The sequence below is a fragment of the Anguilla anguilla genome, chromosome 18 (genome assembly GCF_013347855.1).
Source record: "Anguilla anguilla isolate fAngAng1 chromosome 18, fAngAng1.pri, whole genome shotgun sequence".
Classification (NCBI taxonomy): Eukaryota; Metazoa; Chordata; class Actinopteri; order Anguilliformes; family Anguillidae; genus Anguilla; species Anguilla anguilla.
This window is the reverse complement of record NC_049218.1, coordinates 12,940,323-13,083,828: the sequence shown is the minus strand read 5'-3', so window position 1 is coordinate 13,083,828 and position 143,506 is coordinate 12,940,323. Positions and strand designations below refer to the sequence as shown.

Sequence of the window (143,506 nt, the reverse complement as noted above, 5' to 3'; positions counted from 1 at the left end):
GACACCCGGGGACAGCATCATCGCCCTGGACTTCGGTCAGAGCCCCCCCTCTGTTCCCTTCAGCCGTACTTCCTGTCACCTGATCTTCGGCGTGACTCCGCCCCATTGCTCTCCTTTCCCCAAATGCCATTGCTGAACTCGGGATTATGGGTCGTTCAATGTGCTGTGGCTGCATTACTAACGCACTCTCATGCTCACGCATGCGCAGACACGCGAGCTTTTGCTCAGCTGATCAGCAGCAAATCTGTAGCTTAAGCTACTGTATATTCATGCTTTATGGCATGCATCAGTCTGTTTCAAAGGGATGACGATAAATAATAAGTCATAATAATAAGGGATACGGTTAAATGCAAAAGTGTTGTGACAGTGACTCAATTTTTGTTGTTTTGGTTCTGTAGTCCAGCACATTGGATTTTAAATTAAACGATGAATGTGAGGTTTAAGTGCTGACTGTCAGCTTTACATGCATATTGGGTGATACGTGTAGGAATTTTGCTTTGACAAGCAGATGTACTTTGTTAAACGTTTTGTTGGTACTTTGTAATAACTTGGTAAAAAATAAAATATAATCTTACATTAAAAATATGAATGCAAATCATCCATGGTGTTTTAATTATTTAATATATTGTGTGACTGAAGTTTGAAAGGTTTACACCACTAACAGCAGAATATCAGCATGCCAACACTGGATTCCAAATCCAGAGTGGATCCAGGAATCAAAACTTCACTTCTCATGACACCTTCCTCTTCCTTTGATTTTTATTCCTATCTTCTAAAATTTCAGTGCCTTAATTGAAAGGGCGTCAGTGGCATTTTGACAGTAATTGTTGACAGTGTCTGCATAACCATTGTTGTGCTGAACCTGTTTTTTGTGTGTGTGTGTGTCTGTGTGTGTGTGTCTGTGTGTGTGTGCGTGTGCATTTGTGTGTGTCCCTCGTCTAGCAGGAGGACCACCGTTTAAAGAGCAGTACGCCAAGGTGTCCTCTATGCCCCCTCCGGCCAGCAGTCCCTGGGCCAATGAGGCGTCCAAGGCCAACCCTGCCAGCGAGATGCCCAAAATGGCTGCCACCTTCTCAGTGCCCCAGGCTCCACCCCCTGGCAGTGCCACACCCAGTCTGAGCAGTTGTTCCACAGTATGTTCTCCTTCTGTCCTCATCTTTTTACATCCTTTTCTCGGGCCCTTCTCTGTACCTCACGTTCTCCTCTTCTCTTTCCCCCTTTTTTATTTATTTCCCAAAACCCTGAACCTGCTATTTGCCATCAGCTGTCTAAACAGTCCTGTTAGATATTATATGAATAGAGAGCCAGTTTGGATACATTGGACTGGAAGACTGGGGGGTTTGGGGTGGGGGGTGTAGTTGTATGTAACACCCACCCTGAAAGCAAAGGCAGTGGACTGCCTATGCACTGTGAGGATGAAGAGGATGTGGAGAATGGTCCTTCAATGCAGAGCCTCTCAGCTGGTGCCTGTCCCCTGTCTTTGCCTCCACAGCCCAGCAGCCCAGGGGACTACTACAGCTCCGTGGACAACGACCTGAAGGTGGAGCTCACAGAGAAGCTGTTCGCATTGGACACCCGTGAGCCTAAGAGCCCATGCACCTCTAAGGTCTGTTTATTAGAGGGAGAGTGAGCCCTGGCTTGCATTCTTCACATGTGCTTGACTGCTGATTGGACACTCTCTGGCTGATCAGACAGACTGACTGCTATCAGAACACTGACTGTGCTTGACTGCTGATTGGACACTCCCTGGCTGATCAGACAGACTGACTGCTATCAGAATACGGACTGTGCTTGACTGCTGATTGCTGCTTGACTCACGGGGTCTGGCTGTTGACTGAACTCACTCTCTGATGTGTAATTAGGTGCTCTCATTCCTGACATGTGACTGAACACACCCCCTTGCGATCGCTTGCTGGACAGACGGATCAGTCTCTGGCTTCCTATTGGGCAGACAGATTTATTATCATTTATTGGTTTATTGTTCATGCGGCCTACGCACTTCTCAGCTGACTGGCACACCCCCAGTGGATTCAGTGGCTGATTGGGAAGCTTCATGTAGGGCTGGCTCCTGATTGGCTGGTTTCTTAGGGCCACTGCACTCAGAATCACACACTCGCTCATTCTGGCTCATTAACAGGGAAACAGTGTCCGTCTGTTTAGTGAACACAAGGGCTGGAATCAAATCAAAACAGTCACGCACCCCACAGATAATCATTCATTGTGAATCCCCCATTGTGGCTGGAGTATTAACCATAGGTAGGATATTTTATGTCCTAGGAAACATGGATATTAACATTTAAGCAAATTAATAAAAGTGAAAAATGTATATTTTTTTTGCAAAACTTGGTCAAAGGGTAATTTCTTTTCCCTGCTAATAGGAAATTCATGAGAGTGACATTTTTGTTGTAACCCAGATGGACCTCAGTGATCTGGACCTGGAGACCCTGGCCCCCTACATCCCCATGGACGGGGAGGACTTCCAGCTCAACCCAATCTGCCAGGAGGAGCCCCAGGCTGAGGCACCCAACACCCAGCACAGCTTCAGCAACATAGCCAGCCTGTTCCAGCCGCTGGCCTCCCCCCCGCCCAGCCACCTCCACCCGCCCATCCAGGCCATGAGCGACAAGAGGACTCCAAACTCCGCCTCGCTGGAGCCACGCCCCAACCTGCCCTACCCCTGCCCCGTGGCGATGCCACCCTACCACAGCCTGGCCAGCACCCCCCTGTCCTCCATGGGCGGACGTCAGAGCGTACAGTGGCCCCCCGACCCCTCTTTACGCCAGTCCTCTTCAAAAAGGGGCATGGGTGACCCCATGGCCGGCGGCCAAGTGTGCCAAAATCTTCCCTCTCAGCGCCTTGCCCTCCACAAGCAAAGGTAGCCTGACAATTCTTTAATATTCTTTTAATAATCTTTTATCAGTACTGCACTGTATCATGACAGTACAGTCTCCCATAATCCCGTAATGACCTGAATGGGTCAGCAGGACACTAAAAAGTACTTAATTCATTCAATAATAAATTCATTCAGAACTGGACCTCCAGTTTTGTTTGAGCATTGTTTCACAGTTAATGATGGGGTTTATTCTACAGATCCATGGAGAACTTTGTCCAGGCGCACAGAGACATGAGTCCAGCCCGGATTGCTCTGGCTAACAGCTTCAAGCGCAAGAGACAGCTTGAGTTTGAGGACCAGCGTGCCTTCACACAAATGAGTCTGGTGAGCTCATCTTTCCCACGATGCACCCGGCAGCGACTGTGTGCTTTGTCCTGTCGCACTCTACTCCCACAGGTTTTCTCTCACATTTGTTTTCTTGTGTAAACTGTGCTATTTTTCAAACCTGTGTGTGTGTGTGTGTGTCACAGGAGGAGGCGCCCCACGGCAAGACCTCAGAGATGATGTGGAAGCGGATGAGGAATGAGAGCTGTGCTTTTGTAGACAGGAAGTGCCTGAGCACCGGTGCTCTCACAGGTACGGTGGCCTCACAGAGACATGTGCATTCACTGGGGGGGGAAAAAAAACAAACAAACATTCAGGGGCTTAAGTTCAGCTGTTGCATCACCGTGCAATTGACCTTTAAACAGAGTGCTCCGGCTGCTGATTGCTGGCAGGGGCAATGGGCACTGTGCCCTTGAGCTACTGAGAACACACAAGGCTGAGCACAGTTATATAACATGACAAATCTGGCTCCTTCCAGCCCTTTGGGCCCAATGACAGAGTTGACACAGCAGAGGCACAGTAATGATGGGGGTCTTCCTCACTCCCTTCCCCTCCCCCAGATAAATTTGCGGGTATGCAAGGTGGCGTAGACCAGTGCCTCAGCCCTCTGCAGCAGCGCAGGAAAAGCCAGTACCTTGGAGCCGTGAGCGCAGAGCCCAAAAAAATGTTTCTGGGACAGAGCTATGCTTCCGGCTACCGAGAGTACAGCATGTTGCCCTCTCCTAAAATGGAAGGTGAGAGACACCCCCCCTCCCTAAGATGCACACACACACACACACACACACAAACACACATACCCACATACCCACATACACACACGCACACACAACAGGTCATGACATTTACAACTGGTGACTGCCATGTGTGCAGGTATGACATGTGACGGTGAGCTGTACAGCCTTTTGCAGTGTGTGCATGACTGTGTGTGTGTGTATTCCAGTGCGCCTTGATACAAAGTAGCTTTTTTATTGGTCACGAATAATTTTTTTCTCCAATTTTTTGTCAACCAGTTATTACTCGAGTGATCTTATCAGCATGCTGAATTGGTGTGATTTAATTTGGAGGAATGAAATTGAGCTGAATTGATATTGTTAGGTATTGAGCTGAACTGATATCGTAAGGTTTTTAGCTGAATTGATATAAGGTTTTGAGCAGAATTGGTATCATAAGGTTTTGAGCTATATTGATATTGTAAAGTTCTGAGCTGAATTGATATCGTAAGGTATTGAGCTGAATTGGTATTGTAAGGTTTTTAGCTAAATTAATATCATATGGTTTTGCGCTGAATTGGTATCATAAGGTTTTGAGCTATATTGATATCGTAAAGTTTTGAGCTGAATTGATATGGTAAGGTATTGAGCTGAATTGGTATCGTAAGGTTTTGAGCTATATTGACATTAAAGTTTTGAGCTGAATTGATATCGTAAGATACTGAGCTGAATTGATATCATAAGGTATTGAGCTGAATTGATATCGTAATATACTGAGCTGAATTGATATCGTGAGGTTCTGAGCTGAATTGATATCATAAGGTACTGAGCTGAATTGATATCATAAGGTAGTAATCCACCGTGCTCCTCCCACAGGCATGGCGAGCCGCCTGATTGGCCCCTCGTTCGAGTCGTACTCTCTGCCGGAGCTGACCCGCTACGACTGCGAGGTCAACATCCCGCTCCAGGGCAGCCTGCACCTGCTGCAGGGGTGTGACCTGCTGAGAGCCTTGGACCAAGCCACTTAGGCCCAGCCAGGCGACGGCCAGCCACGCCCTGGTCCATAAGCTAGCCGCCCTACGTGCATGTATCCTAAAACAAGAGCCACTTCTGCTCTGTTTTGTTGTCTTTATTTTTCTAAATTATATTCGTACTGTACATCTTTCTCTCGTTTTTTTTTTCTTTTGCAGTTAGACTATTTCCAATATTAACCCAAGTTTTTTTTTGTTTTAACCTTTTCGGTGCATCCTGACACTGTTCTACTACTCACCCCAAATCCCTGCCTTCATCCAACAAACCCCTGACCTGAATGTTACCACTTCAGTCACTTTGCTGGTTCTCTCTGCCTGTCTCTCGCTGTCATAGATTCAACACATTTAACGTTAAGGTTTGTTTTTAAGCTCCAGACTGGAGCACACACGAGTAGACAGTCTGCTTTTGTTTGATCTACTGTATAACTATTTTATCTATTTTGAATAAAGGATTTGCTTTTTTCTTTGGGAAAATCCTCGCTGTTTTTCTCGCTCCTCTCTCTCTTGTGCGCTTACGTCCTGCCCTCTTTCGCCTGTCTCTCTTTTGCCTTCTCTCTTTCCTTCCGGTGCCCTGGCCTGATGGAATTGGCATGGATGGTGGTGATACCTTTCAGGCCGTCGCTGTGTAAATCTGCCGCTCCCCTTTCTGACTTTGTTCGCTCCGTAAGCACTTTGTAGGGATGTTGAATGATGTCATGTCTCACGTAGTCCTGGTAGTCACTAGTCCCACGCTACCAGCCTTTAAAAGGATACTTACGCCAAGGATCACACGTCAAGACTACAGCCTGCCGTAGGGCTCCGCCCCTTTTTAACCCTTCGCCACATCACGGCACAGCTACTTCATGAACATTGGAAGCTGCTCTTGCCTTTCTTTCTCTCTCTGTTTCTCTCTTCTTTTTCAACCATTGTTGTCTAACTGCTTTGTGTGGTGGCCACCGCAGTCACAGATATATATATACGCAGACATATGTATTCAGTGTAAGAAGCTCTAGAATTTCTATGATATTGTCTACAATAGTGTTTAGTATTCATGTGCCTTGGTACTTTGCCTTATCTACGCTGTAGATTCATTGGATTCTTGTTATCTTTTGATGTTTGACGAGTGGATATTTTGTTTCCAAAGTGCTGGTTTCTCTTTGTGTTTTAAGTTGCCTCCTTCAGAGTATATGCAAAACATTCATAACCGTGACATCACGCCAATGCTGTCAAATGCTCTACATAAAAATAAATTTTAAAAACTGTTGAAAGATGAAAACATATACCTTGTGTGTCCCACTTTTGACATGTAGCAGTTTCTATGTTTTAAATGACAAATGACACGCAAAAATTAAAAATATCACTTGCAAAAATATTTTTAAAAGTGATGGTGCTTCATAGATATATCCAACTGTGTTTTTTTTTTTTTTAATAAACAATTTTATAAAGTTTCTGGGATACACTTTCATTAACACTGTATTTTGTTTTTATGTGCTGACGTTGTCTTTAAAGTTGCTTTGATGAGGTTTAAGCATTTCCCTGTTTCCCCGTTAAATCCTTTAAGTGTACAGTTTATTGTTAATAGGAATTCTCTGTAGCTTTAGAGTCTTAAAGCATCGAATGAACAGCAGCACCGCTCCTAAGCCATGATGAAATAAGCAGCAGTTAACAGGCAGAAAACCCAGAATAACAGATCAGCTATCTGCACAATCCCTCGCATTTCCCTTAGAATAGTCCTTGGCGTCAAGCCATGGAGAAGTTTTAGCAGTTTGACATTCATAAAAGGTTGAAGGCAAATGTTTAGCATGGCGTCCCGCTGCACGCACCAATCGCTATGCTTGGGGACGTGTAAATCAAATGTTGGTTCAAAGACTGGGATAATGATTAATGTGAGGACAAGATTAAGGAGATTACCAAAAACCTTAGATCATAAAAATGATCTACTCCCTGAAAATGAGGAGTGCCTTTCAATTGCCAGTGTCTTGTCATATTAGAATTGTGCACAAGTTGGCAAATCAGAGTGAATTTTTTGGGACACATGTGGCCCAGCTGTGACCTGTGAGAATGAGGCCTAGAGGCTACCTGCTCAGCCAGCCCACTGATGCAGAGCTTCAGAGCTTCCCCCGGGCTCACCAGCTCCTCACAGTCACCCGGCTAATCCACCTCCACTCCCACCAGAACTTCACATACATTTAGACAAGGCTCAGAAAAAAAGAACAGACGTGTAATCAAAATGGGACAGGGATTGCTCCAAAATGGAAGTGCAATAAAATTATTTTTTGTCCCGTGTTTATTTTATTGAACTCCAAGGTTCACTGCATTAATTTGTCAAAGTACTTCATTTGAGAAATAATCATTAATCACCCCCCCCCCCCTCACGCTCAGTCTTATTAAGGTGATATTTGCGATGATTGATTCCTATATCATCCTGGAAACCACTCAACATGGATATTCCTCTTGAAGTACATTTATGTAAGTACACATGTAGTATGTTTGTCAAGCTGTGTTTTCCTATCTCTTGAGTTTGAAAAGATGGTCGCATGAAGAATCTCCAGTCAAAAGCCTCATTTAAAAAAAATGGCTGCCTCTTTGAACAGATTTGGTAGGGTGGACTGTACAAGAAATGAGATTTGTTTATCCATGGTGCTGTAAGTGGGAAGAGATGAAGGAAGTTGACACATTACAACTAAAGGAAGGCTGCTTGCAAGTTTTAGTTGTAGTTCCTGTGACACTTTAATGATTCAAACTAAATGAAATAATATCGATCGTGAACACAGGTTTATCTCTGAGCACCTACCGCTTTCCTCAACCTTAAAGACAATTTCAGCATTCTGCTAAGTATAATGAGGGTCATTGTTTATTTCTTGGCACATTTTCTGCTTTCATTCATTTTATGTTGTGAAGCCTTTAAAAATACAACAACTGATATGATGAATATTTTAACATACATTATTATTATTATTATTGTTATTATGATTATTATTATTATTGTTATTATTATTATTATGGGAACTTTAACCCAATAAGAAGTTGTATTTCTGCACTGATACCTATTAAAGCATACTGATCTTACTCTTCTTGGGTCCTGTGTGTTATAATCACCTGTATACCTGTACTGTAAAACTGCAGAATAATGATACATTCATCTTGGGTTATTTATAGCAAATAAAGCCTGCTCTTTTTTTAACAACACTCAGACCTAATGGATGTGCTCCATCTTTTGTTGTGTTTCCAGTGGTGACATCATACACACATAAACACAAAAACAGACAAATTATTTGAAAAAGACGGTGTGAGATAGGGAGAGTAGGAGGGAGGGAGTGGAATGGGGACAGACATGAGAAAGACATGGTGAGATATGTTTGTCTTAATGCTTCAGTGCTCAGTAAGAATGTGACGTGGAGAACACTGTAACCTGATTCTGAAAGGCACGAGCAGGGTAAGTGGGGTTTTTTTGCATCTCACATCAGGACCACACAAGGTTCACCTGTCCCCTCAAGGTTCAGGGCCTGAGTTTGGCAGCACCTGTCTCTCTACTCTACCAAGGCCAAAGCCTCCAAGCACATCCTTATCACATGAACACATGCACGTAGGCACACATACACACTCTGTTTATCACATGTGCACACGCACACACATGCATGCCATGCACACGCACACACACACACACACGGTTAAACACTTTCACTCACGTGAATATATTCTCACACAAATATACATACACACACACGTAACACTGAGTAGATAACAAATACGGGTTTGAACATCTGAGTAACCCAAATGTTAACCTTCCATGTAGGTTTCTCACTTTAGTTATATGATGTATAAGTGCCCTAAGGCTACATGACAATTTGTTAATTTAACTGAAGGCAAGAATACAGAGGAAAATTTTATGCTACGCTTGACGTAATGGTTGTCAATCATAACTTGTCATGACTGTGTCAAATGGAGTGGGTAGACATGTTCAAGGTTGAAATATGTACTCAATGTCCACTAGTCCCATGTGCAGTGAAATAGCCCATAGCTCAGAATTGAATATTTCCTGTTTCGGTTCTGACAGTGGCTCGAAGTCCCACAAGGGGATTTAAAATAGGAGGCAGCACCACCTAAGGATTTTTTCTGTGATTAAAGCATTGTTGGTCTACCAACCAGGGACATGATCAGTGCTGACTATTTGTGATGTCATATATGGAACCTTCAGTTTGTTCTAATCCTATTGAACTCTCGGCGAGAGAACCACCATGTTACTGAGAGAGCGAGTGATTTAGTGAGTGAGTGAGTGAGTGAGTGAGTGAGCGAATAACTGACAGAGTGAATGAGTGAGCACTGTAACAGACTGCAGCAGAAACTCATGAACATTTACACAGTACGCATGCACACACACGCCTGTGACAGAGGATCCTATGAGAGGTTCGTTGCCCCTGGGGGCAATAGTGAAACTTGCCAAAAGTAACTGCTGGAGAGGTCATGGAACATTGTACCACTGAAAGAATATTAATTGAAGGAACATTCCAGAACATTCCCCATGTGCAAAGACTACATCTGTGGCAGAAATCAACTGTCAGTGCCAAAACACTCACGATATCCATAAAAGGTATAATGCTAGATTTAACTGAGTGCGGCATTCAGATTAACTTGAAATGAGTGAGCATTATTGAAAAGAAGATGCAAAATAATAATAATATGGATAAGACATATATAAAGCTAATTACCTTCCTTTCAAAATTTAAGAGATCAAATGTTCTGCTTATTTTACCAACAACGCGCTCATATCATCCAGTACCAGCCTTTTTCCCTCACAAAGTTGAAGTTTCATATTTTCATGCATGAAATTGGGTGCGTGTTACTATATTTAAAAAGCTTTATAGGAATTAGGGAGATGACCTAAACTTCAAGCGCAAGGTAATTTGGCAGCTACCGGAGGAGGGGTGGAATCTCGGCGCGTCCGCCCATCCCGCCACAACCCCATGGGCCAGGCTTTTTCCTGCCACTGGCACTCTCACAAAGAAGCCAGGAACCCTTTCATTCTGTGGGGAGGGGCTGGCGGCGGGCCTACCCAAACCAGCGCTCCTCCGTGCCTGCTGTTGTTGACCGCGCTGTTTTTGTTTTTCCACATGATGCGCTTCCCTCCCGGTCCCTGACACGCAGACGCAAGTTCCGCCAGGCGGGGATCGTTCAGGTCGGCTGGTTTCAAGGGACCCGGCATCCAAGGGCCCCGAGGATCGTTCAGATCGGCTGGTTTCAAGAGACCCGGCATCCAAGGGCCTCAAGGTCTGTTTGTCCAGTTATTGTTTGTTTGTTATCTGGACAAAAACATGTCGTCAATTCAGGAGCCCCTCCTGTACCACTGGGCAGCCATCGGTCACCTCTGCATCCCAAATAAAACCTGCCCACTCCCAACTCCACCCCCCCCCACCCCCATCCATAATGGATCCAAGAATATTTAGGAACTGCATACCCAGTTACTTTATCTCTTGAATCGTGGTTCTGACCAGGGTTCACTGTTATTAGTCCTGCAATTAATGCTATCTGCCCTTGATTCTGTAATCTGTTCTCTTGTGATAGGTGGTGGAGGATGGGAAACTGAGTCTTATGCACTCTAGAGGGGTGTAAAAAAACCCCAAAAAGAAACAATAAGAATATCAGCACATGAGCTAAAAGATCTATCTAATTTGTTGCGTTGAAAGTTCCAAAGAGCCGCACTGATCACCTTGTGCAAGGGACCCTCTTGGTTTGGAAATACTAAGAACGAGAGAAATTAGAACTGTCTCCCTGGCATCAAGCCAAAACCGAACTGATGAGAGAAAAAAAACACTCATTATGTTCCATTCATCCTGGAATCTAGCATACGTGGGAAAAATAAACACTGGAAAAATGAAATGAAATAAACAGAGCCATAGAATCCATTAAAGCCCTTCTTTTCCTTTCCAGCTCCCACCCGGTGGGAATTGCTTTCAAGCCGGCATCGGCGATGCCACCGTTTCTGATCGTTTCTGGCTGTCAGACGAGACTAAACAGGGCCGCCTGGGCTCTGAAGCCCAGCATCTGGTCCCAGACAAACACAGACCGGCCCTTTGTGAGCCTTTTCCTTCCTAAATCTGACGCATCGTCACCAAAACCTGGCCCACAATGCCATTCGCGCCCAACTACAAAGCTGGCCTCCCTTCTTTCATTCAATTCAATACTTGTTGTTTCCCATCAGAAAGAAAACACGGTTAAAATAGAAGGAACTGGCGGCCAGCTTCCTCTGAATTAAGGTTTTTCCCAGTAAGCTGTGTTTCGTTAAGTGCGATATTTTAATACCGCAAGGCTATGCCATTTCATACGGGCAGACTGATCTCAAAATTTCTCCAAAGACCACACAAAAAGGCCAGCAAACACAGAGGTATGTGTGTGCCCTGCCAAAAGTGCTGAAATCATTTCAGAAGTGGGGAGCCCAAACATGGAAACAAGCTCACATCAGCAGTCCTGACAAACTGTCAACTAGACAGGACAAGCTGTCAACCCAATGAATTACAGGAAAAAGTACTTCTGCAGAATACATTTTTGTGCAGATAGCCTTTTATGTAGTCATTTGTAATGCAACATAATGAAATTGTATTTGAAAGGGAAATGACAAATGCCTTCTTCCTCCATCCCCTCAACATGGCCATCTGCTTCACCAGCACTTGTGAGCAGTGTGTGAGATCACATTGTCTGCTCAAGGGTCTAACAGTCATAATCTTGGCTCCTGGGTAATTGGTTTAATATTCATTTAGGATTTAGAAGACCCATATTGTCTGAATTACATTTGGAACAAGCTGTCTGAGTGAGCCACAGCTCCTCCGCACAAAATGTCTACAATAAAAACAAACAAAAAATAAATAAATAAATAAATCAAGCGCTGGCTTTTTTTCCCAGCTGGCTTCCATTGAGTTTCCAGTCACTGTTTCGCAATAATTTCCACTCTCCGCTTTTGTAGGAAAAAAGGCCGGAGGTGAAGTGGACAGAGGTGTGAGCCATGTGCTTGAGAACTGACGTGGAACCTCGAACCAAAGTGAGTTGTGCATCACCTGCGTCACACCCCTGCCGTCAGGTGGAACAAAGGCAATGGTCACACGCTATTGACTCCTGCCAGCGATGATGTTCCACCCAGCCAATCACTACACGTTTCTGCCACAGAGCACTCAGGGACTTTCAGGTCTAGCAGGTGTTTGTTAGAAGTCCATAGAGACAGACAGGACTAAACAGGGGCCTTCAGGAAGAGGAGTTAAAGCAGCTCGGTTTTGGTGTGAACGATCAGCAGAAAACGACTCTGTCCAGCTAACCAGTGGCCCTGTGTCTGCCCGTGGCCATGTACCGATGCTGTTGTCTAGTATGTGCTAATGAGAGATGATGTCATGCTTCAGTCAGCCTCTCTGCTAATCAGCGTAATGAGGAAGGGGCAGAGGGACACTCTCCAGCTTTGTCCCAATCCCATGACCATTAGCACCTAATGATGTTACGGTGCCTGGGGGGCTGTTCTGCACCGGCCCTGGGTGTGGGCGATCAATAAGCTCATCCGACCTTCCCTTACCTCAGGGCACCACCTGGAGAGGCCGGAGTTACGTCACCCACAAAAACAGGGCAGAGAGAGGGGAGGCGGAGTTACGTCACCCACAAAAACAGGGCAGAGAGAGGGGAGGCGGAGTTACGTCACCCACAAAAACAGGGCAGAGAGAGGGGAGGCGGAGTTACGTCACCCACAAAAACAGGGCAGAGAGAGGGGAGGCGGAGTTACGTCACCCACAAAAACAGGGCAGAGAGAGGGGAGGCGGAGTTACGTCACCCACAAAAACAGGGCAGAGAGAGGGGAGGCGGAGTTACGTCACCCACAAAAACAGGGCAGAGAGAGGGGAGGCGGAGTTACGTCACCCACAAAAACAGGGCAGAGAGAGGGGAGGCGGAGTTACGTCACCCACAAAAACAGGGCAGAGAGAGGGGAGGCGGAGTTACGTCACCCACAAAAACAGGGCAGAGAGAGGGGAGGCGGAGTTACGTCACCCACAAAAACAGGGCAGAGAGAGGGGAGGCGGAGTTACGTCACCCACAAAAACAGGGCAGAGAGAGGGGAGGCGGAGTTACGTCACCCACAAAAACAGGGCAGAGAGAGGAGGCGGAGTTATATCACCCACACCAATGTAAATGCTATGTGAAAAGTTGTGCAAGTCTCTCTGGATAAGAGCGTCAGCTGAATGCCTGTAATTTCATGCAATATACTGTGAAGTGTATCGTGAAACGTTCTTTGTAAAATGTACTATAGGGGAAGATTGTGTGGACCCCGCTCCCGTAACTCACACCCATACTGGATTCTTCTAAAACGCAGAGAGGAACTTCTCCTCCATCTCTGACACCCAACAAAAGGGGGCCAAGCACACGTGGAGCTACACACCAGTGACCTGCCCCTGTAGCTCCATACGATGAAGCACAGTGTAGAAGCCTAATCACTGGCTCTCTCCATTAGCCTTACAATGGCAAGCTAGTTGGGACAATGGCCAGCTAAGACCAGCACACTTCCTGCCTCCATCTCCATCTAATTAACACGCAACTGTAAACTTAATGGGTGAGCGCCTCTCCCAGCACGCTGCCATGTGCCCTCCTGCCCCTGTGGGCCCCAAAGAGGCAACAGGCTCCCTCTCCCTCACCCCAACCCAGGGGATGCGGGAGTGCTGCAGCCTACTGGGTAATGCGACCGCCCGAATGTGGCCTCCACACTCAATGAGTGCACGTACCCCACACTCAAAACCGTTCCTGGCAGACTTTGATTCTGGGGAAGTGGTGCAGGAGTAATCTAATAGGGACTTCACAGGCTGGAACAAACTGTGCGTGGAATGAAGCAATTAACGTTAAGTCATTCAACTGGAGTGCCATTAACATCAAGTCCCCTGTATTTCGTGTCAGCAGGAGGAAAACAGAGACCTCAGACAGCTCTAAATAGAGGCCTCTTCTTCTGCTTCCTCTTCCTCCTCTTCTGAATTGTGCCAGGTTTTTTAGGTTGACTTAAATCAGATCATTTTCAGTGACACCAGCTCTGCAGCAAGGGAAAGGTTAGTCTAAAATGTTTCCATGCTGATCGTTTCAGTGAAACAGCACCCTCAGTCCAAGGCCTCTGTCAGCCTCCATACTCCGGGACAGTTTGTTTATTTCCACAGAACAAATATTGCATTTTCTCACGACAGCTGTGGACTGCTGCCAGAGGAGGAACTCTCAGGGGATTTTTGTATGGTAGATACACTTTACACAAGGCAATTTTAGGCAAAGCTAATGAAATAAAATAAAATGATCATAAAAACATCAGTATACCCAGTTTATCTGTGTTTAAGGAGCAATACAACAAAACTTGGCAAGCCATGTTTTCTTTTTACTCATTTTTTCCCCCCATGCTGCCAGTGGGCCTTTTGCCCCCAAATCCTGAGAATGTTGTCGTCTGGACTCCCCCACTGCTGCGGTCCGGCCCCTCTTTCGTCGTCGCCTCCACCCTGCCGCTCCCCACCATCGCCACCTGGCCCCACCCATCACCTGAGCCGCCCCCTCAGGATTGTCACTTAGCTGCCACTAATTTGATCGACGTGAACAATGACTGACTGACCACGTTAGCCACAAAGCTACACTCTGAGCCAACCAGAGGAGGATGGGTTCCCCCTTTGAGCCAGATTCCAACCTTTTTCGGTTGCGTCCACTCATTGATGACGTAGTGACTGCTTGCAGAGCGTTTTACCAGCCACGGCACCAGCGAATGAGCGGATGTCAGCCACTAAAGCTCGGATTGGATTTAAACAGTACGTGAAGGCCAAACCTTCAAAGTGGGGCTTCAAACTGTTTTTTTCTGTCCGACGCCGCCAATGGCTACCCGTGTGACTTCGATGTTCACGCAGGGAAACAGAAGTCACCAACTGAAAAGGGCTTTGAGTCATGATGCTGTCATCAACCTCCTGACTCCATACCTTGGAACAGGTTACCAGGTGTACCTTTACAATTGGTACACCAGCACTGCTCTGTTCCAGGAGCTGCACGGCATGCGTTTTGTTAATAGAGCAGTTGGCCAACTTTAAACCTGGAAGGGCGTATGCTGCCGCTCCTGCTCCTGTGTCAACACCTGTTTGAGCTCCCTCTGCGTCTCCTGCTGCTGTCGGTGTGTCCCCAGCTCCCTCTGCACCTGCTTCACCAGTCTGGGCTCCTCCTGTTGCCTTGCCTGCTGCTGCTGGTGCTTCTGGTCCTGCTGCTGTCTGTGTGTCCCCAGCTCCCTCTGCACCTGCTGCACCAGTCGCTGCTCCTCCTGTTCCCTTGCCTGCTGCTGCCAGTGCTGCTGCCGGTCCTGCTGGTGCTTCTAGTTCTGCTGCTGCCAGTGCTGCTGCTGGTGGTCCTGCTGCTGCTGCTGCCAGTGCTGCTGCTGGTGCTGCCGGTCCTGCCGCTGCCGGTGCTGAGGGTCCAGCTGGTGTTTTCAGTTGCCTTCCCCTCCCCATCTGTGACCCTAACTGAGTGGATCGCTCCCATAAGGCAACCGCAAAGAGGTGGCGATGCGTTCACTGCGCTGCTAATGGTGAGCATAATCCAACCCCCTGGAAACGCTCCCAGTGCAATGAATCCCTCTGTCTGATCGTGGGCCGGAACTGCTTTCAAGCACGGCACACAGACAGGGCACAGAAGCCGTAGCAACCCCACTCCTCCACTCCTGTATTCTGATCCCTTGCATTTTTTATATTATTTAAAGTTAGAAATGCAGCAAAGATTGCAGTAACATGATCACATACCAAACCCCAAAATTCAACTTATACATTCACCAAAAGAAAATAGGGGAAAAAAACTTCTTTGTTTCTCCACTTCATATCAAAAGGAATGACAGTAATTACCATACATTCTGTCTTCTTTAAATATAAGGTTCATGTATTTTTTCATACATTCCTACATACTGCATGTCTTCTCTATATATCTTATTTGAGCAGTAAATTTACAAATTATTTTTTTATACGTCTTGCTGGTAAGGCAAGCTATGAGAAGATACTGGTATTCATAGTCATATGCACCACACACATACTCAGAAGCAGGATAAAGCACCCACTATTCAATGAAAAATAAACACTACTTTAATTTTCATAAAACACTTCTCATTAAGAGATTTACTGGCAAATGGACGCGTGGGACGAATGCACATAATTTAACTAACAGTTTTCTGTTAACATTGTTGCACGTAAACTGGGGAGGAGAGGAAGTTCCCACGATGCAATATGTGTTTATTGCCATTCTTTTTGTTCAAAATTTTATTCGATTAAAGTGTGCGATGGAGCCATGAACACACATCCACTAATTGTTCCACAAGGGAGCAGTGCGCACAGATAAATTATGTAAGCGCTACCTTCTGACTGGCTTCCCGGGATTAACCCAGAGCCTGTAGGCCAGGAAGAGGCTGAAAATAACTGACGCATGCTTATATTCCACCAGCGTAAAATCAACATGGCCACTCATCTTCAGAAGGAAGGAGGATTTCCCTTCTGAGCTCAATCTAAATAAATGTAATTAAATGGTGGCGCCGTGGATTCAGAGTCTTTATCGTTTGTCAGAGTGAGGCCCGAAAGAAAAACTGTGGGCCATTATGTGTCATTATGTAACCGGTGGCCTAGTTGACTTCGGAGAGGAACACAGAGTCTCAAACGGAGAACAGATTGGCTCTCAGAGGCATCGTCTGGGGCAGGCTGCAGATGCATCTCAAACTGTCTGCGGTTTCCGTCCCATATGAAAATACAAACGAAGAATTTTCCATCCAAACCCCAAAGGTTAAAAATAAGACGTCTGCCAAGCGACGTATGTGTTGCCGGTGGTTAGTGTGTGTGTGTGTGTGGGGGGGGGGGGGGGGGGGGGGCATTGAGGGGTCGGGGGACGGGGGCCAGTGGTCGGATGCTGAGGGACTGCTTTCAGCCTTGCGTCTCAGGCAGAAAGCCCATCAGAGATAACTACTATTGTGAAAGGCACCTCAAAACATGACTGGATGTAGTACAAGCAAATATGTGCCATAGACACCTCATTTTTTATTGATATGAATTTTTGCTATGGATTTTTACAAAGATGATGGCAAAATGCTTACTATTACTGTTACTATTAATGTTTACTATTCTGCAGTGTTATTTAGGTTTTTAGTGCCGGTATAAATATATCTCAATGTTCACAAATTTACTAAAAAGCATTGCACATGGCTAAAAAAAGTGTGTATTTGTCCGTGTGTGTGAGAGAGAGAGAGACTGTGTGAGAGTGTCAGTGACACTGCATGCCAATAAGCGAGGAACTGAAACTCGGTCTGTGGCATTCTGGATGAGTTGGTTTCAGAACGCTGAGCGGAACACGGTGCTCGCCTGATTTATGGGGAGGGGAGGGGTACAGGCAGGTACGCAGCTCCTGCAGGCTGCAGATGTGAGCCTCGGCAGGGTTCGAACGGAGCCGATCCTGGATTCTGCCAACATCTCTGTCGCCTCAGCAACCCATCTGGGGTCTCAGTGTTTCCTGTTGGGGGGCGGGGGGGGTCATTTGACCTCCCTGGCCTGAAGCATCCCGTGACCCAGTGCGTAGCGTAGCGCTGGCAGGCTGCTCTGAGCGCCAAAAACAGTGCGATCAGACTGAAACCACGGCGACCACAGCTTCCGGCTTGTACCACACAAGGGGAGCTTTCTCGTGGGAACCTCTTCAACTCTTTACCTCTCACACTTACAAGTGTGCTCACTTCTCTGTCTCGGTCACAGTCTGTCTGCCTGCGTGTGTGTGTGTGTGCATGTGTATGTGTGTGTATGTTTGTGTGAAAGAGCAAAGAGAAAGAGAGATAAACCACTTCCACTGCTGATATTAGCAAACACACGGCCCCCTTGGGCCTCTTGTTCCGAAAGTAACATGAAGATTTCCACAACGTTGAGGACTAACAGACAGGCCTGAGAAGAGAAGTGGCAGCTAGATGATCTGTCGCTAGACCAAACCAACCACAGGACCTGACAGCCATGTTCTGTACAGCCTGATTGGGGCCAGCAGGGCCTAAATCGCGCTGCGCTGTGATTTGTCATCACGCGATCTGTACAGCCACAGCAGAGTATGACCTCTGAACTCTGCTACAGTACGGTCACAAAGGGCTTGGCCCTCTCCCACAGCACTGCTGTATAGAGGGTCCTCTAGTCCACTGATCTTAATTCCTGGTCCTGGCAGGCCACAGGATCTGCTGGTTTTTTGTTGTTAATTGATCAATTAAAGCAGGCGATTACACGGGTAACTCGCCTCACCTGGTTTCTTGGGTCTGAATTGGTTGCTGATATCAAAGCGAAACCAAACCATAAAAACCAGCAGAGCCTGCGGCCTGCCAGGACCAGGGAGGAAGATCACTGCTCTAGTCACCTAGGCGCTCCTGTTTTGCCAGCATAAGGCAGTGTGCCGCCTCACACTGCAATGGTTATCAGGCTCACTGGAAAAAACTGCAGCAGGGGCTGCTAGACAGACTGCACCCCCTGAGTTAATGGAGGAACTTGTGCTAATGGAACAGGCTAGCAGTTGTGATTGAGTAATACAGATTGTGGGGGAAAAAGGGATATATAGTTGTTAAAACAGAGCTTAGTTCTGAGCAATCTGTTTTAAAGTGAAGACATAGTGAGAGGCTCCAGAGCAGGGGGCTTCAACTACTTTTTTTTTTCTGGGGACAGACAATTATTTTAGATGGTGTATTTTCGGCCAGTCACTTCCCACTTACTAATCAACAAGTAAAAGATAAAAGGGAAGCTGAACTAGAAAAAATTAATGGCTTCATTATTCGTCATCTTGTATACAGCTGCTGCAAACGCATTATGATTGTTTGTCTCCCTTTACCATAAACTGTACCTGCTCCAAGAGCAAGGGCATCGAAGGGTCCCTATTCCTATGATAGTTTATGTAAATTAATTTTCCAGAACGCTGTCTTTCAATAAAAGAAAAAACATGTGAGTAACAGTACATTCGCAATGACATTCTAAGTACCCAAAGTGTGTTTCAATTTTGCAGGAACTTCTTTCGTAACACAGCAGCTGGTAAAACACCACCAACGGCTCTGTTGAAAACTTGCAGACAGATCTCTGTGATATACATAGCTAGCGCACAGCAGGAGCATTTGATACAGTAGCCAGTTGGCTCCACCTGGTGGACGAACGGCATCATTGCTACAAGCAGGCTTATAAAGGACAGCGTTGCAAATAATTTGCCTACTTTATCTGGCAGCTCTACATCATCACCACACAAAGGTATGGAATTGTGTCATTAATGTCTTTCCATAGGGTGGCATGGTGATGGAGTGGGTAGCACTGTTATCTCACAGCAAGTGGTTTGACCTTTCTGTGCAGAGTTTGCATGTTCTCCCCGTGCCCGCATGGGTTTCCCCAACCCTGAGTGTGTGAGTGAATGGTGGGTGTGCCCTGTGACGGACTGGCAAACTATCCATGGAGTATTCCTGCCTTTTGCCCAAAGCATGCTGGGATAGGCTCCAGCACCACCTGGGACCCTGACCAGGAATAAGTGGGTACAGGTGATGGACGTTATGGACGTCTTTCCCTTGGCTTTCCATAACTAACTTAATGCACACATTCACACAACTGCATGATTCCATACTCCATTTCCATAGCTTTAAAACTATCAATTTAAACAGTTTTGCTTTGAGCATGTTTAGTAACGGTATCTAGGAATGTGAACCGAATAACCACAAAAATGAAAAGGCAATTTCAGACTTTTCTTTAGCTGTTTGAAGTGTGAAGCCTGAAAAGAATACTACTCAATTCCACTGAACACTACCGCCAAAGAAATCAATGACATGCAGTATTCCATTGTGGTCAAAAGATGGCACTCTACTCCCACAGTTTTCTACTAATTGTGACCCTTGAAACCTACTATAATTCACAGTCCTTATCTGAGGGTCCCTACAATTCCAGCGTGTTCGTGTGTACACGCTTGTGCGTGCACGATTTATATTTGTTTATTTATATTGGTAGTAGCAATGTTTGCAGTAACAAAATACAGGTACACTTGTTCTCTCATCTACGTAAACAACTCAAAAACTCGTACTTGAAGAGAAAATGAGAATTAAGTGTGCACTGAACAAAAGTAATTTAGAATTAATGTCACATTCACATTTTATACCAATTTATTCCGCTCCGATTTTGATAGGACCTTAAAGTATGCAGACTCTTGTTCTTTTGTAGAACAAGAATCTGACTCAAAACCACTGACAGGACTAGATATCATTTAGAAAAATGTTTTCCCCCAATCAGTCAGTTATTATTGAATGTATTGTTAATTGCCGCGCATTTCAAATAAGAAGATTTTAATGACAGGCAGCCTTGTCGGACACTTTCCGGATACTGCGCACAGCTAGAACTTGCAGGAACTCTGAAACTCGACACTGTAACTGTAAACGACAAATAGACCTGTACGTCCTTGTGACCCGTGCGCGATAAGCGTAATCAAACAAGCTAATTTAAGAAGCAACCTCGACAGAAGGGTCTGGCTATTCGGGCTTGATATAAATGTAAGGCGACAAAGAAAACATAATTAAAGTTAGTGTACGTGATGTATATTTCCCCTACCTTTCTCCAGCCTCGCATGTCCGTTTTTTTGCGTATACTAAATTCCCATACACCTCCGGAAGAATACATCGTTCAAACCAAGATTTATTTTGAATCGTAATTTCCATTATACTTCTCGCACTCCTCAGCAACAAACCAACTGACAGGACTGACGAATGACGCCTAGGTTGTGAAAACCAGTCCTAGTAGGTTATGCCTTAACTTTAGCCTGCCTCTTGCCTCCAGCAGATCCGCCTGTACGTGCATCACTGTTCGATTAGTCATCGTGAATGCGTGCGTACAGTCACATAGGCCTAGGCTCGCGACTTGTATGCACTAGACGCTGTATGCGTAAACCTGATCCAGAAATGGAAACACTGCTGAACAGTGCACTGAGGGTAATAATAGCAATACGCAACAAGGCTGGGTGACAGTATCATAATGATCAATGAGTGCATAATTTTTCTTGTCTGTGTATCATTATCACAGGTAGATTAGGGTACTTATTGTAGTGACATTTCTTCATGCATTTATCACAAATTACAGGATGAGTATTTTTACCGCACAAGAAAAAATCCGGCACACATTTCAGTTGTCTCAAGGGGCATTTTAAAAGGCTGAAAGGCGTATTTTCACTCCTCCACTGATGTCAAGGAAGACGTTAAACGGCCTCTGGTGGTCTGACCTGAATTTCTTCTGTGCGTCTCTCAGATATGGTGGAACATTAATTACGAAGCATGCTGTAAGGTGTCATGTACACACAATGCGGACTTGAGGTGGTACCTTTGTTACCCAGGGGATGATGATCAATGGGGAACTGTCAACCTAGTGCGACGTAACGCACAGAGGTGGACCAGTGATGCTGGCAATGCCAGCTGGAAATGTATGATTGACAAAGGTGCAAGGTCTTGAGCTCTGTTTTAAATAATTCTATAAAGCTCTCCCTAACCGAGAGAGAGAGAGGGATAGAGAGAAAGAAAGAGAGAGTCGGAGGCGTGCAGTCGGAGCGGTGTCTCGTGGACAGAGATCACAGAGCTCATATGGGCTACTTCTTTCATCTTTGGATCCGACTTGGTCGCTTTAGAGTTAACTCTTCACCCCTGGCTGTAACTCTAATGGTAGCTACCTCAGTTTTATATTCGGTAAGTTTTTTTTTACAGGTTTACATTTTGAATTCGTTTTAAAATGTTTACATGTTTACATTTTAAAAATGTAATCTTTGATTAACTGATTTAATTAATAATTTCCGTTTTATTAAAAAAACCCTCAACGTTTAAATGGACGCAAAAGTCAAAGTATCTCTCTCTCGCTCTAACTCAGTAATTATAAGGCAGGTTCAGCTGACACATACTAGCTTAATTAACACAGATGACGAAATGTGGTAAGGCAACTGCGGCACGTGTGTCTAATTACAGGAAATTCTCGTAATTGGGCCAGCGTCCCCCCTGCAAGCACACCTGCGATTCTCCCCAGGCGTTTGCTGCCCCTTACACACTACCACAGGATGTCCATATTGAATTTTGGTGTTATGTGTCAATCAATTAATCAAAAATTTAATTTTCACAGTCTTGACCCAGGGGGCTAGTAGGATGGGGGTATGGGTGGGGTGGTGGCTCTACAGTGCAATTATATTTTTATTGGCCTAAAAGAGAGAACAAGCTCAGTGAATTAAAAGAGGGTGGTATCCATCTGTGATTGAAGATGCTGCCTTTTTATTTTGATATGTAGAAAGGAACCACAGAAATTATTACTAAAAATCAAGATTAGATGTGCAGGCATGGCAGTGCTCTCTCTTTCCCGGAGGTGTATGCGGACCTGTGCCAATTGGAGATATTTGAAGGGCATACTGGTGATATTCGGTATGCAGATGGAGCCCTATACTTGTGTGATGTGTTTTTGAGAAGAGCTTGGTGAGGTTGGCTGGCAATTTGATGATCTTTAGGGAGAGCATCTCAAGGAATCCTTGTCTGTCTGACACTTAACCTCACCAATAGCCTAAGGTAAGCATTTTTAAAGCACATTTATTTAATGTAGTCTGCTCTGTTTTGTGTTTGCTGCTGTTACCTACCAGGGGACTACAGATGTAAATGAGCTAATGGCTAAAATGTAAGGCATTAAACTGTAGTTTAATGCCTTACATTTCACTCATTGGTTTTCTGAATACTGCATATTGTCCCCACTGAGAAAACTAAATGAAGTAATATAAATAAAAGAAGGCCAGGTTATTGTATGCAAATAACCATGAATGCTGCAAGGAGGAAGAACGGTTGAAAACCTTACAGCCCAGATGGGGCTGGCTTTAATGCACATATGGAACACATTCACGCCTTGGAAGGGGCTCTCAGTTCATAGACTCCAGCAAAGCTCCAGCACATGCCACAGTGCATTCTGGGGTGTTTTGAAAAATAACAAATTTAAAAACCAATTTTGCGCTCATCCAGCCTAATGGGTGCCCTTGAACTGCTTGCAGAGTGGAGGAGATGACTTGTTTTGCATTTTGTTTAATGAACATTGGCAGCTGGAGAGCTTTTTCTGTCACGAAAATGGAAGGTTTAGTTGTGTAATGTGCCAAAAGCCTTTCTCAGATTACTGTTGCCTCCACAGGCCAGTAAGGCTGAGACTCAGTGTGGCCCTGTGCCATACCCCATCAACTCTGTACAGCAAGAGGAAACTACAAATACAAAAGAGTTCCATATCTTTCAAGGTGGGAGAATGTGTGTGTGTGTGAGAACCAGGGCAAGAGAAACAGATAGAAACATTACGGGTAGGAAAGTCTGTTTGGATGAGTATGGGATAAAACGATTGTGCGTGTATGTGGTTGCATATGCATGGGGGATTTGGTTGGTTCAGGTGTAGAGAAGTTGTGAAACGTATTCCCCTTACTATGAAGGTGAGTCCTATGCTACTTACAGTAGCCTGGAGTGGTGATGTCACAACAGAGTGTTTATTCCAGTGACACTGGCCTCCCTGTACTCCATGAATCCCTGGTCGGCAGGTAAAGCAGCGTTTTATTGCTATGGATGCTGCTACAGCCATAGAAACCATGGGAAGTCACCCTAGCAGAGACTTATGTGACCTATGAACACTATAACACATTGCACAACATATTGAATTCACTTCCCATAAAACCAGCAGGCACAGTGAAAAGAATCCATAAAAAAGCCATAGCGAATATGCTGACACATTAAATTCTGCGTAGACTCTGATGCATATACAGGCACACACATGAACAACTGCATGCACACAAACCTGCTTAATTATGTATATATACATAATTTATATAAAGCTCTTTTCAATGTTTCCAGAGAATTATCAAAATCTGATGCAGCCTAATTCTTGTCTTAGCACAGCATGATTATGTTGACCAGATATCAGATGTGTGCTTAACCCATATGAAAGATTAAAGTGTTCTATTAATTTAGCAAAATCCATGTTATTAGAAACATTTGTCCTACAATTCCCCTTGAAGCACAAAGGCTAATCGGCAATTCTGAATCAATTCAAGATTTTGAGCACATGCATCTTCAATGAGAGCATTTCAAAAGAAAATCCATTGCCTGGGAAGTCAATTTACCCGCTGATGGAAAAAGGTCAGGAATAGATTGAGGGGGCGAACAATGGAACACCAGCTGCGCAAAAGAAGTGGTCGGCTGACACGCGGAATTCTTTCGGTATTCAAGTGCATTTTAGCTCTGCGACAAGGTTGCAACACAGCATAATGGGTACACATTATGCACAAGTTTTATTTCAGCTGGACAGGAGCTGCTTGGGTACAGCATGCAAAGAGGCTGATGGAATGAGAGATGACTCTCAAGCTCGCTCTCACAGAGCGAGGTGCTGCTTGGAGTGAATCCAGCCTGACCACACCGCCCCTCCCATCACCCAGCCACCACCCCCACCCACTACTAGCCTCCTGGGTCAAGGCTGGCTCAGCGTTTTCCTGCCTACCACTACTTATTCACGTTGCTTCCTATATTGCAAGCCCAACATCCAAGGCTTAAACAGAACTGACAGGCTTCTATCCACAGGAGGGCTACAGAAACTGCTGCTATTTAAAGATGGCCGCCGACCTCAGCCTGTCGTTGTCGCACCTGTTAGGCGGAGCGCCCGACGATGAGACGCGGCGCCGACCCCGCGTGACCTCACGATGAGCGTCAGGGGGCAAAATGGCAACCTTCTGCCACCTCTGCACAAAACAGTGCGGAGGTCAGGACAAGCGTCGTTTGCGACACGCCCAGTGCGGAATGGTTCTCTCCACTAGGGGGAGACAAAGAGTAAGTCTCGGCAGACTGGAGCACGAGAAGGGAATTGGAAACATATGCTCAGCACTTTCTAACCCAAACCTGAATCACATCAATCAGTCTCTCGCAGTTTGTAGGGGGGAGCCTTTGGGCAGTGAAAATAGTGCAGGAAATCACAAAGCTCAAAGACGAGCCCTTAAATTAGATACTGTGACCGGTTTGGCTAAATTACAGGCTGTATATTTAGCAGAGGCCGTCCCATATTCTGAGCCAACCAACAGATGAGCACAGCGGTCTAACCCGTTGTCTTGCTCAAAATTTCCTTTTCAAATGTTTCTGTTTAAGATGTTCAAGATGAGATGTGGAAGTGTTTGACCCTCACGAGTAACTTGGTGATATTGCCAAGAGTGCTTTGAGAATGCTGTACACTCTCTAAACAGATGTTAAAAACAACACCTATCATTTTTGGCACACCTCCATGTCTGGTTAAGGACAACGCATCTTGTGTTACTTGCAACTCAGTCAGATGAGCAGTAAGAGCGCAGCATTGCTGCAACAATCTTAAACTGCCCGCTAAAATATTCAGTGCTACTTCAAACGTAACTGTTTATATGAGTCCAGCAGAGATCAGATGTATTCTGTCAAGAGTTGATTAACACTGAGCATGTTATTATTGGTTTTCCCTTTCACTTTTCTTGCTTAAAACGAGTCTGTGAGCCAGGTGAGAAAGCTAGTGTCGACAGCGATGATGTTGCCAAAGCAGAGCCAGCTCAGGTGAAGGGCTCTGTAGCGTGGGGTCACAGTGCTGCCAGCCTCCGGCAGATGGGAGGGGCACCAAGGTTTCTGGGGGCAGCAGAAGGGGCATTTTCTTTTGGCCCCACCACATGGCTGATTGGACTTGACTTCACTATCCCCTCAGCAACATTGGGAAAAGATCTGCTTCATGTTGTGTATGTAGCTGTAATAATAGTAGTAATACCTTAATTATTCTTTGTTATGAGTAACATGAATGATAAAATAAATAAATGGGAAACAGTAGCCCTGTAGTCCTTTAAGTTTTCAAATTCTCAGATCCTGTTCATATTCCCTTGGTATAAATCTCCCGATTTCCTACTATTTCTTGATGGGAGAAATCATGAGCTAACCTTGTTTGTTGATGGTTGTACAGTCCTGAATTCTACAGGTGTATTGTCCTGAATTGTGTTAATGTCTTAAATTTACTATATGTCCTCCTGGTGAGACCAAACACCCATTTTCACTAAAGTGCACATTTCTTCTTATCTCATCAAAACTAACCGACTGTACATTAGCCTATGTACAATGTGGGAAGTTAAGTATCATGGTAAAAAATGATGCTTTGGACGAGCAGTGAAGTTTATTTTAAATGCCAGGGTGGGCGTGTTTGTTCTTTGTGGAACAACATCGATGTGCCACGTTTTGTGTTTGGTGCAACAACTCTATTTTAAGTCTCACTGAAGAAACGCTGACACTTTTCTCGTCTTCTTTGCAACGATATAAATATGTTCAAAATGAAGTGGACCGGGTGTGCTATATCCGGGTTCCTCTCGAGATTTCTTTCCACCGGGCAGTTTTTTCTCGGTCGTGTTTTTTATTCTCACTTGGGAGTTGTTTTTTTAGCCTCACTTGCTGGATGTGTTGGGGTTCAGGCCTTAATATATTCGTTTTTTATCTGTAAAGCGTTTTTGTGACGGTGTCCTCTGTAAAACATCGCTATACAAATAATTGAATTGAGTCGTAACTTTAGAACGTTTTCATGCTTTGGTTCTTTTAACGAATGTTCGACTGTTGCATCGCAACCACAATTCAATCATAGTGGCTTGGGTGAATCCGGCAATTTCTTTAACTGGATTTATTTGATATTTAATGTTTATAAATCGTGCATTTACATTTTAGGCCGTGTTGATTTATATTGATGTTCAATTCATATTAATCATGCAACGATTAATCAAATTATTCTCAACAACACACCCCGCAAAATGCAAGTAAAAGAAAACAACCGGCGCTCACAGATACTTTCCCTTTAAATGAAATCAAGGCGGTTGGTTGCAGAAATAGACAGTTGATATTAAATGTCATATGTCGAAAAATAAGCCGAACATGATACTCGCACATAAAGCAAATCACTGATATTAACACCGTTTTACAAAGGTGGTTACATCATTTTGAAAGGTTGGGATCGCCTACTCCTTAAACAAAGAACACGGCACGAGAGTAGCACGTCGGTACATACACACGTTATGTGCAATAAGATGTTTTGTGTTTTGTAATGCTGTGCTGCACCCGTAACGCTACTCATTGTAGATTGACAGTATCCACACAATGTATAGGGAGGAAAGTATGAGGTAATTGTTTAGTCACGTGACTGCTGCAGCATCTGTCAAATGTGATACCATTAAAGAAGCACAGCGCATCCCGACTCAATTCTACTCGCACGGGGGAGCTCTGCTTGTTCCCAGCTGATTGGACTGCTGTCATCCAGCTAGGGACCGTAAGCAAAGTTCGAAACAATCACATCTTTTTAATAGGAAGGACTGTCACGTGTGATACGGGGTCAGGTAGGCTAACTGTAAGGACTGTGGTTGACTTCTCTGAAGATCAGCAATATTTACTGAGAAGATTGTTGGTTTTGATCAAAACAATTAATAATTACTGGTAATAATATTTTTTTGTGTGATGTTCCCTTACTGATAAAATATGTGACTTCGTCTTTATTAGTTATGTTGATTAATCTGCAAAACTTATAGGAACTGCATGTCCCCTGAGGAATGGGCCATTTGAGGACAGTCCAGCACTTGCCCATTAAGAAGTTATTAACAGCATCCCTCTTCAGAATCTTTGGCAGTATTCAGTTCAACCACTATGACACTTTCTCATTAATGCAATAGTTTTAAGGTATTGTAATATTTACTTTTTAAAAAAGTTTCATAAAATTCATTGTCAGAGCAAATGTGGTACTCGCTGATGTTACAGATAATTAATTGGTCTTCGCTCTCAACACTTTGTTTCAGTGTGACACTGTAGTAATGCTAAAGGTCGCAGTTGTGGTCCCCAATTGGGTCTCTACTGTTGTATTTTTGCTCAAGGTACTTAACTTGATTGTCTTCAGTAAATATCAATCCAGGCTTATTGAATGGATTATTTTTATTTTTATTTTTTTAAATAAAATGTTATGTATACGTTTAAGTAGCTCTGAATAGGAAGGTTTTCAGGAGAGGTCTCATACATGGTCCCTACCACAGAGATCAGCCATGGTATTTGGATGCAAATGCCACAGATATGTTGTTGCCTCAGCAATGTTTCGGTTTTACCAAATGCTCAGATTCTCAAATCATTTTTGTTCATACAGCATTGTTCGACCTAAATGAGGAAGTAGTCCTTATTTGAATTTATGGAATGTGTGAAACGTTTTTAACCACGATTGTAGGGCTCTCGCGATTTTATCCGGGTATTTTAAAGAAATTAATGAGAACTTCCAGCTTAATCACTACACACGTTTGTCATACCTTGCTATGACGATGTAATAAAACCGTAGGACTTTTAAGAGAGTCCCTTGATTTGGAGTCTTACCCCCACCTCTGTCGCAAGCCAGCTCGAGTTGGCATCAGTGACAGTGAAGTAAGACTGGGGCTAAAGTGGAAGAAGTAGAACGAGCAACGAGGCAGGGACAGGCAGAAGTAGCGTGTCGTGCATGGACAGGGACGGCAGATAGAGGTGGGCTTGGCGGGGGTAAAAGGCGATGCTGTGATCGTGGAGAGTTTTAGTTTAGGTCTCACAGAAGAACGGCGGCATGTGCGGAGTGTGTATGCTGCCTTGAGCGGGGGAAGGAAACCCCTTCACTGCCAAATTTGGCAACCAGGGAGGAGAAATGCCATTTTCAGTTGTTTTGCTGCGGAGCGCAGACGGATAGGGGCGCTGGTGATGCTTGCCCGTTGGGGATCGCCGCTTTGCTAAGGAAAACTGGGCGGCTGAGGATGTTGATTTTGTGCGAATCATGGCAAATGGAACTGGCACAATTATGCTGAAATGCGTGGTCGTTGGCGACGGTGCTGTAGGCAAAACTTGTCTGTTAATGAGCTATGCCAACGACGCTTTCCCCGAGGAGTATGTCCCCACAGTGTTTGATCATTACGCAGGTAAGGCAGTTTTGACGCACGGCACTGCAATGTTTCATTGTTTGCAAAAACAAAGTTGGAGAATTCGCTAAACGAACCAATGCTTTTATAAAAAACATAACTATAGGCACTGAATCATTTCAGCTTGATAGAGGGACATGGACAGCTGTGATCGACAGTTATAAAATATACATGTATGGGAGAATTGCAATGTATAGGGTTAAACAAACTGACTTTCATATAACAAGAATGTATACCGATATTAGGCAACGTATTGTACTGAGCGAAAAGAACTTAAGATTTTTAATGCGAGTTGGCTACTTGCTTTTGCCACTGTTACTATGCTTAGTTAGCTACTACCACTCTGCTACCGTTACTATTACTACTGCAACTAAATAATAAACATAATGTTAACGAATTGTCTAATCCAATCCATACTTGAATCCATGGAGAGGTTGCTCTGTAATCTGCGAATATTGTTGCATACAAACCGAACACTGCATATCCTTCGCGTTACAATTTCAAAGTAATGCTTAATTATCTAGCTATTACTACATTATAATTCACAATGCAATTAAGAAGAAAGTAATTGACATTGTTTGAATATATGCATCAAAAGGAAACTTTTTCCCTTATATTTTTCAATGCGTCCTTTCCCTCCTTGCTGGGATCTGTTCTTCTAATTAAAACCACTTGCATGCTTCTCTATAAGCTTCTCTCTCTCTGTCTCTACCCCCTCCCCCTCTCTACCTCTCTAGTAAGCCTTGTCTCTCTCTTTTTTTTCAGTGAGTGTCACTGTTGGAGGGAAGCAGTACCTACTAGGACTATATGACACTGCTGGGCAGGTACAGTTCCACTTTTCAGCAGCTTGTTTTTTCAGCGAGCAAATCTGAAATCCATGTAGGCCTGTGTCAGCTTGTTCTTGTCCATTCAGTGTGAATCAAGTATTTTGTATGCATATCTTCTTAATTTAGGGGGTTGACATCATTTAGTAACTGAAATCACAATCAACAGGTGGTTTTTTCTGTGCCACCTTCGCAGTCGATTAAGTCATTTTGTGTTCTCCATTTTGATGCCTGTTTTGTCTGACCGCTCCAGACAGTCAAGGTTTTCATGTCTGAGTTGTTCTCCCAAAGTGTCTGGGCTTCTCCTTTTTCTTCTCTGTTCGAAAAGTTAATACTGAGACAAATCTTGAAGGATTTGTAATACAATTTTAATATTTGCACAGCTGCCAGATTCGTCTGTGTTACGTTAAGCTCATGCTGAATTCAAACACAAAATCTGTTTTAGAAGGGAAAACACAGTGCACTGAGAGAAAAACACACAAAGAGACCAGGAGTCCCCACTCTGTGCTGATGAATAATAAATAAATAAATACATACATAAATAAGAAATTAGTGTCGCTCAAGCGGTCTCTGCTGGGAGCCAGATAAGTAGTGGAGAATTTCTTCAAAAGCTTTCATGGAGAATAGTCTCCTTCAGTCACTGCCTGACCAAGTCAGAAAAGACTGATTATGTTTGGCCAATCAGAAAGATACATCCTCTTGTGCTCTGTCCTTTCCTACTGTTATAATAGAGGGTGGCTCCCTCACCGTGCTGCCCCCTAAACTAACCTCACTGTTGAGTAGTTAACCAGGTGCCGCACACGCACATGCACACGCACACGCACACACATACATACACACACACACACACACACACACTCACACACTCTCTCACACACGCACACACACACACACACACACAGTGGCACATATGCATACACACTTCTTCCCTCTTACACACACGTTCTCACAAAGTGTGCACACAGACACACACACACACGTGAACGCTTTCTTGCCTGAGTAGGAGGTGGGTGGGCTGGTGGTATTTATCAAATATCTCCTTTCAGTTGTGTGTCAAAAGCTTCGTATGCACACATCTGATGATGTATCATATTATCTGTTTATTTTCGGCGCTGAAACTGTGCGGTGCAAGTCACAATGTAGTCTGCTGTAGATAATAAGATCATGATGCAGCTTTGACACAGAGAATGAAAGGGTAGTATCGTTATTGAATATATAATCAGATCTGTGATCCAACCTGCCAGGTATTAGTGGCTTTGATTATACTCCATTAGCCTATAAGCTAATAGCAGTAATGACTGTGAGGGTTTTTTTTTAGCCGTTGTGTGTCTGTTTTGCTGATTCAGCGTTAGTAAAATGGAGAAGTTTCTCAGATGCAGATCATGGGCTGTGAGGCTAAAGAGAACCGAGTCATGGCGCTTCAAATGAAAAGGAAGTTCAAAGCAACGCTTCCCACCCCAACCCCCTAACCCCACCCCCCTCACCCGCACTCCCTCTGCACGCTGAATTAGGCAGCTGGTAATGATTATAACTATACATGGCTAGGGGGAGAGAGAACCTTCCAGCGATTGATCAAAGATGATCTCAATCTCATTGGAGTTTGTGACGGAAGAGAAGGAGAGAGAGAGAGAGAGAGAGAAAGAAAGAAAGAGACTGGGGGCCTGAGAGAGAGAGAGGAGAGAAAGAGGAAGAGAAAAAGAGAGGTCATGCAGTTTTAAGAAAATGTGGTGACTGGGTTTGATTTAAAAAAATAAAAAATAAAAATTCTATTTCTCTCTCTCTCTTTCCCTCTGGAGTACAGACCCAGAAAGGGAAATTGGAAGGCTTGCAGCATGCTATGTGGAAGTCGTGGAGTGGAGGGAAATCTATATTTTTGATCATTCTCATTCTCTGTTTTATTCTTTGTTTAAAATGTAGAAGCCAGAATGCATGCAGCATTTTGAAGGTGGGATTCAGGGCTATACCACAGCATACAGGGGGTGCTTGATGTATGGTGATGAATTATGAGCTTGTTTTTAAATGGTTTTTTTAGGGGGGGGGGGGGAGTGGGGGGAGTTGGCAGCACTGCTATGGCACGCCCTCCCAGTGAACTAGAATTGAATTGGTTGTGTTTTGTAGTACCTGTGTTCATTGGCTCCTTCCTCGGCTTCCCTGGTGTATTTTATGCCCTGGCGCATCATATCTACCAAAAACATGGAAACCATAGATTTAGTTTGATATCCACCTGAAATCCTGAATTCCACAAACACTGATATCTTGGCGCACTCATTTTCAACACATTTCCATCTAGACCTGACATATGAAACTACGTCATGGTAGTTATGAAGTGGATGTTAGGCTATAGAAACTTTGTTTAATTATGAGGGATGCATCTTTAGGGTATGGAATAAGACCAGACCTACGTCCTGATTCCCCAGAGGTACTTAACTTGAATGTCTTCAGTAAATATCAATCCTCAATCTTATTAAGCCCCATATTTGCTACAGCAACAACGAGTTGTCAGTGGTTTTAACCAATCAAAATATTTTTTGCTCCAAATCAAAGCAATTAATTGGTTGACACAATAGCTCCACTTACATTAAGTATGACTCTTCCATCTCTAACCCAAAGGCATTCAGACTGTTCATTTCAAAAGCAGTTGATTTCTGTGCGGAAGGCTTTGCACTAGTAACACCCCTGTAGCTGTGATTCCCAAGGTGTTGGCAGAGGGAGACACAGGAGTTATGGGTAAAGAATGCGTTCTGAGGTCAGGAAGAGACTCGATTAGAACAGTGTTCAGAATGGAAACCGCATCATGGCTGGAACTGACATGCCTGTAAATATAATGGTTCTTGCAAACTGATTAAAAGACTTGTGTCATCCTCAGCAGAACGCTGTTGTTGTGCTCTAAATCAGTGAATCATTGATGACACATGATGGCACCACCCATAGGCCCTCACTTCCCCCTCACTAATGTGGAAACCTTGGTTATTTACTGAAGTAATGTCAACATCACATGGGTCTTCCTTAGTTTGAGGCACTGTGGGTGGCTGGTATAGTACTGAAACATTTTATACATGGTGCGAGAGAATTGCAGTTGTTTTGAGGCCCTTGGGATATATAAAATTCAGTCAAATTATGGAGGAGCGGCTTCACCTTTGCAGCAGCCGATGTCCTCCATGCGGCCCCATGAATCAGTATGAGTAAATGATTGGAAATTGGCAAGTGGACAATTTCAATATATGGAATATTTAGAAAGTTGACCAGTATTAAAATGGGAGAATGTGTTGTGTTGTCAACACAAGTGTTCCGAAGCTGCGCACGACTTTAGCCAAACGAGCGCTTTTTTTCTTTTGTGTTCCCCAGTTTGTGCATTACTAAAATTCAAACCATGTCCGCCGCAAGTTATTCTAATGGAAAAAGGAAGTGAGTAGTGCTCTTTATTCCAGATAAATGAAAGATAACTGAACATTTGGAGGCAGGGGCCTCTGTCTCATTGCGCTCTTTGGAATATGGCTTTGGGGTAACGGCTGTGCGAGACTTTCTAAAAACCTGAGAAAATCATCATTGAAATTTGAAGTTGAAGCAAAATCAGTGAAACGTTTCGGGAAAACTTTAAAGCAACCAGATTCTGAACAATCAGAAGAATCTGTGTACAAGCGCTATGCGCAGATGTGATAGAATGGAGTTACGGGCTGCTGCCAAATGTTTGACAAAGCAGCTCAAAGTAGAAAATTGTTACTGCAAGCAATGGTTGGCTTTGGCGATTTTGGAACTGTAATAATACCTACCTAGGCTAGTCCCTGGTAGAGCCCCTCTATTAACCGCCTTAATCCATGCACCTCTGCCCATATAGGGTGGTTAAGTGAGGTCTCGCTGTACTTTTAGCCACCTCCATAATGTATGGCAAAAGCACTAAAGACATTGGTTCTTAGTGCGTTTCAGCTGGCAGTATACTTAGCCAGCCTCATCATGCAAGAGTAACTCTTCTGGTAGGTCAGCCGCCTACAGGCCACCTGTGGTAACTGCATAATTCCCACAGCCCCCTGGTGCAGTGGCTAGCAACATGCAGTTTGGATTATGTATAATGTGTTCTCTCCCGAATTGCCAGACAGTGTTGTAGCGATGGGATGGGCCTGTAGTGGTGACTGGGCTTTCCAAATTGGGAGACAAAGAAAAACTATGGACTAAGCAGATGTTAAAAAAAAAAAAAAAAAAAAACTAATTTTTTAAACGAAGCTGCTTCTCTGTCTCGTCAGACAGTGCCTACACTGTGCCAGAACTGCTCTCGTACTGTCCCACTTCACTAGCTCAGTTTTAAATATGGTTAATGGGCTTCAATGCCCTTTTTAATATTTAAATTTGGGTCTGCCCTGAGGCTGCAGTACAGCGCATAGACTGCTGAGGAGAGCTCCCAGAATGCCTTGCTGCTTTATAGGATTTTTCTTTTGACATTTTGAAGGAAGAATGGCTCTCCCTTTTTCCACAGCCAAACGGGACGTGTTTGAGCAAGACGTTTACAGCACCGGTCCTAGAAATCCAGATATCCACTCCCCCCCCCCCCCCCCCTTCCCTGGATTCCCTCCGAGCAGAACGGGGTCTGGAGACAAAGGCTGGAGAACACATGTGGCGTGCTGGCGTGACTGCTGCTTCTCTCTCTCTCTCTCTCTCTCTTTGCCACTCCCCCCTCTTTCTCTGTCTATCTCTTTCACTTTCTGTCTCTCTCACTCTTTTCCCTATTTCTTTTCATCCCCTGTCTTCCTCCTTCTCTCTCTCTCTCTCTCTCTCTCTCTCTCTTTCCCTCCCTGTCTCACTGGCACCAGTTCCCGGCGTGTTGATGGATTTCTCCATCACTCTCCTGCGTTACAACCTCCCTTTTCCCTCCTCTATTTCCCCTCAGTGTTGCTGATTAGAACTGAAGGAATCTGCAGGGTGCCCTGTGTGTTTGCGTGCGTGCGTGCGCATGTGTGTGTGTTTGCATGTGATGTGCATTGCAGCTCTGTGAATGTGTCTCTCGTGTCAGAGCAGCACACTCTTATTAGAAGCCACACGAGGCTGAACCAATTTGATGGTTCTGACGTGAGACTGATGCCCCTGTGGTTTATAGCCAAAAGGTCCAAATGAGCTTTATGTCTGTCTGCAAAAAATCGGGAGTTGAAGCACTTCTCCACCTCATTTGATGTCTACTAGTGAGCCTTCTGGTTCAAAATGGCTGCCGTGTCTGGCCCAGGTGGGTGCTACCCACAGGCAGTGGATGAGGTGATCTTCCCCCTTCGCTATAAATTGCTTTCAATTATGAAAGGTGATATTCATACACACAATATTATTACTAATATTGTTACTATTTATGTAATGGAATAGATGGGCACCAAGCCTAGGTGACCTAGAGAGTGGGATCTTGTCTTCCCGATCTCTGTGTTGTAAATTCTGCTTCATGTCTGGGAATAACCATCCCCCCACCCAGCCCTTAGTCCCTGCACCAGTCAAGAAAGGGTAAATCTGTGTTTACTGCATCATTTTCATCCATTGCACATAACTTGTATCAAATCTCAGCTAAAAATCAGCTCAAAATTCGTTGTGGAAATGAAATTGCCTGTGGAAAATGACAGGTATTTGTTTTTTTTTGTTGAGGGGACATGATATTCTATGTAATACTACATAAATATGGTGCTGTGGCCCCCTAGAAGGCTATGAACTGGTGTATTGAGTTTCAGGAAGTTCCGTCCCCTATATGGACACGCTTCATTGAGTAAAATAACATGCCTCACATTATGGTATGTGGAGTGTGTTACAATGTAATGAACCCTTAAAATCGCAGAATACAGTTGCTAAATTGGCTCTAGCTGCTGATGCAGGAGCTGAATTCTCTGGTAGCCAGTGTGTGAGCTGCATTTGCAACAGGGTGCCAATCTGATGTCACTGACCTTCGATTGACAACTGTGCAGTTGTGTACACGACAGCTGCCAAATGTCAGGGCTGAGATTTATGGCTCCCATGTTTGCATTTATCCTTTTGTTTTGAAGTTTCTGCCATGTGCCAGTATCCCGTTGGGACAAGGCCGTGTGAGCACGGACCGAAAGCTGATGCTGCCCCCCGCTGGGTCTGGTGTCCTAGCTCTGTCTGCTGCTGTTATTTCTGCCTCAGCTCCACACTGTGTCTCTGGGGGCTCTATCTGGGTAGAAGGGCAACCTGGTAGTCCCAGGTGTAATTTACAGCCCAGCCCTTGGGGGAGCCCAGGTACAGCCATGGCTCCACTGCTTCCCCTCCCACTGTAAAGTCTACAAGCTCCCCCCCCCCCCCCCCCCTTTGCCCCCCCCCAGAGTGTAGTCAACCACTGACCCGGTCCTCAGAAACGAATTATTCACTGTGTTTGCTGAATGAATGAGAAAAGAAAACAGTTCCTCAGTTCCTCACCTGCGTTTGGAACAGAAGGGCCATTCTGCGTCCTGGCTGGCTGGGACGTGAGGCGTGACGGTCTGCCCGTCCCTGGCCCTGGAGCCGAAAACTGAGCGGAGGGTGTTTATTTATTCATCCATTCATCCCCCTCTCCGAGGCCGCACGGTCTTTCTCCTGGCCGTTTTTTTTTCTGGGAATGATGACGGCTGTGGAAGAGGAAACAGGAAGTGAACATTAAGTGCGGTTTTCCTCGTGGCAGGGGCCAGCTTGGAGCTTTTCTCCTCCTGCGATGTCTTCCAGACTCCCCCCTCCTTCCCTCTCTCCCTCTCGTCTCCTGGGAGGAGAAGGGGGGTTGGGGAGAGAAGAGGAGGGGAGAGGAGTGGGGGAGAGCAACAGCCAGCCAGGATCAGGTCTTTTTTTTTTTTTTTTTTTTTTTCCTTTTTTTGCAGTTTATTATTCATTATTTGATTTCCAGCTCGAACTGTTGTCAGCTTCCCAGTGCTGCCAGAGGGCAGGGATGTGGCAGGAGTCTGGAGGTGTTTGCCTTCAGGAGTGTACAGTCACAGTCGTTGGTACTCCCCCGCCCTGGGGAATCCTGTCTGAATGGTGGAGGTGGCTTTCGCTGTGCCAGTCTGCAGTGGCGCAGGGCTGTGCCGTCTCTGCCTCTTAAATGTGTGGGAGGAAGGGGGTGAGCGATCTTTCTCTCAGATGATGATGGGGCTGTGTGCACCTGTGGTTGTTTGCATGTATTGCTTTTGTGTGCCAGCATGGGTTGTTTCTCCTGAAAAATTGTTTTACGACAAGGTAATTAGATTACAGATTACAAGCCATTTTTCTATCTGCCTAAATGCGTGTTTATATTAAAGTACTGTCATTAAATGCGAAAGTACAAACAGTCTGTTCTTATGATGTTGGCCACTTTATTATGAGTGTTTGGTTGTGCGCCAAGGGATGTTAATACTTCAGATCCTTTTTTTAAATGGTTGGAGTAACACAGTGAGCCTTTTAAATTTGCACTTGTCCACTGCGATGGACAGATGTGGAATGTGTAGGGCTTTGTTGGGGCTGGGTGTTGGTTCTGAACAGGAATGCAGGGCATTAAAACTGCACTGCAGCAGACAAGAAGTGGAGAAAGGCAGGTGCTCAAGAAAGCAGTTTTGCGATTGGCTGAGGGCTCTGAAGCAGTTTTGCGATTGGCTGGGAGCACTGCGGGCTGGGGGGGGGCAGCATGTAATTAACCTGCCGGTGAAATGTCAGGCATTGGTTTTCCCTGCTTGGCCCTGCCATTCAGCCTTCAGTCTCTCATTCATTGCCTTTATGCCTCCATTCACATGCTGTGTAATCCGTTTGTACAGTGGGGTTGTCCTCTCAGTGGGAGTAAAGCAGCTTGCTTAAACGATGTCCTGCCTTCAGCCACATGGCTTACAGGTCTAATCACCATGCCACATTTTGGGTTTTGCCCCTGTATACACTCTTTCCCTCCTGGAATCTTTTTTTTCACTCTTCTTTCACTCTCATTCAAATCCAAATTCAAATATGCTATATTTATAAATGAAGTATATGCCAAAACATAAAAATGCATATTTTACTTCCTTGCCCTGTCTCTCCTTCGTGCTCTTTTTTTTTATCCCTGTCTCTTTCTTTCTTTCTTTCTTTCTTTCTTACTCTGTCTGTCTTTAAGCTCCATCCTTCCCCTTAGCTGGGCTGCTGTGTTGAATTCCTGAAGGAGCACGTTGGAGTAGAGGTCTATTTTGAGTTTCCAGGGTAGGAAGGCAGATGGTTGCGATTGAATGTCCTCACAAGCCTGTAGCTTCAAGCATGGGGGCCAACTCATTTACATGCATACGCGCGCACACACACACACACACACACACACACACACACACACACACAGGCACACAGACACAAATGCATGCACATACAGGCTCACACTCAATCATAAGGACCCTAGACTTGTCAGCTCCTATTTTACTACGTGCCAGTGTAGCTGTCCTTGTCCAGCTTGGTGAATTACACAAGGTCTGTCTCATGGGCTGCTTTCACACACAGACGAGCGTCTGGGTTTTAGACTGTTAGAGCAGGAAGTGCTCGACCGCTACTGGAGCGTGAATCACATGATTCGGGGTATGTGTGAAGGAGGGGTGGAGGGGGCATATCAGATGAGCTCTCCACCCTTAAACCGAAACTGAGGCTCCCTCGTCCTCGAATGCCTCCGTCACCCACCCCCCTGCTACTTGTGACAGCACTGTCTCACATGTTGCAAAATTAACATCCTGGCTAACGTCTAGCGCGTCAACCAGACTAGCCACCCGAATTTCGCCAGGCTGCAGCTTCTTAATCCTCATTAGTTTACCGGGGAGTTTAGACAGTTCTGAAAGACCAAATGCCTCAATGACTGTGTTTTTCGGTGAGTGGTGACCTTTTTGTAATCACACTGCAATGAGTCACTTGAAAAAAGAAATTTTGTTAAAGAACGAAATTGCAAGTGACTACAAGATCAATGCATTTTATTGGATGTAAGAAAAACACCCACTCGATGTGATACACTGTGTGCTTACCACTATCAGGATAGTATCACATTCAATGAAATGCAATTCTTTTGAATGAAAAATCAGTCACATAAAACAATGCGTGAGATGGATGTGCAAGAAGTGTGTGTGTAGCCACTGATATAATTGGCTATACCAGCTGTTCTGTGAGCAGTGGCTCTAACCATGAGCATTGTATACTGTTACTGTATGCCCTAGGCAGAGTGGGCGTGGTTTACACAGGCTATATTGGAAGTCGTTGGGAATCTCCCTCGATAGCCTGACACCCATCCTCTCTCCAGACGGACGGATCAGGCTTGGCAGAATGGGGCATGTGTGCTAAGGGGCTGGGCACTTCCATGTTTGGAAGGTTCCAAGCCAGAAGGTTTTTGTTTGACTCCCCGTTTGTGTCGCACAGTGGAACTTGGGAACGCGGCTGACCGCACGGGCATAGATCCTTTAGCGCCGACTGAAGAGGGGAAAGCACAGGCCACACAGCAGCTGTCTGCACGCCATGAGGTCATTGGTTCATTCCTCCTTTATATTGCACGGAGAAATTATATTACATGGAGACATTATAGTACGTGGAGAAATTTGGGAATGGCACCAACTGGTCCACCTGCTGCTCCTTTAGCACTGACTGCTCCCGGTAGCCTCCCATGCGCCAGAAGGTTGTGGGAGTGATTCCCAAGTCTAACAGCCATGTTCTCTGCAGAAGAGGTGGCAGTAAATGGGTGCTTTCTTCTATAAGACTCGTATCATAAACTCATATATTCCAATGTATGTCATAAGACACCATCCCGTGTGCTGGTGTAGACACCGTGTGCCACTGTTTTAACAGGGGGGCCAATACCGTAGGCAGTTATGTCGGTTACTTTTTCCTGGCCGGCTGGTGACTCCTCAGATCAGCCCTTCTCAGTTCTAAATGTGCGACACGTCACCAAAAAGCCGCGCTGAAAGGCTGTGTTGTGCAGTGAGCAGATAGGGTGGTGGATGACACAACGTCTCAGAGCCGACCTATTGCTGATCAGATGAACCCTCGCAGCCAAGCAGAGCTGAAGGCGAGTAAAACACACAAAGTGAAACTGGTGAAGTCTGTGATCGTTTTGCAATTCATCACGAGTAGCTAGCCGCATTGGAACATTGGAGTCTGCTTTTTTTGTTCCGCCTCTATGTTGGAATCAGTTTATATATGCAGGAAGAGATTCAGTCATGAATTATTTGTTTTTGGCAACAGGAGCATGTTTTCTCTCTCTCTCTCTCACACACTTATTGCAACCACAGATCTCCCCTTCCCTCGTTCCTCTCTTACATAAGAGATGGAAACTGACAGGAGAGAGACGTTGGGTGGTAATATGACCTATTTAGCGCTCGGCTGCGAACGCACAGGAACTGGCTGTTAGGCTGCTAGACGGGGCTGGGAGGTGTTGGAAAGCTGGGAGATTCCTCTCAACAGCACGTCCTTCAGCGCTCTGTTTTCAGTAAACAGCAGACGGGGGCGACCATAATTCTCACGCTCTTATCCACACCAGCCAATCGCTCTCTTCGTCCGTCTGTCCGTCTGTCTGTCTGTCTGTCTGTCTGTCTGTCTGTGTCCTGTAGCCATTCAGAGCCTCTGCAGCCTGTCACTAGCAGTAGGAGGGCCCTAGGCTACACTCCTACATATGCTCGTACACACACACACACACACACACACACACACACACACACTTATGTATGTGTGCGTAGTTAATCATGTAGGTGTCATAAATATACATGGACACTGTGCAATGCAATATTCACACAATATTTACATACTCGTGTCAAGCACAGATGCATAGTTCATTCTCACTCACTCACTCACTCACTCGCTCACTCACACACATGCACACAGTGGGTATTCTACAATAGTATAAAGAACAGAATGACACTGCATTAATGCACCCGTGTGAAGTCTCTGTTTTTCCCTATTGTAAAAATGCCTCAGCGCCGTGTGACATTTGTGTGTGGGGGGCAGGGGGGGGGCAGAGAGGTGACATTTATTGTCCTTTGTGCTCTGCTAAATGAAAACGGATCCCTCAATGACATCAGATCACAAGGACGGCCAGAGCACGGGGGGGGGGCTTGGGTGGGGGGTATGGAAATCACAGCATGTCGAAACAGGACATGCACATACACTTGGAGGGGGTGGGAGGGGGGGCAATGCAGTAGCTGGGCCGAATTATATAAAGTTTCAGCTCCGGAGGTGAGGCGGAAGCTCCACTGGTGTGGGTGTGGGTGTGGGAGTGGGCGACACCCATGGCACAGTGGGCGGGGTCAGCGGACGCATGTGACTGCCGCCGCCGCCGCCGCCGCTATCCGCCTTCGTCTGACACAGTCTGAGTCCATTAGACTCCGAACTCTCGTTTGTTCCAATCCATTTCCTCCGGCTGGGCTCGGCGAGGCTCCTGGCGTCTCGCGCGCGCAGTCAGGTGGAAGGGGAGGTGCTCCTGCACGGCGGGTCACAGCGCTTTGCATGTCTGAGTTCCCTGTTCCCTCACTCGCACAGTGCAGCTCGTCGCCAGCGTCCGTCCCGTCTCCTCTCCCCCACGCCCTGCACTCCGCACACACTTATCATGCGCACTGTACATACGGGGGGGGGGGGGTTGTGTTCGCACATGCTCAGACTGCTGGAGCATTGTGGGTAATTGGTGTTTGATGGCTACAGAAGCCCCACTTACAAGGTTTTAAAAAGAGAGAGAGAGCCATCCAGGCGTGACCAGCTTGCAGATTGCCCCCCCATGCACGTGGGGGTGGGGGTATTCCAGGGTGCGCTCAAACACACGCAGCGTGCTCGCACACACACACGCACGCACACACGCAGCACATTCACACTGACACTCATCTGTATGCACAGATGAACATACACGCATGCGAGTACATACATGTGCTCATATGCTCTTGATCATGCATATTCGGGTCTGGGATGGATGACTCTAAAACACTTGTTGTCGGTGCAGTCAATCAATCAATCAATCAATTTATTTCTATAGCACACTTCATACACAGAGGCAACCCAGTGTGCTTTACATAAATAAAAGCAAAAGGAACAAAGAAAGTACAAAGTACATAAAATAGAATAAAAACAAAATTAAATTAAAAAACATAGTCATTCCCGTCGGGGAATGACCTCTCTCTGTCTGGCCGCTTCCTGCGTGCATTTTGAATGGGAATTTTGACATGGATGCTAGCCTGTGCTCTCACTAATTAACACAAGATGTTGCAGTGATTACACAAGCCAAAGAACACAATTTGGAACTTTCTAGAAAGTAAATATAAGAGTTAAAAATTAGTGAAAAATATGGTGTGCACACATTCACACACACATGTATATTCAGAGTACACACCCACAGTGTGTACGTGTAAACACACACAAATAAACATTTCCATTCCTGGTAATCCACGTGTCCACTTGCCATTTGGGTGCCTGAGTCCTTGTGTACTTGATTGCTGCAACGATCTGTACCGTGTCTTGTTGACTGTTACAACATGACAGCCCCTGCTAGCTACACCGCGCAACGCAGGCTACGTTCGCCCACCCGTGCCCCATTGCGTTCCACTACAACAGAAACAAGCTTTCAGATGTCTCCACCGGGGCACATTTGCATACTAATAAATCGTTTTGAACTGTGAACGGGAACGAGAAGGGGGGAGCGAAGGGTACCTCTGAATACCAATCAGAGATCAAGTCCTCTGGCTGAGATGATGGCTGCAGCCTTAAACGATCGCGTTATGCCAGAACAAGCAGGTTTCCTTTCAGAGCTGGCAGGTTAAAGTATGCTGAGCAAAGGAAGTCCAGAACCTCCCTGCGACTCGGAGAGAGGGGATCACATTAATCACGGACTGCGCTGGGGGGCGTTTCACTGGCGGCAGTTGCATCGTGGGTAAATCGCCATTAAATCTCGGCACTTGGCAGGCGACACTGTACAATTACAGTCCCCACCCGCTGTCGGGAAGACGAAAGGGTCGAAGATGGCACTCAAATTATTATTATAAGCCATGAATTATACGGCACGGAAGGGATGACCACCTTGTTTGAGAACCCCCCCCCCCCCACGAACCCTGCTGCATAAACTATCAACATGTTATGGGGAGGAAAAGTATGTGGATGTCCGCACAACATGGCACAGATAGAGAAGGGGTGGCAGTTAATGGGACAGACAAACAGCTAACAGGACGGAACTTAAGTTTATATTGGTTTGGTTCAATGAGAGGTACTGGAAATTAAAAAGGGTGTGTGAGAGAGACACAAATAGGGGCAGAGAGAGGCTGAAGGCAGGGGGAGAGAGATGAATGAGTTTTTTTTTTTTAGATTGAGTTTGTCATGCAGTGTGTGTGTGTGTGTGTGTGTGTGTGTGCGCGTTTGTTTAGCAGTAGGGGTGGTTTCCTTATCACCCACCCGCACCACAGCTTCCGTTATCTGATCTCAGATCTGTGCACATTTTTCATGCGTGCAGATTCAGGATTACCGCCCGTGCTGACCGTGGTGTGTGCTGCGCGGGGCTTATCAAAATGAGGCCTACCACAAGTGATGAGTCAAAAGTAAATCACATAACGTCAGGGCTTATGGGTAACCATTCCCGCACCAGTCATAGCTTTAGCCATCACTCCACCCCCTACCCTCTCAGTTCAGCAGAGTGGGGTATCTACTGTTTCTCTACTGTTCATTTAGTCCAATAGACATGTACAGATGAAGAAACTGGATCAGGACATCATTTGCCATGTTTGCACATGTACTGTGGTGATACTCTGTGGGCATAAGGGGTCCTGTTGAGGGTTTCACCTGATATCATCTTTCCGTGAAATGTTTTTTTTTTTTTTAAATGAAACGTCAGCCTCACATTAGCCACGATTATATTTTATTTCTGGTAGCGTCCGCTTCACATATCTACATTGACGTCCAGAGCGGGACCCTGGAATAGCTCTGTCTGTTCTTTTAATTAATTATGATGAAATAATTTTGTAACGAATGATTAAGTGAATCATGTCAGGGTCCAGTCCGGAGATGCCGATAGAACTTGAACCCATTCACTTTTATGTGTTGTGTTGTAGACAGTTCTGTATTTAAACCCTGTAAATCACAGCTGCTGTATCTTGTGAACTACAATTCTCAGTGCGTGAGAGGGTGTAAAAACATTCTGTTGCAAATAAGTTGTAACACCGTAATGCTGTTTCACTCTTTTATTCCAACTACTTTGGGGCAGCATCTCCATAATTTAATTTAAAGGCCCCTAAATTGTCCTGCTGATGGGGATAGTGTGTGAGTTTGTGCTGATAAATTGGCAGTGTGTGTGAAGGATAAATTGGGCAATGATTGACGCTTTTAATCAACATCCACTACAGGCTGCGGTGCAATGGCTATGTAATACTCTAGAAAATGGAAACATGTCTAAGTCATGATGTCATTATGTCATGAACCCATACAAGATGTCACTCTTTATAACCACATAAATATTTCATAATTACGGCGATTGAAGTATTACCAAGGATGTTTAAACCAGACAAGATTTATATCTTCCATCCAAGGGATGTTATTACCGACCCGTGGGAAGTAAATATTGTAAAAAGTGAGAATGTTTTTTCCATTTGGATGAGGACCCCCTGAAACTCCCCGGGGTCTCCAGACTGCAGTTTGGGGTTACCTGCTCCAGGCGCCTGACTTTGATTGACGTGGTGTCATGCGCTTGTCTTTGTGTCCCAGAAGCACAGCCAGGAAAGCTGGCCTGCCGACAGGGGACGGCGTTTCGGAGGTTTATGTCCCCTGTCTGCCACACTTCAATGCTCCGTCAGCTTCTCCACAAGAACATCGATTATTAATGAAGTCTTTGGGAAACAGCAGGCCGCTCAGATAGTTTAAACAGGACCTCCCTGTCCTCTGAAATGGCAGCAGAGCTCAACAAAGCCGAAGAAGGAGGACATCCTCCTCCTCCTTCCTCCCTCCCTCTCTCTCTCTCTCCCTCTCTCTTACACACACACTCTCTCTGTCTCTCTCACTTGCTAGTCTCTGCTGCTCACATTTTATGAAAAATTGACCTCTGTCATTTCAATCCAATTCAGCATTTTTTAATTGGCATGAAATATAAAGTAAGTAAAGTAAATGCAGGCAGTGGTCTCTCCCAAGCTCATTTTTTCTTTCCCTTTCTCTCACACAATAGCGGTAAGGCTCCTTTCGTGCTTCTTGGTCTTAAGGGTGTAGATGGTATTATGTGGAGCAGAGAGGCTGCAGATCAGAGTTGCTCTTCCATGTTCAACTGGTGCCCACAGTCACAGCTGAAGTCACAGGAGTCTGAGCCAGAAGCAGAACACACAACCCCCCCCCTCCCCCCCCCCCCCCCCCCCCCCCACACACACACACACTCAAAAATACAAACACACACACACACACAAAATACAATTCTGTAAGGCTATGTAGAATTCACACTATACAAAGCCATTACGCAACACACGCACACACAAAATATACAATTCTGTAAGGCTGTGTAGAATCCACACTATACAAAGCCATTACACACCACACACACACACACACACACACAGAAGCATGGACGCACCCTGGCTGGCCTAGCCGCAGTTTTGTTATTGTGCTTACCTGTGAGCGGGGCCAGCAGCTCCTGACAGCGGCACCCATCAGCATTAAAGAGTCAAGCAGCCGTCACTCTGCCTGCCATAATCTCTCTGCTGGTCCTGCAGAGCAACCGATGGCGCCACTAAATCATCATTTACAACTGCTGTCTGCCAGGGGGACGCGTAGCGCTACAACCCAGCTGACACACTCTGCATTGTTCCTCCTTAATGTGGTCTTGGAGCTGAACACACACACACACGCACACGCACTCTCTCTCACTCACTCAGTCTCTCACTCTGGTAAATGCTATAAGGTCACATGATATTTCATAGTTGTAGAGTGAACTTTGGACTGCTCCCCAAACAGGCAGACAACAAGGTGGCTCTATTTAAAGACAGGGAAGAGAGGGGGTGGGCCATGACAGGTGATGCACTAAGATCAGCGAAGGCCCAGTGAACTAGGTTCAGTTGGTTGACATTATGGGCTGTGAAGATGATATCAGAGGCAACCGTGAGCTATATGCTCTGTACTGTACACGGATAGTACCAATTTCAGTCTCATGATGTGTATAGAATTGCAGGAGCTACTAATAATACAGAATGTAAAGAATACGTTAATTCCTCGCCCAGTCTTTATAGGAATATTCATGTTTCTGATGACTGAAAAAAAAAATTGAATTCCAGAGCAAAGACAGGGATTAGTATTGAGAGCTGGGTTCAGTTATGGATAATCTGGAAATGTGGTGAAATAATTTGGTACCACATAAAATGTCTCTCTCTGGTCGGCCTCTGTCCCAGTTATTAACTCTGTTAAAGACAGCCAAGCACATGCAGCTTTAGTCTCTCTGATGAATGTCACCTGTGTGTGTTTGCATAACACTTTTTCCACACTAGCTCTTTCCATAAAAACGGCCATTATTCCACAAGTGGCAGACACCGCCTGTAACACTGGAGGGTGGGGATGGGGAGTGGGGTATTTGATTTTGCGTTCTCTATGAAATTCTGCAAGTTTGTTGGGAGGGGTTGCTGAGTATGAGTACCAGTGGGGCAGGGGCAGAATTTGGAGGGGGTGTGTGAGGGCCATGCTAGACTGCCTCGTGCTAATTAAAAATCAATGCGACCGATCGATGCTGCTGCACTTTCTTCAGCTCCTCAATCTGTGCTGGATTCAGCTAGCTCTGTCAGCAGCCTACTCATTAAAACGCACACACGTACGCATGCATGCACGCATGCAGTATGCACACGGAGGCGCCTGCACATATAGATGCCCATTTACAAATGCAAAAGCACTTACTAAAAGCTCACGGACACACAACGATAAGAATGCAGCATCAGTATGATAGTCACATGTTCAGAGAGAATCCAGACTAAATTATTTGAACTCTTACAGCTCTCAATCATAGCAAGCTGAGTAGCAAGAGCATCATGGGAAGGTGATTCAAGATTCATTTATGTTCCTCCACTGCACTGTTTCTCTGTTTCTCTCAAAACAGATAACCATGGCCTATGCACTGTAGTCTGAAATGAATAATAGTTTTTCTTATACCTTTAAAATTACCTTTAATTTACCTTATACCTTTGTGTGATATTCAGGAAGGAAACAATAGTCATAACTCTAAAATAACATTTACCCAAATGAATATTTTTTCCAAGCTGATTAAACAGAACTGAAGAAGTGAGAGTGGAGGAGGCCGGCTGTGGAGAGGGGTAAATGGGGCCCCTGTCCAAAGTCTTTGGCCCGCAGCTGCAGGCTTTTTTAATCTTCTCCAGACTGCTGTTGCGCTGATTCCTGGTGCTCCACAAAGAGCCATTTATGGGGAGCGCAGCAGGGCAGCGTTCTGGTGTGCACCTGAGACTCACAGCTTCACATCGCAGTCGGGGTTAAATGTTATTGCACCACTTGCTTGGATATCCAGTGTGACTCGCACAACATGGATAATTTCACAGTGTCCCTTTACACAGCTGGGTATGTACTGGAGCCGTGCAAGTTAAAGATCTGTGCCTCTTACAATGGTTCAGTGGTTCCTCATGTGGGAGTTGAACCCGCAACCTCCGTGCTCTACATTGCTGCCCTTAAATGATGCACAGTTGGAGGTTGGCTGATCTGGACCTCTTCTCTGTCTCTCTCTCTCTCTCTCTCTCTCTCTCTCTCTCTCTCCATCTCCATTCCCAACCCTGCAGGAAGACTATGATCGCTTGAGGCCTTTATCCTATCCCATGACCGATGTCTTCCTCATCTGCTTCTCCGTGGTGAACCCGGCCAGCTTCCTGAATGTGCGGGAGGAGTGGGTCCCCGAGCTAGAGGAGTATGCCCCCAGCGTCCCCTTCCTGCTCATCGGAACCCAGGTGAGCGCAGTGAACCGAACTGGGACCGTCCCGGACCGTCCCAGCCCACCCAAACTGCTCCCAGTCCTAGTCTGAGTATCTCTGGGGTAGAGGCGGGCTCAGGGTTCCGTAAGGGGTGCATGTGGCAGCCATATTCAAGCAAGGAACCAGACCGTAGCTGGGCCAGATGGGTGCTCTAATAATCAACTTCAGTTGAGTGTCATCTGGAACCATTCAAGGAAGTGGCTCTCCTGTCCTGACTGCATGTGGACCAGTCAAGTCTCCTGCTTTTCAGCAGGAACAAACTTTTAAAAACTTTTTAAGCATTAAAAAAAGCATCGAATCTGATTGTTCTTCATGAATGTATTTGAAAGAACAGAGAGGTAGATGTTTTACTGAGGTAATGAGTTGCTATCACTTTAAAAAGATATTTTGAACAATGAAAATAATGTATATTTTTCATACTAAGACCGGAATAACTTGAACAGAAAGAAACAGGAATTTTACATCACAGAGTATAGGAATAAAAAATCAACAACACATGAAATTATGAAAATGTCATTATATCTCTGGCCCAAGAGAGACAGATACAAGCACACCCCAGTATTCCAATAATTATCCAAATTCTGTTGTGGAAATCACAAGAGTAACTTGTCATCTATTTTAAACTGTGTATCTAAACTTTATATGTGGGTGTCAATTACAGTTCCTAGGATGGCAAGCACTTAAGTCTGGATGGGGGGTTGGGAGGGCAGGGCCTGAGTGTTTGGAGGTGTGGTTGGGGCAGTGCTGGAGTGTGGGTGTGTGTGATTTGTAATTCAGTGTGTCAGAGGACATTTGCTGATGTTTTATTGGTCCATGGATTAATCAGTGGTGATCATGAGGTGAATACTAATGAAGTGATCGATTGGCACGGAACGTAGAATTAGAGATGACATCAAGAGGTGTGTATCTGCATGTGCGTGCACGAGGGGACTCTCATTCCAGATCTGATTGGAAGATCAAAACTGCAAGGTCTTCTCTGATTGGCTGAGCACACACAGATCCACACCAGGTTAGATTTGAACATCCTGGTCCTGACCCCAGTCACCCTCTAAAAAAGGTGGAGAAAAGGTGTGTTCACAGGTGTGTGTAAGTGTAGGAGAAGGAGAGTATTTTCTCATGTGGGTGTATGGATGCGTATGTGGGCACACGCGTGCAGGAGAAACAGTCTGTGTGTGGCTGTGTGTATATGGGAGAGCGTACGTATGGGGTGTGTGTATGTATATGTGTGAGTTTTTGACAGAACTGGGGGAGGCCCTGTTTATTGAGGTTGGGGTGCGGGGGTTCTGGGGCGCTGGTATGCCACATGCTCTGCTGCAGCCCTCAGCCCAGATCCAGCTGAAAAATCAGGAAGCGGAATGTTAATCGGATCCAGAGGTTGTTTTTTTCCAGGATGGAAGGCAGGCAGAGACGGGCAAGACCCATCAGCTTCTTCCACTGTAAATGTTGGGGGGGGTTAATACCAGGTCCAGTGTAGATTTTCATTCCTGGAACCCGTCGCTCTAAAAACAAACCATCACTGGGCGAGTGTTATGTGATCGGGGGGCATTGGGGGGGAGGGTGTGTTGGGGTTGGAAGAGTGCCTGAAGAAGGGGGGGGGGCAGTGAAGCTGAACTTTGACCCAATGAAATAGAGAGCCTGGGGTGTGGGGGTTGAGCAATAAAATAACAAAATGAGCACACACAATTTCTCTATCTCTCTTCATCAAGGGGGGGGGGAGCGAGGGGCTAGTCAGGCACTAGTCATGTTGACTGACACCCCCACCTGCAGAATGTGGGACTGGTGGGGGGGGGCGCAACTAGAAGGGGCCCCCATGTTATACTCTGGGAAGGACTAAGCCCTGTTCCACAGACCCAGTGACTGTGCCTCCGTTTCAGATCGACCTTCGAGATGACCCAAAAACCATCGCCAAACTCAACGACATGAAGGAGAAACCCATCACGACAGAGCAGGGTCAGAAACTGGCCAAGGAGGTAGGATCTGAAGGGCTGTCTGGGTGTTTAAATTTACTGTTTACTTTTGAATAGAGACGAGGGCAGAACGACAGTAATGTAACTGCAGGATTAGTGCACCCCACACCAGACCACTGCACACCAAAGCTGAAAGCAGTCTTGAGTTATTCTTCCAAGCAATCATGAAAAGCAGTCATGAAAGACCCCATATGTCTAACATGAATTTCGTTCCCTGAGGCATAGTTCGCCAATACAATATCTACATCTCTTCTTCCTTAAATATAATCATGCGTGTGTGTGGATCTGACCGTGACTTTAACGGAATCCTCACCACTGTCCTAAGATGTTTGAAAAGCTTGGTTGATGTGGGTGTGGTGCACCCTGACTGAAATTTTGACAACAGACCGTGTTACTGAGCAAACCATTCGCTAGTTAACGGTTTCCATCGGCGACGGCCGGGAGGGGCAGCTGTGCTCAGGAAGTCACGCCTGCACCTCCCGCCCAGGCCTCTGCTCTGACACGCCTTGTTGTATGACAGTGCACGCTGATGGATGCTTATTGATGGATGCGTATTGACGTCCCCTCCAACCCCCCCCCCCCCCCCCCCACAGATAGGCGCCTGTTGCTATGTGGAGTGCTCGGCTCTGACGCAGAAGGGGCTCAAGACGGTCTTCGACGAAGCCATCATCGCCATCCTCACGCCGAAGAAGAGCGCGCTGAAGAGACGGCTGGGGTCGCGCTGCATCAACTGCTGCCTCATCACGTGAGAGGGACGGAGAGAGAGAGCGACAGACAGCGAGAGAGGAGGAGGAGGGAGGGAGGGAGGGAGGGAGGGACAAAGACAACACAACAACAAAACCTGGACAGACAGCTGACACTCGGAGGGGAGGAGCCAGGAGGGAGGAGGAGGGGCCAAAGCAAAGCTGCAGATCGACGGCGTTGCACGTCCGGGACTCCGCCCACAAGCGCCCGGGCACTTTCTCAGACTCACACCGGCCCGGTGACCCGCTGGGAACTTCAGCTTTACCGGAAAAGAAACCAAATAACCAAAGTAGCACAAGCTCACCACCGTACCGAAGACTTTTATTTCCCTCAGAAACAACATTTATAATCACTATTTTTATTAATATGTCCCAATATTCTTACCTACACCGTTTAAAAAAAAAACACACACAAACACACAGCCCTTTGAACAGCTCTGTTAAAAGATTCCCAATACCTTCCAGATTTACAAAGCCGTATAAATATGTAACAAAAAATTGCAGTTATGCTTCTCTTAAATGTAGGCCAAAAATATATGTTCTTTTTGCCAGTTTTTGCATAATGGAGTTTTGGCTTTGAGTTTCAAAGTCCTCTTCGGTTTCCAGCACCACACCACAGTGGAACGTCCCGTTGCGTGTGGGGTTCAGCGCACCTCTCTGCGCTCGCCTCGCACCCATCTACTTGCACTTGTAGGTCAGCTGCTTACGGTGCCAGTAGATCCAGCCAGGGGCAATGATGAGGCCCGTCAGGAACCCAAAAGTGGCCCCCAAGGAGCAGGAAATGGGCCACACCTTTGAAGAGGGGCACGGAACAGAGGAAATGCAGTCAGCTTCCCCACACAAGCACAAACTACCCAAAGGGAAGGAGAGGTAACTTTACAACAAACACCCCGCCCACTCCCACAGCTCCAATCAGGCTCCACTGCCCCATCCCCATATCCCCAGCCAGCAACATCATCGGATGTGTCAATCACCTTCTTAAAAAAAAAAGAAGAAAAAAAAAAGGACAAGATTGCTTAATCACTGCGTCTTTTTCAGTATGAGTCTGGGATTTTCTCTCTTTACGTGTTTGAGGCCTTGCCCGTCGGGCTGGGCTGACCGCTGTGTGGTTCTGTGACAACGCCGTCAGCTTGGCCAGTGGGCCTGACCTGGCCTCCTGAGGGCTGGGACCGGACCTCATCCTCGCACTCTTCTGAGCGGGGAAGACCCAGTACCCTCTGGATCACAGCCCGCTTCATTTTACCATGATGCACTGTGGAGTGAAAGTGCGTTTTTCCTTTTCTTTTCTAAGTGGACCTTGTCGCACAGTACATGCTGTTGTTGGGAGTGGATTGGTCTCACAGCAAAAATATCAGTGACCTTTTCTTATCTTTTTTTTCCTAGGAAGCATATGATCCAAATAAAAGGTGTATATCGTTTTAAGAATCTGTCTGCGCCTGCACTGGATTTCTCTCACCATTTCCTGACATACTGAAGAGAAGAGGGATTTAAGTGCTCCCTCATTACTGAGCTGTAGTTAGGATTCTTGAGGAGGAGGCAGTCTTGTTGAGTTTTTTAATAATTCATAATTAAGACGTTTTACCCTTAAGCCCGTTGAGTGACACGGACTTCCTGTTTACGGGTGGTTAATAATGGAGTGCTGCGCACACGTGGCACTTGACATAACGCTGTCGTCCAGACCTCACAGTGTTAAGGTGCGCTCACCGTCACAGTCTGGGGGACACTAGCCTAACGCGAGGGGCCTAATGTCAGAAAGGAGCACGGGACAGCTTCCCCAGCGTCTCAGCTGTCCCCTCAGGTACCCGACTAGCACAGAAAATCACTTTCACTGGGGCTTACAGCTGAGCGTGGCTGCTGAGCCGCTCTTCACCTGAAGGGACAGGGGAGGGAGGCACAGTGGATCAGGGAGGTGTGTGCGTGTGTGCATGCGAGAGCGTGTCAGTGTGTGTGTGTGCGAGCGTGTGTGTCTGTCTGTGTGTGTGTGTATGTGTGGCGTGTGCATGGGCGTGAGCTTCGGTTAGAGGCAGGAGCAGCTAGCAGCTGTGTGACAGAGATGAGCTTTATCCAGACACACACACACACACACACACACACCCCTGTACTGTCTGAGGCTCAGTGTGTGTTTGATCTATGGCCCAGGTCTGGACTGTACAATCACCTCTGCTTTTCACTGCCCTGCCTGCCATCTCTCTCTCTCCCTTCCTCCCTCCCTCCCTCCCTGTTCCTGCCTCCTTCTCAGTCCCGCTCTTTCTCCCTTTGTCCATCCTTTTCTCCTGTCCCCCTCTGTCTCCAAGCAGAGCGTCACACAGAGTCTCTCTCGTATCAGCGAAGACAAATTGTCTCTGTCCGACGTCGGCACGCACATGGCAACTTTCTGCAGGGAACACTGTGTGCTCTCTGTTCTCCATAGCCACAGACACAGCGCGTCTGTGCCGGGGTGACATCATCGCTACCAGAGACTCCACCTGCCTCGAGTCCAGCCTCAGTGAATCATCAGGAAAGGGCACATCGCTTCCCTCCTCGCACCGCGCCAGCTCTCCTTCAATTTGCCCGTTCACTCGCGTCATTTATAATGGAGCAAACAGACATCTGCATGTCGCGTGCGATGAGGTAAAAGCAGCAGCTCTTATCGATGTTTCCATTCTTCCATAGATATGAATTACACTGTGTGTGTGTGTGTGTTTATGAGTCAGCACATTACCCTCTTGCACCCTGTACGCCTGGGAGGAGAGGAGGCAGGTTGACCCCACCCAGCCACTATGACATCACAATGGAACAGAGCAGAGCCCTAGAAAGATGGTTCTGGACCACAGCATCAGTAAGTAAAAAGAAATTAAATTCACGCCACTGCTCAACCACAGACAACGGTCCGGGACCAACCACGGTTGCAAACCAGCCAATCAGCGGCCACATTGGTAGCACGCTGACACTGCACCTCGGCCAGTCGCCAATCACGGCGCTGGCAGCTGGATTTGGACCAGTTCTACACTGCACCCCTGTGTCGTGAGTACCACGGTGCTTTCACCACTACAGTGTAGTGTCATTTGGAAACCTAAATTGGCTCATAAAGGCGTCAAGTGGGAATCCAAGAACCAGAGGTTTGTAATGCAGATTTTGCAGTGCGCGCCCGACCCCGTTCGGTCCTACGTGTGAAATATAAATTTAAAGCCGGGAGCGTGTGGAGCCAGTGCACCTGAACCCAAAGACAACAGCCTTTAATGAAATCACCCGCTGAAAATCATGAACGCAAAAAGTGGATTATTTTTAAGCACGGGCCGAACGTTCTCATTAAATATTAATAACGGGTCTATTATGTCTTCGTTAGCAGTCGGCTGAAATGGAGATGTAGCCTCCAGACTGAACCGAAACGAGGCTCTCGGTAATGAGGGGGAATGTTTCTAGCCCGGGTGGTAATCGCTCGGCCGCACCTTGGCTAGGGTGGCCAAACGCCGCTTTCATTAAGACGCTTTTATCGCTCGTGTGATTCATCAGCGTCACCGCCGTCCATCTGCTATAGCCTAGCGCGTGGTTTGATTTATTTACAGTGAATGGAAAGTGCACGTGGTTTACAAATCGTAGATTTAAACTTTGGAACCGATATCTAACCTCGCTGTACGTCCCCATTCTGTGATTTATTTAAAACGATAGAATACATGCAGCCTTATTGGATGGTTTTAAGCTGGTTCTGCAGTGCATAAATTCTAACTATTGAAGATCATCTAAAGAACTTGTGATGGATGTAATTGCATGCAGGGACAAATGTAGACAAGCCATTATTTATATTCGTGGTGCACAGAGATGGGGTTTTGTGGAAATTAATGGGGAATGGCACAGAGACTACAAAAACAAAACTCTGAGGAGAGAGAGAGAGAGCGGGAGAAGCTCCTCTGTTCTTCCCACACAGCGAGAGGGTTCCGGGGTTCTCTTGTGATCTAGAGCAGACCCCCGTGTGACTGCGTCGCGCAGATGTTTCCACCGCGCAGGATTAGCGCTCGGAAGCTAGCGCGACGCGCTCGGGACGAGAGAGAGCGCGAGCACTCCTACGCTACGCGGCCCTTTCGTCTGCAGCCCGGCTTCCCTTCAGAGAGCGGAGCCCTCGATCCTCCAACACCAGCACGAGGAGAAGAGCCGACGAGCGGAATCGGCAGTCAGGCTATCTACCCCACCTTGCAACGTCAAACCCCTATAAATCTAGAAAATGGGTTTAAATAAAATAATAGTTCACTTTTTGTTTTTGAAACATACTTTAAGTGCATGTCTTATATTGTTTTAGTGAGTGATGAAGGCTACTTTGGGTATATAAAGCAGTTTCTGCCGGCCTGGCGTCCGTGGTCTAAAGTAAACGACACTTCAAGTAACTCCAAAGCAGCCGGTACAGCAACTTACTGTTTCTAGAGGCAGTGCTTGTGGACAGAAGAATAGTATAGCGTTTATTCACAATTATAAATGGCAGTTTTTATAACTTGCTAGAACTTCTTTTCTCCTCCAATTATTGTTTATGCCTTAGCAATACTTGCCGCACAACATGTCAAAGAACTGAACAGCACACAGAGACAGAAAGGCAGAAGTAAGGGGGGGGGGACAAGAACGAGTGTGTCAGAGTTTCGGAGCTGACCTGCCAGGGTCGGTCCCAGTCCAGAGGGATGGGGAAAGCTCCCACCCAGGTTCCGATCACCGTGCAGGCTGTGGTTATCTGGAGAGAGGTATCCCAGATTGACATGGCCCTGAAACCACACAAATGCCATTAGTGTACGTGCATGCATGCGCACGCACGCACGCTGCACATAGCGAAGGCATCGCTGTAACTATGGAACCCACACACTGTTATTGCAAGCAGAGGGTCCTGTGCAGAGAGCGCGCTGCATGTGTGACCTTGAGCGGGGTACACTCCCTTCCCCGCTTCCATAGAAAGACATAACAGCTGTGCAAATAAGCGGAGGAATCTAAGGGTCTCTGGAATAAAAGCCTTAGCCACATACACAGGTAGTAAGAATGGGTAAGTCTGGCTAAACTGTTCAGTTATTGTGTCTCTTTCTCTGTGAGTGAGACAGGCCGCATGGCTATTTGTGCATTAGACAGAGAGGGTGTGCGTGCAGTTGTGTGTGTGTGTGTGTGTGCGTGTGCTAGTGGGAGAGGTTGAGAAAGTGAGTTTATGCATTAGACAGTATACAGACAGCAGTACAGATCAGTTGGGTAAGGACTGTAGTTGACCAGTAATCCCACCTGATGGGGAATTTAACCCAAGCCCCAGACTGTGACAATGCCTTTGCAGCTCCTCATAGTTTATTGGCTGCTATATTCACACTGATACACAGCTGTGGCTGTCACCCTTTACACTGTGTGTGTGTGTGTGTGTGTGTATACCTTCACGGGTCAAACTTTCCACTCCACCAAACTACTGAATTATAATTCACTCCTCCAAAATGCTTCACCAGTTACCACTTCATCAATGTCTTAATAGAACAGGCTGGAATTACAAATAATGGTGCCAAAACACTGCTTCAATGAACAGAAAAAAAGTAAGTGTGACTTTAGTGTCCTCGGGCTGGGCAGACACAGCTACTCATTCAGACAGCGAGTCTTCAGAGTCTATACCCAGCTCTTCACTTGCATGGAGTGAGCAGCAGATTCAAAACTTGTGTGTGTGTGTGTCCAACAGTCCGCTGTGTCATGAGTCATATCTGTCTTAGTAAAGATGTGAGAGTGCTTTCGGGATTGAACAGAGTGCAACAAAGTCAGTTTTACTTGAGCAGATTACGGATTCAAACAACACTCTAGGGTGGAGGGGATATTGCTGGGACCCCTTTAATGTAGGGCAGGGTTTTCTCTGTCTAACACTGGATTAGCTTGTAACACTGGGTTCTGCAGAACAGGCATTCTTTGCAACAAGCGGAACTTCCTACTGATGTTGTCATGGCAACAAAGACAGTATCTCTGTAATGGAAATTTACATTTTCATCGCTCAAACCCATCAAATAATTCTATCATGACACGATCGTGTCTGACAAGAGCTGAAAGTCAACGGAAGCAAAATACTTTTTTCAGCACTTAATGCTTAAAAAAACATAATATGAAAACACTCCAGGACACCCATTAAAAACGAAGAAGAGCTGGTCAAATGAGTGAAAGACGGTTTTCCTTAGCCAAGAGTTTCCAGGAGCAGTTCTCCATTTCTGGCTTTGCATGGCTTCCCAGCAGCCGTTTCCCCTTTCCCACGAACAGGAAACCCTGACCGGGTGCTTTCTTGCATGTTCGTTCACTTATGAGAATCCTCCTTCTTGTGCAATGCTTTCTCAAAGCGATCACGTGTACTATCAAAAACGAATACATTCCTTTCCACCTTAATTTCGATCCGAGTAACTCAAGGAAAAATGTCTGAAATATCTACACTGTATATTATTTCAAACGATTCAGTGCCAATAGCCAGACAGCTGCCCATATAGTTGAGTAGCTGTTCTGAAAAGAACCACTTGAAGCTCTGAGCAATCCAACCTCTAGTGCTTACGCACCCTCTAGTGACAGTTTCTTTAAATTACAAGAGGTCACTATTTTCAGGGACAATTTTAATTCTACAAATGGTCATAATGCCTGCGTTGTAATTGTATTCCGGTAAATGGTAATGTGCTTGGAGAACTGCAGTAGTAAGCTTAAATAGCATGGAACACCTACACATGTATTTATTTAACCTTTATATAACCAGGACACACACAGAGAGGATCCGGCCGAACCACCTTTCTGCGAGGCAACAGTGCCAACCACTGCACCACTGTGCTGCGCATACTGTATATGTGTGTATATACAGACTACAATTATCCTTGCATATCTTATGCATATTATAACTTATTAAATTTGCGTTTCATCATTTCAAAAGGAGCGCAAGGAGAGTTTACCTGAACACCACACACGCCAATCGCTTCTGAGTGAGAGGTGAGCAGAACTAAGGTGTGAAATGGATGCACTGTCTGAAAGAAAATGTCTGACGCTGAACCTGAAAGAACGGTAGGATAAAATGGCTAAAATGTGGGAAGCAGTTTGATTGTGCGGCGTAAGAGACAAACGGCTGGAGGCAGGAGGTGTGGACCCACCCTTCGCGGCTGAAGACCCGGATCCAGGCCTGCACGTTCGGGCCCAGCACACACAGACACCTGAGCGTGGTGAAGGAGGACAGCAGGACAGCCAGGGAGAAGGTCTCCAGCGCTGACCTGGGACAGACCAAACGCTGTGTCATTCCATCCGTTCAACCTCCGTTTGGCCAACAGCTTAACCTAAAATGGTGGCCCAGTTCTCTCTCAGGCCAGATGCTCTCTAACCGTGTGATCGCCAATAGGACGCAGGCTGGAACCTCTCTGGGAGGTGAACAAGGGAAGTTGGATGGATATATATATATATATATATATATATATATATATATATATATATTGCAAGTAGGAAGGGTCATTCAAACAACCAGGGGACTTTTGTTATCAAATTTTTTTCAGCAGTCAGCACACACCGCTACACTGGAGAGCCTGCTGCTCTCAGACTGTGTATTTTAACTGAAAGAAAATTTCTGTCATCAGATTTTTTTAGTTTGAAGATACATTTTAAAAAGGTAAATAATTATGTAAATACACTCACAAACTATGACGATACTTACTCCAGTAGGGTTGCACCATAAAGAACCAGCACAACATGGAAAAACAAGCACGAGGCAATAAAGTGCAGACAGGATCGGACGACCTTGGACACCTACAGTACGACGGAGGACAAAGTGTATTCAGACCAATACAACCACACCAATAAAGTCTTCTGCAGTGCATTTCACAATACTTGTGTGAAGGCAGCCACATTTCGACTGTATTAACTCATCACAGCTTTATTATTGAGAGTACATTTAATAAGTTTTCCATGGTCAAATGAGATTTGGAGAGGACAGACTGGCTGCCAATAATTTTGGTTGGGACAAAGTATTGTGACGATCATTCAATAAGAGATCGCCACAGAAAACCGGAATTCTCCACAGTAGGATTCAGTCATGAGGTTGAATCTCATTCAAATCACAATGTTATTGCAAATGACTAGTGTCCAATGCGATAATGGATACCCAGAAATTTAACTGATGGCAAAAAACAAAAACCTCTGTGCAGTTCCTAAGCAACATGGTGCAGAGGTAATATTACATCAATCATAAACTACAGCTATGAAGGAGGTAGCCCGTCGTGCTTTAATTTTATGCAACATTTTTGATTGTGGGAATGATTAAATTGAGGTTGAGGTTTTCATACATTTGATCACGGTAAGCCTGCAAAAAAGTAACCAGCGTTCATGATGCAACGGGATGGTATCGGCTGATATCGCTAAGGTGACGCCGACTGTGACTTATCTGTTGTCGTGCATTGCAATCCCACCTTGTAACTCAACGTGTGCTTCTTGGGGGGCGGACTGATGCCCAGCAGCCAGAAGATGGTGATGTTAACGACGGCCACTGATCCAGACACGGAATACAACCAGACCAAATGAGTTCCGATCACAGAGTACTTCTCCGCGAAGAAATGCGGCATTAGCGTCGCAATGAAGATGGAGGAAGCTATGATAGCATGGGCGGACACCATGCCCTTAATGTTAAACTCGAGGTCCCTCATGGTGACGATGAGTGGTCCAGTTTTCTTGCTGGTAAGGCAAGTTAAATATTGTTGAGAGTTGTATACTTGTTCAGATCAAATGTTGGAAACTGGTAAAGGTTTGTATTTCTCATGCACATTTGTAGCATTAGCGAACTTGCAACATCGTTTTAGCAATGATACTAGCTATTAATGTAGCGTTGTCCTTACTTCCCAACCAGTGCACGCCATGTGGCTGTATAAAGATAATGCAACCGGCTAAATGTTAGATTTATCGCAGCATTATTATTATTATCTCACATTACATAATTCAAATCTGCGTTACAAAAAGCGAACTAAACAGCTAGCCAAATTGGATAACAAGTGAACGTAGCTTGTAGCAACAACCAGCTAACGTTATTGTACAGCAGGTTGTTCACTTTATACTTCGTAACGTATACCACCAGCTACTAAATACAAAACCAAAGGATGAGGAATTGTCATATTACGAGCTTGCTTGGGATAGCCGGTTTTGTGGGACTGTGGAAATACTAGCAATTTATCTGATTTAGTTACAAGATATATTAGCTAACCAATTGCGTTTTATAACAATAACTTGTTCCCAACCACTTTTAACGTTAGACCGATATTCTAGGTTTCCATGTGTATTTCAACCTCTGAAGAAGACGTTGACTTACCCGTATTAACAAATATTAGATAGCCAACTGGTCACTTAGCCTGATCTCTAGGCTGGTAGACAGAAACAGGACTAACTGTAACTTGAGTTAGCTTGCTCCAAAATGAACCTATAAGCTGCTACTAATTTCTCTCTGACAGATACAGACCACGTTCAGAAAACGACCAACATTCGCCACTTTTGCCTTTCCTTCATAACGGCGTGTTCCATATGTCGCTGTGTTCGGCAACTAATATAATACCTACTCTCTACGTCTAAGATAAATACAGACGACTGTCCTATGAAATTTGTGGCCATTCATTTTAACGCTTCCGCGTAGTTTGCGTGGCGAGCAAGGTCAACATGCAAGTAATGTAGGGTTAGCACAGCCCCCAATAATGCTCACAAACATGGTGGGGGTAGTCGAAAAGTGTCATTGGTGGAGAGGGCATTCATTCAAATTCAATTATGAAATATGAAACACAGTTACGGTCTACGGTCAGAGTTTGTTCCACATCACGGATTATATCACATATATGATATAATGATGCACGTATTCTCGAGTGGACGTCTTTAGAATAAGACCAAACTGGCCAGGGTATCTCTGTAATTGTGAAGGTCCCGCCTACCATCAGGCTCGACTGCCACCGGAAACGGAAATCCTCAATAAGAGTACAGGAAGTTAGGTTTTGTGCGACGATTGTTGTCAGTGGATTGGAGCAGTAGCTGTTGTTTGGCGTAGTTAAAAATCATGGTTTGCGAAAAGTGTAAGTATTGAGCGTTCTAAATTGTGTCATTAGCTGCCAGCTCAGAAACACGCATATTATTATTTAAAAAAATAATTGTGACGTTAGCTCGATTGCATTACCTAACCGTCTATCTTGGGGGTATTTGTTTGTTTAACTAGCCAGCGTTAGCAAGGCCGCCATCTGTGAATGGGGAATGGCTGTTGTGGACAGGTTATTTTTTTGCATTACTGACTTGGTCACTGTTTTGCTAGCTTTGGCTAACATGGCAGTTACTTTGTAACGCCAAATTAAGTTGTCTACGTTTGTGTACGGAGATGACGTCATTGCTAATTAAACGTTTTTTAAATAATTTTTTTCCTTGTATTTTTTGAAATCTTGAACAGGTGAGAAGAAGCTTGGAAGAGTTATCACTCCGGACACCTGGAAGGACGGAGCACGGAATACCACAGGTAGTAGAGATCCACTGTCTTTAGATTGTACCTTGTTAACAGTGGCTAAATATCTGCTGCCCTAAGTGGCAAGCAGTGCTGGTGCAAAGAATAAGGTGCACAAATGTTTCCATTTTATTTTTTTTAAATATGTTTTTTTATACTTCTTCCAGACAAGGTGTGGGAGAGAGGGTTACTGATAGAGGTATCTCAGTATGTTATTGGGGGGGGGGGGGGGGGGTAAGTTAATGGCAGGGAATCAAATCCTCAGCAACATGGGAATGTGTATAGATTGAAAGTCGGCATGGCAGAGCATACCCAAACGTGCCCAGTAGCAGGGTGAGCATGTATACGTGTTGTTTATTCTGTCTGCCAAAGAAGCCAAACCTTGACTTACATACAAAAATGCTTTCTGCATGTGGATAGATGGGAGGAAGTGTTGTCTCTAATCATGTAGGGTGATTTAGCAATGTTAATATTACTGTGTGATAATAATTCATATGACTGAGTTCGTAAGCAAGTGTCAGAATAAACGTAGCCAAATTTATGATCTAGTGCTTTGTCTTTTCCAGAGAGTGGTGGGCGCAAGCTGAATGAAAATAAGGCTCTCACATTTAAGAAAGCAAGGTATGTCATGGTAAAAAAGGTTGGCTGATTTTCCTTCAGTCAAGTTTAGTATATTTGCTTTTTTCCCCCGCCTGTGTTTTCCCATGTTGTGTTTCTGAGTTTCTCGCTGAGACAACCTGTTTCTGCTTGTGACAGGTTTGACCCGTACGGAAAGTCTCGCTTTGCCACCTGCCGCATCTGCAAGAGTTCTGTCCACCAGTCGGGGTCAAACTATTGTCAGGGTTGCGCGTATAAGAAAGGTCAGTAGTAGCACATCCACACCATTCTTCCTTCTTGGCTTGGCATTCCATTATAGTTTTCATTTGGCACAGTGACACTACAAGATTGACTGATCTGTATAGTGAAGAATACCTTTACAGCTTATGTGCTTTAATCTACTGAGTCATTCCCACACGTTTAGCCGTGGTTACATAATCTATTTAGCCTAGTCGTTGGCCTTACCAAGAATGTTATAATTGCTTACAGTCTATTGTAATGTAGTTTGTATAAAAAGGATATTTCCTGGATACATCTTGTATTATGAGGGTAAATGTCTTGATCAAAGGAACAAGAGCAGAGCATGAACCATGATTCAGTTCTGTATTTGGAGATCTCAATTTTAATAGGGAAACATTACAAGGAAATTCTTCGTTTTGTACATCCGGTTCTAAATAAGAGAATATGTGTTTGGACAGGTATCTGTGCAATGTGTGGAAAGAAGGTTCTGGACACCAAAAACTACAAGCAGACCTCTGTGTGATTATTCATTGATTGCCATCATCGCCCCTCTCGGGATGGGGTGTGTATTTGCGAGGCGGTCCCCAGTTCCATCTTCTTGTGCAAGTTCCACTGTGGGCTGTGTGTGTAACACAGCTACGTGTGTGTGTGTGTGTGCTTTGTGCATGACAGGGTGAATCTCTGAAAAACCCTTTGATGTTCAATCTCTCAGCAGTCAGCACACACCACCACACCAGAGAGCCTGCTGCTCCCTTTCTGTGTATCTAAAGGTTATTTCTCACTGTAATAACTGAAAGAAAATGTTTGATATTTTCTGTCATTGTAAGTGTGCCAGAGATATTCTAGCTCCTAGATAAGAACCTTGTCTTTTAAATAGTTGTCGTTTATCTTTGAAAGCAATACATAGGCTTTAACTGTTCTATGAGAACATGACGGACTGTGACAATAATTGATACGCAAATGTTATAATGTTATAGAGACAATACATGGCCATTTTTGTTTAACTATGCAGGTTTTTTTTTCTTGCTCTCTTAGCCATGTGCATTTATCAGTAGGCTTCACAAAGGAGCACCGCACTTCTAAACATTTTCCTTTGTCTTTTAATGCCTATTTATTGTGGTCTTAGGATATAGGCTGGTCTTAACCGGCTTTGAGGATTACTCCTGTCGTGGTTGCAGTTATAAAATGAACTGTAGATTAATTCCCAGTGTGCGCTTATTTCATTAAGATGATTGCACGCCTCTCCAAACACAGTAGATTACATAATGAACAGCAGGAGTAGATGCAACTTTCAGATTTAGAGTTTTAAGGAAAAAGGTCATGCACTCTACCTTACCTTTTTTAAAGATGGAGGTTCTGACATTTATTAAATGGCAGTTCAACCCTGAAGCAAAACCATGGCCCCCATCTAAGTTTTTAAATATGTTTATCTCTTGGCTAATGTTTAAGGCAATCTGCGCCCCCAGATAAGTGCATAAAAATAGGGAAAAATGCCAAAAGCTACACATCAAGCAATATTATTTTAGTTATACTTACATTTACAAACATCAGGGATTTTACTACTAGTCTCTGAAAAGATTTAATTTTTTACTTTGGATCTGAGGGCACTTTAGATATGTCATCACTGCGTGTCTGCAATACTGTGGGGAGGTTTCGGTGTACAAACGGGTTTGGCTTTGCTTTCACAGATCACTTTTTAGGCAGTGTTAAAGCTTTTGTTACTTTTACAACTTATTCCAGTGTGAATATGGCAAATGATACTGATTCTATTCAATGTATACCTGAAGTTGGATTAAATTATGTCATTAACAATTTGTATGTCTTTGTATTGTCTTTTAATGTCTCACTTATTGTAGAGAAATGTTACATTTTCACAATGGCCACTCAATATGTGGCTTGAGTACATTTTCCTTCAGTTTACATCACATTTTAAATCTATTTAACTGACATTCATTTAGGTTGATATTAATTTTCTCCGCTGAAGCAGTTGAGTACCTGCATGCCTCTGTATTTGGCATTCATTTTAAAGTGATTATGCCTGGCAAATAAATTGCCTTTGTGCATACCATTAATAAGTTGCTCTAATGAATTGTACTTTCCAATTGCTATTGTACATTACTTGGATACACAAAGTTTGGACAGTGAGATTTGTGCCTTGAAAGGGCAATACTGTTTAACTCTTCATTTAGATAAGTTAGTGGATGTAATATTCATGGTATTTTACTGGGATGTTTTGAACAGTCAGTTTGTAAACTGGTATTAAGTTTAAGTGAAAACACTGTGCCTTTCACAATCCAGAATTTTACTGGAGTTGAGAGATTTACGTGTGCCTGTGTGTGTGTGTGTGGCTAGCTATGTCACATAAGGGTATTTTGACGTTAAATTAGTTGTATAATCTGAATCGGGAAAAACTGCAATAGGCTGCTTATACACTGTAAAAAAAACAAAAAACTTTTGTATACTGTGTTGATTTTAATTTTCTTTAAAGTAAGCACAAAGGTTACAGTTTGCTTATGCCAGTGATTATTGACTGTAATCCTTTCACTGTGAATGGGTGCAAAGCATGATGTTGTGCAAACATTTCTGCTTCATTGCAGCATAAGTAGCTCTGACATTAAGCTATAGCCTATTTGACAATGATTGTGTAAACATTCTATGCCAAAGTCGCTGTCCAGTTCTAACAGTAGGCCATTTCATAAGCTACTTAACAACCAACAAACCAAATGCATTAGATAGCTTTATAACATGTTTATTTGGGGATCAATATACAATACATTGTTTTAAAATGACATTGTAATGTATATGAACAATACATCTAAACAGTTTAAATAATTTTATTTTTATATTATGAGGGCCGAGACAGTTCTGGCAATATACCTTTTAAGTACGAGAAAAATTCCAGAAGAGTTTGGGGGCAAAATTTGTGTTCCCGTGGGAGACTGTTACTTGAATAACATGAAATAATGTTATCTGTCAGTTGAATTATTCAGATTTGTTCTAGTGTTCATTGTGAGCAGCATCCGAAAAGATAAACGCTTGCAATAAAGTTAACACTCCACATTGACAGTATGAATGAAAATATGTTCAGTCGTTCATCCTAGTTTCATACTAATGCAGACATGGATCTTTTCCTATTACAGACATTTGTCTTATTAGGTATATGACACAAATCCTGTAATGCTGTTCACACAGTCTGTCAGAGAGAAGAAAACTGTTGATGCTGTTGTCCTATTTACAAAATCTAGAATACAGGAAGCAAGTATAAAAATCGTGGATATGTGCAAAATAAGACAATTTTATTTTGTGTCCTCTTTTAAAGCACTTATTACAAGGAGAACTCAAGGCACCGGTCTCGATTGTCAGAGCATCAAAGACTATTTTTTATCTTTACTTTCGAGAATGTTTGCAGTTTTCTACATCTGATGTTGCACTGATTGCGCATGACAGTCCTGTGAAGCACAAGCTGATGTTAAAGCTTGGTTAGGAATGTACCACTTTTTCAAAAAAAAAGACAAAGCATTTTATGTGAATAACATTTATGGTTAATTGTGTCTTTTGACTATAATTCATAAGAAGTGATGCTAACAAAAAATATACATATAAGTTAATACACATAAAGCAAGTTTCTTGTATTGCCAGAAATGGCTATTTTGCTGGTGGGCAATACTTGAATGGTTATTTGTTTTCATAGAGAAATACAGTACAGGCAGACAGCTCTTCAGGTACGCCCCGAGGTGTGGTGAAAATGTTGATGACAGAATGCTCACAGGGTAAAGTATAGGTAGAAGAATGCGCACAGTGCTACATGTAACTCACGCTAACGGAATTCCTTGAGAACCTGTGTCCTGTGATGTACTCGCATCTCAGAATACACATCTCATTAAAGAGAGAAATGGAGACAGTAAAGGAAACGTGGATTGCAGTACTCGGGGGACAGAGGGCGCTGTCAGTGTTGGAGTTGACGGTAGACTGAGGTAGAAGGGCCCTAGCTGTTCTTGGCCAGGGACAGGAACTCCTCGCGGGTCTTGGGGTCCTCTCGGAACACGCCCACCATTGCACTGGTGATGGTGCGACTGTTCATCTTCTGCACGCCTCGCATGACCATGCACATGTGCCTGCAACATGCACACACCTCTGCTCTTAGCATGAAGAACAGGAACGAACTGCACACCATAAAAACCTGCACAAGATGCACCAAGAGAGTGCTTGGTGTAGTGCTGTATACTCTGGTGCATCTCTAGCAGAGGTTTAGGTTGTGACATCAAGAAGTTGGAACTTAATGGAAAAGCTTGCCAGCTTATGTATAGAGGACTCTTGGGGTGTTCAATCCAGGCTTGACAAAGTGCTGCATACCCTCTAAGCCATTTTGGAAACGACTAGCCTAGATGGGCTAAACTTTCTGGTCTTCACCTGTAATGCTAGCACGTTGTATGCATGCAGCCAGTGAGTAGATGCCAGGAATTTCGTATTGGTGTGGGTGACACTTACGTCGCCTCGATGACCACTGCCACTCCAGCCGGCTGCAGTGCCTCGCAGATGGCGTGTGCAATCTGCTTCGTCAGCCGTTCCTGGACTGCGGGGGGAAGACAGAGCCTATTACTGGGAGGGAGGGGGAACAGCGCTTCCACTAACTTAGCAGCAGGCTGGCTGCAGAAAGACACGAGAGAACAGGGCACTGGCATAGCAAGGAACACAGTGGGGCTAAGCCAGAAACACTGGGGTTCTGTCTTCATAACAGGAGAAAATAACGGAGAAAAGGACTTTGATCAGACTCCATAAGCCCGGGAGGGGTAGTGCATGATAGGAGGAATTCTGCGGGTGGGGTCGCACTCACCTTGGAGTCTCCGGCTGAAGATTTCAACAATTCTGAAAACAAATAGTGAAATGACAGAAATGAATGTGAGGGAATTTACATCCAGGCACAAATCCCACAGCCAAATGGTAAATGGACTGCATTTATATAGCGCTTTTATCCAAAGCGCTTTACAATTGATGCCTCTCATTTGCCAGAGCAGTTAGGGGTTAGGTGTTTTGCTCAAGGACACTTCGACATGCCCAGGGCGGGGTTTGAACCGGCAACCCTCCGACTGCCAGACAATCGGTCTTACCTCCTGAGCTATGTCGCCCCTGGTTGTACATTGTACACGATAACATTTAACTAATTAAGAAGCTCTCCATTAATACTGATATCCATGAAGGCTTGAGGCAAGTGTGCTGCCCCCGGTGAACTTCATAGCAAATCGATGATGTATCCGTGCTTGGGTAAATTCCAGTACACTCTGCCGCCAGTCATTTCAGGTGAATATCACCCAGGCCCCAAACAGAGGATGAAGGCAAACACAGGCCAGGGCTCTCGTGATCTGATCTGGACTCAGGCCATGTGTCTCTAGAGCTGGGTACTTCACAGAACAGGCCTTAGGAATAAGCCAGTCACAGTCACCACATTTGGGAGACTCAGCACTACGTAGGTGCGCAGTGTTTCGGGAGGGGCGTGTTCGTGCATGTGCACGTGCTGGCACGTTCAGAACTGCAGAGAGGCCCCTGGGACGCACCCCACTCCGCCCTCCTGACCGCGCCCGGTGAGGAGAGAACGGGGCGTTCACACACACACTGTCCACGCAGAGCGGTGCCCGGGGATTTCCTCAGCTCTGAGAACGGACTCTGCCTGCGTTCACACGTGCACCCAGGATGCTCAGCCAGGTTTACCCCTAAGCTTCCTGTCAATGGGCCGAAATAACAGAAGAACGCAGCCATTCGAGAGTAACTCGTCCGCTGCCCCTCTCTCACTTTCTCACAGGCACCGCTAGTGCCCCGACCCGGCAGACGGGACCGAGGGGGGTCAAATGAGTTTCTGTGCTGCCTGTGATCATAGTCCATTCTCTCACTGTGTGTGTGTGTGTCTGTGTGAGTGCGTGAGTGAGAAAAAGAGACTATGTGTACTCACCTTGCCAGTTTGCTCAAGCCGACCACTTTTTTACTTGGAAGATATCCTATGTGCACCTGTGTATTACAGAGAGCGCAGTGTAGGTCATAATGTACTAAAAACTAAAAGGAATGAGATAAATAGACACTACACACAATAGATCTACACACACACATGGAAAGCATTTGACAACTGCACACTGGAGACAATTCAGTAATGGAATACACAATTACAATATACAGCATATGCCAATATTTCAATATTCAGCACTTTATGCAGTAACACCTGTGCCCAGAACACCTCAAAAACCACCAGACACTGCGGCGGCCCCCCAGGACTGGAGTTTGACTTCTCTGCTCTAATATGACCCTTCAGGGTCAGCTCGACTTGGATCCAAACCCTTAGTTACAGTCTTTGTTCAGTAGGGTCCTGAATGCCCATCACCCTCTAGGACTCCCAAGCACCTCTTGCTCACTATTACTGGAACAAAGGTCATGATGTACAAAGAGGCTTTGGCTTGCCTTTGTAAGCCCTGATCCAGGCGGATCACATAAAAGCCGATCAATCAAAAACGCCAAACTCAGCTGGAACCCAAGTTTCAGGTATCAGGTGGGGAGCAATCTTCTCTCGACTTTCATGTGTCACATGCTCTCGTCTAGGTCATATCCAAGCTGGTAACGCCTAATGATCTCACAACTCCTCCATAATGCTAAAGAAAGGACAAAATCGGAGGAAGATAGCTGGTATGGTGCAATCTTCCTGGGACTGGTGTGTAAGATTTCAGATTATGCCCATATGTTGTGAGGCTTCCTTCTCTAAATTCTTGTTTCTCTCACACCTAAGTCTTGTTGTGTTGTGTTTCCTCTTGTGCCTGTGAGACCGCGTGCATGCCCCCTTGTATTCCATGCCCGTATTTCACTCTACCTCCACTGCCTACCTTTCCAAAGAACGGCACCAGGTGATGTTCACAGAGCGAGAACATGTCGATGTCTTTCACAATCACCATCTCATCGTGGTCCTCATCAAAGATGGCATTGTTCAGGATATCTAAGAAGGGACATTTACAGAGCAGAGAGGTGAGTGTTTTTTGAGTGTTTAATTACCATTAAGTGTGCTAATAAGCATCTGCTTGTGTACCTAAAATCTCAACTTCATATTGGACATTTGTATGAAGAAAGAACTGCAAGTAACATTTCGCTGAGCTCAGATCACTAAGCAGTTCAGAGTACTGTATTGTTGGTAACAGAACAAAGTTTGGCCAGTATTCAGCACGGGTAATACAGGGTCAGCACCATAGCCTAATCATGGGTGGGTTGATTGCTGCATGATCGTGGACCCGGTGTTGAGATTGGATTGTGGACTTGGGGGGCGGAGTAAGCAGGCAAAAAAAAAGTAGTATGACCACATTTTTATATGATCATTCTTCTCTCTCTCTTTCTCCGGCTGACACATACGTACAGAAGCACACTGATGGACAGCATGAAAATAATGGGAAAGTGTAATTGCAGTTACAACAGAGAATTACATTGTGTAACAGGGTTGTGCAATATTTTCAAAGATTACATAAAATGTTAATCACCGATTCCCATTTCTCCTCCGAATTAACATGCTATTATGACTGCTTCTGTTTCAACAGTGTATTTCCTATTACACTAATAATCTACAGGGAGAAACATGTGTACTGTACATAGGCTAACATCACGAGCCTTGTGATGTTGTTTGAACACAAGAATGTTAATCCTAAAGATATCTACCGTATAGCCTACAGAAGGTAAATAAAATGAAAAATGAAAACTACAACTAGGTCTGAACTCAAAAGCAAACCACATTATTAAGCATTTGCCTAGGCTATGGTTTCTTTACTGTATGCTGCAACTTGTACATACACGCTAAAATGTCCAGTGTTAATTGAACTCTTACAGATCGCACACGAGTCCAATAAGGACCATATATAGGCTACACTGTTAGAGTTGATTAAACACTGAACATTTTACTGTGTAGGCTACATGATGGTATCATGCAAGGTTGGCATAAAGCACACAGTTCACGCTGGTACACAGTCCTCATTCCACTGGGGTCTTATTTGTTTAAGGGGCATTTATGACCGTGTCATTGATTATACACAGTCAGTCCAAAAGCCGAGATAAGAGCAGTTATTTTGCCGCGAAAAACACTGACCGTGGTGCTCATTTTACACAGATTTTCCAAGAAAATTTTTTGGAAAAAATTGTTTGAACAAAAAAACGGGATGAGAGCAGTTTAGACGGTGAATCATGGAGTTAGTCTAATACCAAAGTAAAATATATGACCAAAAATGAAAAAATGCATGTATAAATTAATAGAAATATATATAAAAGAATTATATTTCTGGAGTAACTCATTTCTTATTTCGCGCCATGTTTCCTTCCCACCTCTTCCACCTGCTATAATCAGGGAAAATTTAATCAAATCGATCATTGAGACAATAATGATTGAATATCGATAAATAAGTGACAAATTGAAGCGATTATGTTATGGTCTAAAAGCCAGTTGGACTGCGTACTCACCGTAAACGGTCTCGTGGTAACCCTTTGTGAGAAACTGCATGGCTTTTGCGGCACGGAGCGGCGTCCTGACCAGCCCTTGGCGGTCGGTGTTCTCTCCCAGTCCCCGAAGGATGCTGGTATAGGCAGCTTCCATTGCCGGTAGGTTGGACTCGTCCTCCAACTCCTTTCGGGATTTCTCCTCGTTGCATTGTAGCACAGCCTTCTTTGCTTCGATAGAGAGCTCACTGAACCCGTTATGACACAGAAACTCACTGACAATCTTATCATTGCGCATTCCGTTCATTTCTGCAGCTTTCGTATATTCCATTTAACAAATCAATGGATGCTACGCGTGCAACTTGCCTGTTTAATTTAAGATGTTCTTTAAAACGCTTCAATATCAATATCAGTTTCTGGGATATTTTATCAACTTTTTATGCTGTTCCAACGCTGTTTACCGAGTGTCGCCTGCAAGCACACTGCTGGTTCCATCCCGCGAGCGTTATTTATAGGGCTGGATAATACTCACCATAGCGAATGTGCTTTAATAATGTCGTCACGTTGGGCGTCACGTAAAAACATTTAGAAGTGTGACCACGCGCAGTTGAACATAATTCATCACGACCGCTCTGTTTCCATACAGCAGAAAAGGCTATGCGGCACCACAAGGGAAATTGTGATCTGATAATCGATTGTGGCGATTCTCTGTGAAAAGGGCTAAGAGACCATAGGGAGGAGTGAAGTCCCGGCAGCTTCTTTAGGACTGGTGAGATCAAGCACATAAATACCTGGATCGGTTCGGCGCTTTTAGTATGGAAAAATAGACACTCAGGTTATATTGCCTATATGTATTTTAACCTTTGGCCTTCTTCAGCGTTTCTTCCTTCTTAGTGGGAGTGTAACCCATGAAGACAACTTCCTCAATTATTAATCAAACAATTAAACAAGCAATTACACAATTATACAGAGTCATATATGCAAACCTGAGAGTACATACAAACAGTCCATTGCAGTACCATTTTCTATAAGTACATTATCATTAATAAGTTATACAAGAAGTAGGACAGTGTTAACTTAACCTTTAAACTTATGGGATACTCTGTTTGTGAATAATATCCAATACACCCCTCTTTGCAGAAGTTTTTATTTTTATTTTATTTTATTTTATTATCTCTGTCACCATCTCCTCCTCAATGGCATCACTGATTCAGTATCTTGAAATCTCAGCCTACAGACCAGTGGCGCTGAAATGCCCAGCTATGGGAGGCCTCTGGTCTCTGTTCCTGATATTCCTTCTGAAAATCTAGTGTTTAACTCTCCGCTCGTCTTCCCCACATAACTGGTCAGCGCATCTCCTGTGCACCCTGTGCTCTCTGTGCACCTCATGATTGCGTCATGTTTAAAGCACAGTTATTTTTTAAAAATTTGTAGGATAGTTTCATTGTTTAATTGATAATTGTAGATCCTGGTTGTCCAATATTGGTCACTCCCACTATGGAGGAAGATACAGTGAAAACCAAGGGCTGACACATGCACATTTTTTTTTCTTTGCAGCCGTGCAATTAAAGACTGGCATAAAATACAATTCAATGCAAAAGTATCGGGATGGTGACAGAAATCTTGTTGTATTGTCTGTACTTCTGCTCATTGAATCAGTAAAAAACAATAAATATGAAGATATCCATATCGGGTGATCCATGTTGCTAAAAGAGAAGATACAGACTCATGTTTATCCTCAGTAGTCAACAGTCCAAAACAAGGACTCAACTAAAAGTTCAAGAGTGCAGATTTTTATTTTTGTAGCCTAAAGGATGTTCTTTACAGCAAGAACGATCAATACATTCCCAATGCTTTTTGAACAAATGCTACCTATGACCCGAACAAACTGTGAATTTAAATTTGGGGTTTGAGCATATAAAATTCTGAATTACATTTTACAAACCGGTCAAGCATGGGGAATGACTTTGCAGGCTCCTGTACAGAATATCTTTTGTATTGAGGATGCCACTCTTTCATGGAGACATTCGGCAGGAAGGTGAACTGGTCCATTCAGCCCTTGCCTGTAATCTCACTCTCTCTACGGTGGCTCAGGGAGACGGAAGCCAGTGGTGGGGAGACAAAGACCGACCTGTTCATTTAGGAAGCTCGGCTCCATCCAGTCAGATAAAATGGCGCCACGGAGCAAAGCCATTATCTCTGCTGTATCCGTCACATGACCATCAGGAGGCCAGGGCAATGCCAACACGTGGAAGCGTTGTGGTGCTGCATCCTACTTTCGTAGTTCTGAGAAGCCAGTCGTTTCATTCGGGGAGACAAGTGCGAGACCTTTTCTTAAAACGCTTTCCCACTTCCATTTCACTTTCTTTATTCAGAAAATGATCAAGTATAACATTTTCTCAAAACATCAGCAATGCCTTTTTTTCAAATCTACCCAACTGTATTCTCTAAACATGAATTCCATATTTTATTGTCAGAAAGAATAAGTCTGTAATTTTGATAGCCCACATTTTTCTGATCTGGTCACAAAAGGGATGCAAATAAACATTTAACTTCCGTCTATGTATATTTAACAATTTGCTGGATATTTAGTTTTCCCCATTGGATATATAGTTTGTAATTAATTTGGGTCTCAACCACCCTATAGCACCTATAGTACCTGCAAAGACAATGGAAAGGGACTGTGGATGGCAAGCTGTCAGAGATTCTGTGTGAAATGTTGTAAAGAAACGAACCTCCAACAAGTTTATGAGCAGTACCAAGTTGAAACTGATAAATTAATTATCATTAAAATATAAAGTTAAAATTGGTACTATTATGCAGCACAAATGTTACATCCTATTCACACAAATAAAAGTAGAAAGATGTAACTAAATCACACAAGTTACAAAGTTCAAAAGGTGGGAACAGAGTGACATGTCAATTGGCCGTGCACACTGTGCGGAAGCTTTTGATGACAGTACTCCGCACACAATGCCTGTTTCCCCTCACCCTCACCCCAGCGACACAGAGGAACATTATCTGTGAGGAGTGCAGATGGATTAGCATTTCACACCAATCAGGGCCTTAAATAACAGGATCCTTATAAAACTGTCCCTCATGAACTAAGCTTCTCAAACAAAAAATAATACAAAGAGCAAACATGCAACACCGTATGAAAGAATGATGACATTTCATTTGATGAAGAATACAGTAATCGGGACAAAATGGTCAGCCACAGCCATGAAGTCACCTGTAATTACCTCATGGTAAAAATAGGCGGTAGATGTGTCGATTGTGGTAATCATGTCCTGCGTAACGTTAACTTGTAGATTAAACATTTTTCAGTTGTACAATTTTTGTATCTCAGTTTTTACATCTGAAAGTGGTTGAATTTGTGTCTTGATATCTTAGACTTTTTGCTTTCACCTGCCGCAGATCTGATATGGCGCAGCGATTTAAAACAGTGGAACATCATGTTTGGTAATACTGGCCCGGAGCTACCATGTGTTCCGCATGTTCATCTAGTGCCGTAGCTCCTCTGAGCCGGAGGACAAGGAGCACGGCCTCGCCAGTGAACGGTCACCCCCTCAGCGAAAAGAAACAGATCACTGTCCACAAACGGCACATGTGACAGCTCAGTAATTTCCCCCCCTTCGGGCTCTGAGCGCCATACACATGTGTATCTGTTTATCCAAGGCTCTGTACCGTTCACACACCGATGACGCAGTGACCCTCTGCAGCCGTCACCTGCGTCACTGCGGGACTGGGGTCACAAAGCCCACTCCTTCCCGCCCCCCGCCCCTCCAAACCTGCACGGCCCCCCTGTGAAGAGCCAGCTGGGCAGAGCGACGTGAGTCAGTCCTGCTAAATATAAACGAAGCCGCGCCTGTCGGAGCAAACAGCCATTGTCTTTAGTCTGGCAGAAGAGGCATTTCCTTTGTGCGGAGCGTCAGCGTTGCCATGGCAGCTGATGACACAAGGCAGACCTGTCACTCGTCTCCATGTCCTTTTCTGTACGTGCGGGCTGGCACTGTGGAAAGGTAAAGAAATGGCATTTCCTCTCCACTCTCACATCGAGAACCACGCAGGCACAGATCCTGAGCCGCCGCAAGGTCAATTCACTTTTTCCACTTTAAAGAACGGACTGTTCGGGAGCACCACTGCTGCACTCAGCTGATGGGGGAACGGCAGTGAGGGAGGCCATGGCTCATTGGAGAGATAACCGTCGGTGTGCGGCCTGACCATTGGGCCTTCCCTGCGGTCAGCAGCCATGTGTCATGACACAAAATCTTACGTGAAATGCACACAGAAATGCACATCTGGTAAATAATTTTATGAGATCAGATGCCATCTGTGATTGCTGCATGACAAATCTATAATACTACAATGGCTATGATTTCCTTCCTCTATAATACCACTTCTACTACCACTAAAACTAGTTATCAATACTACAACGTTTCAAAATAGTTTTCTAGTTTACCATAGATCTTGTAGAAGATCTTTCCGATGCTTGTTGTTAAGTGAGACTAAAACAGTATTGTAACCAGAAATAGAATCCTGGTTTCTTGCAAGCTTTCTTGAAACTGACTGGAAGATTGCCTATCAGCACAATCTTGGAAGTCCGGGTCAATGTTCTGCACAAACAGGAGGAGGGAGATGTGACTGGAGATCTGTGGGCTAACTCCTTCCCAGAGATTCGGAATGCCTGATGTAACTCGAAATTCACTGATTGGAAAAGTCAGCTGAATGAATGAAGAGTGGAGATAGCATCACTCAGGGCCTGAGAGAATGCTAGTGATATTCATGTTCCTTCGGTACACATCTGTACCAAACTGCATGGCCTTTTCTTTTAGTGTTATGAAATGTAATGTAGCCAGCCTGGACTATAGAAACAATAAGCACCCCAGCTGTCAAGTGCTCCGCCACCTACCATCAAAGGACAGATGGTGGAGCATAAAGGCATGGCCAACCAGATTCCACGACAGCTTCTTCCCCTCCCCTGGTGGTGTGCATACTGAGCAACAATCAGTAGTCCCCCATCAGTAACCTCACCCCCCAGCGCCATCACCTACCCCACTCCCTCCCCACTACCTACCCAACCACTACCACCCCCTGGATTTTCTCACCTTCCCCCCACATCCACCCTGAACGATTCACACCTCCACCACCCCTGGACTCTCTCATCTTCCACTCACATTCTCACATTTGCCTTGGTAATTCGTGGCACCACCACATCCCCCTTGCCTACTGACCTGCGGATGAACCAACTTTTTCGTCTGTCGTTTTACATCAGCCACTAGTGTGCATGGATGGACTGTGCAGCTTCTTCTGATATGTGTGATTCTCTGGGAAAATGTGTTCAGTGCGCCCTCTGGTGGTTGTAGTATAACTATGCAAAAAGGGGAAAAAAGCATGTTTGAAGGCCTTACCCCCTGCCAGTCACTCTTTCTGCAGCAGATATAGATGCATTTTGGTTAACTGGTGCTCTGAGGTAATCCTGTACCCATCATGGCTTTCCACAAGTGAAATGCAACACAAAAAGTTGTTGATTCATCACCATCATCATCACCATCATTATCGTCATCATCATAAATATCATAATCATCACTGTTATCATTATCATCATCAACATCATTGTTCTTGCTGTCAGCATTGCATTTATCATCATCATCATTATGATCATTAGTAATTTTAGCAGTAGCAGAAGCAGTCAAGGAATGGTAGTAAAATAATTAGCAATTGTATAATAATTATTAATGCTTTCAGGAAATAAATTGGGCAGAGGAACCTTTCTGACCATTCTCGATTGGCTTCTTTGTATGTACCCTACCTAACTGATGCTGTATCAATGATGTAATCACTATCCAATTGTGATTACAGCATGTGTCCTCTAGGTGTCCTCCTTATAACATGTTCATTGAGACGGGGTACATTGGTGTGCTATGGACCAGGAGGAGCCATGTTCCTAGAGACCTAAAGTCCTATCTAAATGTGAATTATTTGGTCCTAGTCAAAACACACCGAGCACATCAGCAGTCCTCTGAATCAAGTCTTAAAATGAATGCCAGCAAAGAGCACTGTAGGTAGAAGATTAGTTAGGATATCACAACCATACCCTTTGTAGAGGAACTTCTCAGAACTTCTTCTCAATTTTTCTAAATATTCAGTTGAGTTAACAGATAGCAGAATATGTGCTTTATATTAAGTTGTGTTATGTGAAATAACCGGGGAAAGGACTTCTGCAATGATGTCATTTCTGACAGAAGAAAAGGGAGAGAGAGAGAGCTGCAGTTTTGAAACTTGGGGAAAGAATGAAAAGGCTAGAAGGTAGAAAGGCAATAGTATGACCTATCTGGTACAGTATAATGTCATAAAGCCAACCAGAATCAGGACCATGTCCCATCCTCCCTCCCCTTGCCACAGCAGTGAATGTGTAGAGACCTGATAACATCACTGGCAGGTCTTTTTATGTGATTTGGCATGGCGTGGGAACAGTACGACGGCGGGTGCTGCGTGGTGCCAGTAGAATTGTTGGTTCCTGGTCAAGGAAGCTTAATACCACACATGGCTACGCTGTCTGTGACTGTCCTGCCACAACCCTGCCTTGCAACAGATGCAGAGCCCCCAAAACTGGCACCTCTCACCCGAAAGGGTCTTTCGCTCATCTCGGATTGGATGGCAATTGCAGACATGAATGGCCACAGTGTCCACTGACTCTGCCCCAACTCTTCAATGATTGGTTGAACGTTGGTACACCAGGTGATAATTGGATGTAATTTAAAAGGTAACTAAATTAGCAAAGCCTGCACTCTTCTCCCAGAGAAACAGAGGGAAGAGAGAACCACCGTACAGTAAGGGGCATAACCGTGTTTGAATTGGATTGAATTGTTCCGATGGTGGCTTTCAGCAGTGGTCTTAGTCTTTCCTATTCACTTGAGAGGGCAGGTCGGTGATTGAAAGCACTTGACATGAATCTGAATACTAATGCAATAAGAGCCAAGGGCTATATTTGTGCATACAGTGCATAAAAGAGAGGCTAAAATAGCATTCAAATTTCATTTGAAAAGAAGGGTAAAATGTTGGTACACAATGAATGGAAAACCCCTTCTTTGAACGCAGATGAGAACATGGTGTCAAGAATGTAACTCACTAGGTGGAAAGGCTTGACAGGAAGTCACACTGCACACAAGGGGGACCACCCGCCATCCTGGGAGCAAGAGGGAGTGGGGAAGTGCCACAGTGTCCCTGAATCAGCCGTCAGTCTCTATCTCATAGGTACAGGTGCGTGGGTGTCACAATACTGCTTTCATGCATTTAACTTGCATCACACGCTTGCCATTGTGGTGGGAAATGGTGGCGTTTAAAAATGGGTGTTGTGTTACATAAGAGCCCTGAGGGAATAAAGACCTCTTGTCTCCTGCTAGGCATTCATGAGTGTAATCTTAAGTAATTGATGTCAATAAATCTCTCTGTCAGTCAAGTGGGTTAAGCTTGGCCTCAGCATAAAGACATGTCAGTGGCTCTGAGAATTCCAGGCAAATAACTCTGCTGCTTTCGCTTAAAATGAAGACCTTTTTAAAATGAAGAGTGAGGCAGGAAATAAAAATACCAAACAGGAGGAGGAGGAGGAGGAGTAGAGAGAGAGAGAGGGAGAGAGGATTACTTCAGGAAGTCCTCCACACCACTGAACCCTTGTGACATTTAGAACAATATGGAGATCCAAGGTTGCGAAGCACAAAGCACTGACCTCTGACCCCATCAGCTTGCACCAATGAGGTCAAATGGTTGGCTGCTTATTGCAGTTTCAGCCTGAGTGGAGCTCTGTGACGATGATGACAGTGAACAAGAAGACCCCGGATAATGATGACACTGAGTGTGATGGTGATCATGATCGCACTTACTCTAATAACACGAGGCACTTGTGTTTACAGGGAGACGCAAAGTCTGGAGGCTAAGAGGAGAAACACTGACAGAAAGAAAAAATAGAAAGTGATGAAAGCGGGCAAAAAAAGAACAGAGAAAAAGAAAGCATCCATCTCTCCATTTATCTGTCATTTTTGAGCTCTGTGAACATGAGTCATAAAATTATCCTGTAAATTGAATTTGCAATTTGCCCGGCCCACACCATCATCTCCAATGTGTCTCACGGCTTTTCCTCCAGCTCATTCCGGCCAGCTCGTAATTTCATATATTTTGATCTTGTGTGCTACTCATGTCACATTAATTGAATCAATGATGTTCTCTGAGATTTATTGTACTTTTTGCCGAGACTGCTAGTGTTTTCCCCTGAGTTTGGCCTTATTGCTCAAATCACCACCGTAACAGAAGCTGCACAGATACAGAACATCGGACATTTCATTGTCCAGAGAGCCACATATCCACTGCCCCCGTGGTTTCAGTGCATTGCAAAATTCGTACTGAGGACCACTGTCATTTTAACATCAGACAAGGCCTGCATTAGCAACTCGACTCATGATAATGTTGTCCCAACGTTGTTTCACTGCACAGGAATGTGCAAGTGGCTCACAATGTCACATCTGAATGCTTCACCTGCTCGTGTGAAGGAACTGAAATTAGCTTGAAGGCATCTCACTGGTTAAGGAGAAGAAGACTGATGGAAAGGCAGGCAGAGAGAGAGAGAGAGAGAGAGAGAGAGCGAGTGGGTGGCTGCGTCTTATGGCTGAAATGTATCACTATGACCTGGGGTAAAACCAGAATGAGCTGGGAAAGAGGCGGAGAGGGAGAAGGCTATTTATTAGTGACGATGATGAATACAGTCATTGTGAAGGCCATGCATGGGCCAGCAGCGCTGCGCCGGCAGGGCGAGAAAGCCCCCCCACGGGTCAAACAGCCCCGGCCTTTGTGACGGCTCCCTGCATTCCTGACGCATGACCCGGCTGTCTGTCTGAGTGGGACATGGCGCATGGGACAGCGGCTCGCTATCATGAGGGGGGTCTCTGCCAGATTCGCGACTGGGTGCACTGTGCCACGCCGTCCAACAAACCAAGATGGCGGGACCCTGCTCTCTCTGTCCCTTCACCAGAAGCTCAGGAGACCGCAGTTCAGAACCAAAGATACCTTCTCAATGAAAGGGTCACTGGAGCTTAAATTGTTATGAAATTAATTCTGATGCAGATGTTCTTAATGGAGGTTCTTAATTTCTGTAGGAATAGGTTTTCCAGTTCTACTGTGAATAATACATTTGGTATTTCAGAAATTTGATCTGTCACAGTGGTATCCTAACCCTCGAATTACAGCCAATTGCAGACCATCACCATGTGTAGATCTGTATTAAATTTGTTTCTGTGCTGTGTGTCAAACCATACCTGCTACACTACTGCAGAGATTCAAGTGAAACCAGGAGGACTCATTTTTGTGTTGAGTAACTGCGTGACGTAGTGGAACATGTGTATATGAATCCTGGCTGTTCGGACTAGACCCTGCATAAATGGAAATGGACAGCCACTTGTACAGGCGTAAGAGGGACGCACAACAATATCTGGGTCGTATAAACATTGGTTGAAAATATCTTAAAACTGATTTACAGACATCTGATGATAATCTAAAATTATGGCCAGTATGAAGAGCTAAAATTATGATAAAACCAGATACATGCACCAGAGAGGTGATGCACCACTGACGCTGTAAATCACAAGTGTCCAATATTACGGGACGACGTGGGTGTAGGTTTTTGTTTTAGCCCAGTAAAAAGACACCTGATTATACTTATCAAGGTCTTGATTGAAGGCCAGGATTAGTTAATTAATTAAATCACTGACCTTTTTTGTATAAGATGGGACAACCCTGCTCAAGACACATGCTCTCTCGTTAATGATAAAGTAAGCAAGTTGAGACATTTTGTCGCACAAATAAAATTTGTTGAAGTCATTTCTTTGATGCATGTGGAAACTTGTTTGCAGTTTGCATTGATGCGATAATGTTTAACAGTGATGTCAGTTTGTAACCAATCAAATATTTATTACTTAAATCAGCTCTGTAATTCCATATTGTGCTCCCTGAAGAATAAGTATGATAAACCTCTAGATAAAAAGCATCTGTAAACAAATAAATAATATTGCACAAATATATCTTTTTTTAATTAAAAACAGTGGCATCCTCTGCTTCAACTGTTTGAGAATTCTATATATTTTTATTTATCATTTGTTCTGTACTTGTGTTTTTTTTTCTTTTTTGTGCGTTGGCTAATTTAGAATATAAAACCCATTAGAGAGGTCAGCGGGTGTAGATTGCTACATATATTATCCCACTCCAGACATGTTGATGGCCACATTATAATTTGCTTACACAGAAAATGCTTTCAACAGCTGCCAGCCCTGTAAAGATGATACAAACAATGTGATCCTTTGTACAACAAAACGTTGTAACAAAAATGAATATAACTTGGGCTGGATATCAAACACTATTCAAAGGCTCCTTTTTGTAATTGTTATTTTTAAGAACTTTTCTGGGAACTGTTTCTACAGGAAAAGTCACTGGTGGATTGAGGGATTTTGGAACATATGGAAGAGCTCACTGTTCTGAAAACAGAACACTTTTCGGTGTAATTCAGACAAAAGCTCCCATCCGCTAATTTTTTTGTCTCAAAGTTACACATCGACTGTTATGTGCCTGTGACTATTTGGTTTTTGCATGTGTTTGGCATGGCAAACTTGCGGCAGATTCTAAGCATATTGCCTGGAAAACCAGGAGCGCAGTGGGGGCGTGAAACAGTATTTGCAGCCCTTACCAAATGTACATCACCTGACACACATGTATTTTAACACATTATTTTATAGTAATCAAAAGCGCTACTGAGCCCTTGAGAAAGTATGTATATTTAAATGCATATAATCTGAAACTGTGTTTGATTGAATGAGCCAAGCACTCTAATAGGATAACATAGCTCCTGTGAGGGCAAAAATTAGTATGTTCAACTGAGCTCAGTTTCTGAGATAAAGTATATTTAATTACAACTTCAAAGATGATGACGAGGTGAGGAGCTGGTGTTCTTTTCCACAGAATGCCCAGGGTGCCTTTACAGATGGGGCTGTGTAACAAACAGGATGGCGCGATTGAGACTGAATGAGATACGGTGTGATAAAATGAGATATGGTGAGTCAATCGCACTGAATAATCCTGTCTGACTGCTGAGCAGGTGATGTATTGATGACAGCAGCTGAAACCCCCCTCTTCCAGCTACCGTTCCTGAGCTTTTCTGCTGTCTTTGTGTAATTTAGTCCCAGTTCTGCATAAGGGCTGAGTCTTGGATTATGGCTGCAATGTATCACTATGACCTGGGGTAAAAACAGAAAAATGTGCAGGCAAAGAGAGGGAGATGGGGAAGACTATTTATTAGTGACATATGTATATATGTGCATACATATATATATATATATAAAGAGAGAGAGAGATATAACACTGCATTCCAGTTTTATTTTGAAATAGAACCCATATGCTACTGCTATCCTTTTTTCTCCACCACGCTATTAATTTCTATTCCAACAAGTGGTTTTAAAGTTTCTTGATTTTGAATTGCTTTGCTATCTCAGATGTTCATGATAGACCATTCTTTTCATAACCGCCATGCCCCGTCATCGTTTAAAATAACCTTTTTTATGGTAAAATTGACAGATATTCACATGAAGTCACATTGTTGATGAGTAATCTCTTACTTCGCTGCTATATAATTCATTCTGGCAGTGAATTATGACCAATTGTGCAATAACCACTGGCTGAAGACATCCCTTAATTAGTGGTCCGGTCTGCAATGTGAAATCAGCACAGCACAAAACTCAGATATGCAGCTATTTGTAGCACATTTAAATGACCGAGAAACACAACTCAAAGGCTTATTTTTAAGGCAGTTTCTTGTAAGGGACCTCAACTCCCTATGTTGTACGAATTACACCATTAGTTCTGGCACATTTTGTTTTAAAATGAAAAATGGTAAGACCAAGGTAGGCATCCAGTATGTAGCCTACAAAGACCAGAATCGTGGTAATTCACTCGAGCATCAGCGAGCTCAATGCAGCTGCTGTAACAGACCAATTCGCCCGGCTACATCATCATTTCCTCTGCGTGCAAGTAGGTATCCAGGACCCGCCCACGGATACCTTTCAGTACAGTACTACGTTGTCTTCGATTTAGGCCCCTGCTGCATTCACTAAACTTTTTTAAATCATCCTTTGCATTGCGCTCTTAACTCCACACGCAAGCCCCATTTTCACTGTTCCACGTTTCCAAGTGGTTGCCAACTAACCGTTCAATTTTTCTATTGGACATCATTCCCGTCCGTCACACAGGTCTACTGGTCCAAGTCTTTCCCCATCCGCAGCTCCCGTCGGAAACTCAGCCTTGCATTGCTTTTCCCATTGGAGTCTCCTGTTGCCAGTCAATCCACGCCTGCGTTTCAGCTCTCCGCCTCCACAATTCTTCTCTCGGCTTCGCTTGGCGACCGTCATATTGGCTGTCAGGAAGAAGGAAAGACCACGGCGAAAGCGGACCGGTGGTCGAGCAAGGGGGACTCGATTCATTTTCCTTAAGTAACAGAAAAAAATTCCATCTCGGTTACGACGGAGCTGTCTAGATAATATGTGTTAAAAACCGGCCACAGGAATGAGAAGAATCGCTGTAGTTTCCCTTGTTTTATTCGCCACCGCGAATCGCCAGGGGGATATGTGCTCGAGTTCTTTTAGCCATTTTTTGCAGACAAAAGAGAGCGGTTAAAAAGGAAGACAAAAGAGTGAAAAGGTAAGTTGCAGACCTTTTTAGTCTAAATGTATTGCCGGTCGCTGTTTTTGATTAGTGCCGTAAATAAGGTTGCGTTACCTAGCTATTTCACATGGTTCTCTCCACGTAATTTCGGAGCCGAATTGGCCAACTTGCTTGTTAGCTTGCTCGCTAACCATAACCTCACGCTTGGAAACTCGGAAAAATTTCAGCTTTATGCGAGCTTGTAGTATGACCAGTAAACTGATAAATTGGCAACAATATACTTATATAGTCAGTTTAATATAATTTTCCTGTGGCCCAGCGACTTTCTTTTTATTGCAGGCTTAATATTCTTTAGTTAGCTACTAGCTAACTGGGAATTGTATCCCATACACTCCTGGGAAAGGCCGCTTATTCTCTGTGTCGGATGTTGCTGGCATCCTTGGCTTGGCTAAGTGGTCTAGGACTGTAGACTATTTGCTGCGATTCTTTAGAAATTCTGTTGAAATTTAGTGTTAAACTTAAATTGCTAAATATTACGAGAATGCACATTCTTGTGGCACCGTTGGCTATATTGTATAACTACCATTTAGCCAAACTATCGGTGTAGTGGTCGTCAGGTAACCCGCTAACTTGGTTATCGTAGACTAAATTTGGAGCGTTAGCTAGGTTGATGCTAATAGAACTGTCAATCTAAGCCGATCACCCTGTGTCTTTGCTTGTTTGGCAGTTGGCTAGACTATTGTAGCGAAATTCAACATCTGCAAGCATTAAAGGCAACATTAGTTGTATGATTTATTTGGGTGGATAAGCAGCAAACCGCTTGCTAGGTAGCTACCAAAGTTGACTAAGCTAGGGTCTTTGCATCTGAATGGTTTTGATTTGATATCATGCAGCTAGCCAGATGGGTTGTGTGTCATAGTAACGTTAATAAATAGCTAGCATATATGGCCTATGTTGCATTAACTTGCTTGCTACATGTGGTAGCTAGCTGGGGGAGGGCTGTGTAATATTGTAATATTTTTGGGGTATTCTGTTGGGTGGCTTGCTACTGGCAATGCTCAGCAGCCAGGCCTGAGTTCATTGCCTGCCTAAATTTAAGAAGCTACATTTATTTAGTAGGGAGAGGACTATATCGAATCGGCTAGCAAGGCCTAGCCAGAATATAGTAAAAAAAGTCGGAGCTTAGTTGGACATGTAGCTGGATAACTCAACTGTACCTAACCGATAGCAAATTTGGACCGGGTACATTTCTGTCTTGCGTAATCTGTGCATTTGTAAATTTGGATGAGCGCGTATGTGCATTTCTGTTCTGTAGCCAGCGTCCTACGGCGTTGCGTGGTTTTTGGGCCAGGTATGAGTGACAAAAGTGAACGGGAGGCTGCTCTGGTGCCCTCGCCTCTGGAGTGGAGGCAAGTGGTTTTCGAATAAGAAAAAACCTGCATGGTAATTCTGGGAACCGGCGTCATTGTGGGGGTTTTGCATGCCAAAGAGTCCGACAGCTTTAATGGAGTAACGTTATGCCGCCTGTGTCTGCGAGGGAATCAAAACCTGGTGCCACACCGCCCATCTCTCTGAGAGAGAGACACTGCAAATATCTCATTTACTCCCGGCAGGGCAGAGACAAAACTTCCTCCCCTGGTCTTGTTCATTTTCAAGCTACGTCTGAGATCATTACCGTCCCCAGGGAAGGGGTGTGTTGCATTGTGTAGGAATGGGATAATTGCACTATCAGACTCAAGGCTTCAATTTTTTACCGTCGTTCCATTGTCTTACTTTACTGATATTTAGCAGTCTTAGAAAGCACCCCGAGAGAGATTTCCTGTTCGTGCTCCTCGTATTTATTTGCGGTGCTCTCAGACGTCAGATCTTGAACGTGGGGGTTTCATTTTAAAGCTACCACATCACCAAAGGACCCAAAACCACTCAGAATTTGCAGAGTTGGCGAGTACAGTTGGCTCTTGCAAGTGTTCAGACCTGCTTTCGAACGTCAGTAACCACCCAGTGGTAAATGTGTCAGGTCGAGGAGTTGCGTTATTAAAAAGCTGTAGCTGTTCAACTTATCAGGATGAGTCACGTGTTTTTGGCGAAAGCGATGCCATGCGGCTTCCCCACAGTCCGGAGGGAACGCTGACCATGGCGATGCCTGTAATGGCCAGGAGACTGGTGGGGCGGCACTTTACTGACCACAGCACTGTCTGTGGTGGGAGGGTATCCCTTACCTGTAACAGCCATATCCCCTCCCTCATCACGTGGTAGTGACTCCTCTGAAGGGTTGAGTACCTGCAACCTCCTGTTGCACAGACCTCATGCAGACTAACTGCTCATCTCAGCCGGTGGATTACAGTACAGAGTACTGGCTGGCCAGACGCATTTCTGGTCATCCTCCCACTGGTGCACCCCGTCCTGAACAGAGGACGTTGCAGCCATGAGCCGTATGCACTGCCGTATGACAGTGGATTTTAAGTGCCTTTATATGTAGTGTATGTGAGTGAATGTGACAGAGATGTGCGTCGGCTCTCTCGCCTATATATAAAAACAGTTATTATTTATAGGAAATATGAATGTGTACGACGTGTATGTGCTACAGTATGTAAATGTATGAAAATGTTGCATGTGTACAGACGTGTGCACTGAGGTGTGTATGCGAGTGGATCTTTTCATACGAGCGCCACATCTGCTTGATTATTTGGGGAAGCGTTTTTGGAATGTGCCCGGAGTTCCTTTGATGCCTAATCAGAAAGGAGCCGTCCGTAATGAGGGCACGGCTCGGCACTGCCCTGCAGTCGCTGAAACAAAGTCAGCGGGGGGGCGATGAACTAACCCAGCCTCGTGCCACACTGGCAGCGTGGTGCCACGCTAACCATTTGGTCTGTTGAAGATGGCACCCTGGGTTCCTTCTTTGGGGGAGGGGTGGGGGTGGGGGAGGTTTTCCCAGATGCCATTTCATTGGACATAATGAGTATTTGTACAGCAGCTTCTTAAGTGCTTGCCCTGTAACCCTCTGTAGTGAAAACCTTTTCTCTGGGTTTAGTTTTATATGCCTGGCTTCAGATTCGCTAAACATCTTTTTGGGGTTAAAATGCACGTGGAACCTTCAAAATCTGCTATAACGTGCATGTCCGGTTTTATTTAAGTGGTGCATCTGCATGGCGAATTGTCCCATTCTCAGCACCAGAGATTATAAATTCCAGTCGAAAGAGGTTTTTTTTATTTCCTGAATGGCCCTCTTGGAGGAGTCCCTGGGATAAGTGTGAAAAAAAAACCTACCAGGTTACTGGAGATAGTGGATTGGATAAAAGATGAATAGGAGCACGTGCCATTTGAGCATAATATGGTCTCGCCATAGCACACGCTTGTGTTTGGTTTCTTGCTCATTCAAATTTGTAGTTGGAGCTTTCCCCACCATGGTCCAGACCTTTTTGTGTACTGTCCCTTATTCTGAAAATGACGAGCATTACCCTGCACACTCAATACAAGGTTTTAATATAATTAGAAATAACTGCACAATGTTGTGGTTATGTCCCTAAATAGATTAACGTTTTTTAAAACTTTGAGTGCTTACTAAAATTTACTTGTAGACAATTCCCCATTAGACAAACAGCTTGTGCTCATTCTTTCACAATTGTTATGGTAATTTGTGGCATTCCTGATGAGCACAACCACAACTGACCTGGAAGCGTGTCAAGTTCAGCGCCCCAGTTCATCGAGTTCGGATGTTGCATGATGACAATGATCACAGACTTGACTACAGATTTGGTAATTTCTTTCTGGGAGTAGCCCAAGATCCTTGTTGAAGAAAGATACTGAAACAAAGATGTTACTGAGCAAATCAAGTCCTGGATGCTATGAAATGATTGTTTCCTCATCTCACCTTGAACATCCTAATTGAATTTAATTAAGGTTTGAGGGCATGGTACGCAGGGGTTGACCCTTAGTTTAGCTTCTGAGAGGATTTATGGTCATTGTGCTCTAGTTGTGAAATGAGCAATCTTTTGGGTTTAGGATGGCCCATGCCATTTTCCCTGTCAATGCGACACCATCTTCTGTGTTGATTGGTCCTTGCGTTCTTCTCCTGGAGGACGTTCCTATTGTGTTCTGGAGAATGGTGCAGGCGGTGAGGTCAGCGGCCTACAGACTGTGAGTGCAGCGCTGCCGATCAGGGAAGTCCTCGCCAAACTCAAGTGTCTGCCTAGTCCAGGGGTGCATTCCAGTCGTATTTTTTTTTTCCTCCTTGCTTTCTTTATTTGCATCCTTTCCTTGCTCCTTGCTCCACCCATCGGAGGATGGAAGGAAAGGACGCAAGGACGGAGGAAATAGTGAATTGGAATACACCCCCGATTGACATTTCCCCTCTAAACTTTGTGCCCATTTTTTAAAAGTTATTTTGGGAGTGGTAGGTAATTTTTTGCATTGCACCCTACATTGTACTGATCATCTGGGAATTTCCACTAGAAATGGTCCATGTTTGCTGCTGGTCTTGATTTGTTCTCTGTGGTCCGAGCTACATACCTAACATTGAGGGGTGTGAAGGTTAATGATGTTGAATATCATTTATTTTTTACTTTGAAACACCACCTTTGTCTCATGTGATCAGTTTTATGCTACCTTTCACAATTTGATACTTAATAAACTTTGTACTTTTTTGTTGAAATAAACAGACTTATTTTGGAATAAGTTATATGTACCTGTTTAATTAAAAAAAGTTTTTTTTTAAAGAGGATATAGCCTATTTTTTAAATGGATTGCACTATGTTTTGAATCGAGTTCCTCTTTAGATGCACCCCGCAAATTAGAAATGCTTTCCATTCCACTAGCAAATGAGTACATGCAGTGACCATTAAGGATATAGCCCAGAAGTGTTTTTTCCTTGAAAGAGTAGTATGTACTTTAGAGGGCACTGAGGCAGAATGAAAATTAATTACAAGCCTACATTTCAGGAACAGGAGGATTTTGGTTTTCTAATAAAAATTAAGATTGTTCAAGATGCCTATGCTATTTTTTAGTGATGAACAGGGGGATACACTTTGTACGTTTTGAGATTCAAGTATTCATTCACACTCTGCCGGTACATATGGATATTGGTTTTAAATGCAATTTTTAGTTTAGTTATTTCAAATGAAATTTAGCGCAGCCAGAGTTGAAATCGGAGTGTTTCTCATTTGTTGACAAGGTATGTATTAGTATTTAATGTGGCATGTTTAAAAACTTATAAAAACCTCCTTATGAACTGAGTGTGGTCTTGTGCCCAAAAATCGGCACTAACCAATGCATATTGTTCAGCAAATGTTATTGCACGTAACTATTCTATAATGTCAGTGTATGTAACTGGTACACTAGTTGGGTGGGGGCTACTTGGGTGCCACATGGCATGTTTAAAAGTGCTTTCAGCCCTGAGCTCTGTTGAGTATCCAGTTGGGTAGAAGATACTGGTCTGCAGTGTCCTGCCAGGCTTCCGTACTGCCCACACTCCTTTACCATTGGGAGTCACTGTTGCATTTTGTTCAGTTTTTTACGCTCTGCATGGGAGTTTGTACAAGCAGTATTGTTTTGCTAAATGAGGCTGACAGAAAGGCTTCTTTCTGGCATTCCCGAAATTCTTCTTAAAACGCATCTCCTCTGCAGTCGAAAGGACCCCCCTGTTTCATGGAAGAGGCTCACCAGCAGAGCGATTATGTGGATGGAAGGTCATATGGCCTAATCTTGATTCAACTGAAAAGTCATTTTTTATGCCACTGAGCTGTTATTTTGGTCCCTGGGCTTACCTAAAACTGTTCTAAGTACCATCTAAAGTCACTCCTCTGTGATATTTCGATCAGCCCAGTTAAAACATGGACTTCCCTCTCACAATTAAATCAGCGTTGTCCTTCTCATTATTTTCTTGAGCTGTGTGTCCGTAGAATGGTAGCTCTCTTCCTGAGTTCTGATCATAATTAAAAATAATGGCAAGCCAAATTGCTTCATTGCCTGGTGACAGTGTGATTATGTTTTTTTTTCCTCCATATTTCTCAGGTAACTTGTTGCTGTGATACTTGTATGTGGAAAGTGCCATATGTCATGTTCTGTGTGGTTGCACTTGGATGGGCCCTTCTACAGTGAATGCTGGCTCTTTTATTTGCGTCACTTTGCCCATTCAAAGAAGTCGGTGGCCTCTAAGACTTTGTTTCAATATAAAGATAATCTCCATCTTAACCTTGCTCCTATGAAGACATTTTTACAGATTGTTTAGAATCAGTTGACATGTAGCTTTTTGGTTGTCTGGGTTCACATCCAGGATAGCCAGACATGTGCAGTGTTGCTCTAATTAACCAAACCCAATCTGTGCAAGTGAGTGTTTAACCCTCCAGTCTAGGCCTAGGATGTTGATGTCCTTCTTGCCTATTATTCGTATTTTTTGCTGATATTTTGGACTTCTTCATTGTCCTCTTTGGGCCTGAGGTTCAGACAAAATGGAGGATGTCAAAACAATCATCAAATGGTTGTGGTGAAATTAGTCTGTAAAAGCACGAGATATAACGATCAATTTAATTTGAACTGGTCACCATTTCCTCTGCAGCTATGCAGGGCTTAAATTAATTTAGCCTCTCCCCGCTGAAACATTGGGTCCTTCATACCCATGGTCTGTACTGGGGCGGCACTGTAGCCACACCGTAAATACTGAAATGTGATCTTTGTCACACATTAGCTTTAGGCTTGGACGAGCTGCAGGGCTTACCCGGTGACCCATTCGTTTGCAAACCCGAGTACAGCAGCTGTGCTGGAATGCTTCATCTGTAGAGACTGTTTCAGGGCAGGAGGTAGAGAGTTGGGTTCTTGTGAGTTGGCAATGTCTCCTTCGCTCGTGGATAATTCGGGCAGTAAAAGATCTGTTTACGTCACCGTCACAAAATTGTCTGTTATTCTTCTTGTCACATGTTCCCATGAACCGTTTCCTAGCGGAATTTAGTTGAAAGTTTTCCTTTCTACTGAGGTTAATTTAGAAAGGGGGGAAAAAAACTTCTGTTTGCTTTGAAAGTATTTCACACAAAAAAGGAGCCAGCTGTTGAACCAGAAAAGCGAAAGCCTCAGAATTTTGGTTACAGCTGAGTTTCTTAACCTCCCCTGTTCCTCCTCTGCAGGGGAAAAAGCAAATCTTAGGAGACGGTCCATATGTTCGCTCATATGCCAGGAGGAAATGGCCAAGCCTGAAAGGTGAAAGCTCATCTTAATGTCCTGCCAAGGTTCAGGCTTCTGCTTTTCTACTAATGTGGAATAACAGATGGAATTTCAGGATTGCCCTTTGGTAGCAGTGGAAGGCAATATGTTCATATAACAACCATTTAATTCCAGTTACATTTTCATCTTGCATTACTGAAAATACATCTCTGAACATATTGAATAAATTCTCCTGTTAGATGATGAGGAACACTTTCAAACTTAAAAATGACTAAATTCCAGTGGCTCATTAAAGGGGATGTTCACATCTGCTGTATGCATGAACATTTGTCATGAGAGAAGTAGGCCACCCCTTTAAGGAGAAAGAAATGAATAAACAAAAATGTTTTAGTCTGTTCATTCCGTTTTAAAAGCATGCTTAAATATTGTCATGTAAGAAGAAAAAATAAATGATCTAATTATTGTAGACTATATCTAATATTTAATCGGGAACCAAATAGTTTTTCTGGTGACATGGATGAAACATGTTCATGGATTGGTTATAGTGCTGGCTGTATATCATCGTTAGTCTTAAAATCCCCTTTACATGAAAGTATTCTAAATTTGGGCTTAAAGGCAGGAATTCCACACCACTGTTATGGAATACAGTGATTTGTGAAGATACCAAGGCATGGGGTATGGCTTTGCTTTGGTTGGGAATGGTAACACCCCTGCAGTAAATCTAGGAGACAGTTAAAATGATTTCTGTTTGTAATTGAGCTAAAATACGATCTTGAGTGAAAAAAACCCTACCTGCTATTACTGCTACCTCTTCTGCGGAGAGGGCCGTGGTTAACTAAATACTGGGGTTTGGCGGCGTCGGGCTATCGAGGGTACCATTTACGCGGGATTAGTCGTGTGTGACGATGCACGGGGGAGCATGCCCCAACGACTGTATGTAAGTTTCTTACGGTTTTAGCGCTGACTGTTGGTTAGCTGACCAGCTTGGTTGACGTATAACTAGGCCACGTGCAGAAGGACCCCTTTCAGTCATATAATGAATCACAGCTGCATCGGTTGAAAATGTACGTAATTGTATGCCTCAACAGCATTACGTCGCTTAGAGTGCGCTGCTGTCGGTCTAGCTTGCGGTCGCCACCATTGTAATGTTCAGGCTGTCAGCTGAGCACTGGTTTAACCCATCTCAGAACGAGGCCGCTAACATTAGCTTCCTGCTTACGCTTGGAGTCTGAGTAATTCCACTCCACTTGCGGTCCATTGGACCTCCTGCTGGTTTAGCTTTATCACTGATGCAATGTACTGTAGGTAGGTAGTTGTCAAATTTGCGGCAATGCGTAAAAGCAGCATTATCTGCTGTAGCTACCGTTAATATGGCTGATGCTAGCCAGCTCCATTTCACTGTAGCCAGTTGATTCAGTTGGCTGATAGTCTGTCCATTGTCTTTTGTGCGCAGTAAAATGTCCAGTGTCAATTCAAACTCTTAACAGTGTTAATTAAACTCTTAGAAGATTACGTTTGGTCCAACTCTGGAATGTGGGACCAAATGTTATATCCGTTAAGATTTGAATGAACACTGGAAATATTACTGTGTTTATGGCTATACAACACAGTCTGTTCAGAGGAATGTTAATGCTAGCTAGCTGCACAGAAACTAGTTTGACAAAGTTGCTACAACACCTGCGGGACTCATGGCAGTGCTCGGTCGGGTAGGCCTTACTAGTCTCTGCTGCAGCAAAGTTTGGAATGAAGAGTGTGAGGTTCAGTGGGAAACCCATACAAACTGAGTCGGTGGAGATGAGGATGAAGAGCAATGCGTTATAGTTGATGATTCTGAATTTGAGTGCGAGCAGCAGTCTAACATTAGCTGCCTGCAGTGCTTACGAGCTACACTGGTCTCCTGTTGATGACCTAACCGGTCACATTTTTTTCCACTGTCCCTGCTACCACCGCCTTTTTAATCTCCTGAATGAGAGCGAGGAAGGAAAAGTGCGCGAGTTACTGCCAAGATACACCCCTGTTTAATATCGCCAGCTGCCCCAATCACATTTTTCACATTTTTTTCTTTGAAAAAAAGACCCAAAATCACAACTTGAGTTCCTCTTTAAAAAATGTATGGGATTCTTAATGAGATGTAGTACTTTACTAATCTTTAAATGTCTAAAAACTGAACACCTAGTCTGTGTGCTTCTCAGTTCATATCACTCCCTCAACTTGGACAGGAGAAAAATGTTTTATAATGAGAAATGAGGGCATGAACTAAATTTTTACGACTGTCAGTTGAATCCCCCACCACTATAAACTCTCTTTTGCTCTATATATGGAAAAATTTATAAATTTAGCTATACTACTAATACTATTTTAGGTTATTCAGGGCTACGTGTTTGGCTCCTTGCTTTAGGCCATGATTAGGTTGTGTTGTGTTCAGCAGTTGAGAAGGCAGAGACCTGACTAACACCTCTGTGGTTAACACTCTGTCTCTCCGACGGTTTAGGTGTGGCTGTGGTTTTCACAAGTGAGGGGATGATCTGAGAAATTGGACTTCACCCCCCCGCCCCCCCCCCCCACCCCCCCACGCCTTGAGTATTGTTCTACCCCCTTTACCACTCCGTCCCTCTTGCACCACCACATGATTATTTTCGCTTCGCTGCCCTCCTGATGGGGAATTTGAACGGACCGTCTCGTAAAGTGCGCTCCGCTCGCGGGTTTGGGCTGCACGCGGGCTCGCGGGCAGAGGGAGCCGGCGCTGACCTGCGTTTGACCCCTCTGCTGATCGCAGCCGAGCAGCTAGCGGGGCTGATCGTATCTCTGCAGATACCTTCAGACGTTCGCTTTCAGGTGTGGCTGGGAAGCGTGCCGCAGAAATAAAGCGCAAGCCCCTCAAAGCGAAGCGGCGCTGTGAACGTGCGGCTGTGCGCTGCTGGGCTGGGTGCGAACCCGCAGCCGCTTTCTGTGAGAGCGGGTCGAAGGGCCCGTCTGTCCACACCCAGGCCAACGGTGCCGCGGAACCGGAGTTACCTTCGCCCTCCGGTTTGCAAGGCGTGCTGGTGTGATGTTTCTGACTTCCGGTTGGAGCTCCTGAACCGCAACGCATGAGGATGCCGTGTATGTATTTGTGATGTGTGCAGCTGTGGTCGGTGCTTTTGTGACGCCTTTAGGACTATTGGGTGGTTATGTCATTGCCGGGGTTATTATACGTTCATATTTTATGCCGCGCTAAATGGCAATGCAGGTTAATTGTCATGAAAACTGGCTTCCATCAATTCCAGCTCGGATGCTTGGGCCTTGTGGTCTGTCTGTCTGTCTGTCTCGGACTGTCTCCCTCGCTCCCCCCCTCCCCCCCCCCCTCCTAGACTAATGCTGAAAGGATTGAACACAATGCCAAAGGCGCAGGCCAGGGGGTTAGGAAGTGTGAGATTTCGCAGCCTTCCACGGGGCACGGCCATGCCCTGACCCCCAGCCCCCCAGAGAGCACTGGCATTCCTCAGTCTGCAGCTCCGATTGTTCCGCTGCGTAATTGGCTTAATAATTCTCTCCCCCCTCATGTGTACTGGAGCAATCTGGCGGAAGGAGGATGTGGTGAGCTCCACCCCTATACGTTCAATGGTTTGAGATTATTAAAGGTGCTATATAATGTATTATGCATATCATCTTATAATCTCATTCATTGTAGAATGATACTTGATGCCTTTGAAGATAAGCAGCTGGTTGTGCTTGCATTTGGGTTGAAAAGGTAACAAGGGGACAGTTGTAATGTTGTGTGCTGTTGGAGCATGGGCTTTCAGACTCCGTTCCAGGGGACCCATGCATATGCTGGTTTTTGTTTGTAATTGCAGCCTCTAAATAGTAATGGGCTGTTAATTGTCCTTAATTAGACACTTAATATCTGCTGGTGATTTGCCCTCTTGAGGTCACGTTACTACGTGCTTTTGTAGGTCCTGAGGCGTAGATGTTCCACATTCATGTCCCTGGACTTTGAATCAGTTGATCTGAAGATGGATGCTTTAATTTTCTGTCATGTGCTCTGTGGCAAATGATTCCTTTGAAAGACGCTTCGATTTGATTTTAGACCGGCAGGTGAAATTAATGGGGCCCTGGTTGCTGAAAGTGTGGCCCCATGGTCACTAAAACGAAATTGTAAAAAAAAAAAAAAAAAAAGAACCAAAAGAGTTCAACCGTGCAAACAGCAATGAGCCAAACCTCCATTTTGTCGGTGAAGTGAATGTACAGAATGAAGTTAGAATTCAAACGCACTTGCAGCGGCCTAACTTGATCAAGATATTGGCCGTGACAGAAACGAGCATGGTTTGGCAACCCCCAGGAGTTGCAGAACCACTGTGTTAGAGTATGGTGTCAGTAAAATGTAATCTAATCTGTGCTGGCAGGTTGCTGCTCTGTGCTGCGAAATGCATGACCGGTGGTCCTCTGCATTGACACACCAGCTGCGGGTCTTTAAGTAGACTAACCCATCTGCCCACACGTTAGAGCTGACACACACACACACACACACACACACACACATGGGCTGACTCCATAAAGGCTCATTTATGCCCTGTCTTTCGTTGTGAAACTCCAGAGTCCACCTTTATTTAAATGTGGCTGTCTCTAGAGCACATGTTTGCTTTTGTCTTGGGTATCGTCAAGCTCCATGGAAAGTATGATCACAAGTGACGGGTGGAAGTCCTATTTCAGCGTACTCCAATTGTCTGTTGTGACTTAGTCTCGTTTGTTTTATGTTTTTTTTTTTTTTGCCTGTTGGTTTGTTCTGCTCCACAAAATATTTTTGCTCCTGTGACCTACTTAAGTTTCTAAGTGGTTATAACAATAAGGACAAGTAAATGACGGTTGTGTTTATCGTTAGCATAGTTTTTCTATGGTGTTTAGCTAACGACTTGGCGTGCAGTGCAGTACAACACACGAGAAGCGAAAAGACAGACCACACATTATTTATATTCTTGTGACTATTACTTCTTTAAAGTAGTTGTGACACGGTGCAGATGCCATCCTGGCGTGGTACGCCTCCCCGCCCCCCTGTGCCCGCCCGCGTGCGGGTTTTCCTCTTTCTCAAAGACCGTAAGTCATCACAGACAGACATTCAGCTGGAAACTTGTGATTAAGTTACAGTTCTTTTTCTTATTCACAGAAGAGAGAATGTAAACAGGCTGTGGACCGCATCACGGCACAGTCCACTGTGGGCATTCAGGCCCTCAGGCCCGAGTCTCATTGGCTGTTCGGAGCCCCAGGGGGCGGGGTTTTTAACAGGCCAGGGTTTACATTAATGTATTTGACCGAATGCCAGCCTTTGATAGGTTACTTGTTTTGAAGGCGGGGTTTCACTTCAGTTCCAAAGAGCATTTAATGTAGGGCTGCAACAATCAATCAGGCCGATTGATTTAATCAGCTGCCAAAAAATATAATCGGTTTGAGTTTTGTCGCTGTGGATTTTCCCTGTAATGGCGTAAGATCATTTCACCAATGAACGAGCGCTTCTTATCGCTGTGGGGAAACGTCTGTGATCGCGCAGCGGTCGCAGATAAACGGCTGTCCTTCTCAGAGCATGATTATTTGCTTCCGTGTTTTTGGGGGGTTGGGTTGGGCTGTGCTTATGAAATGACCCAGCAGCAGAGACGCCGGTCAGTGCTGAGAGGTGATGAAATTCTGGCAGGCATCGTGAGGGACGCTCGACCGGGCACGGGTCAGGTAGGCCGCGGCGTGGCTGGTCTGCACGCAGCGCCAGACCCCCCCGCCAAAGTACAGGGGAGGGTACTGAAGGGGCAGAGAGTCTGCGCTGGTCTGATATTTCCAAAACAGCCATCGGGCAAAGTATTCTTTTAAAAAAGTTTTTAATTAATTTTTTTTTGAGAGGGCCTAGCTTTCCTTCCTTTTATTGAAATGTTTTCAGTGTTTGGCTCTGTCCTTAGCGGTACCGCGGCCGCCCCCAGCCCCCCAGCCCCCGCCCCCGCCGGTGTCTTCCCCCCTCCCAGCACCGCGTGCTCTGTGGCTCTACGTGCTGTTTCCAGTGCTCCAGCCGATGAGGTCGCTGCCACCGCTGCCCTTTCTTTGTGTGTGCTCCTTATCTGCCGATCCGGCGTAGCGGTAGGCCCTGCACAGAGAGAGAAACTCCCCCCATTCACCCCCCCGGGGGCCGCAGGGAGTAGAACTGAGGAAAGGATACCCCTCCCTCTCTCTTTTGTTGAGCTCGAGCTTTTTTAAAATTGAAGACACGGGGAGGAAAATGAGAAAATGGCGGCGGCGGCGGCGATGTGTGGTTAGCCCTCCTGTGATGAAATACGGCCAATGTGCTGTGGATATGTCTGCCACATTGCTGGAGGGGGGGGGGGGGTGGGGTGCTGGAGGATTTGGTGGTTTAAATGATATTAATAAAGCCGTAACCGTACTTTCATACGTCCGTTCTGTTTGGTGGAAAAGGGCGCTGTAGGGTAAACGCAGTTGTCCTGTCCGTTGGGCGCCAGCGTCAGTACCCTGCTCTGGACAGACCGTTCTGAAGCATGGAGCCAGCGCACGTGCGCGCAGGAAAATCCGTCCAACTCGCCGATGTGGACAATTGTTGCGCTATAAATAAACTGCCGGTTTAACCTCTCGCCCGGGATCGCTGCACCACTCCATTGATCCGCTGCTGCTTTGCCCAAAGCCGTTGGCCAAACATGGGAGTGAGTCCTTGGACGCGATTGCGTGGGTTTAATAAGACTTGGAGTCGCTCGCGTGTCCCTGTTTAACGGCGCTGGAGTCTAAGCTATATTTGGGCTGTTCCTCCAGAATGCCATGGGGACCTGCGAGTGCTGCCTTATGAGCTAGCAGCCGGAGTGTGCTTTAAAATTCCAGTGGAAGAACTGCCCTGGATGTTCTTGCACTCGACGATGGCAGCCCCCCACCCCTCACCCCCACATGTGCTGGTTCATTTAGTTCTTTTTCTTGAGAGTGTTTTGCGATGCTTTAAGTTAATTACAAATAATGAAAGGCGTGGTTGAAGTACTGCGGTTAGTTTGGCCACTGTCTCAGTCCATCTGTCATTTTGCAGTCCTTGTAGCTGACAGCCTTTAATTCCTCTCTCTCTCTTTCTCACCCTGTGCCTCTCTCCCCTAGGTTGAAAAATTTAGGAGCTCATTTGATGCATCCCAATTAGGAGATGTACTCCCAAGTGATTCTTCCAGTTAGCACACATCACTTTGCAGGAACAAATGCTAAAATGGGGCTGTAGAGCCCATAAGGTGATGTGTGTAAGCACGGAGTGGGGGAATAGGCTAGGAGTGGTGTTGTGGTTATCGATTCTGATGAGTTACAGATTTTCCTTTATTTATTTGCTTCTTTTACAATATTTCTTTCTTTCAGTGGGTCTTTTAAAAATGGTTCCTTAAAACAAATGTTTTATTTCATTTGTCTTACTGTTCGTAATAATAATAATAATAATAATAATAGATATCCCAGCATTGTCCTTTTAACATACCCGAGGCATCTTTAAGAGATTAAGTACGTGTCTTAAACAGGTTTATATAACTAGGTGAATGGGGTAGAGCAGCTGGTTTTGTAAGAACGTGTCCTCTATCAGGTGGGTGTGTGGCTGAGGGCAGTGATGTGGATCATGTCAGGAACTCCTCTCATCGAGTCTCAACGGTTACTGGGAGGCTGTTAAACCACAGAGGAGCTGCAGGTGGTACTTTCTCTTTCTGCCATCCGCCGCAAGGGGTGGGAGATTGCGGAAGGGCGCTTCCTGTTTGGAGAGGAAGTGGTGCCGCCACTTGGAGAGAATGGGAGGAACAGTTGCGGGTTTCTCTAGAACAATGGCGCTGGACCCTGTGTGCGTACGTGGGCCCGTGCGTTTCAGGGCTCTGTCTTCCCCTCAGCAGAGCTAATGTCTTAGCAGTGTGATGGGGGTCTTGCAGAGGTGTCTTGGAGCAGAAACTAGCGGGGTTTGACTGGACCTGTGAGATCGGTGGGCGAAGGGATGGAAGCTGTGGGAGTTGTGCTGGCTCAGGCTTTAGGACTCATTTAGGGAATATTGCTGAGGCAGGAGGGCAGTTTCCATAGTTTTGCTGTTCTTTGGAGAGCAGTAGTTAAACTATATGAAAATGGATCATTGATGAACCAGCTGAGAGGCCTGGTCCGGCTCTCTAACCTTTATACTGATTTCATGAAGCAGGGTCAGTGCCAGACAGGGGATTCGCCCAGGATTACACTGGGGTTTCACATGAGGTATGGAGGCTGCCGAGTGTGTGCGAGGAAAGTGTGTGTGTGTGTGTGTGTGTGTGTGTGTGTGTGTGTGTGTAATTGTGTGAGAGAGTGTGTGTGCGCACCCACATGCCTGTGACTTTCCTATATTTTTTGAGCTGGTGGTCACCTAAGCCTGGGATTGGAGTCCCAGTCTCACTTGGGTGCGTGCACGGACACGCACACACACACACACACACACGCATGCTGGAATGGAACACTGTGCCCGTCTGCACTCAGGGTTCCAGGCCTTTGGCCCGGGAGGCAGTAACTCTATATGGATGTGCTGAGTGATGTCACTCATTACTCAGCACAGGGCAAGGTGAGGGCTTTCGTTTCTATAGCAACGTAACCGCGATTGTGCGAATGATGTGCGTGCTTAGTACTGCTTCATAATTTTCTTCACAGTTTCTACTCTGCTGTTGAAAGCATAGGCTGTTTTGTAACAGTATTCAAACTAGCTCTGCCTTGTGACTATTCCCAGAAGTTGAGCTTATTCTAGTGCAGTCTACTGTGCACATTACATCTACATTGAAAATAAAATTAATTTTGAAATAATAAAAGTAAAAATAAATAAAATAAGGTGTGGGGGGTGTGCTGGTTTCCTTGGGGTGTTTTCCTGCTAGTTCAGCCCCCCAAGATGCCTGAAGGAGATGCATTTGTTAGGGTTCATTGAGATGGCTACATCCCTTCCACTAAATAGATTCACGAGTTTGCACACAACAATAGAGAAAATGAGTGGGGTGAATAAGCGATCAAGATAATAATGCGTCCTAAAGCCCCTCCCACCCTATCCCTGTCTAGAGCCCCCCGCCCCCCCCACAGTCCTCCAGCGAGGACCCGCCCTGCTGCTGGCGTAGTCCAGTTTTGCCATTTCCTGCCTCAGCCTAATAAGGAGCAGGCACTTCCTGTTCTGAACAGCAGGGATCTTTCACACACCCCCCCCATCCCTGGCTTTGAGTCATTTCAACATGGAGTACATCTTTTTTTAATTCTCATTTTTATGCAACAAATTAAAAGCTGCAGCCGCGTGCCATTTTGCTGTAGAGACCTACCGCGTTTTCTGGAGTTAAAGTCGCTCGAGTAATTGCTGCTAGTGCTCTCAGCGACTCTGGCATCCGCGATGAGGCTGCAGTGGGCCGCGTTACCACGGCTTCTGACCGCGCACATACTGTTCCCCGCGTTACCGCGGCTACTGACCGTGTGCGTACTACTCCCCGCGTTACCGCGGCTACTGACCGCGTGCATACTGTTCCCTACTTTACCGCGGCTACTGACCGCGCGCGTACCGCTTTCCACGTTACCGCGGCTACTGACCGCACACGTACCGCTCCCCGCGGTGGCGGACATTTCGTCCCTGGGAGTCCGCTCGGCGCGTTGTCGCTCAGTTCCCTGCCCTCTTTAAGAACAGACGCCCGCTGTTCCCGGCCTGACTACCCGGCAGCCCTGAGGAGGAACACCTTTTCCGCGCGGCTCTAAGTGATCTGGGTGTGGAATGAGCAGGGCGAGGCCCGGCTCCTTGGGTTGTTATTTTAATGGCACGGTTTGGATGGCACGTCCTCCGTGCCCCTGGTTCCCGATGGCACCATTATGTGATTTGCTTATCCCATAAAGCTGTGGATTTTACTGCCCTTTCTAATTTGGTGACCTAGTTGGCAATCGGTGAAGGTTTTTTTTGGGGGGTTTTTTTGAAAAAGAAAAAGACTTTGAGCGTAAACATGACAGTCGCAATATTTCACACGAGACTGGATTATGACAACAACCATAGCAGCAACACCGGGAAATGCTAAATGAAGGCAAACAAGCATGAGAGGAAAGAATTCACATGCAGAAATTAAAAGTTTTTTTTAAGACTGCCTATGGTAAGCCTGTAACGCTCTCATCCTGTAGCACACTCGTTCTGTAACACACACGTCCTGTAACACACACGTCCTGTAACACACTCGTCCTGTAACACACTCGTCCTGTAACACACTTGTCCTGTAGCACACTCATCCTGTAGCACACTCATCCTGTAGCACACTCATCCTGTAACACACACGTTCTGTAACACACACGTCCTGTAACACACACGTCCTGTAACACACTCGTCCTGTAACACACTCGTCCTGTAACACACTCGTCCTGTAACACACTCATCCTGTAACACACTCGTCCTGTAACACACTCATCCTGTAACACACACGTTCTGTAACACACTTGTCCTGTAACACACACGTCCTGTAGCGCACTCGTCCTGTAACACACTTGTCCTGTAACACACTCATCCTGTAGCACACTCATCCTGTAACACACTCGTCCTGTAGCACACTCATCCTGTAACACACTCGTCCTGTAACACACTCATCCTGTAGCACACTCGTTCTGTAACACACTCATCCTGTAACACACTCGTTCTGTAACACACTCGTCCTGTAACACACACGTCCTGTAACACACTCATCCTGTAGCACACTCATCCTGTAACACAGCACACTGCTCCCAGGCAGCCAGCGTCGACGCAAACGCTGAGGTATTTATTTTCTCAGAGAGCGCGGCCGGATGACTAATGCTGCATGAAAATCACAGGGTGTGGAGGCGTCAGCCCGGCCTCCCTGTGGCCCCCGCAGGCTTCCTCTCGTGGCTTACCCCCCTCAGACCCTCTACGGTGGGACCGGGGAGGACTCGCTTTTTTCGGGAATAACTACCAGCTGTGAAGTTGTCGAGGAACCAAGCTCAGCCAGTAAAGATTGTCTCTGGTCCTGTGTGTCAGGCCTCCTCTCAGAATTGTAGTTTCAGAATGCCTCTCCGGTCCACATCCTGGAACCCAGGTCGGTTGCTCTCATGTGCATTGCATTAGAGTTCCAGAGACACGACTGCATTTTATTTACAAATCCTTTTTCAAGGAATGGGAGCACAAAAAGGGCTGTGCTCCCCGGTGAATAAAAGTTCCCAGAAGCTTTGCACTCGTCACCTAAGGCCTGAAGTTGCTCATTTTGGCACGTTCCGCATAACTAGCTTTGCAAGCCCGCAGTTGGGGAGGAATACTTTTCTTTGCCCGACAGACTGCCTTGCTAGGCGATATTGCTGTTGCTGGATGCCTGACTTTAGCTAGCAGACAAAGCTGTGTCTTATGACCTGATGTTGGCATGTAAATTTCTAGTTTGTTTTACCATAGTAAACGTGCAGCTCTGAGTTCCCACCATGGCTTTGGACAGTATAGCTGGCTGTGTGTCTGCCAACAGAGCTTGATCCACTGCAAACATTTCTCTATTTGTTTTTGGTCTGGGAACTAGATGACCCTCTGATTCCTTCCAGGATACCTGCTATCTGAATTGTAGGTCCCCAGTTACTTTTTTTTTGTTCTATTTTAAAGCCAGAATTTAACTGAACTGTCAGAAATTGACTGCCTGGTCAGTGGAATTCCTGCAGGGATTTCTTTATGGCAGGGCAAAAAAATAAATCTTAGATCTGTGACTTCTCTATCAGGTTTAATACAAACACTCACACACACACGCGCGCCCACACACACACACATACGCGCCCACACACCTACACACACACACACACATACACACACACACAGTCACACACACACACACACACTGACTCACACACAGACTCACACACAGATACGCACACACACACACACACACAGGTATGGTTTCAGTCAGAGAGAATAGAAGTGTGTGTCCCCGCCTGCTTGGCTTCCTAGTAAAGAGGCTGGGAATGGGAAGAGTGCTGGATCAGGCTCAGTGCTGGCACTGTGTTCCAGTGCATACCAGGAGCTCAGCTGGGAGCTCATCCATGGGTCCAGTTTTAGCCCCGGCCCTGCGTCCCTGCCAGTCTGCCTGGATACACATCACCCTCTCTGCTCCTGCAGGCCCTCTGCCCCCTCCCCCAATTACCACTGACAAACGGAGGAGATGCGCACACATACACACTCACACACACTCGCTCCTGTACACACACACACACGCACATACACACTCACACACACGCACATACGCACACACACTCTCTCCCGTACAAACGCACTCTCTCACACACACACACGTACACTCTCACGCACACGTGCATACACACTCAGACACTCGCTCCCGTTCACACACACACACATACACATGCACATACTCTCACACTCTCGGTCCTGTACGCACATGCTCATTCTCACACGTACAAACTCTCATACACACGCGCACACTTACACACACACACATACACATGCACATACTCTCACACTCTCGGTCCTGTACGCACATGCTCATTCTCACACGTACAAACTCTCATACACTCGCGCACACTCACACACACACACATACACATGCACATACTCTCACACTCTCGGTCCTGTACGCACATGCTCATTCTCACACGTACAAACTCTCATACACTCGCGCACACACACACACACACACATACACATGCACATACTCTCACACTCTCGGTCCTGTACGCACATGGACATTCTCACACGCACAAACTCTCATACACACGCGCACACTTACGCACTCTTACACATGCGCACACACACTTTCGCACGCACACACAAACGTGTTACATACATACGTACACACACACACCAAAACTCGCATTACGCAAGCGCACACTCTCACTCACACACACGCACGTACAAACATTCAAACTCACACAAGCACACATTCTCTCATGCACAGACTCACACACGCACACACACACACACATGCACATGTAAACAGTCACACATGCACACCACATGCATGCAAAGAAAGGAAGAGTCCAGGAATTTATACACATGCGCTAGCAGACCCAGTACACACACACACACACACACACACACACACACACGGTCTCATTAACACAGGATATTGGCTCATAAATCATCAAAGAAATGAAAAATGCATGTTGTCATAACTGATTCCCTATTCATGAATATCATTTTGTCAGCCTCTTTTTTTTCCCAGGACCTGGAATGGGGTTTTTTTTATTTGCGTTGCTGATAACCTGAGCTGACTCTCCAGAAGCCAAGGCCACGGGGTACCTGGGGTGTTCCTCACATTTCCCTCTATTGTGCCTGAAGTTAATTGGCTATGCTGATATGAATGAGAAGGCATTTTTAAGTATCGTTAAATCGTTTCTGATTGACCTTGATATTCATTCTGGAATTTAAAGTCTTGCCCCCTTGAGCTAGTCTGTGGTCACTGGTCAGGAATTGGCTGCAGCATTGGCTTGCCACCGCTTGGAGTTCATGTTAATTTGTGGGATTTCTTGATGCATTTACGAGGAAGATGAGGATTAGTTTCTTGTTAGCTGTTTTGTTATTGACATTCACTTTATTTGGAACAAGTTATTGCGCATTGAAGTTTTTGTAGCTTGCGTATATCCAATGGGGTGGTATTACTTAAATATAAATAAATAGGCGGAAAATAAGCCAGCTGCAACAGGAACAAGGGCAGGAAGTTTAAAATAAATAAATGAATAAATAATCAGCAGGCCATCAATGACATCTGCTGCCAGTGTGACATCATAGTGTGACATCATAGTACCCTCATTCCCATCAGACTGGCCCTGGGCCCCTTTCTCACTCGTGACGTTCTCTCTCTCTCTCTCTCTCTCTGTCTCCCCAGGTCTCGGGCCCTGGTAGATGGAGAGAGTTGGCAGGATGTGGAGCACGCTGAAGAGCCGGTGTCAGACCCTGTTCCACTCGGAGGGCGGCGGGCGTGGCGAGGGCGCCATGGAGGTGCCCGACGTGCGCTGCGTGGTGGACCCCGCCCGGGGCATCCGCCTGGGCGAGCCCCTGGGCTCCAGGGCCACCAGCCCCGCCCGCAGCCTCTCGCCCCTCCCCCTGGTGGCCGACGCCCCCCCGCAGGCCCTGGGGAGGCGGGGCCACAACTGCGTGACGGACATCCCGCAGATCGTGGAGATCACGATCGACAAGGACAGCGAGGACGCGCGGGGGCCCGGGGCGGCCCCCCTGGCCCGCCGCGACTCGTACTCCCGCCACGCGCCCTGGGGGGGCAAGAAGAAGCACTCGTGCTCCACCAAGACGCAGAGCTCACTGGAGACGGACAAGCGGCTGGGGCGCACGCGCGGGGGGCTGCCCCGCAGGGAGCGGCGCTACGGGCCCGGCCCCGCCCACGAGGCGGAGCCTTGCGCCGGGCGCTCGCTGCGCCAGCGCATCCACGACACGGTGGGGCTGTGCCTGCCGCTGCGGCCCCGGCCCCGCCCCTCCAAGGCGCTCTTCGCCTCCAAGCGCAAGATCCACCTGACGGAGCTGATGCTGGAGACCTGCCCCTTCCCGCCCGGCTCGGACCTGGCGCACAAGTGGCACCTGATCAAGCAGCACACGGCGCCGGTCAGCCCGCAGTCCTCCGGCACGCTGCTGGACGCCTTCGACCCCGCCCGGCCCTCGCCCGAGGACGAGGAGGAGCGGCTCCGCGAGCGGCGGCGGCTCAGCATCGAGGAGGGCGTGGACCCGCCGCCCAACGCCCAGATCCACTCCTTCGAGGCCACGGCGCAGGTCACCTCCCTGTACAAACTGGGACCAAAGATGGCCCCCGGGATGGGCGAGGGGTCCGGGGAGGGGAAGGGCGGGGCCGGGGGCGGGCTGGGCGGCGGGGGGGGGCGCGGCGGGGGGGGCGGTGGCCCTGGCGGCGGCGGTGGCGGCGGCGGCCCCGCTCCCTGCAGACTGCGACTCGGAGGAGGACTCCACCACGCTGTGCCTGCAGTCGCGGCGGCCCAAGCAGCGGCACACGTCCGGCGACGGCCACGCCGCCCGGCAGGGCCCCTGGAAGGTGCACACGCAGATCGACTACATCCACTGCCTGGTGCCCGACCTGCTGCAGATCAGCGGGCTGCCCTGCTACTGGGGCGTGATGGACCGCTACGAGGCGGAGGCGCTGCTGGAGGGCAAGCCCGAGGGCACCTTCCTGCTGCGCGACTCCGCCCAGGAGGACTACCTCTTCTCCGTCAGCTTCCGGCGCTACAACCGCTCGCTGCACGCGCGCATCGAGCAGTGGAACCACAACTTCAGCTTCGACGCGCACGACCCCTGCGTGTTCCACGCGTCCACGGTCACCGGCCTGCTCGAGCACTACAAGGACCCCAGCTCCTGCATGTTCTTCGAGCCGCTGCTGACCGCGCCGCTGCACCGCACCTTCCCCTTCAGCCTGCAGCACCTGGCGCGGGCCGCCATCTGCCGCCGCACCACCTACGACGGCATCGGCGGGCTGCCCCTGCCCTCCGCCCTGCAGGACTTCCTCAAAGAGTATCACTACAAGCAGAAAGTGCGCGTGCGCTGGCTGGAGAGGGAGCCCCTCAAGATCAAATAGAGACGGGGGGGGGGGGGGGGGGGGGGTCGCTCGGTCGATCTGCTGGCGGTCAGGAGGACTACGAAGCAAAGCAAAAACTCACAAGTGTGCATACCTGTTCATCACCTGCAGACTGCTCTGTACGGGCATTTTCGGGGGGGGTGGGGTGGGTCGGGGGGGACGGGTGGACGAGAGCGGGGTGTTATGTGGAGCTGTGGGGAATTTTTTGCGGGGAGGGCGGGTTGGGCTCGGGTGGGGAGGGTACAAACTAGACAAATACGTTATAATCTCTTATCATTTTAGTTATTACTTGCATCACAAGGAGTACATATAAGCATATATACCGTATACGCTCTCTGGCAAGCACACGGTTCTTCTGCGTCCAGCTCGTTTTAAGAGCGGATCGCCATTGGCGACCTGCGCTCCGTCTCCCATAGCTTCTGCCTGCCTAACTCCCAGCATGCTCCTCTTCACTGCTTGGGCTCCAGTAATAATAATACAGACATACACTTACACTTATTTTCAGTGTTTTTTTTTGTCCTGTGTTGTACAGTTTGGGTGTTATTCATCCGGTTTTTTCTGTACCCACTCTTGGATAAAGCAACTATGAGGCTCCAATTGGTTTCAGAAATTTTAAAGTGTTTTTAAAAAATTTTTTTTTTATTAAACATTGAGACGATGTTGAGTACTTGTAGGAGAGCAAATGGGGCATTTATAAATTCTTAACATTTGTGTGCTTTTTTTTTTTTTTTTTTTCTTTTTGTGTCCCTGGGCCGTGGCTGTTTTCGGACCTGCGCCAGGCGCTGGCTCTGTGCTAAGAGCTGTGCCGGTGGACAGACAGGACGTGGAAACAGCCGAGGGTCTGGTTTGGAGTCGTCGAGGCGCAGCACAGGCCGCTCTCTTAAAGCCGGGCTTCGGGGAGCAGGAGGAGGCGGGGTCAGGCACAGTAATACACACTGTTGGCTACAGGGCCCTGCTACTTCCTGCTTCCTGCCAGTTCCAGGAAGTAAAGCTGACACCGGCTTGGTCAGATTGATCGACATTGTACGGCATGTCTTACCTGTTTTTTTGAACTCGTTAGCATGCAGCTGATTTTTTTTCGTAGCTCCCGCTGATTACATGGGAGGGTTGGGGGCAGACTCGCTTTCAAACCCTCTGAAGTGCTGACTAAGGGCAACTTGCAGCCTTCCACACAGGGACCACCATCAGTAGGCCCGCACACACACACACACACACACACACACACAGACGCACACATGCACGCGCACACACACACACACACACACACACACATGCACGCGCACGCACACACACACACACACACACACACACACACGGAGAGGGCCCGCTGTTTCTGAACCACAGTGCACTACAGGGACAGCCCAAAGTCAGTCAGTTCTGCTGTGTCAGCTTTGCAGCTCATTCTGCCTGCTTTCTGGATATCTGGCCCTCGGTTTGAGGCATTAAATGCTAAGAGAGACTGGCCGTGTTGCGCCAGAGTCCTCTGCTTCTACTTAGCTGCAGGCAATGTACATAACGTACCGGCATCTGTGAGACAGGACTCCTTTAACCTGGTTAAAAACTAAAAGGAACGAAGGCGAATGCGTCTGTTTTACTCATTAAAAATAGGAAATATTCATTACTATAGTAATGACTGTGTAACTGTAGTTGTAGGGAAAAAAAGATCATTCATTTCAAGATCATATCCCCCTGACAGTCTTTTATCAAGCCTTCCATCACAGGTTTCTCTTCCTTCATGCTGGACATGATTCTTTTTGTCCCCCCCACCCCCCTCAAAATGTCCTTTTTTGTCAAAAGCACCTTGTCCAGAAAAAACGTGTATTTTTTTTTTTTTTTTTTTTTTTTTACCGAGTTGTCTTTTTCTCTGTCTGTGCGTACTGCTTGCAGTTTTTTTGGAAAGATGGATCGCCCGCTTCCTGTTTGGCTTTCGGGAAGAAGGGCTGGAATGGTATGCAGCAAAATGGAGCACCATAGTTGCTTTAAAAAAAACAAAAAAAAAAAAAAACCGATTCGGAGCACAGTTTCTCACAGTAAGAGCGGTCTTGCCAAATTATATCCAACTTGTGTTCAGCACTAACACACAAAGCCCACAGTCCAGCATGACGTCAGACTGTGTATCAGGAAACGGAACCCGCGGAAACCACGTGCCTTGATAACTGATTTTATTTGACTTCCTCTGGTGCAGAGAGTATGAATATCGTCTTATGGGATGCATGTAATAAGGTGCAGAGAAGTCTCGCTCTATCACATTCTACAGGACCTTGAAGAAGTGAAGAGGAACGCGGATATTTTTTTAAAGAAAGAACATTTAAGTGCGCGGCTCTCTCTTTAAGGTTCATGGTGCACATACTTTTTTGTGGCTGTCGGCGAGGAAGTTGCAGCGGTGCTATTTTTGGGGGGTCTCTCAGAAGTCAAAATCCCCCCCTTGAGCCAGAAATGGTTGGTCAAACCCTTAGATCCCTTAGGTTTTCACAACGTATTTCTCACACACAACTCTCCTCCCAGTGGGGCCTTCTGTGGAGAAGCTGAATGATGGCGGTGGCCCTGGGGGTGGGGGGGCGGGGGGTTGGGGGGGGGTTGGTAGTTAGGTCCCTTGTTTTATCAGCCCCGGTCTCCACATCCTCTTAGAATATGATCTTTGTTGTTCAGCCTTGCCCCCTGAAACTCTTTTCAGCATATAAGCAATTTGTGTGATTTCAGATTAGGTCAGTCGCGTTCAAATGATTTAAAGAGAGCGTGTTACACGGAAAACGGTTTACTATTGGGACCTCTGTACTGCACGCACGGAGGGTTTGGGGGGTGCTGACTGCTCACGTGGGTGGGCTCAGCACCTGTTTCATAATGTCCTGTTTTTCTCTGTCTGTTCGCAGTTAAGTAGTTTTACAGTAGGTTCCGTTTTCCTCTGATTTGGAAAACGGTGACAGTTAAAAAACAAAAAAACAAAAAAGAAACTCGTTTGCTGTATCTAATACTGAGATATTAGATTTCCTGCTCGATTGCATCACCGCAGTTATAGAAGCAGACGGGCGTGGATACTGAGAGATTTTTGGTCCAAGGGGGAGAGCGGAGGGAATGTCCTCTGGGACGTCCTGTGATGTTCGCCCCCCTCGGCCCGGTCTCTGAGGCGAGAGGCCAAAAGCTAGCATGTGAAAACTCACCTGTGCACTAATAAAACGAAACTTGAATAGCATGGGGCAACTTAATCCATCCCGTCAGGATGGACAGAGGAACATCCCTTGATGTACACCCCCACTTTTTCCTAAGATATAGTTAATGATTCTCGTGCTTTTGATCGGTAATCATGTCGAGTGCAGGACTGACTATAATCGTTTTTGGAGTCTTGTTTTTGGCGGTTTTCCAGGGGTCCTTCCCCGGGTCTCCAGTCACAGGTCAAAGGTCACACCCGTCGTGTCAGCAGGGGGGTTCTGGTGCCGGATTGAGTTGCTGTCTGTGTCCCGGTGGTCGTGGAGAGGAATGAAACCGAACTGGTGCAATGTAACGTGCGCGTGCGCTCCTGCGTGCGCTATCTGAATTCAAGTGACCAAAGGCTGTGTTGATGACGGCTGTCGCACGCAATCCTGCGAGCCCGTTTGGAGGGACGACATCCTCTTCCTCACACCTCCGTCTCGCGGCTCGCCACCCATAAGCTATCCAGGGAGCTGAATCGTGTTCGGATTTCTGTGTGTGTGTGTGTGTGTGTGTGTGCGTGCGTGCGTGTGCGCGTGCGTGTATTGTAATGGTAAAATTTCAAATTTTTATCTAATCATTTCAGCCTGACAGAGCTCCGCTCACCGAGGTTGCGGTGGTGCGGATTGGCCGATTGGCTCTGCGTGAAGCGGCCTGGCCCAATGGGTGCTGAGAAGTGCCTCTTTTTCGCGTCCCTCCCCGCCACCTCCCGCCATCCCGGCCGCTGCCCCCTACCCTGATTACAGCACTCTGCTTTATGCCCACTCAGCCTTGGTGCTCAGTAAGAAACAGTTGCTCCTGTTTGAATTTTTTTTTGGCGGGAGAGGGACGAGGGGGAGGGGAGGATGGCTGCCGCGCTCGATTACATCGCTCGGCGCCACCCTGAGGGTGGGAGAGCCGGGGTCAGTACGCCTAAAACACGTCTGTGCCATGGCCTCAGTCTGTGAACTCGGTCAGTGAGCACCTCAAGTTGGACTAGAATGGCTCTGAGGCACCTGTTGAAGGCACGTTCAGCGCTGTCTGTTTGCACAGATGTGGAAATGCGCTGTATTTGATGTAATGGCGGGGGAGGTGTGATGATGACATCACTGCTGTGTGCGGTATAGAGGCTGCAGGCTCGTGCTCACACACACCCGCATCGGCCTCACGCTCTGGTCTGGCCCCGCGCTCCGGTCTGGCCTCGCTCGCGGTGCGTTTGAGTTCAGTTGTGAACACGCACACGCGTGCACGAGCACACACACTCACGCTTACAAACGCGCACGCGCTCACACACCTTAGAACAGGAAGCCCTTTCCTTGGGCGCGTCGGTCACTTCCTGCCAGCAGCCGCACCTGTGACCGCTCCTGCGTCCCACGCCACTCCGCCACGGCCACCCCCCTTTCCCAACCCCCCCCGCCCCCCACCGGCCGGTAATCGGGCTGCTAAATTTACCCCGCTGGTCTAAATTTAGCCCGGCACTGAAAGGGCCTGCTCTGTTTGGGGCTTTTTTTAGCGTGATGTGTCTGCTGGTCCAATCTGGGCACACACAGATCTCTCTCTCTCTCTCTCTCTCTCTCTCTCTCTCTCTCTTTCTTCATCCCTCTCCCTCCCTCTCTCTCTGCGTCTCTCTCCCTCTCACCTCCTCAGCAACCTGTTGTTTTTTTTCTAAAAGTTGAGTTTACAGAAAAGGTAACTGTTAGGCATTTTTGATTCCTCTCCGTTAAATGGCCGTTTGGTTTGGGGATACGGGGGACAGGGATCCACAGAAAACCAGAGCTGTGCTTCTCTCTGTTGAAACGTGACATCCGACTTCCAAAACGTGCTATTGAGAACAGCACTTTGGGGCAGTGTGTGCACACGTGTGTGTGTGGGTGGGGGAGATGGGAGATGTTGTTTAAAAATGAATTAATGGCACTTTAATTGTGTTTTTTTAGGGGGGGGGGGGGTCATGCCGTTGGTCCTGGAGAATTTCAGCTTTTCCCTTTTTTATTGGTGGTGACACAGTGTAGTACCCATCATGCATCAGCTCTGACTGGCTGATTGGAGTGCTCGCTGTGCTATTATGAGGTTTGCACAAACACCTGTGCGGGGGCAGAGGGGTGCACGTAGGGGGGTGGGGGGGGGTGCATGCATTCGCCGTTATGACACCTGTGACCAGTATCTGAACCATCCTCAAACGTCCTCACACACACTCATCCAGTTGCCGTTTCCCGTTTTTCAAAAAAGGGGGAAAAGAAGGAAAAATGTATTTATTCTGGGTATGCGATCCAGGAAGTTCTTGGTCAGTTCTGAAGGGGGAGGTGTTCTTGACATCCTGACCCGAAGGTAAACTGAAAGGGGGAAGCGACGGAGGAGTGCGCCAGAGTGGAGGGCACTACGCTGTCGTTCCGTTCCCCTCTGGGGTGAGCGCCGCGCCGCGGTTCGGCCATCGCCCCGCCGTCTGGAACCAGGGCAGCCCAAACTCCGCCCACACCCATCTCCAGCTGCGGCTGAACCTCTCAGTAGAAACCCCGCCATTTCCCTTTGAAATGTCTCTAAGTGATCATTTCTGTGTTAACCCATGGCCTGTTCTCACCTATGTCTGTAGTTATTAGGGGAAAGCGTGTAGCTAGAATATTTGCCTCCAGTGAGGGGGCCACTTGGGATCTGGAGTTTGGTCCTCCCTGGTACAGACTTGACCCACACAACTTGGAAATGCATTTCTGTTCGGTATGTTTTAAATATGCTTATTTAGGAGGGTGTAATATGCAAACAGAGAAAAAAAAAATGTAAAAAAAAAAAAAAAAGATTTTTTGTTTTTTCTTTGATTTTTATTTTGTTACTTTGAAAAAGAAAGTTCTTCTCCCTGATATGCAATAGAGTGTAACGTAACCACGGTTGCGATCCTCTGTCACTTTAAATGCTGTATGTGCACAATTGTGGATGTGGGCGCCATGGCAACAGGAATTGACAATGATGGGAACTAATGCAGGGCAGTCTCCAGCACCGGTGTCTCCCAAGCGTCGTATTTGTTTCGATTGTCGGGGCGAGCCCCTCGAACCCGCGGCTCTGTTCCCTCGGGCACGGGGGGCTCGCACGACTCAAACTAATCTCGCTCTGTCTCTCTCTCCTCTGTCCCTTTTTTTAAACTGTTTATTTTTTTAAACACTGCCGCCAGTTTGGAAGGATTTAGAAAGTATTACTTTTTCAAAAGTATGATTTGATAATCATGTACACAGTTCTCTTTTGGTGCCCATCTGTGTATCTACCCCACTTCTCTGCTAGTTACTTAAGTTGATATAATTTTTTTTTCCGTTGTCGTTGCAGTATAATATCTTTTTTTTTGTTTTTTTTCATTTGCAGAACCATATGATGCGACACACTTTGTGTTCACGTGTAGCTGTCACTCTCGGTGCTTGGCTAATGCTTCATTGTCTTAATATTCCAAATAAAACCATTGTAAGTGTAATCCCCTGGGATCCGTGAGTCATTTTCGTGGGATTTGCGGGACGGTCCCGATCCGCGCTGCGTGAAAGGTCGCCCCGCCCCCTTTAAAAGGCCACGCCGGCTTTATTGATTGAATGTGTTTCCCGTTAGATCCCAGAGCATTAGGACTGGATGAAAGGTTCATAAATCCCTCTCCCCCTGAAGCGTGTCGCTGATCATTATGACCGCTGACATCATCTGGTACGGGCGAGGGGGGGATGGAGAGGTGACAAAGGATTCGGAGCCTTGGTGAGAAATGGAAAACCCGTTTGATTCATCCACCTTCGAAAGAATGCTGCCTCTTTATAGAAATTCCTCTTCCCTTTTTTTGTGTGTGTGCATATGTGTGTGTGTGTGTGCTCGTGTGCATGCGTGTGTGTGCTCGTGTGTTTGCGTGCGTGTGCGTGCGTGCTAGCGTGTGTGTGCTCGTGTGCATGCGTGTGTGTGCGTGTGTGTGTGTGTGTGTGTGCTTGTGTGCATGCGTGTATGTGCTTATGCATTCGTCTGTACGCTGCGTGTGCTTTGTGCCGACCTGTCTCTCAGTCCTCTTGTCGGAGGGCGGGGACCGGTTGGCATGTGGGAACCTGGACTGAGCCCAACCGCGGTCCTGCGGCATGCGTGCCCCCCCCCCCCCCCCCCGGCTTGGGGCTCTGGCTGCTCCTGTGGTCCTCTTTCACAGAGGCTGCTCTCTGACAACGTGAGCAGCCCAGGGCCATGCTTGCACCCCAGACCGCTGCAGGCGGCTTGGAACTCCACAGTTTAGTATTTGTTCCTTTGAAATGAAGTAAAAATAGCATGTGGGTTATCGGTTTCATGTTAGCTGCCCGAGGCTTATAAATAATTGAGGCTCTCCACACACAGACAGACAGAGAGAGAGAGAGAGAGAGGTGTGCTCAAGGCTGGAATCAATCTGTAGGGTGTGACACGTTTGCTTGTCTTGAAATGCCAAAGCAGCACTAGAGCGTGTGTGCATGTGGCCCTTCCTCCCCTTGCATCCACACGTTTCTTTGGAGGTCTCTCTGCCTGCTTGTGTTTGCACGCTCGTTCGGTGGTCTCTCTCTGCTCGCGTTCACACTTGTTTGGTGGTCTCCCTGCTCACTTGCGTTCGCACGCTTGTTTGGTGGTCTCTCTGGTCGCTTGCGTTCGCACTTTTGTTTGGTGGTCTCTGCTCGCTTGCGTTCGCACGCTTGTTTGGTGGTCTCTCTGGTCGCTTGCGTTCGCACTTTTGTTTGGTGGTCTCTCTGCTCGCTTGTGTTCGCATGCTTGTTCGGTGGTCTATCTCTACTCGCGTTCGCACGCTTGTTTGGCGGTCTCTAAAAACACAAGCAGGTTATGAAACCCTCTTGGCCCACGCACATGCAAACACACACACATTCACACACACACTTAGTGGTGAAAATGGGGAATGGATATTGCAATCAGGCCTTCTTACCAAACCCATACTACCCAGAATTGCTTAGGAGTAGGTCACTGACATGTCGTGTTCCAAAACTCTGTTATGCAACTGAACATTGATTGAGCTTCCGCGGATGTGCCAGCGCATGCTTTGGAGGGCATACAGTCATTGTGCGCATTACTGCGTGCTGTACCCCTGCGTGTTCTCAGAAGTTCTCGCCATGTGACACACACACATTCTGCTGAAGAAAAGAAAAAAAAAAAGTGGTCATTGTGGAATTGCTGCAGATGTTATGAGTCAACAGGGGTTTGGTTTTATCAACATACCTGACAAAAATATTTATGGCTACTGACGAATGTCAAGAAGCTTAATGCATGCGTGTGTTTATATACTCTCATATATTTGTGTATGTGTGTGTATAAAACACACACTCAGTGATCAGTTGATTAGCTACACATGCTCGTTAATGCAAATAACCTGCTCCTCCAATCAGTGAATCATGTGGCTGCAGCTCAATGTATAACCTGTAGACATGGTGAAGAGGTTTAGTTGTTGTTTGACCAAATATTAGAATTATCTAAGCCTGGTCCAAGCCTCTTTGACCGTGGTAGGATTTTCACACGCTGTACCAGAGTTGATAGAACTGCGGTAAGCAAAAAACACCCAGTTAGCAGTTCTGTGGAAACACCTTGTTATTGAAAGAGGTCAGAGGAAAATTGCCAGACTCGTTCAAGCTAACAGAAAGGCCAAAAATGCTCAAATAACCACCGGATACAACAGTGGTGTGCAGAAGGGCATCTCTGACCGTACAACATGTCCAACCTGTCTGGGCTACAACAGCAGAAGACCACGTCGTGTTCCTCTTTTGTCAGGTAAGAACAGGATGGTGAGTATTCAGTGGGCGTGTGATCACCAAAACTGGATGGTTAGTTATTGGGAAAATGTTGCCTGCACTGACAAATATAGATTTTTGCTGTGTCGGTTAGAATTTGGCATAAACAGTATGAACCCTTGGATCCATCCTGCCCTTTGTCAACGGTGCAGGCTGGTGGTGGTGGTGTAATGGTGTGGGTAACGTGTTCTTGGCACACACTAGGCTCCAACTGAGCGTCATTTGAATGCTACGGCATATTTAAGCATTGTTGCTGACCATGTGTATTTCTAGCACACAGTCCACATTGTGTGGGTACTCCCAGCAGGATAATGCACCACATCACAAAGCAACCATCATCTCAAGCTGGTTCCACGAACATGACTGTGACTTCAGTTCACTCCAATGGACCACACAATCCCCAGACCTCAATCCAATAGAGACACCTCTGTGTGGCCAAAGAATCAGCAGGACCTGTGTGATGCTCTTGAGTAAGCATGAACCAAAATCCCTTCGTAATATTTTCAGCACCGTTTTGAATTCTTGCCATGAAGAATTCAAGCTGTTCAGGAGGCAAAAACACGTTTCCATGTTTCAAAATGGAGGGGGACTAAGCTGCAGGTGCTACGCGTTTCACCTGATATGGATATAAATGCACTTTTCTGCCCTGTAACCTCATGTTCATCGTTTCATTTCAAATCCAGGGTGCCGGAATACAGAGCCAAAGCAACACAAATTGTATCACTGTCCAAATACTTGTGGACTGCTCTGTATAATATATATTAACATTTCTGTGAAATATAATTGCATTACCTCATATACGTAAGACTTGCACCTAAATTGAAATAATTGGTTTCTGCCAATTTTAATCTATCAAATTATAGCGCAACACACCTTTTGGGATGTACACAAACACACAGTGCTAACTAGAGTTCTGCGCAACCCTGAAAAGGCCAGCACTACACTGTACAGACTACATGTCAACAGTGAAAAACACTTTTAAAGTAAAGATTCAAGTGTATTCAATTCAATTTTATTTGTAGGGCACTTTTTACAGAGAACTGTCACAAAGACACTTTACTGAGTAGCAAGGCAAGAGACTGAGCAAGCAGAGCAAACACCAGGCCTGAACCCCCAAAATAGCAGGTACATAAGGTAAAAAACTAGTGGGGCGAAAACCCTCAAACGGTGGCGAGAAAAAACTCCCAATGGGAAGAAATCACAAGTGTAGAAGATCTGAGTACAGCCTGGCGGTGGACTGCCAGACATGGGGAAAACCCCTGTAAGCTCCCCGGGAAGAACAGGCTGTGCTCGCACTGAAGCCCGTAACAGGCTGGAACAGAGCCGCGCTTCACCACAAAATTGCACGGATCAACCCTGAACTCCTCCTCCAAGAGGGATCGGGCTGAGCGGCACTGGCAACCGAGGGTGTTGTGACCGTCCGCAACACGAGGAGCAGCAGGTGGAGTAAACACACACAACCAGTAAACTTTTCTTTTCGCTTGAACTGCTTTACTGTTTGGAAAGTACTTTATTTAGCCCAAGTTTCCTTTTTCAGTCAGTGTTTGCTTGTGCAGTACGGGTTGTATATGTTTATCAAACAAAATGAATACGCGTTTTAGGATAATATTGTCTGAGTAAAGTAAATTAAGAGGAAATGCTTTTGGACAATGTTTTTTTTTGCCTATTGGTCAGTGCACTGCCCTGAGCACAGACCTCATGGCTTTGGAGAAAGAAAAAAAAAAAAGATATATACGCTCCTTCATTTTAAACTCTCTTCCAGTGTAACCTGGTCATTTGTCACTTTAAATGCTGCTCTATCCTTCTTTCACTCTGCCTTCTGCATTTGGTGTCCATTTTTAACTCTGATACTGCTTAAATGAGGCGAAAGCAAGTGCCCTCTTCAGCCCTCTCTCTCCTGCACCCCCCTTTACCCAGTGGCCCGTGGCCCCGCTGGACCAGGCAGGAGGGCCCCCCTCCCCCCCCCCCCCCATCTCTAACGGCAGACTGCACACGCTACAGCACCGGCACTTCAGCCCGTTCCTGTAGCTCTGCACTCCTGCCTGCCCCGTTCCCCTGCTGTGATTGGTCGGTACGCGCTTCTGAAAGACCAATGAGCAGCGAGCGCCTTTTCCGCGGCAGCGGACGGGACGCGCGAGCAGCGCGGAGCTGGCGAGACGAGGCCGCGCGTATCCTGCAGCTCCCCGGCCGCCGCTGGCAGGCAGCGGGGCGGGGGCGGGAAGAGCCGAGGGGCCCGGGGAGAGGAGGGGGAGAGGGGAGGGGAGGGGGGAGTGAGGGGGAGAGCGAGGAGGGAGAGAGAGAGAGAGAGAGAGAGAGAGAGAGAGAGGGAGAGGGTGAGGAGGGAGAGCGAGAGCGCGGCTGCCCCGCCAGTTTTGGGCCTGGTCCAAGTCTGTGGCGGCAAAGAGAGCGCTGACCTCCCCCTCACCTCTCCTCTGCTCACACACACATGCATATTTCATACCAGAAATACGCCCCTGACAATATTCTACACCCGTTCCGGAGATCACCTCCGAGCGGCTGGCGACTGCGGCTCGCTGCTCTGCCTGGAGCCCGGAGCCCAGAGCCCAGAGCCCGGAGACACACGGACCAGCGCGGAGAACAGAGCCATGCAGAGGCCATCTGGAGGCCCAGGGCTCCTCGGCCCTGATCCTGGGGGGCCGCAGGGTGCTCTGCTTTCTGTTTTGGGGGGGGGGAGAGGGGAAGAGTGAAATAGAAACACAGTCACTAGTGACACAGCCCCGCTCAGGAAACAAAAATTTTTTTTTTTTTAAAGCTTCTGTGAAGGTGATTTATGTGATGGACCCTGGTTTGATTCAGGTTCAAAACGCTGGGCTATCTGGAGGGACTTGGCACTGTCAAGGCCAGATGATAATTCCACTTGGATGAAAGAGCAGGCCCAGTCATTGAGTTTCAGCCCCGTGCGGGGCAGAGCTTTTCGGCGTTTCCTTCGCTGACGGCGTTACTGAAACCCTGCGGGTGCGCGGAGGCCGAGCCTCGCAGGAAGAAGCGCGCTGCGCTGCGAGCGACTCGGCGATGTACGAGCCGTCTGATCCCGCAGAGCGGCTCCGATCCGCCCTTTTGATACAGTCCCGGCGGTAATTTGGGAAACGTCCCCAGAGGGAGCGAAAGTTGTGCTTTACTGCTCGATCAGCACTTTCAGACGTGGCGTCGGCCATGTTAAGATCCCAGGATTGCTCCAGAGGGGGAGAGCAGGAGATTTTATTTATTTATTTTTTTTTGCCGGTGTGGTTACAGAGGAGGTGATCTGCGTGTGCTGCCAAAGTAACACTGCAGAGTCATATTTTTGTCACTGCTTGTTTCTTTTCTCCTCTAGTTGGAGCAGAATACGTATAGCCATAATTTAAAGTGCGTTCTGAGCCCATGAAACTTCCTTCGGCCCCCCCCAGAGCAGGCCCCCTCTGCATCCGGACATCTAGATGGGTCACGGCTGGCCGGGAGGGAGGACTCTGAGACCGACGGGGAGATACTGAATCCTCCCTCTGTCACCCCTTCCTCCCCCGTATTCCAAATTCCCTTTTCAGTCGTTTTTTTGACAGTGCCTTCTTTGTCATTTCTGTTATACCCTTGGCCAGTCCAGCTAAATTTAGCATCTCATTCAGCCCTTGTATTTTGCAGTTGGTGCTTAACTCAAACTATTGTATGGCTTACATTTACTTGCAGCGATTAGTTGCACAATGTTATCAGCACACTCTGATGAAAGCTAGCTCTGCCCCTTTTGTGTGAAGTCTTTTTAACTTTGCTTTTTTGTACTTTTTTTGGCCATGATTCTTGATGCTTTACAGATTCCTCACTCAGTTTAAGGACGTTACATACCCTATCATACTAAAAGTGTTAAAACTACACTAACCTAAAATGTTGGGGTATTTTGTAATGGAGCCGTTTGGACCTGGTGATGCAGAAAGTTTAGGTTAATGGGGGTACAGAGAGTCTTGCCTTCAATCCAAGCTTACTACCCTTAGGGCTATCAACCCTGCAACCCCCCTCCCCCCACCACCCAACCCCCAACCCCCAGCAACTGCCTTTCCAAAAAGGTGAATGTGAACTCGCAAATTATGTTGCAACAGTCCCTCTATTGTGCTGTAGCTTCTCAGTGTCAGTCTCTCTATCTCTCAGGCCATTGGCTCCTGGGTGTGTTACACACTCTCTCTCTCAGGCCATTGGCTCCTGGGTGCGTTACACACTCTCTCAGGTCATTGGCTCCTGGGTGTGTTACACTCTCTCTCTCTCAGCCCATTGGCTTCTGGGTGCATTACACACACTCTATATCTCAGGCCATTGGCTACTGGGTGCGTTACACACACTCTATCTCTCAGGCCATTGGCTCCTGGGTGTGTTACACACACTCTATCTCTCAGACCATTGGCTCCTGGGTGTGTTACACACACTCTATCTCTCAGGCCATTGGCTCCTGGGTGTGTTACACACACTCTATCTCTCAGGCCATTGGCTCCTGGGTGCGTTACACACACTCTATCGCTTAGGCCATTGGCTCCTGGGTGCGTTACACACACTCTCTCTCACAGGCCATTGGCTCCTGGGTGCATTACACACTCTCTCTCTCTCAGGCCATTGGCTCCTGGGTGCGTTACACACGCTCTCTCTCTCAGGCCATTGGCTCCTGGGTGCGTTACACACACTCTATCGCTCAGGCCATTGGCTCCTGGGTGCGTTACACACACTCTCTCTCTCAGGCCATTGGCTCCTGGGTGCGTTACACACACTCTATCGCTCAGGCCATTGGCTCCTGGGTGCGTTACACACTCTCTCTCTCTCAGGCCATTGGCTCCTGGGTGCGTTACACACTCTCTCTCTCTCAGGCCATTGGCTCCTGGGTGCGTTACACACTCTCTCTCTCTCAGGCCATTGGCTCCTGGGTGCGTTACACACTCTCTCTCTCTCAGGCCATTGGCTCCTGGGTGCGTTACATCGCGCTCCCAGGGCCGAGTGCAGCTGTGCGCACCCTGACGGCGTGTGTCCGCGCGCGGACGGGATGGTCTGGCCTCACCTTCGCTCCGACCCTCCGAACGTGGGGCCCACCGGCAGAGCTTCCCTGGCAGAGCTTCCCCCGGCCTGTCCTCAGTCATCGTGGCGTGTGTTTGTGTGAGGAAGCTCGGTGTGGCCGGCAGGATGTGTAAGTGCAGAAACAGCTGTGAACCTGAAATGTTTTTCAGTCATAATCCTCTCTCAGGCTTTGCTCCCGTACTTCTTTCTCTCCTTCTAAATCTTGCACTCCCCCTAGTTAACCCCCCCCCCACCACTTCTCTTTATTTAGTTTATCCCATTTCTGCTAAATCTAAAACTCTCTCTCACACTCTGTCCTTTTGTCTCTCTCACATTCTCTCTCTCTCTCTCTCTCCTTTTGTCTCTCTTGCGCTCTCTTTTTCCCTCGTTTGCACTTCTCCAACCCCATCCCCTCTCTGGTCACCTTGGTCTCAATTCCCCACACCCCCTCGCCCACGATGGGTTCCCCAGCCTCCGGGTCTCCTGTTTGTGGGAAGTCGTTTGGGGGCATCTGGGCAAGGCCTCCAACCCCCCCCCCTCACCCCTCCCCCCTGGCAGACAGACCGGAAAATGTAAGCAGGCAGCTTGCCATGCAGTTCAGTCCAGTTCTCATCCACCAGTTCCTTCATTTGCCCACTTCTCTGTGTGTTCCCTGCATACATGCACGCACGTTTTCTTTTTAAAATCTCCTCCTCCTTTTTTAGGCTTTGAGTGAAATGGGTCTGCCTTGAAGAGTCTGGACTGAAGCTATGTATGCCCAGGCAGTTGGCTGTTGGGTCTGGAATAATCAGGGCTGTGTTTAAAATAGCACCACTGCAGCCCCAGCCGCCCCCCATACCCCTCCTCTCTCTCTCTCTCTCTCTCTCTCTCTCTCTTGCTTTCTGCCTCTCCCTCTCCCCTCTCCCTCTCTTCTCTTTACCTCTCTTTCTATCTATCTCTATCTCTCTGCCCCTGGTACTGCACAGTATCAGTGCTTGGCTGCCCTTCTTGTAAACTTGCAGCTCAGGAGCCCCGCGCAGTCGTACCTCTCACCCCCCAACCCCCCCCCCCCCCCCCAACCTCCGAAGATCTCTGGAAAGTTTCCTTCTCTCAGCGTGCTGCAGTTGGAATCTCACTGATTATTTGTATTAATGTGAATTTAGACAAATTCCTTCCTCTCCTTTCTTTCTTCCTCCACTCGCTGTTCCTCTCCCTTGGTATTTGTGTTTAGGAATGGCTCCATCCTCTGTTTCCCCTTGAGGCCAAGTTCATGTGTTGGATTTTTCGGGCTGGTGCTCAGCTTGAAAGGACGGGGTCTGTAGAGGTTTGCGTCCTCTGGTGGAACACTTTGGGTCCTGTGGTAGAGCAGTTTGACTCCTGTGGTGGAGCAGTTTTTGCTCTGTTGTGGTGCAGTTCAGGTTCAGTGGGAGCAGTCTGGGCTCTGGTGGAGTACTTTGAGCCCTGGGGTGGAGGCATTTGGGCCTCATGGTGGAGCAGTTCAGGTTCAGTGGTGGAGCAGTTTGAGCTCTGTGGTGGAGTACTTTGACCCCATGGTGGAGGCGTTTGGGCCCCAGGATGGAGCAGTTCATGTTCAGCCATTGGGCCCAGCTGTAGAGCTTTATTGGAGTATACTGGGTCCTTTGTTCGAGAGGGTTGATTTCAGGAGTCTGAGAAGCCTGTGAATGGTCAGCCTAATGTCCCTGTGCTGTTGCAGGTCTGAGCCCCAGCAATGGCGCTGTGCTGTAACCCTGTGTGGGAATGGCTCATAACCGTCTATTGTCCGCATCACAGTCACTTCCTCTCCCTAGCTCATATTCAGTGATGATCTGTTCATTTTCCTTATCCTCCCTCTCCTTCCAGTCTCTCTCTCTCTCCCCCTCTCCTTCTCTCTCTCTCTCTCTCCCTCTCCTTCTATCTCTCTCATTCTCTCTCTCTCTCTCTCTCTCTCTCTCTCTCTGAAGGACTAATGCAGCTGGATGGTGCTAACACACTGCAGGCGTGACACATAGCAGATGTTCCCATTGCGGATCTCTGAGCTCCTGTGAGGGCACAGTAGGCCAATGAGAGTTCAGGCCCCACCTTGTCACCAAACTGCTTTGTCATTGCAGATCTTCAGATGCTTTTTACCCCAGTCAAGGTTGCCTAGTTGCACTGTGAAACACAATGCCCTTATACTTTGTCTGATGAAGACCCATGTAGCCTTGGTTCAATCCAACAGCAATTACACCCTTTTGTGTTTATTTATTTTAGCAAGTGACCAGTCGTGACGGGTCTTGTTCCCTTACTTTTTACTTCCTCTCAACTGGAGTCAGGGAGATAAATTTCTCACCTCTCCCCTTTTCTCTTCTGTTCCTTTTTCAAGTGCTTTATTGTCACATTGCAAAAAGGTGATGGCAAAGCAGTCAAGAGCTAAAATTACAGTTTATGAACACTTAGATATACAAGAGGCAACAATGATAGAACAAATTCCAAAATAATATGAACCTCAAACCTCCAAGATTGAGACATTGATATTGAAGTTTGTCAGATGTGTGTCTTGTTTTTTTAATATGATTTTGACATGAGCTGCAATGAACATCATCGCCATCATTTTATTTGAACTGCTGCTTATTTAATCATTTGATTTGACTGAATGCAGTGTACCATGTTGCCCCGTACACTCTATATGTATACAGAACGACTTGTGTAAGGCTGGCAACTCTCACAGAATGGTGACCCTGACACTTGGCTGTGTGCTTTCTGTCCTGGAAGGAGGCCCTGTTGAAATCACTCTTGAAACCCTCTAACCCTGCCTAAAAGCTTCTAAAATTTTTACTGGAGAGGGTTTCTGAATATTCGGCAGCTGCAGTTACACATTTGAACAGTGATGCTGTACAGTGTAGTTCGCTAATGTGTCTGAACCAGAGAGATGTTGACCCAGAGTGGCTGTTTTCTTGATGATGGTTTTCCATTTATTTCCTTCTGCAAAATGTACACAGGTTGTCAGTCTTTGGCTTCATAAGCCTTCCTGAGTGGCTGCCTCAGGATCACATGTCCTCCTGAACTTGTGAGAGGGACGACTGTGTCCTGCTCAGAGGCCGAGCGCGGAGGAGAGGCCGGCAATGCAGCCGAGAGCTTTTGAATGTGTACGCCTGGCCTTCGCCAAAGCAACGTCCAACCTGAGTCCGGCCATGCAGCAGGTAACTGCACCGTAGCCTGCACTGTGGATCAGCTGCAGTGGCACAGGGACCTGGGATCAGTGATCTGCGCAGTTTCTCAGCCGACTGTATGAGAGCCTTCTCAGGAGCACAGGTCTGAGACGCCTGTGGGCTTGCGACCGGTCAGCGGTGACAGAGGAGCTGCGGTTTGGGTGATCTTGAGGACAGTGGAAGTGGAAGTGAGAATGGTTATGAGAGGCTTCTCCCTCCTCTCTCTATGCCCCACCCCCTCCACTCTCCACCCCACACCCCCCCCCTCTGTCCGCTGTAAGCCCTTTCCCAGAATGGTGAATCAGAGAGGCTGACCACAGACCAGCCCAGACCCTTGTTATTTCAACCTTTGATTCTACTGTTAAAAAAGAGGGAGAGAGGCAGGAGGAGGTGGAGGAGGAAGAGGGAGGGGGCACTAAGACCACAGCTCACTTATCACTGGGGAGTGATACAGTGAGTCACACGGAGCGCACTATGCTGGGTGGAGGGAGTAGGAGGCAGAGGTTGGGGTGTCAGGGGAAGGGGGGTGGGGTATGGATGTGGGGAATGTACAAGATTTCAACATCCAAGGCAGAAAATACTTCTCTTACTCGGATCAGTGGCCCTGAACCACAAGCACCCCCCCCACACACACACACACACCCCCCCAAACACACACACACACACACATTACATTACATTACAGGCATTTGGCAGACGTTCTTATCCAGAGCGACGTACAACAAAGTGTATAACCATAACCAGGAACAAGTGTGTCGAAAACCCTAGAGAGAAGTACCGTTTCAAGTGCAGGGAACAACCGCATAGTTCAACTTGGACCCTGAAGGATAAACTGATTAATACCAACACAAACGAGAACAGCAACAACGCAGTCTATGCAAAAATACAAGCAGTAGATAAGACGAGTGAATTAACTAAGTCACCTACGAAACAGCTACCTAGTTACAACCCTAAGCTTACAGTTAATTTAGAGATTACAGGGAGGTAGGGAGAGGTGGGGAGAGGTGCAGCCTGAAGAGGTGAGTCTTCAGTTGTCGCTTGAAGTGAGTCAGTGTCTCAGCTGTTCTGACCTCCACGGGGAGGTCATTCCACCATTGTGGGGCCAGGACAGACAGGAGAACACACATGCACACACACAGGCACACACATACAGGCACATATGCACTCATACACCCACACACATGTACACAGACACAGACACAGACACACACACACACACACACACATACACACACACATATACACACATATACACACATGCACAGACATAACAACACTGCACACACACACACGTATACACAGTGCATAAGCACGATTTCACCCGTTCACACACACACATCCTTCTCCCCCACACATGCACAGACATATGCACACACAAAACCGCCCTACTCTCACTCACACACGCAACCGCCCCCCCCCCCCCCCCCAAACCCCCGAACACATACACACACACTTCACAATGTATGCAGGCACACACACTCACAACCTGAGCACCACTTCGGTTGCCCCATCCCCTCCGTCCCGAAGAAGGATTCGATATGAAAGAGATAAATAACGTTGAGCCACAGACTTGCATGTGGGAGTCACTGGGTTCAAGGAAAATGTGGGCCTATGACTGCACTAGACTGTACGTTCCTACATGCGTTACCCAGAGGGCCCCAGGGCCCATGTTCCTAACGAGGCAGCAGCAACAGCTGCCTGCAGGCCAGTAGAGAAAGAGAAAGTGCCCCCCTCTCCTTCTCCCCAGCGTACCCAGCCCTGACCCACAGGGGCCATACAGAGTGAACTCGCTGCCCTTGGTGCCCCCAAACCCCCCTCTCGACAGCCACACAGTCGCACAGTTTTCCCACTGCCAAGTGTCGATGCCAGAGTGAATGTTATGTCTATATGCTGAGTTGCATGAATGAACACAAACACGCAATATACAATCATTCTGTTTTCGGAACGGATTACAGCCCTTTTCCGGAAGTGGGTTTCTTAATCAAAGATTTATGTGTGTGTGTATATTGTATGTATGTATGTATATATATATATATATATATATATATATATGTATATATGTATATATGTATATATGTATGTATGTCTGTATGTATGTGTGTGTGTGCGTTCTATTTTCACTTTTTAAAAAAAAACTTTGAGTATCAAATAACTATGTATGCTATATTTTAGAAATGTTGCCTCTGTCCCTCAAATTCTACTAAAACACCACAAACGATGTAAAGGGAAATAGGATCGCTAGGATCGAAAAAACATGAACCTGAAAATGACAAGTGGTCATGAATGTCTTCATTTCTCTCTGCTCCCGAGCCAGCTGTGTTTGGCATGTTTTTCACTAACTGCTCCTATCCCACAATCCATTGCAAGGACTGGTGACTATATAGCAGCCCAGTTATCGCAATGTATATCTGTTCAGTCTCAAATGGTGCAGTTAACATTTCGGTTTTACTAGAAATGCACTGCGGCTGGCGACGTTATCCTATGCAGTTTGTCCGGTGTTGATATCCTCATTTTGAAGTCACTTTGTATTATCGGTGACTCTTTCAGTCGGAGTTAAGAGGTCAGTGCCTCTGGGAAGCGTGTGTCACAGAAGGCAAAGCGTCGCATTGTAATGGAAACAAATGGCTCAGCTGACTGTAGATTCTGGCATGTTGAAAAGATAGCAGGCAGCTGGGCTTTGATTCGATTCATATGAGAACTGTTTCACATTTGCCCTGTTCAGTGTGTGCAAATAGTTCAATTCCCGCCTCTCTCCCCTTCCTGAATTGTAGCTCATTTGGAATTAATTCCAATGTAATGAGTGTGCTCCGAAAATGCTGTGTGCTTTGCTTTGAGGGTAGATGTTCGCATGCAAACCCCAGGACAGACCCTAGTCTGTTTCAGGTCAAACCCTCACTAGGGAGTTGCACCCCTCTCTGTCCCTTTGAACCCCTGACTCATGCTCTATAGCACAGTATGGCGGAGATGCGGGGGGAGGATGTTGAATTGGGAGCCCTTCTGTTAAGCACAGATGAATGCAAAGAGACTGACTGTGAACGTTGCAGTAACGTTGTGTGAACGTTATGTATTGCCTGGACATGATATGCCAGAGCAAGAGGGCATGTCTCTGGTGAAAACGTGTCACATATTGGATCCTGACCCTTTCCGTTTTTGCCATCATAGCTATCTGAAATCCTGTGCTGGCCTGTCTGTATGGTTTTTTACGGAGGTTTGTTGGGTAGAGAAACGTTGCAGACACTGGGGGCACATGATTGGTGAAAACCATCTCTCTTTGCCAGTGAATGTAATTCAAATCAGGCAGCACATGCTTTAAAGACTCAGGGCCAGTCATAAAAAGTAGGCTGAAGGCATAAATCCCCACTCTCATTTAAAGAGATCCACCAAAAAAGAAAAGTAAATTTATGAGTTCCCTTATAAAAGATTAATGCATTTCTTTGAGTCTCCTTTTTTAAATGCTGCGCATTAATATTGAGTAATCTCATAGAAAGTCACCCACGGAGAAGGATGGTGGAAAAGCCCCTGACTATTTCAGGAATTCAACTCTCCCCCCCACACACAAATTGCATCCCCATCCTCCCCCCCCCCCCCCCCACCCTTCTTTTTCTGGTTCTGAGAACCCGATTCCATTTTTTTCCAGTGAAGAACCAAGGAGTGCAAAGTATTGTGTAGCCAATCAGATGTAGGAGGTGATTGGGTGTCCAGATGCAGAGGAGACAGATTTGTTGGAATTTGACCGGGACACCGGGGCCCACCCACAGCTATAATTTCAAAAAGGGCCATTGGTTCTTTAATAGTGACCTCAGTGAGTCAGTTTGAGCCAGAAGATGCCACCTTTCAACCATGCAGTGCCCTCATCACCAACTTTGCATCTCACTGCAGAACTCCCAGCCACATGGCATTGACATGGCACCTCAAAGCATGGACAGCCGGTGCTTTAGCAGGATACCCCCCACCCCCCCTGGAGAGCCCAGCGTTGGGCTACACTTCTAAACCACATTATTTCAGCCCTTCTTCTGAGGAACCCCTCGCAGTAGCGGAAAGCAAGCACAGGGTACGCTCCCAGGTAAACCAGGCTATCCGCATGCTAACTGCTGCTACAGCTGTCATGTGTGAATCATGAATTTCCAGCAATTCAGTCTTGTGTTTTGGAGACTATTTATTTCCTTCTTTATTTATATGCTTGGACTGTTTTTAGGACCCCGTCCCTGTGGTTTAAGGTCCCTTAGTGGTGCACACACTGCAGTTACTCACTGCCAGATGAAAGGCTGCTGGGTCGTTTTCCGTTTACAAGCTCTCTGCATTATTCAAAATATATATTTTCAGATTTGGAAAAAAAAATACTGGCTGCAGGGTGGAGTTTGAGTGCCATTGTGATGGATGGGATGATGTTTTTCTTTCTCCGGTAAGAGGGCGCGGGGGCCCTTCCTCCAAACTCAGGCTGCGTTCGGCCCTCAAGCCTTCAACAGTAAGTGACCGAGCCCCGTGCAGAGGCTGGAAATAATGCCTGTTGTAAGGGCAGAATGAGAAGTTTGGGGAAGAACTGCAAATATTATTTCAGTTAAACCACAGGTCCACCACGGCCCTGTTCGTAAAAAATAAAATAAAAGTAAAAACAAACTGCAGTTCTGATCATCAGAGGCAGGGGAGAAAAGGCTCTCACATATAAGAGCTGGATCTCTCACTAAGAAAATGAGAGCATAACATACCTCTGTACCTGTAACCAGGCAGGCTAGGTATGTTGAAGAAAAGCAGGAAACGCTGGAAAGGAGAAGGAGACAAAAATAGACCAGAAAATGGAGCGTACAAAATTGTCACTGGAGTTTGTTTTGTTCCACGCAAGGTCTCTGTCAAATTTAGCAGGCTACAATCAGGTTTGTTTCTAACTTTTTCATTGTAATAAATCGTAAAACTGGTAGAGAAATTCTGGCACTCCTCCCTCCCCCTCCCCCTCCCTCTCCCTCTCTCCCTCTCTCTCTCTCTCCCTCTCTCCCTCTCCCTCCTTCTCTTCCCCTCTCCCTCTCCCATTTTCACCCTCCCTCTCTCCCTTCCCTCCGTCCTCTGTCTCTCTCTCCCTCTCTCTCTCCTTCTCCCTCCCCCGTCCTCTCCCTCCCTCCCTCTCTCTCTCCTTTTCCCTCCCCCTGTCCTCTGCCTCTCTCTCCCTCTCTCTCTCTCTCCCTCCCTCTTCCCCCCCCCCGTGCTCTGCCTCTCCCCCCCCCCCCCCCCCCCCCCCCCCCCCGCTCTGCCTCTGATTCCCTGGCAGGCTGAGGCGCTCTGGCACTGCACTGAGCCGCACTGTGCTAAGAATGGAGCTCTCTGCCGGCTCACGCAATGTGGTCTGCTGAAATTTCCTGCAATAAAAGCCTGATTGGGAAGACACCCATTACAAGTGTGAGGAAAGAACACAGACCGTGCCAGCCAACATCACAGAGGGCGGGAGGGAGGGAGAGAGGGAGGGAAGGAGAGAGAGAGAGAGAGAGAGAGAGAGAGAGAGAAGGAGGGAGGGAGCGATACTCCTCCAGTGACCATTATTTATTCCCTCACGCTGCCTCGAACCGCTCTCGGGGTTGAGTTCCTTGCCATGTTCTCTCTTTTTTTTTTTTTTCAAAACTTGTTTTCATTTTAACATATGGCAGAGGCGGCCAGTCCTCGAGCTGCTTCTCCAAAACCAAGAGCTATTTCCTGATTCACTCCCAGTTTTATATAATTATTCCGCAACCCTGTTTTCTCTTTTCCTTCTGCTCCTTCTTTTGCAGCGCGCTGTTTTTGTTTTAACATGACATCATGGTCTCTCTGGAGGAGCTCTCCGAGTTTTGGTGGCCTGGCTGGAGCTCTTCGGGTCGAGGGTGAACTGGAAGTCAGGAAGCGCGCAGCTGGAAAACAGAATGTTCTTCAGCAGAGGCTTGCATGGAACGGCCATCGTTTTTACGAAGCTCTCGGTGTCCTTCTGGAGCTTTTTATAACATTTTTTTCTTACATTGAAGTACCTGATTGGACACCCTGTCTTTCCATGGTGACAATAGGCAAATGCAAAGTAAAAATAAAATGTATGAATGCATCACAGCGGCTGCTTTAGGTGGGGGGGGCCCGACCCACCAGATCCCACACACCTCTTTGAAAAAGAAAAAGCCAGCTCTCCCAAAGATAACAACTTGAATAGACAAAAAAAGATTCATTCCAAATTTTGATTAACAAAACCACAAAACTACTGAGCAGCCAGCAATGAGATTCAAACTAGGTTATTTCAGTTCAGTTGGCCTTTCTCAGAACTCTGTTTTAAATATTTTTAGTAATAAACATATGAAGTCAGTCCTTTTTTCTGTCTGAAGCAGTACCTTTGTGCAAGTTACCTTTGGCCATTTTTTTACTTGCAATTAATAAGGAAGTATGGTGATGAAAATTGAAGAATGCCTGCATTCCTGGAACCAATATAATTGCCATTTATTGCTTTTTGAAAGCTGTAAACAAGGTAGTGAGAGAGAACAGGTCAGGATAGAATTATTCAACTTAATTAGGTTGTTATGTGAAGCATGGTGCTCCCCTATCAATGGTCTCTACTGTATACCAGTAAGTGGAAAGATCCCCAGGCCAGGCACAATTAAAAACAAGTAAAATTCAATCAGTGTGAAGTGCTGACCTAGACTTGAGAATCTTCGTTAGAAACGCAAGAGTCAAATTCATGGTTTGAGCTCAGCTTCAAAAACCTCACCCTGAGCTCTACTGAGCTTATTCTCATTCATCAGCAGCTGAAGAAAATGAATATTTTGTGTAGGAAACTTTGGCAACAGACCCCACCGCAGCAAAGCTTCACAAGTGGTGAGGAAGAGGTCAGGTTTCCAGGGCGATGCCGACGGCTGGATGGAAGAAAAATGAAAAAGTTAGAACCCAAATCCTCAGACGTTCCTCACCAGATCATTGGGTATTCGCTGACCTGCACATGACATTCCATCCCAGCAGTCAGCAATCTCTCTCAGAGAGAGAGAGAGAGAGAGAAAGAGAGATGAAAAGCAGGGAGAGGAGGACATGTTGGAAACTGGGCTGACAGGGTAGAACACTCTGTCTTTTATAATTTGGAAGGAGAGAGTCAGCTTTGGGCTATTGTAGCCATGACTGCAGCTGCCCTCTTGGGTTTGGGTCCCACTTGCCACAAAAACACACACACACACACACAAATGCACACACTCACGCACACACACCATACACACAAACACACATAATACTTGCACAGTTGCACTTTTTCCTATTGTGAGAAAGCTAGTGAGGGAGAGAGAGAGAGAGAGAAGGGGGTTAGGAATGAGAGGGAGAAATAAGTGGAGAGAGGGGGGTGGTTGGAAATTGGAACAATAGATGGGGGAGAAAGACACAGCTTGCCAAGTACTGGGGGCAATGTGTTGTGGTTGGCTCCTGTCCAGATCAGTCAGCCCTTGTGAGACACATTGTTAGGTGCTCACCCTTTGTGTTTGTGGAACAGTAATGAGGAAGAAACCATGCTATCATCATGTAACTTCAGAAGGATTTTTCCTTGTTTTCCTAGTACATTAATTGTTTGTGTTTCAAACGCATTTGTGCGGAAAAGGCTCAAGTATAGAAATGTGGTGTATGTTCCTATTTATTTATATTTTGTGAAACCTAAACTGTACAACAGAAACAACAAGGAATTGTTTTGATTTGCTTAATGATAAAATGTCAAAAGCTTTTGCTATGACAAGGTCAAATGAAGGCTATTCTGTGATGCAGAATGATTAAAATTTAGACTTGGCGAGCCATCAGATGCTATGAGCAATCCTTGACTGCTATTGTGTAGTTATTCATTAGCATCATTATTTACGTAACAGTCTGATATTCAGAACAATGTAGTCATGGCAAGGTACATTAAATGTGTCACATAATCCACACAAACCGCAACATTGACATGGTACATGGCGAATTGAAAACAGTGCTAAAATATTAGTATAATGTTTAATTTTACAGTCTGCTAAGTACTCAATATTTACCAGGTAAATACTTGGTAAAAAGCACATAATTGGGTAATTACCATTGGTAGAATAAGGTAAATACTAAGAAACTGAAATACTTAGAACCCTATCATCTCAATTGCCTTTATTATCTATCAATTCAAGTGACTGCCTATAACAACGCTAAACCACAAGATAGTCTCTTGAATTGATATTTTTTAAGTGTTTCTTAGTATTTCAGTTTTAGTTTCTTAGGGTTTACCTTTTTTATTTTTTATTTTTAACCAGTGATATTATACCATTATGTGCTATTCTTACCACATATTTACCCAGTAAATGCTTACTACTTAGGGGACTGTAAAAGGAAGCATCACCTAAATATTTGTATACATGTACCATAGTACTTGTTTCATCTCATGCATAAAGGAAAATTATTCATAAAAGCAGCATATCTAGCTCATCTTATTAATGAGTAAATGCATTAGAGCCTGATGAAGCTTTTTACAGTGTATTATTACAATCTCCTTAAAGTGACTAATGTACTTACAGTGATCTGAAAACACAAACAAGTTTGGAGACAGGTATGGGAGATAAAATTAAGACTTGTTAAGACATTATAACACCTTAAACTGATACAACACATATTTTAAGGCTGTATATATTTCCCCAGTTCACAGGGGACTTTTATTGTGGACTATAACCATAATCATAGCTATTCACATATTTTAGGGGTGCTTGTTTCTGTCAACGTGATGCCTGACACAAAGTGCTTCATTGTTTCCATATACCTTATGCTTTGATATAATTACCTAGTTGAAAGCTCACATTGTGGCTGCAGATCTTGAGCTGGACTTGATTTGTGAATATTTGCCATGTATGTTCCAAACTGGGGAGGGGTGGCGGGTGTGGGGATCGTTGAACGGAATGGGCATAACTCTGACCTTTTTTTAATGCATTGTTTTTTACTTTCCGCCATTTCTCCGAAGCCGTCCTCCGCTGTGGAGATTTCTGCCCTGTGTTTGTCCCTGTTCCAGCAGGGCAGGGTGTGGTCACGCTAGCTTAGAATTATGGGGGGTGGTGGTGTGGGGGGGACCTCTGCACAAGCCTCAGGAAGTTTTCCTCATCAATCTGCTGACTGACAAGTGTCCACGCAGAGCTCGCCTGCAGAGCCAGGCACGCAACGCAAGCTGGGCCCTCCCCTCACACTGCGCACACACCCTGCAGGCCGCAACCAGAACTGACAAATCCTACTTTAGGATGCCATATAAATAAATCATGTCCAATGGCTTCCACCCCCCCCCCCCCCCCATCAAACAGCGGTCTGCATATGTTGTGGTGCTGTGTCATTTCATCCAAGTGCCTCGTTCTATTGGGCGGCTGCAGAGGGGGTTTTGGAGGGGTTGGGAGATGGGCGGGGCCTCCGTTTGTTGCACAGCTTCCTGTTAGGGCTGTGGGCCAAGCAGCTGGGCCCGCAGTAAGTGTCAGGGTCAGGATGTTCCTGCCGTTAGAACACCAGCCCTGTTTCCCCAGCCCCGCCCTCCCCAAAAGTTGTGTGTGTTGTGCACAGCCTCAAGCTTCTCATCTGACCACATGACGATTTTGATTTGAGGTTCTGGAGCACATGTTGCCTTTCTCTTGTTGTCTCCATCTCTTGTGGTTGGGCCTGTGTGTTTATGAGTATGTGCGTTTGTGTTTGTGTGTGTGTGTGTGTGTGTGTGTGTGAGCGAGAGAGAATGAGAGAGAGAGAGAGAGAGAGATTCCATCTTCCCATCTCTGCATTAACTGGAGTGCATTATGGGATGGCCCTGGCTCAGACTCCACAGTCATCACTGGAACAGCTGCTGATGTCATCATGTGGACTCGAGGGACATGACCACTCTCATGTCTTTCTGAAGGTTCCATGTAGAAAACGCTAATCCCAGCGCTGGGAATCACAGCTCATGTTATGCTTTACGGGCCTCTGAATGCTCTTTCCTGCCCTCTCAGCAGGTGGAACTAATGGGCTATCTTTGCCAAAAATTGGACTGAATGTCTAAGTTTTTCTTGGTTCCTAATTCACTTGCTATTCGGAGGCTATTCAAGACATAATTGGCCCTTAAAATTGACCACTTTAGACTTACTCCATTCTCAACCAACAGAATGTAGAAACTGTGTGTGTGTGTGTGTGTGTGTGTGTGTGTATATACATGCGTTCATGTGTGGGTGTGTGGGTGTGTGTGTGTGTGTGTGTATATACATGCGTTCGTGTGTGTGTGTGTGTGTGTGTGTGTGTGTGTTCATATGTGTGTGTGTGCGTTCATATGTGTGTGTGTGTGTGCATGTGTGCATTCATATGTGTGTGTGTATGTGTGTGTGTGTGTGTGCGCATAGGTGTGCGTGTGCGTGTGTGTTTTTGGGGTATTGTATTCCTGTTCCTTGTGCTGATGGCACTTCTGTCTGGCTGTCTCACTGAGGGTTTCCCACTCACTGGAGCTCTGGTCCACAGCTGTGCCCTGGACATGCAAACCTTAAAATAACCATCCTCTCCCACCTGTCTCCCATCCCACCCCCCTCCTCTGCCTAAAACAGAGAGGGGTAAACACTGCCCCCCGGTGGAGGAGAACAAATACCACTCCAGGGTGCTACAGCGATCCAGTTAAAATCCTGGACAGCTGCAGGGTTCGCTGACTTGTTTTGTTACTCAGCACCTAGTTGACCAATTTAAGGTCACAGCTGGTCACTTTTGTAGCATATAGTTTTTTATGCATTTTTAGTGACAGCTCCTTTGAAAATATAAATAATCTAAATTAAAAAGTAGAAAAATATGAAGATTTTTTAGGATCCTAACACAACATTCCATTGTTTTAAGATTCCGCAGACACAGCATCATCACTTCTTATTGGACCACAATAGTGCTGCAAGAACATTGCAATGGTCACATGACTGTACATGTGTGCAAACCTCATTCCACCCTATCCTTGTACTCTCTACCAGGCCATCCAAGCCAATGACCAATCATTTCATATCCGTCCTTTCCTGCTCTTCTTCCTTGTATGCTTCCCCAGATAAAAGGTCTGCTCATTTGAATCTCTGGCTCTTCATTGGTGGAATGAAAGCTTTGGGTTGAGTAACTATTAGTTGAGCATTGTTTGTTTCAATGCGCTAATGTGCCATATTTATCCTTCTGCTCATATGAACAGGCCCACATAACCTCATCCGACCCCTCATAGCAACATTTTGTTTCTATGGAGAATCCTTCTGCTATATAAATGTAAAATCAAAGCTTGCTTTCAGAAACCCCCATATACTGGTCTCATGGCTATTCTTTGCAGTCAACAATGGACAGATCCATGTCCTTGCTCACCCCTTGCATTGTCCTTTAGGGCGCCCCCTTCAGGTCAGGTTAGCTCAGATTATAGGAATTGGGAATGCAGTTTTGGCAATGGATCCAACCCTTCTTTGTGCTGGAGAGGACAATGGCTGAAGGAATGTGGTGCAGAAGATGCTGTGAATGCTTGTTCTTTTTCTTCTGACCCTAGGATGAGCCACCCACTCCCAATTCAGCCATCCCTGGACTAGTGAATGTACATGGGCGCTGATCTGGATAATTTTCCGCTCCTCTCTTACTGCGTGTAGAAGTGGAGAACACTGAAGATACTTGCCTTGATTACCAACTGGAAGTTCTTGGAATGCTGGTGGGTTTGCACAGGTTCCGTCTCCTGTTCGGTCCCCTGCCTGGTTTGTTTTCTTCTCCGCTCCTTCTCCTCCTCGGAATGTACAGTACGTGTCTTTACATCATCGTGGCCCTTTGTCCTCTAGTGTGTCGGCTTGAAACAGGGTTCCAACTTTCCTCTGGAGAGCGATTCACACGCTTCCTCAAAGCCGCTCATTCTGCCGGGCTGTGACCCATCGGCTGCCAGCACGCTGACACGCACACGCAAAGTGACTGCAGTGCTGGGAGAGGCTTGTGCGCTGATGCACTCAGATGCTGTTTTGTAACTATTTTGCATAAATAGGCGGGATGCAAATGATGAAAGTCTAGGTGATATGCAAACCACCGTGACAGGGACCCCTTCAGTTTCTGCAGCAGTCTGGTGGAACTGTGTCTGTGACACACCGCTGGGTTAGACTGGTCCACACACATCTTTATCTTCTGGTCTGACATGCAGGAGCAGGAAGACCCTCATGTTTATGCTTTGAGATAAAAACAGACCTTGTCTGGCTTGCACACCTTTGGTAACAGTGTTTGGCATTCCATTATTAGTGTGTTAAACAACCTCTGGAATGAAGCCTGTAGTTGGGGTTGGATAAGGATGTCAAATGTTAAACATTTTTAGAAGTGAGGTCCTCAGTCTTAGGGCCTATATTTTTGTGGGTCTTAAGATGGAGCAGTTTTGAAATACCTGTCCCAGGATTCTGGATGTCTAGGGCAGAACTCTAGACCTGTAGCCCGGAATGAAAAGGAGTGTATTGCTCACAGAAAAAAGACAATGGGGACTATTCAATAATAAAAAATGTCCACCATGATATATTTAATAGATGGGAAAGGAAATGGAAAACAAAAAATGTGACACATCTTCAAGGTGCTGATTAAAAGTGACTTACCGGACATATTCATTTTGACATTTGGCACGCCAACAATTCGACAGTTTCTCAAATAAAAAGTCTGCAGTGTCTGACTTCTCTTTTTGGTAGACGCAGCCGGTGGATTCTGGCTGAGAAACCAGAGACATCCCCAGACTCTGGAGAAACAAATCCGGTCCTGTTTGTTTGCCACGCGTACCCGCCATACGTCAGATTTTCCTTCCACAGCATTCCCGGAGGGAAGTTAGAGACCTGGGGGGGGGGGGGGGGGGGGGAGGGGGAATCTAAACCTTGGAGGGTATACTCTTCATTCCCAGGATGCATTGCAACAGTTTTAATGCCGGAGAGGCAGCAGGGGTGGTATGGGATTTGTCGGGCTTTGGTGTGGCACACGAGTGTTTTGTTAGAACAGGTGCCGCAGCCATGTGTGTGAATGCTGAAGTACTCACTCATGGCATCCATTCATGGAAACCTTCAACAGGAATGAGTTCCAGTGCCTATGTTCTTTTTTCCAAAATTCAGCACCAAAAAAAAAAAATGCTTCCCATCCAACCCTATCCCTGTGCCTCACTTTGGGATGATTCAGGTCACGCCAGGTCACCTTTTCCTCAAAGCAATTGAGCTGAAATCATGGAAAAATGTGTCAGAGAGTGCAGCGTGTGCTCCGGGCTCATCTGAACCTACGCCACAGTCACATGGTAAAGACTCATAGCAAAGAGGGATGCTGGTTCATCTTTTTTTTTTACCAGCTAGTGTAATACCCTGAGAAATGATCTGCCCAACCCCTATAATTATTTGTGCTCTAGATTTCCCATTGCCCCCCTAATACCATTTAGCCAAACTTTAAGTGCTAACACCGTGGCCAGCGGGGGATTGGCTCCCTTTCTAGGTTGGGTTCCTCCTGAGAATTCCTGTCCTTGCCATCAAGTTTTTTTCTTGCCACTGTTTGAGCATTTTTTTTTTCCGCTTCAGCGCTGTTTTTTGGGGTGTTCAGGCCCAGTTTTTCCCCAATTTTCTTGAAAAGTGTCTTTGTGACAGTGTCTCTGTTAAAAGAGCTATACAAATAAAACTGAATTGAATTGAACTGAACTGAACTGAATTCGGGAGCAGCGAAAGTGGGAGCGTTTGAAGAGAGGCGAGGGGGAGCTAGGCCCATTTCCCTGTGTTGTCATGGCGATGAGACAGAGGGAGAGAAAGGACAGACGGACAGAGCTGAAAGAAAGAGAGAGAGAAAGAGGGGAGCGTGGCATCCTGCCGGGGCTTCGGTTTTCAGCCTCAGCTGTTGGCAGGGCCAGAGTTCAAGGACTCACGCGGCAGTGGTCTGGGCTCCGCTCTGCTACCCCTACTCCTGCAGCAGGCCTCCTCTGTCTCCCGCCCTGTTCTGCTCGCTCCCCGGGTCCTTGGGTGTCCTCATACGCCATTTCCCATAATCCCTTTGAAGTTCTCCTTCAATCCGTTGCGTGAGAAGCCGCGCGGCTTCGCTCCAGATTTCTGAAGTACGCCAGTCCGTCTGTGCCCGTCCTAATGCACAAACAACGTGGGAAACCAAAACCAGATAATCAGCTTAAACCAGGGCTATTCGGTTAGCATTCTGGGAGCCAAATGCAGCCCACCATACATGTATTTTTGGCCCCTTTCATCACAAAAGGAATAAGTATTATTCAGATGCATCAAAAATTGTGAATGTCCAGATTTTAAGAAGGGAACTTTTTTTGTTTACACTGGTGTAAAAGACATCTTGTTTAAACATCTGTTAATAAATTGTGTTTAGCTGAGAAATGTTTTGTTGATTAGCATCGTTTTTAAAAAGAATCCGGTCCCCAGGAAGTAGTTGAAGAAGTGTGGCTTGAACATCGGTATCCTGGCCTACGATGGGATCAGCTGATGGCTGATTGTGTGGTCAGACTAACCCCACATGATTCCGTATCTTCATTCCGTATCTTGATTCCGTGTCTTCCTTTGGCTCCCTCTCGGATACCGCCGTGTGGCCGAGAGAAATGATGAAGCGCATTGCTTACTGCTGGGCATTACTCATGAGCCATTAATGCCATAAAAAAATTTTTATCACCTTTTTAAAAAAATTTTTCTCCTAGTAAGAAAATGTGGAGGAAAGGTACATCCTCTTAGCACCTCCCAAGGGCACCCGGCTTGCCCTTGTCTGCTTTCTGTCCGTATCCAGGGAACGAATCGGTGTGTTTCCGCACTGGCTCGGGTTCGAACAGCACCGTGCGCACTGATCGATAGCGCAGCCGCCGCTACGGGCGCGGTGTGATCCAAACCAATGGTCTGGCCCTGAATACTTCCCCTTGGAGCAGTGGTGCTGGCGCACGCTGAATGCTCCAGACACTCTCAGGGTTCCAGCCAGCGAGCGTACCCAAAAAAGAGGCCTGTCCACTGGCTCTCCCTGCTCTGAACCACGGTGGGGTGGAGGAGCTGAAGGGGGTGGGGGGGAGGTGGCAGGACCGAGCCTGCGGGGGCCGGCATGCCGCACGCGGCCACGCCCACGGCCGTGCGGGCCAGGAGCGCTGGCTCGGTTAAAAATACGCAGGATGTCAGAGGGAAGCCACCGGCCGCAGATAAAACACGCCCCCCTCCGCAGATAAAACACGCCCCCCTCCGGACACCGACCCCGCGAAACTGGCCAGATACGCCGCCTCCTCTCGTCCATTGTTCGAGTAACGCTGAGGGAAGGGGGTAGGAGTCGACCGCTACGAAAAGCCATCTGCTGAGAACAGCGAGCCGAGGTGTGGGGTGCGGGGTGTGGGGTGTGTCTGCAGCTGAGGGGGCTTAAAGTCCTGCTACCTGACCCAGGCCTGGGCATTAGATGTTCCTTTTTTAAAAAGAGAAGAGCTTATGAATAAAGGAGAGAAAAAGAGACAGAGATGGAGAGAGAGCGAGAGTTCTTTCTCTCTTTCACTGGCAGGACAGAGGAGAGTTGGGTTACATTCTTTCCATCGGGGCCTGAGCGTCTGCCAGGCAGGTCACTCCCAGTTCAGTCCCAGGGAAATGGAGAGGGAGGGATCTCTCTGCATTCAGTGTGACTGTGTGTGTGTGTGTGTGTGTGCGTGTGAGTGTGAATACGAATGTATGTGTGTGCGTGAGTGCGTGCGTGTGCATGTGTGTGTGTGTGTGTGCGTGTGTGTGAATACAAATGTGTGTGTGAGTGTGCGTGAGAGAGAGTGCATGCACATGTCTATGTGTATATGTGCATGTCTATGTGTGTGTGTCTGAACACGTCTGTGTGTGTGTGTGTGAGAGAGAGAGAGAGTGTGCGCTAATGTCTACGTGTGTGTGTCTGTGTGTTTTTGTGCTTGTGTCTATGTGTGAGTGTGCACATGTTTGTGTGTGTGTGTGTGTGTTTGTGTGTGTGTAATAAGTGTGTTAGTATGTGAATACACACATCTGTATGCGTGAATGTGTATGTGTACATGCATATACATGCATGAATATGCACACGTGTTCTGGCATGAACACGCCTATGTTTGAGTGTGCATACGTGCGTACGCTCGTGTGAACACGCCTATGTTTGAGTGTGCATACGTGTGTACGCTCGTGTGAACACGCCTATGTTTGAGTGTGCATACGTGTGTACGCTCGCGTGAACACGCCTATGTTTGAGTGTGCATACGTGTGTACGCTCGTGTGAACACGCCTGTGTTTGAGTGTGCATACGTGCGTACGCTCGTGTGAACACGCCTATGTTTGAGTGTGCATACGTGTGTACGCTCGTGTGAACACGCCTATGTTTGAGTGTGCATACGTGCGTACGCTCGTGTGAGTGTCCATGCTTGTCCGTGTCACAGTGCGAGTCTGTCCCGGTTGCTGTGTGCGAGGCGGCGCTTCCCCCTGAACACTGCAGGTTTGGATCCCGTGGATTTGGCCAGGTCTTCACGGGCTGTACCTCATTCCGTTAGCACCATTCGGGCCAGAATCAGGATTCCACGGCTTATCGGAAACGCACAAGGTTCTTGGGGCACGGCGACCACTGCTTCTTTCAGTGTGAGCTGAGCCCAGCTCACCCCTACGGATCTACACAGGCTACTCCAGACTAGGCTGATCTGCTACGGACTTTACTATTGAACTTTGTGTACTTTAGTCCTAGCTCACACCCCCTGCAGTTCTATAATAGAAATGTAGGCTATAAAATAGCTATGGGTGAGTAAGACTTTATGAATCTTATAACTGAATGAAATAAAGAAAAATATCTTACCTTCCCCAGAAAAAAGCAGTATTATTGATTCAAATCAGTGACTCATCAATAACCCATTATAGATCCACGTATGTTGGGTTTCCTGAAGCTTCACCGGAGAGCAGAAACAGATTATGTGGCTATTATTTGCTTCTTATCTGCCTATCCTATCGGCCTTAGTTGAGGGAGTGATGTCAGGGGGTTGGACTGTTGAGAGCCCGTTGGCACGGTTACAAGGCCCCTCTGCCTAGAGCAATAGTTTTCCCAGAGTGCATTGCTCCCCAAGAGGGTGACAGGAGACGATTGGCCACCAATGTTCTCTACTCCTCTGGCTCCTTCAGGGAGCCAGGATTTCTCTCCTAGTGCATGCCAGCGGAAGTAACGATTTTTGGGCTTCTCAGCACAAAGACTTAAAACAGTCAAACAAAAACAATAAATAAGGAAACACAAGGAGTACAGAAAGCAACGACTAGATACTAAGGGATTAACGGCTAGGAGAACATGGAAGAACACACGCTGACCAAGCACCGAACTGAAAAAAAAACAGGAACTTAAATACACAATAAGACACATCCAGACAATCGCTGAAAATGAGCAGACGTGTGGAATGTGAAAACTCAGTTATCCAATTACAGCCACAATTAGCAGGCACAAAACAGGAAACACAGGGGATGCACAGGAACACAGGTGAGCACTAAAGCAGGGCATCTTCGTGGTCCGGAACCAGAGCTGTGACACATTGACTGGGTTCGACCGAGATGCTAGAGTGTGTATCTGTGTGAAATATGTGAGAAAATCAGCAGACCCTGTGGCTCTTCAGGATCAAAGCTGACCGTCCCGGGTGGAGTCTGTTGTATTGACAGCTGACACACCCGTGTTGAGCACTGTGGCCCTTGGCTCAGCCAGCAGAGGCAGTTTGCTCAGAAGCCTTTGTCCATTACTCAGCGTGAGGGTACGACACACCGGTGACCTCGCAGAGTCACATGACCACACTGCTCACAGATCACAGGCGAACCGTTCCACACAGGAAGCGGGCGGGGTTCCGAACTTCCCGTCTAGCCAAGCGACTGAATTTAGCAATCCGGCCGGAGACGTTTGCTTCATAGAATTATGCATACATATTAATATGCATACTTAGGCGGCTTCTTTCAAGAGGATCCAATAGACAAGCTTCGCTTTGAACAACTGGGCCTTTTGTTCTTTCCTAGCTGTGACTCACCCTCTCACAATTGTTAAACTGAACCAGCACCTCGAAACGCCTTCGTCCTCTGTGTGTGTCACACTTTGCACTACATTTAGCCATTTAAATCATTCAAAGTTTTCCAAGAGAAGAATGAAGAGAAGACAGGGCCTCCTTTAAGTCCTGGACATTGGTTACCAGCTCTGGGGTGGGAGGAGAGGGGGTCAGGGTGGTTATTGGTGGTTTAGCTTGGTGTGGGATTTAGGCCTTTTAACCCCCATTGTGTCAGACATGTGAAAGGATGGGGGTAGGGGGGAGGGACTGGATGGGCATAAGGGGGGGGACTTCTCAGAATTGCCCTGTTGTCAGTTGAAACCGCAGATGCTCACATGCACATTCACTTGCATGATCATTTCTGGCTCCTGTGGGTCAAAAAGCCAGGGGCTTTACATTCTGAGTGGAATGAGACAGATACAGGGGGTGGAAGAAAATAAAGAATGCACGATGGACAACGTGACTCGTACCCCAAATGATTTACCGAAAAGCAGTCATCATGCTTCAGAAATCATCCACTGAAAAAACTTCTTACTAAGAAAATGCACGTTAAAGTTGTAAAAACTATGAAAATTGCTCATTGCTCTGGCTTTACTAGGTGAGCAGCCAACCTATTTAATTTATTATTTGCATACATAGAGAAATTCATCCAATGATCTGTCTTTCAGCAGCTGCTCATAAGGAGCGCCTGTTTGGATACTCCTCATTGAGAAAATCTCTCGTTTTAAAATGCATTGTGAAAGCGTAATCTGGTTGAGCTGTGCAAAAATGAATTTCACTACAGGCCTACAGGCCTTCACTACACCATGCATCCTGGTGGACTTTATAGAAATATCTGTGGGGAAAAAAAGTTATTATTGTTTGTAAGTACACTTATGTTCATTGTCGTCTGTTGGCCAGCATGACTGTGTGTGTGTACAAGGCAGACAGATCAACACTATCAACCTCACTACCCCCACCCCATGGTTTATGGGTAAATTATTAATTTTGCACAGTTGTTAAATGCTACATGTGAGAAGAATGCGGGGATTTGTTGAAGACTTGGCGAGTTCGATGTTTCGGGTCAATAAGGAATGGCGGTACTTCTGGGATTACAGTCAGGTTGTCACAACGAATTAAATTATCGTTTTTTTTTTTGTTTTTTTTTTACGTGAAAAGGAAAATGTTGAATGAGGACACAGGCCTTCTCAGAACATCCACAATAAGTGGTAAATCTAATAAAATGCAGAATTACTCAGCAATTTAATAAAAGCTTTTCCATGTGAGAGCTGATCGCTTATTAACCCTGCTCTGAATTAATCTGGGTCTCATGAACATGTGCAGAATCCGCATGGTTGTTCTACATTAGATGGGTCACACGCATGGGTGTGTGGGTAAGTCCTGGGGTGCGAGCACTTTACAGTTCTGTGGGTGCAAACCACTTTACTGAAGAACGCACCGATGTAGACAAAGTTATGCGAGTAGCCTATAGAGGAAACTTTGGCCCTTGGTGGGTGAACGAAAACCACTCCCACTAATGATTTATTTTTCCATTTTCATTTCCAACCACATGCAGACACTGTCATGCCATCCCCTTAGTTACCATAAGCAGCCCTATCCACAATGCTACCTCAGCGTTTGAGGGTTTGGGAGTTTTTTATTTATTTATTTATTTACCTTGTGACAGGAGGACAGGAGACAGACCCTAAAGCGACTCAACCAGGGGCCAGTCCCATGGTGACACATTTACTTTAAACTCACTCCAAAAACGACTCTGGCATTTTACAGGCAAGCGGGTGATTCTGGAGCTGAAACAAGAAATAATTCAAGAGTCCTGGACAGTGAACGAGGAAATTTTAATGGGTTTGTAATTAACTACCGAAATCATGAGCAAAGCCAAGGGTGGGGTTAAAAGAGGAAACTCTCCACAAGCACACTTCCTGTCCTGGGCACAAAGAGTCCCAGGGTAACTCACTGACAGAACAGCCAATAGGGTGAGACTGAACTCTCTGCATGTGCAAACCCCAGAGCGCTGCTGAATTTCACAATAAAATACCATCTGCAGGGAGGAGCAGCACAACTTTAATGACTAATTTAACCACTAATTTAGAAGTTAAATAAAACTTTACTTTCAAGAGGCAATTAATAACACACCAATAAATCACAGTCAAGTATAAATGTGCTCATATTTAGTCACATAAACATGTACACACAAGCGTGCACACATACGCGTGCGCGCACACACACTCACACACACACATCTTCAAAATGAACGTCAGGTCCTTGATTTTCTGACTAGGCTTCTGTACTCCTTTGCTATTGGGCTGCTCAACCCTGGAGATCTACCATCCTGTAGATTTTCACTCTAAACCTAACATATAAAGTGCCTTTCAGGACACCTAAGGTCACTTTATAGGGAAATCAGGATAAGACACACAGTACAGACAATTCAATAATAATAGTAAAAATAAAAAAATATATGGGTTATACAGAGAATTATTAAAGAAGTAAATGTAAAAAATAATTGTTAGTTAAAAAGAAAAATGTTGTGTGTGCGTGTGTGGTTAAATGTCTTGCATGCTTGTCTAAATAAATGGGTCTTGAGCTGTTTTTTGAATGAAAAGAGTCAGAGGAGTGACTGTGAAGAGGAAGGGAATTCCAAAGTTTGGTGCAGCATAACTAAATGCCCGATCGCCAAGTGAGGAGAGGCGTGAAGAAAGGATGGACAGTAGGCCAGAAGAGGAGGAGTGAAATGAGCAGGCCAGCAGAAGGTCAGAGAGATAGGTGGGAGCTCGGTTGCATGCAAGGAGGAGGATTTTGAATTTCATTCAACGGGATTCAACTGGGAGCGAGTGGAGCTTGTGAAGAACTTCAGTGATGTAGTCATGTGGTTTTATATGGGTCAAGGATCTAGCAGCAACGTTTTTAAATTAGGTTCAGTTTATTGACAGCTCTGTTCAGGATACCCATTAGAAGTGATTTGTGATGGTCCAGTTGGGATGTTACTAGCGCATGGATTAGGGTTTCTGTGTTGGAATAAGAATGAGACGGTAGGAGATGTTACAGAGATGGAAGAAAGCAATTTGAGTGTAGAGTCAAGAATGACACCTTGGGG

The 143,506-nt window shown here is 46.1% G+C and overlaps 6 protein-coding genes and 1 long non-coding RNA gene across 10 annotated transcripts in view; 4 read left to right on the top strand and 3 right to left on the bottom strand.

The window, feature by feature from the left end:
• Nucleotides 1-8,126, top strand: part of epas1b (endothelial PAS domain protein 1b) — a 42,990-nt gene extending 34,864 nt beyond the window's left edge. Inside the window, exons 9-16 of one of the 4 annotated variants that reach the window (XM_035400242.1) lie at nt 1-35; nt 943-1,133; nt 1,493-1,606; nt 2,415-2,875; nt 3,091-3,217; nt 3,364-3,469; nt 3,778-3,951; nt 4,804-8,126. The exon at nt 1-35 is cut by the window's left edge and continues 183 nt beyond it. In XM_035400242.1, coding sequence (XP_035256133.1) covers nt 1-35; nt 943-1,133; nt 1,493-1,606; nt 2,415-2,875; nt 3,091-3,217; nt 3,364-3,469; nt 3,778-3,951; nt 4,804-4,955 — 1,360 coding nt within the window. In that variant the 3' untranslated portion in view covers nt 4,956-8,126. The remainder of the gene's footprint in view (nt 36-942; nt 1,134-1,492; nt 1,607-2,414; nt 2,876-3,090; nt 3,218-3,363; nt 3,470-3,777; nt 3,952-4,803) is intronic. The other 3 variants (XM_035400243.1, XM_035400244.1, XM_035400245.1) reach the window with 3 other exon arrangements.
• Nucleotides 8,127-28,343: 20,217 nt separating this feature from the next.
• On the top strand, nt 28,344-50,334 carry rhoq (ras homolog family member Q). Its single transcript, XM_035400246.1, has 5 exons — nt 28,344-28,898; nt 29,664-29,722; nt 47,389-47,553; nt 49,452-49,547; nt 50,138-50,334. Exons 1-5 carry the CDS (start codon nt 28,757-28,759, stop codon nt 50,291-50,293), a joined length of 618 nt encoding a protein of 205 aa, XP_035256137.1. The 5' UTR covers nt 28,344-28,756; the 3' UTR covers nt 50,294-50,334.
• A 258-nt stretch (nt 50,335-50,592) lies between these two features.
• Nucleotides 50,593-59,910, bottom strand: pigf (phosphatidylinositol glycan anchor biosynthesis, class F). The gene is made up of 6 exons (XM_035400240.1): nt 59,565-59,910; nt 58,675-58,936; nt 57,924-58,015; nt 57,373-57,489; nt 54,903-55,011; nt 50,593-51,079 (listed from the first exon to the last, which is right to left on the bottom strand). The coding sequence occupies exons 2-6, from the start codon at nt 58,906-58,908 to the stop codon at nt 50,966-50,968; spliced, it is 666 nt and encodes a 221-aa protein (XP_035256131.1). The 5' UTR covers nt 58,909-58,936; nt 59,565-59,910; the 3' UTR covers nt 50,593-50,965.
• A 252-nt stretch (nt 59,911-60,162) lies between these two features.
• On the top strand, nt 60,163-63,376 carry cript (cysteine-rich PDZ-binding protein). The gene is made up of 5 exons (XM_035400241.1): nt 60,163-60,309; nt 60,675-60,740; nt 61,292-61,346; nt 61,482-61,585; nt 62,021-63,376. Exons 1-5 carry the CDS (start codon nt 60,294-60,296, stop codon nt 62,083-62,085), a joined length of 306 nt encoding a protein of 101 aa, XP_035256132.1. The 5' UTR covers nt 60,163-60,293; the 3' UTR covers nt 62,086-63,376.
• Nucleotides 63,377-63,893: 517 nt separating this feature from the next.
• gch2 (GTP cyclohydrolase 2) lies at nt 63,894-70,634 on the bottom strand. The gene is made up of 6 exons (XM_035400239.1): nt 70,032-70,634; nt 68,423-68,532; nt 67,507-67,562; nt 66,397-66,428; nt 66,051-66,135; nt 63,894-65,677 (listed from the first exon to the last, which is right to left on the bottom strand). The coding sequence occupies exons 1-6, from the start codon at nt 70,336-70,338 to the stop codon at nt 65,548-65,550; spliced, it is 720 nt and encodes a 239-aa protein (XP_035256130.1). The 5' UTR covers nt 70,339-70,634; the 3' UTR covers nt 63,894-65,547.
• Nucleotides 70,635-81,443: 10,809 nt separating this feature from the next.
• Nucleotides 81,444-105,519, top strand: LOC118218220 (suppressor of cytokine signaling 5-like). The gene is given in 3 exon segments (XM_035400744.1): nt 81,444-82,739; nt 103,664-104,645; nt 104,647-105,519. Coding segments are annotated over 2 exon segments (1,686 nt in total). The 5' UTR covers nt 81,444-82,739; nt 103,664-103,680; the 3' UTR covers nt 105,368-105,519.
• Nucleotides 105,520-135,252: 29,733 nt separating this feature from the next.
• On the bottom strand, nt 135,253-139,283 carry LOC118218370. The gene is made up of 3 exons (XR_004763399.1): nt 139,200-139,283; nt 136,300-136,510; nt 135,253-135,611 (listed from the first exon to the last, which is right to left on the bottom strand). It is a non-coding gene; the product is annotated as an uncharacterized LOC118218370 (long non-coding RNA).
• Between the last annotated feature and the right edge of the window lie 4,223 nt (nt 139,284-143,506).

Bases quoted from the DNA above. Each gene is read 5' to 3' on its own strand.
- rhoq (XM_035400246.1), top strand. From the start codon at position 28,757: ATGGCAAATGGAACTGGCACAATTATGCTGAAATGCGTGGTCGTTGGC. The intron at 28,899-29,663 runs GTAAGGCAGTTT...CTTTTTTTTCAG, and splicing joins AGTGTTTGATCATTACGCAG to TGAGTGTCACTGTTGGAGGG. The intron at 47,554-49,451 runs GTGAGCGCAGTG...CCTCCGTTTCAG, and splicing joins TCCTGCTCATCGGAACCCAG to ATCGACCTTCGAGATGACCC.
- pigf (XM_035400240.1), bottom strand. From the start codon at position 58,908: ATGAGGGACCTCGAGTTTAACATTAAGGGCATGGTGTCCGCCCATGCT. The intron at 57,490-57,923 runs GTAAGTATCGTC...GGTCTGTCCCAG, and splicing joins TATGGTGCAACCCTACTGGA to GTCAGCGCTGGAGACCTTCT. The intron at 55,012-57,372 runs GTGGGTCCACAC...GTGTGGTTTCAG, and splicing joins CGGGTCTTCAGCCGCGAAGG to GGCCATGTCAATCTGGGATA.
- cript (XM_035400241.1), top strand. The intron at 60,741-61,291 runs GTAGTAGAGATC...TGTCTTTTCCAG, and splicing joins CGGAGCACGGAATACCACAG to AGAGTGGTGGGCGCAAGCTG. The intron at 61,347-61,481 runs GTATGTCATGGT...TGCTTGTGACAG, and splicing joins CTCACATTTAAGAAAGCAAG to GTTTGACCCGTACGGAAAGT.
- gch2 (XM_035400239.1), bottom strand. From the start codon at position 70,338: ATGGAATATACGAAAGCTGCAGAAATGAACGGAATGCGCAATGATAAG. The intron at 68,533-70,031 runs GTGAGTACGCAG...GTCCCTTCTTAG, and splicing joins TTACCACGAGACCGTTTACG to ATATCCTGAACAATGCCATC. The intron at 67,563-68,422 runs GTAGGCAGTGGA...TGTAATACACAG, and splicing joins TGGTGCCGTTCTTTGGAAAG to GTGCACATAGGATATCTTCC.